The sequence below is a fragment of the Strix uralensis genome, chromosome 2 (assembly GCF_047716275.1).
Source record: "Strix uralensis isolate ZFMK-TIS-50842 chromosome 2, bStrUra1, whole genome shotgun sequence".
NCBI classification, from domain to species: Eukaryota; Metazoa; Chordata; class Aves; order Strigiformes; family Strigidae; genus Strix; species Strix uralensis.
In genome coordinates, this window is record NC_133973.1 from 121188163 (window position 1) to 121332341 (window position 144179).

Below are 144179 nucleotides of genomic sequence, written 5' to 3' on the forward strand. Positions count from 1 at the left end.
CCTCTCATGAATGGTTCTTGTGCCAGTGTATAGGAGGCATATTTTTGAACATGGGCTTGGGTTTTGTTTCTTGTTTTTGCCAGAAAAGATCTCTAACCCTTCTTTCTGAGTCAGTGCTATCAAGAATATACTGAAAAAAAGCATGTTTATTTTTTGTGCACTTTTCCTGGATCTCAGGCTGTAAGTGGCAAGGATGTAAATTAGAAGGTGATCTGCAGTAAAACATATTTTCACTGACTCCTTTTAATGAAGCAATGCTGGGTATGCTTTGAGCTAGAGGAATTACTTTGATTAATCTGTCTCTTTCTGTTCATATCTCACAGATCAAATAAACACAATTCTGCAATGTGTGGCACCGTTCCTGTTCTCTCTCATTTCTGTTACCAAATCTGAAAGACTTGGAGTCAGCTTGCAGGCCACAGTTATATTTATCACACCAGGGTCCCTAGTAGGATGTTAGGATGGCCAGAGCTCTTGCCTTACCTTTACTCTTCCAAAATAATCCTCTCTGAGTCAATCCACCTGGCCAGGCTGACATGCTAGATAGACAGTCTCCTGAGGGAACAGGCAGGAGAAAATACGGGGGCAGAAATCACTTCTTGACCATCTACCCTGTCTAATATGTGCTTGGCTTTATAAGGCATAAAGGTTTTATAATAAGGCATTATTCCTGTGTGACTGATTCTTTTCTGAATCCACCATCCAGGCAGGATACACTGCAGGCGTGTGTGTATGTCTGCCTCTGTCCGCAGCTCCCCAGGATGCTTCTGACAGGCAGGGTCAGAGCTTGAAACCACATCAGGGAAAAATACCGAGTGGATCTTGACTATGAAAGATACAATGTTTGGCCTTTCCCACTCTGAAACTCCTAGGACAGAAGAGGCCAAAGAACACCCTGAAAGAAACCCAAGGTCCTCCCACTGTATGGTCTCTTTTCCAACTCAGTGGTATCCAACAGCATGACATATACTTGAAGATACACTTGCTTGGTGTTGTCTGTGTGTTTGCAGTAACAGGGGCCTGGAGGGGCAATTCTGCTTGAAAACGAGGTGAGAAGCAAGACAAGCTGGTAGTGTTACACTCCTCAGAGTGTTTCCTGTCAAGAACAGTGACAAAGACTGTGACTTGGGATGTCAGGCACATTACTCAGTATTTAGAGCTATTTCTAGGTCAAGGGCTGAGACAAGAATTGGATATGAAATTACCCTTCCCTCTTAATACAGTACTATAAAATAAAGAAAAATGAAAAGCAATTTCAGGAATTGTGGGGTGAAAATTGGAGAGAAGTAAATTGTTCAAGTTGCTGCCAAAAGAGACAATTATGGGCACTCTCTGTGGCAGTCAAATTCTCTTTACAATTATTATTACCGTGCTGTAGTGCCTTGGAGCCCTTTCCATGCAGCAAGACCTCACTGGTCTCAAGAGTTTTTTTCCATGGGTGTTCACCATTTCGTTAGAGAAAGACATCCTCACATCCCCGTGTGTTTTTCAATTCTCTATTGCAATGAAAGGAGGAGACTCTCCTATGATATTCCACACATGGAATCCATCTGGGAGTGTTGCAGCAGCTTCCTTTAGTTTGCTGGGTACTACCCATGTGAGTGCGCATTGGACTGAGCAACAGCACTGCAGAAGAAAGGGGCAAAGACAGCCCCAAGGTCTCTGGAGCAGCCAAAGGCTGTATTTTCTCTGTACGGTGTCTGCAATATCAGCTTAAGATATCGCTGCTCTTGTAACTAATGAGCTGATAGAACTGTCTGTGGGACTAGGCTACAACCTGGCTTCTGGAACTGACCTACCTTTAAAAAGCAAAACTATACTTTAATCTCACTTTAAAAACAAAACCAACCCACTGCACTGCACTGAAGCTCTGCCTAAGATTGTCCGAGTTATTATTGCATTGGTCTGATGCATAAGGGCTGATAAACTAAAGCCCCATAGTTTTAATTTCTGCCCCAGCCAGGTGATCTGAGCCAGTATTTATGTCTCATTTTGAAAGCAGCTGAACATTTTGAAAGCAGCTCCCTGACATATGTCCCTCTGAACCTCTCCAGGCTGAGCAGGCACCAGAAAAGACCCATTTCTCTCAAAGAAATGATTTTATAAAAAGATGTGTTACCAGACTCAGCAAATCGAGGGCAGGATGGGTGTTACCACTGCTGTGAGCTTCCCATCTGATATAAGTCTTTGTTTTCAACTTCTTGGAGGAAAAAAAAAGCATGTAATAGCCCCACAAGGAATGAACCGAACAAGTTGCCATCTCACATGTGTAACAGCTTCCTCACAAAACATTTATGAGAATGTCCCAGAAGAATGATTCTCTTTATTACAGTCATGAAGCTGGGGTGGGGAAAGGGAAAAATGGATGTTCCTAAACCCCATCCCCCTGGTCTTCTGAACTACAGCTGAAGAGATCACTTGTTTTCAAAGTAGCTAAGCAAATCAACAAAATAACTATTGCTTAGGGGCAAACAGCACACGGATTTTCTATTGAATATGGAACAATGGGTGAATCATTCTTCGATCCACCACAGTCTCCTCGTTTGTTTTCACTGCAAGTTGAGCTCTCCTTTCCAAGGCAGGCTGTCAGGATCCTCATTGTCACAGGGGCTCTTTTGTTGCCACCAGGAGCATTCTTTTTGATGGCCAGTAGAAAGTTGTCTGGTTTTTCAATTCAGGTGCTCACTGCACAATCCAGGCATAAGAAACTAATAACCCAGGCATTGCTACTGCATTGATTTTTGGGAAAGGTGTTCTATCATTTTATGGCACAGAGTTTAGACACAGTTGCTTTAATTTTCTCCTGAGGAAACATAATGAAATTTCTATGAAAGAAATATGCTTTTCCCCATAATTGCATTGTTCTTTTTTTGGTTTGTTTTTGTTTTTGTTTTTTTCTCCCCTGCACTTTATCCAAGAACTGACATTTTTATTTCTTAGACAAGTCATTGAAAATTCCCATCCCAATCTAGGTAATCCATCAGAATTGAATGTAAATGACTGCTCAGCAGTACCAATGGCAACTGAAAACCAGGTGGTTATAAAAATGAACAGAATGAGAATTAACTGAAACTAAGTACATGTTGACTTGGAGGTACCCCCTCTTTGTCCTCTCCCCAGCATCCTACTGGATATTGTTCTTCTTTAATATGAAGACTTCAGAGTGTGTTGTTAAAAATGAGGTAAGAAACTCTTCAGCAGCACTGTGGAAAAAAAATTTCATATTCTCAAAGTAAAGAACCCCTTCTCCCTAGTGAAACATTGCCTTTCACTTAAAGAAAACTGCACAGGATCACACTGAGGGGATGATTTTTTCCAACCTTTTTCATATAAAAATAAAACATCAAACAGAGTGCTGAAGGCAAACAGTGAAGGTTAGCAGCATAGAAGTTTATAACACAGGTCGGTTGGAGAGTCACCAGCTTCTTTCAGAGAAAGTGTAAAATGTGCCATTAAATGGGAAATAATAATTCACTCTGCAAGGTCAGTGCCTCCCTGTAGGAGTTCAGGAAAGATCAGTATCTCTGAAACATTATTGTTTTATTAGTGTGTTTAATTTTGGCACTGAGAATGAGAAAACTGAACTGAGGTGCCCAGCTGACCATTAAAAGTGGTATACTGAGGACTTGTTCTCTAGGCTCACTGGAGATTTCTGAGCATGTGTGGAGATCTCAGACATACTAATATCTTGAAAGAAATAAGAGTAAACTTTCAATTTTGCCTGCTTCCTCTGAGAAAATCCTTTTCTTGGATGAGGAGAAGAAATAAGATTAAATTATGGCATCCTTTTCCTAACTGCTGACTTCAAAATTAAAGCCAGCTCTCAAAAACCCCAACAGCAGAATGATTGTATTTATAAAATAGCTTTCTAGTTTTTATTGTTCTTCATTTTTTGAGATTCTAAAGCATATTTGCATCATGTTTTCTCTCCTAAAAATGAGAGTGCTGGAAATGTGTTTTTAAATGAAAATTTACAGTACTGCCTAATAAGGTGGGTATGATGTGGAGGGTTACAGATATCAAGAATAACACCAAATACTTCAAAAGCTCACACCCTGCTTTGAGTTCTCTTCTTTGGCTGTAAGTTCCTGCTGCAGAAAACACATTCCCTGTTCTCACTCCCTTACTGAAGGAAGACATTGTCCACAGCTGTCACTATCCATGCTCTGCCACAGTTGCCAGGCTTTCTGTTCTCATGCAGCTCTTCCAAAAACTTCCTAAACCTATCCAGTCACAACTAGCTGGGTCAGCTCATGGACTATCAATTTGCTGTTTAGATTTAATGTAAATCTATTAAGCCAGTATGTCTGGCTGTGTGCTGAGTAAATTAGGGAGCACCCACGTGAGATGCTCTGCTGGCTGCCTGGAGCAAGTGGTAACACTGGGATGGAAAGAAACCAGTTTGTTGGTAAGAAGAGCATATCACATCAGAGAAGAGGTTTTCCTTACTGGGCCAAATGTGCTTTTCTTGCTTCTCCTCTCTCAATGAATGTGCTTTGCTGCAGATAGCTAAGGACTGAGCACGGCACCAGTCAATCCTGCTGGAATGTCTTTGTATCCCTTTGTTTTGTAAATGGCTCTCCAAAGGGGGTTCACATACTGGTTTTCCAGCCTATGCCTATGAAACTCTATCAGTTACCATTCTCTACCTAGTGGTGATCTACAACCGCTTTTTCTTGAGATGTTGTTAACTGTTAAAGCATAAATTGAATAAAGATGAAATACAATTCACACATTTAATACCACCATGGAGATGATGATTAAATTACTGTTATCACTTTGAAAACATACTGTCCCATGCAAATAGCTAACAAATTACCCAAGCACTTTGCTCAGACCTTTACTTAAATAATGTTATTACTTAGCAACTGTGAACACGTTTGGTGTCAGACACATTAATAATGCTCTGATCTCATTCCAAAGAAACTATGTCTCAGATAAACATTTGCTTCACCTGAGATATAGCAGCCCTGTCAAAGAGTTGGCCAACTGCAACTTGTAAGTGCTTGAACGTGCATATTTTTTTAATTTTTTTTTTTTTTTTTAAATTTCCCTCTTCCCACCCAGGCACATCCCTGCCGTTACAGAAGCCACAGGCTAGCACGGACACACGGACCCAGCTGCAAACGGGGCAGAAAGCAGCTGGGGGAGTGTCTGCAGGTGGGTCGTAGCAGTGCAGTCACCGGGGCACTGGAGCGTGCCAGCGTCGGTTGGGCCACGTTTCCCTTGTCACTTCTCATGAATGTTGGTCCAGACGCGTAGGCCGGGTTCACGCAAGGCAATTCCAGCCCAGCGGGAGCGGTGACCCAGGAGGTCAGTGTCCCCACCCCGGGCCTTTGTGGTCCTGTCGGTCACGCAGCACAGCGTAGGCTGCGTGTGCCACGGCACGATACTTGCCGTGACCTTCACCTGCGAAGCCCTGGGAAGCCTTCCACAGGGCGGCTTTCATTTTGAAGCTATGAGAGGAGTTGGGGAAACTCTGTCGTGAGACCGAGAGAGATACGGCCGGACACTGGCGAGGCCAGAGGGCGCCAGTGAGGGACCGCGGGTCTGCGCCTCGCAGCGTAGGCGGGAGGCGGGCGCTGCTTCGCCCCAGGGGCCCCGGCGGGTCCGGCCCGGCGGAGGGGGCGCGGCGCTCCGCCCCTCGGCGCCGCAGCACCGCCGGGAGGAGGGGCCTCCGCCCCGCCCCGCCCCGCCCCACTCGCCGTTGCCCGGGACGCCGTTTACGACAGTGTTCCGGCCTCGCTGTACGGCAGGGCTGCTTGCACGGCTGTTGGTTTCCGGCGGGCACAGGCGATGGCGTCCGGGTTTGAGAGCGAAGGGAGCTTGGCGGCTCGTAAGGAGCAGCGGCAGCGGCAGCGGGAGGAGCTGCTGGCGCAGGTGGGGTGTCCGGCCCGGTCCGGCCTGGCCTGGCCTTACCCCGGGGACCGCATAGCCTCCTCCTTCCCCCAGGCCGGTGCTGGGGCGGTCTCGTCTTGCGCGGGGTCGGTGCGCTCCTGAGGGCGGCCCTGGCCGCGGCCTCCCGCCCGCAGGCCTGCCAGCGGCAGCTGAAGGAGGGGGACGCCCTCGGGAGAGCCCCTTCTGCCCCGAGGGGAGCTGGGCTGCGATACCCCGAGTGCCAGAAAGCAACCGGGAACTTAGTTTTGAGTGACAGTCACGTGAGTTCATGTGTTTTGCCACTTGTAGTGGTATTGAACCACTTGGTGTTTCACTTATTATGTGTTTCTGTGCTTACACCTTTGGGAAGAGCCAGGGTCAGTCTTTACAACGTCTCTTCAGATATTTGTATACATTGATAAGATGACACCACCTGCACTCTCTGGCCTTCTCTTCACTGGGCTAACAGTCCCAGCTCTCAGCGTTTCCTTAAATGAGACATAAAAGGCAGCTCATCCTCCTTGTCTTCCTGGCCTGTCTTTCCTAAAGAGTCAGTATCCCTCCATTATAACACTCTGGTCATGGAGTAATAACAACTTGAACAGAAGTGGGACAGCCTTTTTTTGTGAAGCCAGGATGTTACTTGCTTGGTTATATCTTGCTGTAGTTTTAGCTAAGAATTAGAAGGCTTCCACTCACAGATGCTTTAGTAGAGTTGCTGTGACTGGGAGACTGTGCCAGTCCTGATGCATCTTATTCTAAATCTCCCTATATGCTATGTTTGGTACCTGTGCAGTAAGCTGCTGATTCTTCTTGTAACTTGTAGGTACAGTGAATGATAAAATAGTAAATGGCACATCAGCTAGATGATGTGACTTGTTTTGAGGTTTAAGGAGTAGGGGATAACAGTATGGGAAGAAAAGTGTAAGAGGAGGACAAAGTATGGAAAAAGTATGAGGTTGTGATGATGTGTTTTTGTGAGAAGGAAGGCCAAAGTAAGCAGCAACCAAATCTTACTGGGCAAAGATATTTTCAGAAAAAAATAATGGAAAAATGGTCTGAATAGCCTGAGGCTTACATGGTAGTGATGTCTTTTCTCAGGGCAAAGTAGGCAGACAGAGAGAGGATTTCAGGTAATGTATTGTGTGGGTGTCTCCCTTGCACAGTCCCTTGCACAGTGCGGAGTCATTTCTAGCCAATAGAAGTTCCCTTCAGTGACTTTACAAATGTGAGGTGATCCTGCTGCACTGTGTGCTTCCCCCTTTTTGACAAGCAGTTGAAGGGAAATTCCTTTAACTTAGTGAATCATACTATCCTGCAAAAGTTTATTTTTGTTATTAAGATGTCTTTTGCTCTATTTGAACTGCTGTATGATATGTTTAAGAGTGCTCCTTTGCTTAGTTCAACCTCTTGAATGTTCAGAAAATACTCTTTTAACTGGAAGCAAAATTTATGTAGGACACCATTATCCTACTTTACCTTTCCTTCTCAGTTGGTGCCACTTGTTCAGCGAGATATCTGGGGCAATGCCACTCTCTTAGAATCATAGAACAGCCCTGCTTGGAAGGACCTTGAAAGATCACCTGGTTCAACCTTTTGTGGGAGCCTAGATGAGATTATCTAGTGCTCTGTTCAGTCACATCTTGAAAATCTCCAGTGATGGGAATTCTACCCCTTGTCCTTTCCATGTGGCTCCTTGTGAAGAGAGAGCCTCTGTCCTCTTCACAGCTGCCGTTTAAATGCTGGAATACTGTGACAAGGTCGCCCCTTAGATGTATCTTCCTCAGAGAGAAAAGACCTAACTCCTTCAGCCTTTCCTCATAGGGCAGGTTCTCCAGCCCCTTGATCATCTTTGTGGCTCTCCTTTGGACCCTCTCCAGTCTGTCTGCGCCTTTCTTGAATTGTGGGGAACAGATCTGGACGTGGTACTGCAGGCATGGCCTGACACGTGCTGAGTAGAGTGGAATGATCATGTCTCTATCTCTGCTAGTAATGCCCCTGTGGATGCAGCCCAGGATCCGATTTGCCTTTGTTGCTGCAGTGCTGACCCCTGTGCAGCTTGTTGTCCACCAGGACCCCCGGGTCCCTTTCAGCAAGGCTGCTCCCCAGCCACGCAGATCCACACCTGTACAGGGCTCTTGGGTTATGTTGTCCCAGGTGCAGGACCTTGCACCTGTCTTTGTTAAACTTCATACAGTTCCTGCTGGCCTGCTGTTCCAGCCTCTCCACGTGTCTCTGTAAGATGTCTTGCCCTCTGACATGTCTGCCTGACCACCCAGTTTGGTATCATCAGCAAACCTGGGAGGGTGCTTTCGGTCCCATCATCCAGATATTTATGAAGATGTTGAGTAGTGTGGGGCCCAGTATTGATCCTGGGGGACCGCACTTGTGACAGGCTGCCAGCCTGAGTTAAAACCATTGATAAATGGTTACTTTTTGTAAAAGCTTTTACAGTGTCAGGCTTTATTGCAGTAGTTTATTAAATAATAATTTTCCTCTTGTCTTATTGGCTTCTATTTGCATCAACAGTTTAACATGAAATAAAAGTGTTCTGTGAGGGTGGTGTTTAAAAATTTTGATATAACTTCCTCTTTCCAAATATCCGTGGATGGTTTTTACTTTTTTTGTTAATATCTTTAAAATACTGTTAATTTGAGGTAAGAGATGAAGCATTAAACACTTTTGTGATGTTTTTATAGTAACTGGATTGTGGTATTAAATATGCTGCAATCTGTAGAAAAGGCAATGACTTTGTATTAAACTTCTCGTCATGTTTAGGTAAGTCTTAATCAGGGAGGCAGTAAAGCTGAGAAAGGAGGTTTAGTTGTTGTAGTGTTGGAGAAATGTTACAGCAATGAGCCAAAGCTATTCTGATAGAGAAAAGGTTGAAGTTGGTGATAAGAGCACTTACTTGGACAGAGGATATGAGGGGAAAAGGGGTGAAGGTTGGTTTTAGCAGAGTTTGAGTTGGTGCTAGAAAGCATGGTATCTTGAGTGAAGGCTTCTTACTGTTAGGATATGTCTCAGGAGGTCTTTGATGGTAATGTAGCTTCACAGGTCCTAACTCTCAGTGTTAATATGTTCTTGTAGGTTTAGATGCTGTTCATCAGCCTTGTTGAAGATGATTAGAAAAATTGGTTTGGAGATTTTAGAATGAAACTAAATCTGCTATGTTTTCTTATCAATAAGATGTGCTGTATTATAAGGTATGTATATAGGATCTGTGTTGAATTTTGTGAATTTTTTTCTTTGCTTTGAACAAGAAACAGACCGTCGTTGCATTGTTCAGCATGTTTTTAGAATGCCATGAATACAGACTACTCCTAGATGGAAATCTTAAAAACATATCTGCAACTTTTGTGCAATACTAAATAAAACCAAGTGCACAACCCTAATTTTCTGGGGGAAGGCAACCCTAATTTTCTGTATACAACAGTGGGCTCAGAGTTGCCTTTTTGCCACTCAAGACTAACAACTGGGAAGTAAATAGCTCTATAGAGATGCTACATCATTGCTGAGACAAAAGCTAGAAGTTACTGGGAGAGGAACAAAGAACAAAAGAAATGATTACACAGAAATGTTACTGATTTCTGTATAATATTGAATAGTGTATGCAGTCCTGGTCCCAGCATCTCAAGAAGAACTGAATAGGCTTGGAGAAGGTGGGAAGAAAGGTGTCAGAGATGATCTTGGTACAGACTGTCCGGGGAGACTAAAGGTTTTGAGATGGGGAAAAATAGGCTGAGAAAAGTTGATGAGAGAGGTCTGTAAAATCATAAGTGATATGGAGAAGGGAGTAGAGAATTGCTATCTGCTGCTTCTTTCAACACAAAACTAGGCTGTATTAAGGGATATGCAGGTAGCCAGCTCAGCGCAGAAAAAAGCAATGAACTTTCAGATGATGCACAGAGAACTTGTAGGGCCTCTTGTATAGCATGTTGCAATTACTGACACCTCACTTCTACCGAGACAAGAATGGCCTAAAAGCAAAAATATATGTTGAAAGTTATTGATTGACAAGCTGCCTCAAATTGCTGGAGGATACAGGAATATTTTGGAGATGTCTTACTTTGGGCTTAACCCTGTATCCACTTTCATCAACTTCCCTGGACATTACTGGATGTTTTTCAGTTGGGATACTAGCTTAGATTCTCAGTTTTGAGAATGATAGACTGCTGAGAAATTCAATGCAGGGCAGCAGGATGGAGTATAATTTGTGAAATACTAGGCACTATGGTTTTACAAGTCTCTTTTGTTGTGGAGTGTAGGGAAGGGTCTTGAGACAGTGACATTGTTTTCTACAGGATTTAACCATTAGAGGTGCTTGGTCGCTATATGGCCATTGAGAAACTTTTGCATTATGATTTTTCAGCTTCTTACAGGAAGTGCACATTCTGAAGTCTGTGATTTTTCGGTGGTGTTACCTCTCCACTTCCAAGCAACCTAAAGCTAAGTCAGACTCCATGACTTTCAGGGATTCTCTTGGGTGCATTGGGTAGTACTGAGATGTACATTAATGATCAGATGTTTTTTGTTGCTGTTGCTTGTGGAATTGCTGTGTTCATATGTATGTCCTTGAACTATTTATCTTCCTTGCAGTAAGAAGTAAAGTTGAGGTAAGCAGAGGACATGTTGAAGGTTGGTAGTTGCCCTCCCACCTGCTGTTTCTGCACCAGAGTTTTAGAATGTGTTAGCAAAAGGGTATAATAAGCATTTTATCCTTCCTATTCAAGTTGATGTGGGACAAAGGAGGCTATAGAGTTTCCTTTATCCCTGTTTTGTCTGATAGAGAAATTCAGGAATGAAACTTTTTAAAAAAACTCATTGCATGTTTCCTCTTCCTGTTTATGGACTGAATAAGGTAACATTAATCTATGTAAAATGGCAACATTTTTAAGACCTCTCTTGTAGCTACTCTGTTATTTCTGTGCAAAATCAACTCAGCATTCTGTGACATGGAAGCATGAGGATGAGGATGTCGTAGTTGCCATGTCAGTACTCTGCTCTGCTGTCTGCTTTTCAAAAGTGGAACTGACTTGCTGCCACTTTTTTGCTGACAGAATAACAGTTCTGTCTTCCTTGAAGTTGAGCCACACTGCAACTTGAACAAAGCCTGGAGGTGAATATGTGTGTGTATATATATTTTATATAGGATATAGTTAGAGATCTATATATTTATACAGAATATAGATATATATGTAATATGTAGTAGTACTTCAGACGTGGTGATGTAGTACCATTTAAAACAGCATTTGATAAAGTGGCTAAATCTTCTATATTTAGCTTAAGTAATTGATGTTGTCCTTATTAAGTATCCCACATCTAGCAACAGTCAGTACTTAGCTAAGTTTGAACTCCATTTTTGTTTTTTATGTTTTGAACTTTTCTTAATAAACTATTTGAATTCAGTTAAAAAAAGGTTTTGTCACGAGCAGGCGTGAAAATCATTCTTTTCCTCTGTCTGTTCAGGAAAAGAATAAAGCAGAGGACAGACAAATGAAAAAACTAACCTCTCCGTGGGGGTACTCTGCCTGAAATTTTATGCAGGAAAAGAAGTTGCAAATGGCAAATTATTTGGTAGGGTTTTTTTGCTACACTACTACTTACTGGGGAAGGAAAACCAGTCCTCATTTGAAGAAAATGAAGTATTTCTGACATTTATGAACTCCTAAAGATGTATCTGTTCATTAAAATATGTATGTGTATTGATTTTCTCTGCTTAGGTTACTTTGTGGTTAGACTGCATGCTGCTGTAGTGGTGGAAGAGGACTGGGAGAAAACTACTGCAAGTCTTTATCTCAGTGCATTTTGACTGTCTTGCTTGCAAAGGCAAAAAAAAAAAAAGTTGCACAGGGACTTTTCACTTGTGGCTAACTTAATCAAGATAGTTATTTGATAATTCCAATCTTGGAAGCTCCTGCTTTTTGCTTTGGGAAAGACACTTTGGAAGCTGTGTAGGTCTTTGCTTCTGATAATCCAAGAAGTCTGCAGAAATGACTGTACTTCAGCACTTCTGTTTCTGGAAAGATGAGATGTTCAACCAACTCACCTTAAGGAGCTCTTAGTTATAAAATAGTGGAAATTAGTCTGTCTTCTGTTCTATAGAGTATGTAGTTGGGGCTAAGATAAAAAGGGAGCTCTTTAACTCTGGTCTTGATAGTCAGGACAGTGAAGAGTCTGAGAGAACCTTCACTATCTCTTCAGAGGTAATTCTCCCCAAATCAGCTCAGTAGAAGAATCTGGTATTAGTTCACTGTTGCAGATTCCACATCCACAATAATCAAGAGATTAAATATATACTAGATTTTGAAAGAGTTATAGATTTCTTTAGCAACTTGTAAAAGAAGCTGAACAGAAGACATTGCTTCTTGTTAATTTATTTGCTGTTTCATGTGTTTTGCCGGTTATGAACTTACACTTCTTTTGAAGAATTAAAATACCACCCAGCTCATTGATTGAGATTTCTCTTTTAAATTTCGGACATGTATTCTTTTATTTGTGTAGTCTGTCCTCCCAAGTGCATTGGTAAAACCCGGCAGCTGGTAATGTTTATGATAATGATCAGTAATCAAATAATTAAGTGTTGATGTGCAAATTGTTATTAAGTTCCAGAAATAGCGTCTTGTTTTGATGAGTGCGATAGTTCATGACACTACTGTTTTACCTTGCAAGTTTAGAATGAGAAAATAATCTGATGGGTGTTTTGGTAAGTGCAGGGATGTATAATTTTCCTAGACATGAATGCTGCTTTTTTTTTTTTGTAAAAACTAGCAATAATTCAATTTTGAATTATTCTTGCATCTGTCCTATGACATGGTATTTCTGTACTTCAGGGTTGCTCTTCTGTTACTTGGTTTTTTTCACGTACTTTGAGTTCTTTCACTCTTTGGTCTCTGAGGGTGATGTGATTTGACCATTGCTTCTGCAGAAAATCCTGTCTTTTAATTGTTAAGGATTAGTGATAGATTACAAGTTTCTCTTGATAGCAGTACATATTGATTAAAAAAAAAAAAAAAGTTAAGTGTAGGTAAGTAAGACCTCACTCAGTATTTCAAACAAGTAAGATATATTCTTGAAACAATGTAAATAAAATGATACCTTGTGTGGTGGTTTGACCTTGGCTAAATGCCAGGTACCCACCAAGTCACTCGATCACTTCCCCCCCTTTCCCCTTTTTTTCTCAATAGGGCAAAGAAGGGAAAGAAAATAAGATAGGAAAACAAAACAACCCTTGTGGGTAAAACAAAAGCAGTTTTAATATAAGCAAAGCAAAGGTCCGTGCGTGGAAGCAAAAAAAAAGAAAACAGATTTATTCTCTACTTCCCATGAACAGGCACTGTCGGGCCTTCTCAGGAAGCAGGGCTCCAATACGCGTAGTGGTTGCCTCGGAGGACCAAGGGTGACCCCACCCCCTTCCTCCTTTCTCCCAGCTTTATACTGAGCAGACGTCATATGGTCTGGAATATCCCTTTGGTCAGTTCGGGTCAGCTGTCCTGGTTGTGTCCCCTCCCAAGATCTTGCCCACCCCGTCCCACTGTGGGGGGAAAAAGTCGGAAAGAGCCTTGGTGCTGTGTAAGCACTACTCAGCAGTAGCCACAACACCAGTGTGCTATCAACACCCTGCCAGCTCCCAACATAAAACACAGCACCATGAGGGCTGCTACAGGGAAAACCAATTCTGGTCAGCCAGACCCGATACACCTTGAAACGGGTTCATAGCACAGACTAAAAATTGTGTGTTTAGTTTTACTTATTTAGGTTTCTGAAAAAATTGATTTGAGATGTGCAAGCCATTATTTTTGGAAGCATCTTGTTTGATGCTTTTGACATAGACCTCTACCTTTGTTTTACATTTTTTGATTTATTTTCTTTGATAATACAACCTAAAACTTAAAAAAACTCCAATGTGTAACAATATCACTGAGTTCACTGTATGTGGGCTCTAAACAAGCTGTGAAATCAGCAGGTTTTCCTGGTAAAGTATGATCAGGTATTTCCTCATTAAAGCCTAACCATTGGGTTGTTGCAGTGGTTAGTATTTCCTGAGGTGATGGAACGCTTTGGCAGTATTTTACACTTCGGTTTTCAGTGGAAAATTATAGAAATTTCTCCTTAGACAGAAATTAATAGCAAAATGTAAAACTGTTAGGGGTATAGAGCTGTTATTTGTTGGAAGTTGCTTCTGTGCAGTAATACTAAGCACCTCCTTTTTATTCTTTCCCTTTTAAAGCCTTTATGAGGTGTTACATCCCTGACTGTCTCTGTGGAAGGAAATAAGCATGTCAGTATTACTATACTCAAATCTTTGAGTGATATTAGGAGAGTAACAGCACTGAGAAACGAATACTGCCTTTTCACAAAACGTTTTCAGACTTTTGACAAAGCACCTCTATATGCATTTTTGCAAGCAATGTCTTTGATTTAACAGGTCATTTTAGAAGGCGAGTGATGAAGACACATGTCTTCATTGCTATATTCTCCAAGTCCTTCCTTTAGCGCTAGGTCTGCCACAGGATTGGAGAGGTCCTACATTAACATGAAGTATCTGCCCACAGTTTCTTAGCAGTAGTAGTTACTGTAGTGCATCTGTTTATCTGTTGTGTCTGCAGCTGTACCAGCAGAAACAGTTACTGCCTCCCAGATGTTTCTGACTGAAGGTTGACACCTCCTACAGTCTGCTCTTTAAATCACATCTGACTGTTCTGTCATGGTTATTGATCACAAGAAGCTTAAATTATTTAAGTGATGGTCGTTTCAGTGAACTGTCTTCTATGCCTTTTGGCAGGCGAAAATGACAAAGAGCGGTGACATTTCCTGCTGGTGTGGCTGTGTCTGGAGGAGGTGGAGGTGCAGGCAGCACTCTGACTCAGTTGTGATTTGGCAAGTCGGGGTGGAAGCTGAGCCCCTTCTTGTGTTTCCGCTGCTGTCCTTCTTGGGAAAGCTTTGTGGTTGTAACAATAATTGGAATATTGAGGGTAGAAAAATAGTCTAAGCATTCATGAAAATAAATGTGTTATTCAGATAGAGCATCAGAACATCAAGGAGGGGTATGTTCAGGTTTCCTCAAGGTAAGCACTTATATAACCAGGGCTCTCCAGCCCTGAGCTTTGGGGTGATGGAAGCTGGCAGGGTAATACAGGCCACAGTAACCTTTTGTGATAGCTGAATATCAGAACTGGTAAATGAGTGGAATAGTTTGTATGACAGGATGCAAGGTTGTCCTGAAATTAGAAAGAAAAGATCACTGTTTAGATTTTGGGTGCCTTATGTTGATGTCTGAAGGACTGTTAGATCTTTTGAACTTGTCTAGCAGAAAGCTGTTGCTGAAAGGAGTATTTTCCACACTTCACCCTCCCCAAAGTGCACATTTTTTCCCTCCTCCCATGTGCTTAAACTGGTAGCCTTGATGGCTTTGCCAGAGGGGCAGCTCGGAACCTTGATCTGCAGGAAGCTGCACCCTGCTGTTGGTGGGATTCATTCTGTGTCAGGGTGGTCCTTGAAGTGGCTTCCCCAAGGCTGGAGTGCAGGGACAGGCCTCTGCAGGGAAGGTGGTGGAACATGTGAGGAGGAGTGCGGAGAGGACAGGTAGGGGAATGGAGCCCTGCCCTGCAGTGGCAGGTAGCCATTAGAGCAGCTTAGCAGTTGCTCCGTGTTGCATGTTTTTGTCACACTGTATTGATCTGGTGTTGTGCTGTAAAGTTTCATCTGGTAGCTTGTTGGAGAAAAAGGGATTTTTTCTTCTTTTGGATGGAGAAGTTGGCTATTGAATGGTGGTGATGGTCATCTAAAGAACTAGAGGTTGACCACAGTTAAAAGATTGGAAATTGCATGGTCTCTAGAAGTATGGAAAATTTTCTCTGGCCTTGGTGAGAGCTGAAATGATAAATAGACTTGGGGTCAGGAAAGAGTGTGGGTCAGGGTTTCTGTGAGCTGGAGAGGAAGTGTTTTAGCCTCCCTCCCTAGGTGACATTCCTCCATCCCCTATGGACACCTTTGGGACACTGTCGTGTAACAACCTCCATTTACTGTGCGACCTAGACCTTGACTGTTGGCAGTGACTTTCATCTTTTCTGCTTCTTCCTGGGGTGGCATGGTGTAATTTTTACAACTTTTGGTGTTTGTGTCTGCAGCATATTACAGGCTGTTTGGAGCAAGTTTTATTCTTTATTTCACAGATACTGTTGTCAGCAACCATGCAGGCTTACCTTAATGACCTGCCTAATGAAAACCAGAGAGCACTTTCCCTGACCTTGATTTCCTTCCTCATTCAGATGGGGCTGTAAAATCCAAGACCCTTTGGCCTGCTTGTTGTAAAGACAATAAAGTTTGTCTCTGTTCTCCTTGGCAAACATTGCTAACGTAGTGCTGTAGAGTAATTATTGTTTTTATAGCACTTTACCAGCAGCTCTTTCAGAGCGCTTTGCCAGCACTGTACTTCACCTTGTGCTTGTTGCAAAGGAGACTATGAGCAACTTTATTAGGGTGTCGCAGAAGTATGTAATGTGGCATCATGCTTGCCCTTCTTGACAGGTTGTTGCTTGTAATGGTCCTCCCTGTTTGTGTGTAGCATGCACTGTCATTTGCATAATTAATGCATTACTTTGAAATAGAGGTATTTCAGAAATGTAGCTTTGTATATTTATGGAGAAAAAACTTAAAAATATTGCAGTGGTGACCTAAAATGTACCTAATGTTAAGTACTCATTTGTAAAGGGGAAAGGATAAATTGTGGGATATTTTTGTGGTATCATAAAGTATTAATGAACCTTAATGTGAATTAAATGCTTGAACTCCTGTGGGTTGAGAGATGTGACACTATTAGAGTTGGCTTTCACAGCATAGAACGGTAAGTCTGATGGGGGAAATAACTAGCTTTTCTTCCTTTTCTACATTTTATAAGCTGCTAGTAAGCCCAACATCATTATAAACGATAAGTAGACTACAAAGGTAAGGTTTGAAGCTAATAAAGTAGTGTAGACAGATTTTCCTCCTCCCCCCAACTTGAAATAATTGTGTGAGGGGAAAGCCTTCACCAACAGTAAAAATGAATATTGCAATTTGGTGGTAGAGGGAGCTAGATTGTTTTTAGAGATAGAAAGGAGCAGAGGGTATTGCTCTTAACTTTCTAGTCTAATGTTAAAATGATAATTTAGGTGAAAATGCAACTTCTTTTATCTTTTTAGATCTCTAGGCAGCTTTCTCATTTTTATTTTACATATAGATATTGTTGAGAATCTTCTATATTTTGTATCTTCGTCTAAGAAGAAAAAAACTTTTACCTGGTGCTTTTGTTTGTCTCTCTTCTTAAGTCTGGTCATATTGCCACTACACATTAATCTTGCCCAATCCTGTTTCATTTAGTATTCAGGAGACAACAGTCTGTAGTTTGATGATGATTTCTAGTCATTCTGTGTTCTGAATATATATTTGTATACTTTAGCCAAAACGATGATCCAGCTCTTGTATTAGGATCATGTATCTCAATTAGTTAAATACTTGCCTGTATTTTTTCTGTTTGTTCTTAGATCTAATAAAAAGTATAAGAGGTCCTTTAGTACCTTATTTGTAATGTTAACTTCATTCTATGCAATGTATATTTGTAACTTCAGTAATATGAAGGAAATTTTAGTTAAAATATACCTGTTATTATAGAGAAGGGTAAGAGGCTAAATCTTCCTAGACAGGCAGAGAGTATATTAAATGAAGACATGTTGACAAGCTGATCTTGATTGACCTTAATTTGAGGTGTTCATAGATTTATATGCCCAAGAGCTGCTAAAGAGGTGGAGGGGAACTGTTGACTCTAGCAGCAGGTCTTTCTCAACCGAAAGTGAAATGGAGTATGCAGAAAGCCTATCCTTTTCCCAGTTTAAACCTTGGCAACATGTTTCATGTTTACTTGTGGAGCAAACAAGTTTAGAGACTGTTTTTGTTGTGTTTTTCACATCTAGAACTATATTCAAGTTCCCTTTATCTCCACTGTTTCATCTCTGTTCAGTTATAAGCTTAAGTTTTGAGTATGTGTGGTTTGTAGACAGTTTGTGAGTTGCATAGCTGAGGTTATTACCCTTCACTTGTCCATGAATGTGGCATGCTTATTTACTTTATTTTAGTCAGATGAATATATTTTTAAGACAAAGGGCCGTTGTTGTCTGTATGGACTAGAACAGAAAATATCAATCAGTGATTTCTGCATTAACTTTCAAGGGTATTTTCCCAGATGGATAGATGTCTCAGGGGTGGCCAGGGTTAGCCAGTGAGCTCTCTGGATCACAGAGAGGTAGCAGGAAACATACCTGCTTTTTTTGGAGTCCTGGGTGGTTTTGATGTCCCTATGTTATGCTTAACAGCTATTTCACTCTTACTGAATTATAGTCCTGCTTATTGTTCTTTTTTATTTATAAACTGGAAAACTGTTTTGATATTGGAATAAATGTCTCAATGTGCTCTTAACTCATTCTTTCTTTATCCCTGCCTTTTGAATTTTAAGATGTAACATTCACCCTTGTAGACTGTGGGTGTCATTCTAGAGGTCGAAGTCCCAGTCTTGACCTCTTGATTCGAGCTGACTTAAAGTTTTTTTTGGTTTTGCAAAGTTCCTTCTTTAAAAATTAAGAAGTCTGGGTAGCGGCCTTGCTTTGCTTGCGTTTAAGTTTATTAGAAAGTATCACCTGGGGCTTCTAAGAAAGTGGATGATGGAAGGTTTAAAAGGTAGCTGTGTTTGGGCACAGATGTGTAGTATTTTGATTTGGGTTTTTTTGTTCTTTGTGCCATTTTCAATATTGCTAGTGTTAAAAAATACAACAGTACTCCTACCTTATGAGTTAGCTTTTTTTTTTAAAAAAAACCTTTTAATCTTATTTTCAGCATGTATTTCTGTTCATTGAACCCTTATGGTATACTGGTCATCCTCCTGCAAGCCTTGTTGTCTATGAGTACAAAAGCTGCAGATTTCCTTCTTGGCTGCATCAAAAAAGAGAAACTGGCTCATGGTAGGGAGGTTACTGTCTTGTGTAGTGCACAACCTTGTATCTGGAGTTTGTTACAGAGAACTAATAGCTGACCAGGAGATGAGACTTCAACTGGTTGTCTAATATCCTGAGGATTTTTTTTTTTTTTTAAATATCAATATTTTAAAATATGGTCTCTTTTAAACTTGCATGCAATCTCTTGGTTTATGATTGAAAACACTTTCTGGTAAAACTCAGTGTTTCAGGATGAAAACCAAATTCCACCTTTAGTGTTTGGTTTGACTTTAGTTACTTAAAAAAAAACAACCCACAAACAAAAAACCAAAAGCAAGCTCAAACTTTCAAGACTTTATCTCATACAAAATTAGGGTGGTAATAATACAAAATAACTTCCCTTCTGTTTAATCAGGTGTTTTGATATATTCCACTTTGGGATAAAGGGTTTTCTAATGGCAAGTTATATTTAAGTAAACTTATTTGTGAAAATCATGTTTCTGCCGAAAGTAATAGAGGGAACTTCAGAGGCTGAAAATGTTATTTTATTGATGTAGTTTGTAAAAATCCTTTTCAGGAATTGAAACTGTCTTCAGTGATTATTATTTTTTCAGAAGTAGTAGTAAAAGTATTTCTAGTTTTATCACCATAATCAGAAAGGGAAGAACATTCTGCAGCCCAAAATGCTAATCTTTAAACACTTGTATACTCCTTGAGAGCATGGACTTCTGCAGTTCCAGCTTTTGCACCTGGCTGAGGTATTTTCAAAGCTGAATGTGCACAAAGATAGGCTTGCTAACTTCTCAGGTTAACAAATAGTGAGTTGTGCTTTGTAGTGGAGTAATTGCCCAGAGAATATTTTGAAATAGAAAATCAGACGTCCATCATATGCAGTTCATAAATGTTGTAAGAACAGAAGACTTCTCAATGAAGAATGGATGTTGAATGTCTTTGTGTCACTTGTTTAGGATGATAGGATGAAATCAGTGCTAGAGGAGCTGCAAAGCTGTAGCTTGATGAAGGAGGGTGCATAATGTGTTAGCTGAATTTCACCTTTGACATGTAATCTGTAAGTATTTTTACTGCAGTCCTCTAAAAAGAAAAGTTCTCAAGAACTGTTCTCAACATTGTGTATGGTTGTGTCAGTGTGACTTAAAGGTGTGTCTGTAAGTAAATGCTTCTGAACTCTTCCTGGTTATTTTTTTTCTTTGTCTTAGGCCAAAATTAGTTATAAAAAGGAGCAGAGGCACAAGCTGTTAAAGCATCTACGAGGTGAAGATACGTGGATGCTTGATGATGTGAATGAACGTGTGGAACAACTGGAAAAGGTGACGGAACTGTAAATTACTGAATTGTGTTGTTAGCTTTACAGTATGTTCGTATGAACAGAAGGCGTTGAGAGCTTCAAGATGATCTTTAAAAACCTCCCGATTTCTGAATTTATGCTTCGATATTAGCTTTTTTGAAGTGGAAATAATCTTTTACTCACAAAGAGGAAAAATTTCTGTCATTCAATGCCAGCTTTAACTTCTACCAAATGCAAAAGAGCACTGCCAGACAAGAATAGTCCCACGGGAATAAATCTGGAGGATCCAGGGCTTTGTAGCAGTCCTGTTTGTGGTCATTCACAGGAGAAGCCTTAATGGAACCTCTGAATATTGTGTTCTTTTAGCGTAGAAATCTGTGCAGGTATTTCAACAAAGGACAGGTGTGTATTGATGATGCAGTGATTCACGAGGAAATAGAGTTGACCCAAATAAATGTAGTGTAGAAGGCATTCTATGTATAGTTATACTGCCTTAGTTCCAGTGAAGAAGATATTGGGAGGGGGAAGAAAAGTTCATTATGGATGCAAGGCATGCCCTCCCTGCCCCCATCCCAACGGAAGAGAGAGAGGGTAGTAGAAGTAAAATGTAGCTGTGTCCAGCTGTGTGTGTGTTAACTTTTTCAGTGTGGTTTGGTAAGTAGGTTGTGATTGTTTTTCTTGTGTGTAGGTGATTTGGTTTACTGGATCTCATTTACAAAATTTACTTGTAGGAACATTCTGTGCAGAAAAAGAAGAAAAAGGATAAGCATTCAAAAAAAGCTAAGAAAGAAAAGAAGAAAAATAAAAAACAAAAATCTGAAAAGAAGGATGACTTACTTGACAGTTCTTCAGTAAGTAAGAAACTTTAAAATGCTTCAAGTGACATTTTTAAAGCCTGCACCACTTAGGCTCTGTGGGTACACACGGTTAGTAAAATTTAAGACTCATTCTTACCATTTTCTGTTTGAAAAAACTGTGGTAAAGTTTATCTTTTTAATATACTATTTAATCAATTTAAAAGATGCTTTTAAAGCATCAATTTAAAAGATGTAATTTAAAAGATGTGAGTGCTTGTGGCTTTTATAATATCGAATTGACTCATTTCGACCTAAGGGATTTATAGTTTTTCAGCAGAGAGGAATTGAAAAAAATCCTCATTCTAGCATGGGGTGGAAAAATTCATAGGTTCCCTGTAGTCAGTGGTATAATGTAGATTAATGTGTCTAAAATTGCAAAGACTTGACTTTGATTTCAAGCATGAGTTACTACTGCCTTTTTCCATGGATGTTCAACCATGGAAACTTCCAACAACATGGGAGTTGTATGTGGGTCTGAAGGAAGGCTCAAACTTGTGCATTTCAATCTGTAAATAAATGCCTTGACATTAAGGCAAAACAGTACAGAGACTGCATGAGAAATCTGGGTGCTGCTTTCTGGCCATATTGTGTAAAACATCCTCCTAGCATTTTGGTGCAACTCACATAGCGCTGTGATTTTTTCTGTTCAGAGAGTCTCATTTATTGAGTGAAGGAACATGCAGTACAATGAGATTTATTTTCCAGGGACTGACATCAGAGGTGAACTGTGCTTTTCAGTGTGGGAAGTCACCTAAGGCATAAATGTCCCACATTTCCCATGGGAGTCATCAAAACCCCTCAGATTACAACAGTGATTCCTAGGATACAACACAATCCTGGCTGATACCTTCGATCCAAAATCTGTTATTCCCATGACATGTTCATGTAAATAGCAAAGGAACTCTGTTCAATGGAGTTGTATTTGCTTCAAGTGTAAAATCTCAGTACTCTGCAAGTGTAGGAAGTTGGGTATGAAAATAGGAGATAACCTGTATAGTGCTTTATATTGTACTGTTACTGATTTTACTTTTTTAATGTAAAACATACTTAGGAATTAGTATAGATTTTTTAAAAAATTTTGGTTTTGTCATGCCATAAAACCAATTTGTTTTGGTTTTGTTTTTATTCTGACAGTTTTAACTTTAGCAGTGTAATGCTAATAAACCTCCAGTATGAACTAGTGTTACATTTTGTGATGTGCTCATGAAGTATGGTGGAATGTTTTGCTCATGAAGGAACAATCTCTTATGGGAATATCAATATTCTATTTTTATTATCAGTATTTTACAATAATAAAAACTATTATATTAGTAATGCTAGTCAGGGTCCATTTTGATTATCAATATTCTTGGTAAGTACTGCATTTTATCAACATATAATAGTATGTTAAGGTGTTATTATTCTTTACATTAAACTCTATTTTTAGGATTCTTCAGTTGAATGGGTTGAGTCAAATGTGTCACAGTCAGATAACACAGAAAAGGCTTGGAAGGTCAACAAGCAATCAGATGCTGGGAAAGAACCCTCCCTGCAGGTGAGCAGTCTGATAACTACTTCAGAAATAAATTCAGCATGACCAGATGTGAAACGTGCTTAGGTTTCTTGACAGCTCTTTTGCAATATGTTGCACAAAACCTATTTTACAGACAAATGTCTTTATTTAGCTAGGTAAATGTTACATTTCATTCATCGGAAGAATTCTCTACCTAATAGTTGCTTAGTATTTAATAAGGCACTATGCTTAAAGTTGCCTAGCACCAATTCCTTTCATGTTTTCAGGCTCCAGCAACTTAGCTTGATCTTCTTGGAGGTCAGTTTTAAAAACTTGACTAGAAATGTTATTTTTTCTGCATAATTTCAGTGCCTATTCTACAGTTGAATGAGTTTTTGCTTCTGTGGTGGTTAAACAGGTATAAGAAAGAGAAGTGTGGAACCTTTCAGCAGCAATATTTATATGTGAAAATGATGATTTTTAATTTAATGTCTAATACCACTCCTGAAAAAAGTCCATATTTCTCATTCTGAATTTGTGCATCTTGTTAAGAGAAATAAAAAAGGATCTTTGAATCACATTTATCTTGGAAAAGTATAAAGTAATGAAATATAAATTCTTATGTATGTCATGATAATTTATACTGCAAAACCAGTTTTTTTTCAAGCATTTCTTGTATAATGTGTGTCCTGGGCTTGTCTGTTTCTGGACCAAAAGTGTGCTTTTGGAAGGAATCTCCTGGTCATTCCAACTTTTTGTATTTTGGCTCACATTATGAAGAAATCTTGGAGCATGTAAATCCATTTCCTGTTGGATTAAACTAAATTAGAAGATATGTTCTCAAAGTGCACCATGGGACCAGTCTTGAACTAGTCCAGAGGGTTTACTGTAAAAAAGGGGGAGGGAGAAGGGGGGGGGAAGAAAAGAGGGAGGGAAGACAAGGAGGGAGGAGGGAGGGAGACAAGGGGCGGGGGGGGGGGAAGACAAGAGGGGGGCGAAAGAAAGAGGAAAAAATCCCCAAACTGCATATCTGAAGCCTATATAGAAGACAGAATCAGGCTTTTTTCAGTGGAGCCCAGTGATGAGACAGAGGCAATGGGCTCAAACTGAAACAAGGAGTTTTTGTCTGAACATCAGGAATCAGTGTTTTACTGTGACACTGGCACAGGTTACCCGGAGAGGTTGTGAAATCTCCATCTTGGAGATATTTACAAGCCGTCTGGACATGGTCTTGAGCAACTGGCTCTAGGTGGCCCTCTTTGAGAATGGGGATTGGACCAGATGACCTCCAGAGGTCTCATGCACATCCACTTCTGTTGATCCATGTTGCTTGCTAATGTGGGCATAGAAACTATTGAATCACTTGATGCTAGATTATTTATCAGTTCCTTCTCTTTCTTAGAGGAGATCTGAGAAGTGGAATGTTGTGTTTCACCTCTGAAACTCTGGTTTGTTGCCTAATGCAGTTTTTAAATAACAGAGGAAGTGTGACATATGGCATCTATTCAGATTGACAACTCAGACTTGGACTCTGCTGAAGATATGAAGACTCTTTCTGCAAGGACATGTTTTAAAATAGGTGTAATCTTGTTATTTTCATTGTTTACTCACAGAAGTGTTCCAAGTACTTGTTTTTGTAGAGTAGTTGTTTATAATGTGTATGTCACTGCTTTCTTTTGAGGCTTCGGGTTTTGTGTGTATAAAGGTAATAGGTATATCTAGACTTTTTATATGCTGCTTTTCTTCAGAGAGGAGTCCTCATTTTTAAAATGTCTTTGGTCCATCTTAGGTTTTATAAATGCAGTTTTCTACTTGTTATTGTACAGTTAACAGTTATTGTACAGTTAACAGAATTTAGGTATGTAACTGTTTCATTTGAGGGTGCAGTTAATGCCTGTATATCCAAGCTATGAACTATGCTCAGTTACTGACTGCAGATTTTGTATACGCTAGAAGAGATTAAGAGGTCATGAAGTCAGAATTCGCAAGATGAAAAGGAATTAGATGTACAGTGTTCATTTAAGCAAATAATAAGCAGTCTGTACATTTCGAGTGTTTGCTAGTGTTTTAAATAGCTTGTGAAGATGTATTTCAAATTACAGAAGGACATTTATGAAATTTATTTGTGTAAGTGAATATTAAAAAATTGAAAGATTGGGATACAAGTATTTCATACATGTTTGTAAAACCTATATGCTGTAACATTTGTCAGTAGTTGCACTGGTTTGATTTGTACCCAAGCCATGTTTTTGTTGGAAGTATGAACACTGACACTGTGTTTACTTTAAAGAGAGAAGAATGGATGAATTTAGACTTCATGTCATTGAAAACCACGTCAGCAGCAGCTGTCAGAGGTGAAAGACACAAAGAAAAAATACTGGAACGACAGAAAGCTCGAGAACTTGAGCAGGTAGGAGGAATTAATATATGAACTTTTTTTTGCATCTTACTAAATTTTCTGTGATGAATGAACCAATGAATTAGTTCAAGTACGTAAGTCTTTGTATAGTTTTTGAACTAATGCCTGATATGTTGTGAGATAGTGATTTTAATTAAATTGGTGAGTTATTTGTTCTGTTGGGGAGGGGAAGGGTTCATACAGCAGGCTTATCTTGTGAGAAATGCCTTTAACCTATCTTCTAGGTAAGGAGAAGGCCAATTTTGTTCGAACTAAGTTCTGTGATATTAGAAGTGCTTCTGAGATGTTTTACTTAATAACAGTAACAATGGGGCCTTCTTCCCCATGGTGTCTGTGAAAGGAGCACCATTGTTTTGTATGATAAAAGCTTACCTAAGTTACTCTGTTCAAGCACAGGGTGCTGAGGCTTGTTTTTTCCTGAAGAACGAATTCAGAGCAGTTGCTGTTACTTTTATGCCGCAGTTCATTCAGCTCCTTAAATGCAATGTAGTCTGATCTGAAAACATAGTCGCTGATCACTATCTAATATCTCCTTGTCCTCACATCTCACAGTAGGCCATTTGTTGATGTTCGGTTTTCCGATTAGTTGTGTTGTGGCTAGCAACCAGATTGACCAGATTGATTGTGTAGTATGTGACACTTTGTTTATTGTCTTTTGAGAAGGGATTAATATTTTTGCATTTTCCCCACATAATTTTTTGCTGAATGTTTTTTATGAACTGTTGAAGGATCATTTAATGTGAAGATCTTAAATCACCAGAATGTCAGCATGTATTATATAGCCAATGACAATTTATATGTATTTTTGATCCTAGAAGAATATGGTTTTTGTAGTGTCCCACCCAACCACTTGCTGTCCATGCAGGTTTATACTTTTGTGTTTCCTACACAAGAATGTCTGTCTGTGCTTTGATACCCAAACCAATGTGTACAACAGATGCATACAGCATACCAGTGGTGGCGATGTTGACATATAACATAGACAAATTCGAAATTTTATCAGTGCCGGAAGGTCTAATCAACCCTCTTCTCCAGTGGACTTCCTTGCCTGCTTCCAGAGAAGTCAGTTGACAGAATCAGAATAAGCAATCTAGTTTGATGGTGAAAAGCATTTACCTGAGGTAAAACTAAGAGCCCCCATAACAGCAAGTGCCTACTACTGCTACACTGCCAGTGCAGTCAAACAGTAAAACTGCTTCTGGGTAATAAGGGTGCCAACTAAGCACATGTTTGAGGGCTTTGACTCAGGATGAAGAGTTACTTTTATTTCTGCCTGTCTATAGACAGCACAAGTTATGAGTAAGCTGTTCTATTCCCACACAAGTCTCTCAAAATTTATCAGATATTCTAGAAAATACAAACCATATGCTATGCACACATTAAAATTAGTTCTGTTTTAGGCCATGCTGTCTGAGAGAGAACTCAATCCTTATTGGAAAGATGGTGGTACAGGTTTGCCACCAGAGAAGGATGAAACAGCTTCAGTTAAGAAAGGTAAACAGCAATTTAGTAATAATCTTAATCTTAAATTTCTGTCTCCAGTCTCTGGTCTCTGTTGCTAACAAGTTACTACTAATGTTGATGTAAAGGGATTATGAATAACATGTAATAAAGTAAAATTTGCATGAAAATTCAGTACTGAATATTGGGTTAGTATCGTAGTATGTTGTTTAGCAGAATTTCTCTTCGCTGGGTTTGACCTTCAATGTCTTTACAGAAATTCTCCATTTTGAACTAATTAAAGGAAAGCATGATTTAACCAAGACAAGATAAACTGTTGTTATCTCATTTGGTTCCTTTCCTTCCATTACACAAATTATGGTTTTAAAATATTCAACTACAGAAGTCTGAGTCATATGAAAATGATGTGCTTTACAGATGTAGTTTGTGAAAAATATTTCTGTAACCTTTTCACTTCTTTCATTACCCTAGGGTTATCCTGCCTATTTCCAGCAAGAGCAGTTAGAAAAATGTTTTTCATAATGTCATGAAGCGTTTATTATGTGATAAGAAGGGTCCTTGTATTCTGTCAACAGGGAACAGTAGGGTCCCTGGCTTTTCTCTTTGGGAGCCTTTCCCTGTGGGCAGTCTGTCCTGCAAACCATTAGCCTCATTCCCACTTCTAGGAGTCACAGAGATCAGCCATCTGTAAGAGGTGACAGGCATCAGTGAGTATGTGTCCTGAATGTTAAGACCTCTGCTAGCTTCTGAAATGGAAAGCAATGGGTTACTCATTAATTTTCTGAGAAGGGGAATGCACTTGTTTGTATGTAAGGGGTATGCCAAAGAATGGACACAGAAAGTGGAAATAATAAGAAGGTTCTTTATTTTCATAAAAAACCCCACAACTTCTCATATGCCACTCCTGTCTTGGAAACTGCTTGTTGTGTTCTGTGATAAAATGGAGAAACTTACTAATGTCAGTGTTATTACTGAGGTATATTCAGCATTAACTTACGAAACCATATAATTGTATTAATATATCTTTCTATTTTTATTTTGGACCCTGTCAATTTTTACATTAAGTTTAGGTGAAGGTTTAATGTCACATACAGAGTAAGGTTAAATAGTAGTAACTGCTGAGATATAAAATACGACCTCTCACTGTTTTGTTCTTTAGGTACAGCGGTAGAAGATGCTGGATTAAGTTGGTTACGAAAATCATACCAAAGGATGAAGGAGCAGGCTGAGAGAGAGAAACGAAATTTTGAGGAAATTGTAGCTGAGAGATATGGGGTAAGGAATTTTTTTCATACTAATAGATGTTTGGAAAAGGTTACTTGCATGTAAAGGAACAAATACCTAATGTGTAGTGTGAGACATAAGGAAAGAAGCAGGAAAAAAACAGCCTCTGAAGCTTCTCTCAAGTGATGAAAAGTTTAAAGCTACCCAGTCTTTTTAAGCTTTAAAAGCTTAAAAAGCTTTAAGCTTTAGCTTTTAAAGCTACCCACTCTTACCCATGTTCTTTGTTAAATATTTTTTAATATGTGGGATCCTATAGCAAATTTAAAATACTTATCTTCTACATCAGGAGGTTCAAATGATCAGTTACAAAGTACCCGAGTGCTTCCAAAATTATGATGTATACTAGATAAAACATTTTGTTCTCCTCCGTGGAGCGGATAATAATGCACATTGTGGATAATAATAATGCCAAGATAATTTGGAGAGCTGTGTCAAGTTTTACCAACTATGAATCTTCTGGACACTTGTGATGTGCTCAGTCCAGATACGTTGAGAAAACTGCTTGTTTCTGAACGGTTTAAAAGTCTTCAAAATTTTTTTTTAATAAAACAGTCTACCATAACAATATTAACACTTGAAAGCCTGTTCCCCCTACTTATTATATTATTGTCTTTAAAAGCATTGGTCAAAGGTATGGCAAGATGAATCTTGGCCATAGTGTTACATTTGAGTTTTCTGTGGGTTTTTTGATTAGGCTGGTTTGGTTGTGGAAATCTTGGATAAGATAGTATGACTTCATACTGTTGTCTTTGAACTGACTTGTAGTCACTCTTGAATGATGAAACCAACGTGGTGAGAGCTGGTAGAAATTATTCATAGCCAGTGATTGTAAAGAATATTATTTTAAGAATCTTCCTCAAGAAACTAGAGTTCAAACAGTATGAACCACTCTGGCTGCTGAAGTACTGGATAGTGATTGAAAGGGACCCCTATCTGATTTGCTTCAATATGTAATGTTTTGAGCAAAAAGAAAAAAAAAAAGTAATTGGTGGCTTTTAATTCATCTCAAAAGAGGGAGGAGGAACAGTGCACATTTTGCATAATTGCCTAATGGATAGAGTATTTGTCAAGAAAGCCAGAGACAGGGGTTCAAAGCCTGTTTCAAGCTAAAGATTTTGAACCCAATCTCCTGTGTTTTAAGAATTTAACTAGACTGTAAAATGATTTATTGGGAACATCCATTGGTTCTATAGAAGATGAGCCTCTGGTGAGCATAAATGCAAAGTTCATAAGTAAAAGAGGAAGCCTTTCTCCCTAGCTCAAGCCCCTAATCTCCAGGTTGCCAGGAGAAGACAGTTCTGAGTCTCTGGTTCCTGTTACCAGAAGTACTTTAGCACCCTAGAGCCACAGGATGAAAGTTAGAAATAGTCCAAGAGAAGGGATCAGAAAGCCTTCCCAACAGATCATCTTAGACACAAGTCTGGAAGTTCCCTTTTTTGTACTGTCTTCCTTTCTACTCCATAGCTCATGGCTTGCCCTTTGCACAGTGACTCACTTTCACAGAATGGTGCCTTTCTTGTAATACTTTGCAGGAGCTTCACAACATCCCATGATCTTAAAAGCAGTATGACTTTTTTTTTATTTCTTATAGTCAATGGAGATATTTCAGTCTCGATTAGAAGAAGCTGAAAAAGTTGCATCCAGAAAGGAAAATTATTATAGAAGTGGAAGAGGGAAGGAAACTGACTATTCAGAAAGTGAGAAAGAGAAGAACGATCAGCGTATGAAAAAAGAGACACGAGATGAAGATGATAGGAACAGGAACATGTTTGGGGACTATACTAGGGAGAAGTCTGGCAAGGGATGGGCGCAGGAAGACAAAGGTTACAAAAGAGAGACATCAAGAGAAGACCAAGAACGTGGACACAGTAGCACGGACTCAGTATTGAGAGGCTACAGCTCCAAAGCAGAAAAACACTCCAATGAAAAACGAAGTCAGGAAAAGAGTTCATCTCTAAGCAACATGAAACACAAATTTCTGAAACCCGTTGAAGATGACTTATCTTACAGTGCACCTAGAGACTACAAGTCACAGCAATCCTCTTCCAAACTGCTGGTTCATAGCGCTCTGAGCAGCCGCTTCCAAAAACCTAGTGAGGATACTGCATTGTGGACTGAAACACACACAGAAGACAAGGAGAAATTAATGTCTGATCAAAAATCATCAGGTACTAGGAAACAAATAGATGACAGTAGTTGGGGAAGGACTCCAAGTGATGAAAAAGTGAAGTCACAACAGGATTACCCAAGTGATATTCCTGAGAAGAAACAAATGTTATCCGACAGTAAAACATCGTGTTCTAGGTATTTTGCAAACATCTTTACTTGTCTTTTATTTACTGTATTTTTCATGGCAAAGTATACTGGAAACATTTATCTTCTTTATGACAGTATTAGATCTGAACATATCAGATCTGTTTAGTAGCTAAAACAGACCACTGTAGAAGTAACCCCCTACTTGTCCTGTCTCCTCAGCATATTTGAGAATTGCTAATGATACATTATTTTCTGCTTCTTTCTAATGTTAGTTCACACTGCAGTAAAATTGGCCTCTTAGGCAAAAAACCTGCAAAATGGTATCTTAACTGTTGTTGAATTCATAAAAGACAAACTTCAAATGTTAGAAAATGCTGACTAAAAACTGAAATAATTAATACAGCAGGGATAGGTTTGCCACCTGTGAGATGAACTCATATGCTAAAGTAGTAGAATATGAAAAATAATAGAAGTTACTGATTAGAAAAGTGCATTGTCTGTGGAAAATAGGAAAAATGAATAGGAGTGGGAAGGGAAATGCAAACTAATACGTGGTAGGAATTTCGGTTTGTCTGACTTCTTTAGAGGAAGACAACAGAGAGTTGTAAGGAGAAGTGGTCAGAAAAGTTAGTTGTAGACAGCTGAGCTTTAGCACTACTCCAGGCTACCTGTTCTCCAGTATTATCAGCTTGCTGGCTCTTCCAGAGATATGAGTAGTGTGGTTATTACTGTGAACGCTTTCCTTCAGAACTTCCTACTAATAAGTAGACACATGCAAAAGTGTTTTTAGAGTCAGGATGGTGTTACTGAATTGCTTGGGAAAGCTGAACAAGTAAATATTCTTGGTTGAAGTATGTAAGAAGGGTGACATGATTTAGTTGGAAACAGCAGACATGATTTAGTTGGAAACAGCATTTGATGAAATATGATCAAGTGTAATTCTTTCTTATATGCTTATGTCAGTTATTTACATAAAAAAACTTCTTATAGCAGGGTTATGAATTTCCAACAATTAAACATTAAAAGTAGTCTGATAGCAAGACAATACCTCAAAAACTGTTCCTATGTGTAGTACTTGCAGATACCTCACTGTGTATTTGCAAAGAAAATTTGTACACTAAATGAGTACTACATGACTAACCAGAAACAGGCAGCTTAGTCTACACAATTCTTTATATTGTACAGTATCGGGTATTTTTTCCGGATTTTACTTGCTATATTTTCTCCTTTGATAGGAGCCAATGAAATTTACATTTCCTTTGATAGCAGGAAGATAAATTGCATGATGCTCACTTAATCTTATTTATTTATCTATTTGAAAAAGCATGAGTTTGAATATACATCATGGCACTAGTAGTTCCCAGTTCTGGCATGAAGACTTTGTATGCACTGTGGGAAGTCTCACTCATAAATGTTTGTCATGTCTTGTTTTATTGTTTATTTTAGTATTTGCCTAGGTGTTATTTTGCTGGAAAATGAGAACTATATAGTTTTTTTAGTTACTCTGAAAAGAAGATCTTGTAGCACTAAGTCTGTGATGTATGAGACATTATTAGACATTGGAATTTAGTCATCCTCTTTGTTTTGCTAGATATTGCCCAAATAGTTACTGCCCTGAAGTGCCTGGGGTTTAACACTTATATGCACTTTGTAAACTTCTGATTAGAATGATTCACAGTGTGTCTGAGCTGGAGCCTATGAGACTTCCTCAGCTCTTGAATCCTGGTTTGTTCATGACTTTGTTCAGGTACAAGGTCTGCACAATCCACAGTTGTTTTCTGCCTGCCTTGGGTAGTGTGCTGTTTTCCATAAGGAAATGTAGGTATTCATGTAAGGAGGGATGCTGTGGTGAGCTGGGAGATTGCATCTGCACTGCAGTTCAGGCACAGACTCCATGAAAATGAAAATATACTCTCAGAACTATGTGTCTGGAAAAACCCCACCCTGTTAAGCTTCTTTTTTGTGCACATAAAAAGGCATGATTATGCGTAGTTAGAGTCTTATCTTTCATCTTAAATATCATGCACTTTTAAAAAAAACCCCAAATACTTCACTGATTAGCAGCAAATAATCTGTGTAAATGATATATAATCCTTTAGTAAGTCTACCTTCATTCTCAGTTTTGTTTCCTCCATGACTTCCAGAAGGAGAAAGCAAGACCTAACAGCTCTGTTGTACAGCTGATGGCAAACAGGAGTCCTGATATCCAGTAGACGTTATTTAACTGTAGTGAACTACTGGTTTGGATGGGGGCTTGTCCAAAATTCAGAGACTGAGTGAGAGAGACCCTGCACCTTGAGGTTTTTTTTAATTGGGTTTTTTTGGTTGGTTGTTTTTGTCGGGGGCAAGGTGTGGAGCTGGGTGTTGCTTTGCCTGTGTGGTGTGTTGACCCCAGCAAGCAGCTGATCGTGCTCCCAGCAGCTTGCTCATGCTCCCTCCTGCAGAGGGAACCAGAAGAGCAAACGGGAAAAAAAAATCATGTATCAGATAAAGACAGATTAACAAGTGAAGGAAAGAGACAAAACCAAACGAAGCAAAGGCAATCAGTCACTCACCACCTCCCACAAGCACACTGATGCCCAACCAGTATCTAAGCAGCAGCTACTTAGGGAAGACTGCAGTCCCCAGCTTGTATTGCTGAGCATGATGTTACGTGGCATGGAACAGCCCTTTGGCCAGTTTAGGTCGGCTGTCCTGGCTGCGCCCCTTCCCAGCCTCTTGCCCACCCCACCCTAGTTGCTGGGGGTGCAGAGTGAGAAACAGAGAAATCCTTGAGGCTGTGTAAGCACTGTTCAGCCACAGCCAAAACACTGGTGTGTTATCAGTGCTGTCACCAGTTAAAGTCCAAAGCACAGCACCATACGGGCTGCTATGAAGACCATAAACTGCATCCCAGCCAGACCTAGCAGAGCATGTAATTACTGAGTAGAAGTTAGTGATACCATTGTCTCATTTTTATTATCTTAAAAAAAGCGAATAGTCCTTTATAGTCTTTTTTTTTTTTTTTTTTTTTTTTGTGAAATAAGAGGGATTCACTTGGGTTTTTTTATTGCAAGTACAAAACCTGTACGTTTTAGCTTTTGGTTACCACATGTAGTAAGTGCAATGCTAATTGTAAGTAGACAGAGCTGCACATTTTGGGAAACTAGATTGTGTACGGAAGTGGTTTGCTTATTCAAGTTCAAAGAATCTAATTATTATGATAGAAAAGATAATTCTTTTCCTCACAGAAGAGAACTAAGCATAGAAACTATTTAGCTGATACTTTCTTTTGCCTGTGTTTTCTGTTTTGGTACTGTTAAACCCAATTATGCATCATCTTTGATATTTTAATTATATTTCTTAGCCAATACAATTACTGAGCTGATTTATTAGTGAAGTGGAGATTACTTAGGCCTGGAAAACCATATAGTCTCTGCTTATTGACTTACTTATTTCCAGGTTCTTTTAAGCTGACTCTTAACTCCTAAGCTTGTGTGTGTTTTAAGATAGTGTATGACCTGTCTTCCTGTTTCCTTCAGTGAGAGTTGTCTTTTTTTTTTGTAGAATTTTGTAGAAAATTTCAGGTTTGGATGTGTGGGGTAGTTATCTGTTGGGAATAAATTATAAGATGCTGCTTCTTTTTCTTCTTAAAGTTTCAAGTCTTGTAATACATGTACTCTTTCAGTGATGTTGTCAGTCAGTCACAAAAAAATCTTCATTGATGTGAAGGCTTGGATTAATAGGTGTTATTTCAGCTTCAGTTCCTCATCTCTCAGGCTGACAGTGTACCTTTTAAGTTTTATCCCTTCTAAAACACAGGGTTTCTTCAGCCTATAAATCAAAGTGTTTTGGACAGTTATGACACAGGTTAATTAAAAGTGCTGATTGGATATCCAAGGGATCTCCCCAGAGGGAAGAGTCCATCCAACTAGTGTTTGCTGAAAATCACACTTCATAATGTGACTGCTTCAGAGTTTAATTTGAGACAAGATAAAAAGCAAAGCAAAACAATGTCTCAAGTCTCGGAAAGTTCAGACGATGATTCAAGCACTAGCACTGCTTAAAAAAAGCATGTATAAATTAATAAACACCTCTTGCTCCCGTTACTGAAATAATCTGCCTTGTTTTGAAAAATGTAGGTTAAGGAGAAGTGAGAACTTCGCCTTTGAGGGTTCTGTTTCTGGTGAAGTTAATGTAAATGTTTCTGCTGAGTTTTTTGGGTTTTGGATTGGGCATCTTCAAAACAGATGAAGACTACATCTTCAAAGTTCTCCCATTCTTCAGATCCTACAGGGTTTAACCATGCTGAGTACTGAGTGAATTCTCTCTCTCTTTTAACAGCAGCAACCAATATCATAACTGTATTCTTATGTCTCTTTTGTGTTACATATTTTACTTTTAGAAGTAGTTGGTTTTAGTATTTAGTCTCTTTAGTAGAGAAAAAGAGCCAAACTTGTTTGATGCCTCTTTGCAGTAATTCTTAGAGACCTTATTTATTATCATAAGAACGCATACACTGACTTTTTAATATTAAAATTAAGATACAATACTATATTACTAGCTGTGGCTTCTCTAGGGACACTTCATATTTTAAGAACTGTACCATTTAATTTTTCATGGAAACTCCACCATATCAGCCATAATGTCTTTAGAAGCAAAGATTGTACCATGAGAAGGTAAGTATGGGTATATAAGTAGTTTTCAAGAGATGGAAGTCCATTTGGCGTACAGAAGAACAACTGGGAAATAGATAACTTGGCTGGAGCTCAGAAGTAAAAACATGACCAAAGCCAGAAAGGAGAATTACAGAGTGGGTTTAAATTACTCTTTCTGCTCCTCTTTTCCTTGCTTGTTGTCTGCTTATACCTGCTACTAGCTCTTGACTGTTTTTTGATGCTGAAAAAATGTTCATAGGTGGTTCTTTTCCTTTTAACTGATCTCAAAAGTAAAAGGAAACATACCTCATTGAAATTTTGTTCAAGCTTTTTGGTTTCATGGTCCTTGGCAACTTCTGACTGTAAATATATTTTTGTAATAATGTTGTTATAAATTATTTTGACAATAGGAGCATATGTACCAGTACAGCAGGCATATAATACTCAATTAGATAGGTGAATACTACATTGTTTTTCTATGTTTAGTGCTTCTGGTGTTTTACAGATATACATCAAAGGATGAGCCTCCTCGGGTCCTTAGTGAAGAGGAGATGAACAGACTGGGAGCGAGGATTGTGAAGGCAGAACTCATGGGAGACATGGTAATGTTTTGGAAAAATTGTCATGATTTACTGCAATTTTTCTTTAAAGCTCACAGTGATTCAGTTGTTTAAAAAAAGGTATTGATTCAAGCAAATACAGTCCTGCAAAATTTGATCAGGTAGGATTTGAAGATACTGCTTTTACTGTACCTTCTGCTTTAAATGCAGTGGTTCATAGACTAGAGTAGAGGATTCAGGTCCCCAGGTTTTGTAGGCTAGGCAGCATATCCAAAACCAGTTCTCTGGCTTTTGTATAGGTTTTAATGCCTTTTTATTAAGCAGGGAGCAGGTAAAAACTACAAAGCTCCTCGTCTGTTACAAGGTAGACAGTGTCTGGAGCTTTTGTTATTTCATCAACTTTGTCACAAGTAGATGCTTGTGGTCCATAGCTCTGCTGTATAAGCATACTCATTAATTATGATACGGAAATTTAAAACTGAAAGGAGCTGCATTGGCCATTGCATGCAGCTCTGCAATGAGAACAACTATGTAATGCTTTGTGGTCAGCTCTACAAGATGTCTGCCCTGACTTGGTCCATGGAGCTGAGATAAACAGCTGCACGTTTAATGCTGCTTTAGGAGGCAACCTGAAGGATCAAGAATTTCACTCTTTTGGAACACTCTAAACTTGGGAAGTGTATTTTTTTTTTTTTATTACATATAAGTATGGCTATAGTGAGTCAATTGCATTCAGTAGTGCTGCCTCGGAGTTTCTGTTATAACAAGCTCACAGTCTGTTAGTTTTTAAGTTATGTTTTACAAGTGCTTGCTCTGAGTAGCTGCTCTTAAGGAAGTATTGATGGAATTTTTTGAAGGATATAATTAAATAACATTTTTTACAAGTGAATGCTATCAATATGTGCCTTTGTATTTTATTTTTAAAGATGTTTAGTGCACCTGTTTACCTTGCCTCTTGTGACAGAGTATTTACACCCAAAATCTGCATCACTAAGAAGTAATAGATAAGACATCTTATGACTTCAACTGCCAAATTAATACTTCCTGATACCTATTGATTCTTTGATTTATGGGAAGTTTTAGCATGTTTGGCATATGAATTTACTGCTGGATTTGGACATGGTGTTGGTCTTTGTCAAAGCCCCTATCACATAATTGAAATTTTGTTAGGTGTCTGTTTTATAAATATTTTCTTTGCAAACCGATTTTATATTAAAAATTATTTTTCCAAGACTTTAGACAGATGTGTGTATGTAGCGTTACAAAATTTCAACAAATACACTTTTTCTAGAAATCCTGTCCATTTGAAATCTTACCAACTTCAAAAGTGAATTAAAAGTAACTTCATGTAGTGTATTTTCTAAGATATAATGACTGTTAATGATTTAAACAGCTGGCCTCCATGTTTTAATTTGTAGTTTTCCTAGTTAATATACAAAAAAATACACTAGGGAGGAAAAAGTATGTTCATGAATGTAATTATATGATAGGTTTGTGAGGGACTGGTGTTAGTCACTTAAGATACTATTTTAAGATATTTTCCTACAGGGGAAAATGATTGGAGCTATCTATGCATTAGTTGCTATAAAGAACTGGGGAGGGGAAAGTTTTCCAAAGACTCTCATGGAGAGCACCAGAAATTTATGAACTTTTTTCTTCCTACTGCTCAGCTTCAATAGCATTGTACAAATAAAAGTTTGGGCACAAGTTTGGGTTTTTTTCTTTTCAACCTTACAGTAACCAAATAAGAGTAATTTGAATAAATATATACAGGTGTTCTGTGGGGAGAGTGTGATTCTTGTATTATTCTACTGTTTTGTTTTGACTAAAATAATGTAGCAGAAGCTAACATTACAATTTTACTGTTAATTTTATATATACATTTTTCTACATATGCACTCTGAAATTAGCCTAGTTAAAAAATCCCCAAAACAACCACAGCATACATAATAAAATAACTAATCTTTGCCTCGTTTAACTATTTTTTTCATGTACTTTCTCTGGTAAGATTGAAAATGCAGCTTGTTTAAACAAGTTCAGCCCCACACACCAGAACAGATGGCTATGTAACAGCATGTCCTGGTGGTCAGAGCTCAAGGTTGACCATGTGGGACAAATGAATTCTGAATCTATTTTTGTTATTGACTTGCTGCTTGGTGTTGATCAAATGACTTAATTTTGGGGAAGCAAGTATAGGCACGATTGTTTGAGTCCAATCGATGAAACTGGCAAAGTGGTCAGTATAAATTCTTGTATTTCTTATAGGTTAATGGGTTGTCACCTGGCAATTCTTAGCAAACCAAGATATTCTAAAATGCTTGTATTTATTAAATAAACAGATGGATGAGAGAGCATAATAAAAGGATATGTAGCATAACCTGGAAAGGTTATACACTTGATGTGTTCAGGCCTCTTTATTTAGCTTCCTATACATAAAGTAGTATCTATGCTTAGCTACACGAAGCATTTATTAGTATAACTGAATAATGTTTAAGCATAATTTTTCCTGGTGTTTTTATGACAGTATATATGCTTATACTTTAGATGCCTCTGTTCTGAGCAATTTTTTTAAATTTTATTTCCAGTAAAGGTTTGCGTGAATTATATTGACGTATTTTCTTTAGTCTTTTGTGTCATTAGAGTTTAAAAAAAAAATTAAAACATGAAGAAATTGAATGAATAGTTAATTCTGATATAATGATCTCTAAAACTTTCAAATGGTTAAACTAATGGAGTATTACCACTTTCTTTGAAGGAGTTAGCTTCAAAACTTCAAGCAGAACTTGAGAACGCTCGCAAATTGAGGGAGAGTCAAGGGCAGATTCCATCAAAGTCTGGCAGAGAGGTAAGGGGAAAATATTCTTCTTTTCTTTGTGCTAACACAGTGTGCTAATGCAGGTAGCAGCTGAATTATAGAGAACATGAAATGTACTTAGGAAAATTAAAAGGTGTAACTTTAGCTGAGTTACTGTTCAAATTGAATTGTACTTTTTGGTGGTAAACAAAGCTTTCTCCACTGTAGTTCAGCAAGTTCCATAGGATTTTTTTGCTGGTAATATTTTCTCAGCAATGATATCTATCTTCCATTAAAAATAAAAGTGATATGTGTCATGTTGTTGACTGTGCTGGTTGTTACATAACTCTGATGTCTCTGAAGAAGCTGGCACTTAAATGTTCTTTTTGAAAGGTGGTATTCAAGAAATGGATAGTAATCTTTTTCCATACCAACTTTGATATAGCTACAAGGAAACAGGGTCAATATTTTCAGTTATGAGCTCTGTCCTCACGATAGAGAGGAGACTTTTAGACAAAAACTCATGTTCTTGTTCAATTTGACCCCAATTCCACAAGTGAAAATTCAGCTGCAAGTCAGTGTGAGTTTGAAAAGCCCCTAATATTTTTTTGTCTAAAAGGCTTAATCTTAGACCTCATACATTGACTAGTATTCCTGCAGTCTTTAGAAGACAGACTGAACTGGAAGTTAATATGTGGCCTCTTGCTGACTATGTTGTGACAGCAGTATAAAGTATAAAGCCTCAGACCTTGAATTCACAAGAATTTAAGATTACAAAAGCTCTGTGTAGGTAGACTCTGCTTTGTTGCAGTGCAATTCTTAGGCATGTTTTTCGTGTATATACAGAAAACCAATAAAGCAGATTGGAGTTGTGTATTACACAGGAAAAAATCCACTCGGATTTTAAGATTGGAAAGTAGAGGGCACGTTATGGGTGGTCCTCAGAAATGTTGGTAAAGACCCGTTGCTTAAAAATTGAGTCATGAATAACAATTTTTGTCAGCCTTAGTCTTAACTGTAGTCTGATTTTTATCTTAATGTTTAAAACTAACAGCATGTAGTCATTGCAGAAGTATCAAATGTAAATGCTATTTGAATTTTCAGAAAGGAAAAATAATTTAAAAAAAACAAGTGAAAACATATTTAGCATGAGACCTCTCTTTCTAGCTATCTTCATCTGTTCTCTTCAATCTATTCTCTCTTCAATTTATTCTCACAGCTTGTGCTTTTACCAAGTGATAGGCTGCTCTGCAACAGGGAGATTCCTCCCTACATGTAGAAACGCCAAGCTCAGCAAGGCAAGAATTTGAGGATTCAGAAGGATAAACTGACCAAAATAGTCTGCATCCTTCTGGCCTGACCTGGGTCCTAGTCTATCTCTGGACTGGCATCTGAAAAATGTATGAGTAGTCCAGGAGGAGCCTTAGTGAAAAAGAAAGGTGTATTATAGACTTGGCTAAATCAGAAAATACTATCTTGCTGTCCTAAAGCCTCAAAGGGATTGACTTAGTAATTTCTATTCATGAATATGCTATAAGACAACTATGATGTTTCTTTTATCTTTTGTGTGCCTGTCCATATTCAGTTTTGTACTCTTGTGTGCTTATTTACTCAAGCTGGGTCTGGGGACTTACAGGGCATGTCCACTCCTTGTCCTGCATTCCCTTAAACATGGAGAAAAAGGTTGTGAATACCTCTAGTGTGCTGCCTCTTTTTCTTCCTCTCCTGTGGGAGCTTGGCTAAGCCCCCATTGACCACCTTAGTGTTGTGACTGGTATAAGCTTCTTTGGATGATTGAAGGGATATAAAATTTCCTCTTTGAAGTATATTGGATGCAAAATGACTACCCTTGTGAGTTCCATGTTGGCTTTCTCTGAAGCTCAGGATCAGCTTCTAACATAATTCCAGATGTAGTAGCTTGGTTTTTAGGCTGCTTATTTTTGTGTTACAGTCCATTTGTCTTGCAGAAATGATCTTTATTTTGTGGGAACCAGGACTGTTGACAGTCCAGCTGTTTTGAACTTTCCATGGTTTGCCAGTGCAAATAGTCCCTTACAGATACAACAGGGTTGATGTTTGTAATTCTGCAAAGGTGAGCTTTTGAGCTGCACCATACCAGAACAGGATCAACCTCTTTACGACTTGCTGTAAAGTTGTTCAACTTCTTAGACTTGTGGTAAATTGGCAGACTCCCCAAAACACGGTGAAAACCTTGATGTTTATTTGAAGTCAATCAGGTTTTAATTACTGCCAGGCCTTGCGTTCCAGAGGGTGAAGGTCTTCCTGTACATTTTAGAGGTTTGCTGTCTTGTCTTTATGAATATGCCTTGCCTGTGCTTGTTTCATGGCTACTTCTAGCCTGTATTACGTGGCTTCTGAGTGTGAGCAGTCCAGCAAAGCTGACAGTTGCTTTGTCCTAAGTCCTATCCGTGTGATAGTTGCCAGAATAGTCTTACTGGCTTTATGGCTTCAAACTGATTTTGGACTACTGGGACACAAGCAGAATGTGTTGGGTACTCCTGTGTACCAAGGGCCAGCTGTATCACACTGTGTGTTTAAACAGCCCAGATGTTCAGAAACCATCTTATCACACAAGAGAGACTGATTTGTGAAGCTGTATTTGATACTGTTCAGTCTTTTTATAACATTGACCACCCAAGTGATAGCCTCAGGCAGTTCAGCCAGGTTAATCTCAAGTAAGATACCTGAAGCAGTTTCCACAGAAGTCATTTTCCAAATGGATGTCCCACTGATCCCAAAGTTAGCTTTGCCTCTGCTACCAATAACAAACACAAAGCATTTTGCTTCAGGCAGGTCTGTCTCTGGTTCCTTGGAGCAGCATGGCCAATTTCATGCTGAAAGGTCCGGAAACGTGGCTTTGCCTTATTTTCACTCAGTTGGGAGAAATGGGGAGATAAATCCAGAAGCAGTGAAGGCAATTCTGAATGCATCTCCCTAGGAAAGTTTTTTTCTTCTTGATTAATTGAACCTGGATCAATTTCCCAATTCAGTTCACTGTGTGACTGAATGAAGACTTGGGGGTGTGCATGGGCGGCTGGGGTTTGTATAAAGGACAGGATCAATTCTTTTGACAGTGGTGCTGGTTTATTCTGCCTTAAAGTGATCAAGAAACTACAGGCTGAAGGGACTGTAAAGTGGAAGCTTAAATACCGGTTTTATTTATTTATTTGTTTCTAAGTGCGAATAGAGGCAAATCTAGCTTTTATAGTTTGATTTAGACAAGAATTCTACCCCAAGCAACCCCAAAAATGTGGTTTTGAAGTACAGTTTTCAAGTACTGATGTTTGGTGTTTAAAAAACGTACATTTATCAGCCGATGTATTTCACCAAGTGTACAGATCCTTGTAAGACCATTTTATTACTAGTTTTTGTTTTGGCCAAAACCATCTGTACTTTTAAGACCTGCTGTTTGTGGTGCATTTAGATGTTGCAAGTAGACATTTCCTGCTGAAAAGCTAAAAAGCATGAATGTATACATCTTTCTGAACCTAGAATAGCAAGAAAATTGTAGAAGATACTGAAGCAAAAGAGAAGTCCATAGCTGCATCCTGAGTAAGCCCACTTGGGTAATTTTATAGCAAAAATTTACCTTGAGGAAGAGGATTGCTGTTAATGTTTTCTTTTTTCTTTTTTATTTTTTGTTGTCCTTGGTAGTTAGTGTGATGTTTCTATTAATGAAGTGAACGCCCACAAATATTAACGTTGTAGGTTTTCTGTGTATGAAGGTATCCCAGATTAAAATTCAATATAGGCTGAACCATGTTTGGCTTCTCCTGATATTAAAAAAAAAGATACTAACTTTGTCTTAAACCATTTTTCAACAGTATTGAAGCGTTTCTTTTATGCACTAGCAGTCCTCATTTTGCCAGTCTAACATTTGATTTGTTTTCAATTGCTAGCCTTCCATGTGTCCAAAGTGCTGAAAAGATGAAAATTTATTAGTTGAGTTGTTCTTAAATTGTTTATGGCTTTTGAGTAGCTTTATAAATGGAATTATTTTGCCTGAATTGAGATACGAATTTTTCAATAAAATTTGTGTGGTTTTTTTGAAGAGGTTAGTTTTTATATATATTTGAAGAGGTAGGTTTTTATATATATTCTTCTTGAAGGCATATGAATAGCTGTTATTTTGCCTTTTTGGTACTTCGAGAAAAAGGCTAGGGAATGTTATTTGGGGATATTAGTTCACTGAAGTTGTTTAATTTTTTTCCCCATTATTTTTTTCCTACATAATTTCCACATCATCTTAAATATTTAATTTCTCAATTGTACTTTTTCCTACTTCTTTCTTGTAACTAATTTTATTTGATAAAATATCTATATCTATAAATAAATACATATATATATACACACACACATATGTATTTGAAACCTAAATAGAGGGTAAATTTTTTTTACTAGCCTCTGAACTGGTGTGCTACTGTAAGTATTTTCCTAGTTAGTTGTGCTAGGAGAGCTAAGAAGCATTGCTATTATCAGGCTTAATGCCTGAATATGCAGTTAAGAAGATATGTCTTCTGCTGTACAGTAAGCAGAAGGACTGTGAGAGGACACCGTGGTGTATCAGGCTGCTGTAAGTTGGGAAAGCTCCTCAGTAACAAGTCTTTGTGAAACAGAACACCAGACTAGACAGGAAGATAATTGGAGGTAAAAGGTAGATTTATTAGTATTTCTTCTCTTTGCACCTCTAAATATGTCAGTATCTGATATCCTTAAGTGCATCATAGGTTATTTTCTGTATTAGTAACGTTAAAGAAACGTTCTGATCCTAACAGGTCTAGTATGAAACGTGAAGCACTCTAGACGCTTAACAAACCTGACTTAGGGCACATTGGATTGGGTAGCTCTCATGGGGTAGAGACTCTGTGTGTGTCTGTTGTAAATGGAAAGTCTGTGACTAAAAGCACTAAGTGCAAAATGCATACGTGTCTCAACTGGTTTTGTGTGCTCAGCTCCAGTGAGAGACATTGACATGTCTGAATGCAGCATCCTGAAAGACTGTAGACGGAAGTTACCTGTGTGGTGTGTCTGCTGCACGGTGCGTGGATGTCTCAGCTTGGGTAGAGCCCTTCTGTTCTTCACTGCAGGTTACCTTAAGCATGTAGTCTTATAAATTTTAGTAGGATTATGGTTGAACTATCTGTTAAGTGAAATTTGGGGCCTTAATGGTTATTGTACTTAAATACGTGAGTCATGTGTATACAACTACAATGAATACACATGCAAAGACCCTTTTTAAAAGGATGAATTTAAATGTAGATTGTGCTTGTTTTGTCTTGAGCAGGAGGCAACCTTCAGAGTCTATGGAAATCAAAAAACTGGGTGAATATGTAAAAGAGGAATTTGGGCTGTATGAAGAGACTAAACCTGAATTAAATGTTTTAATTTCATTTGTGATAGAATTAAATTATGCTTATGTACAGCTGCTTATGTCTGATTTGTCATGGGCATTCTGAGAAAAGCAAAATTGCACTTTCAGCCCTAGTGAAACTGTGTAAGAAAAGGCTGTTGTACCATAGGGTTTCTGAGTTAGGATAGGGGATGAAAATCAGTACTTATTGAATGTAAGGACACAGCAGAAAACCATGGAGACTTCAGCATTTAAAAAATAACTTCTGCCTCTAAGTACAGTTTGTATTTCTGTTACCTGAAAGTGCTACACAACTCTTGATTCGAGTGCATTAGTTATGAGACTGTTACTCCTGCCATTGTCAGTACTTTGATGATGTACTATGTTTTAGTACTTTGTGTACTATGCTTTGATTCTGTATTTTTACTTCACAAAATATATGTGGAACATTAGCACTACTTTGAGGCACATCATTTGTAGTGGTTTTTGGTGGTACAAAAATTGGGAGGTAAAATTTAAATGAGCAAGAGGCAGAATATAGAATATTTCATTTGGAAGGGACCTACAATGATCTAGTCCAACAACAATCATCTGGTCCAAATTGAAAAGGCAGATCGAAAACAAGTGGGAAAAAATGTGACTCTTGGTGGAATGGTTGCTCCAGGGTGTTGTGGATGCTGAGAGCTTAAGTAGATTCAGGGAGAGACTGGACACGTTCATGAAAAATAAATCATTTGAGGATTGTACAGAAATGATGTCTGGCTCTTAATTGCTGAGTCACAAATGCTTGGAGGCATCCTTTCTTTTTGTACTCTTCATTAGGCATTCACTTTTGGTTACTGCTGGAGAAGGCACATTGGGCTTTGGTTTGATCCAATATAGCTGCTTTTATGTTTTAATCTGCATGTAGAAAGTGTTCTTTGTGATGAATCTAAATAATTTGTGCATTATTTGTGTGCTTTCCCTTTTCAATTTTTTCTTCAGAATTTTTTCCATCTTTTCTCATGCTTCCTTCGATATGGTCCCTGCATAAGAATTAGTCAAATCTGCTAAATGAAGAACAGTTTGTTTTTGTGTTGCTACAAACTGACTTAATTGTGTTTATTTTTTTAATCAGGAAGTATATTGACATGATACAAAATTAGGTAAATCTAGACTCAGTTCATGGTGGTGGATGAATGAAGTGTATGTATCTTTTAAAACTGTTTTCAATTCCAAATGATGTATGGCCTATATGTAAAAAAGCTTCTCAACTCTCAGCCTGTTAACTGTGTTCCGTAACACTTGATCAGTATGCAGGAAACAGAAAGTAGTCTCTGCTGAGGAATTGCTAGAGGCAGTTCTTAATAATGATGAATTGTGTTTAAAATACAAAATCAATATAAAATTGAATGAAAGGTGGTACTTTAAGCAAAATTACATGATAGAGGATATACTATCAGAGAGTATTTAAAAGAAGTGTGAAGTTCTGAAAAAGTAAAGAGAAACATACAGGCTTTTCTGTCATGCATTTGAGAAATTGTAAGGAAAACACAAATGATTTCAACATAGCAAATCTTCATTTGAATAACTGAATTTTCTGTGGAAGTCCATCAGCCTTCAGTCTAGTGTGATTCATTTAATAAGTACATTTAAAGCCTAAGGAATAGAACAGAGATTGAGACAAATATAGATAGATATATATACCACACACAAAAATATATATAAATATATATATATTTTCCACAAGATCTCTATATTCCTCAAGGTAGAGCAAAAAAACTCAGGAAAAAAATCTCCTAAGTGAAAGAAGAAAAATAATCAGGGCTTCTGATGTGTGCTTTTTTTTTTCTTTAAGAAAACCCAAACCCATCACCAAACAAGAAACCCCCCAAACCAAAAAAGAAATTACACTGAAAATTAACATTAAAAATTGCAGGTGTGCCAGCATGTTTAATTTTAGATTTGGGAATCAAAACTATAAATGCAGGTATTTTTCTGCAATAAAAATATTTGGTTGTCAAAATTTATCTGTAATATGTTTTAATAACACATCATTGAGTGGCCTTTCATTGTGACATACCCAATGCAAAACTTTATAATAGAGTTGTAGTAATGCTTTTAGACTTACGATATATAAAGAATCACTGAAAGAATTATTTGGGAACTGTCAGTGTTAGGTTAATGGTTGGACTGGATGATCTTCAAGGTCTTTTCCAACCTAGACGATTCTGTGTGATTCTGTGATTTAAAACTGCTTCTCAGAAAAATATAGCTGAGATTTGTATAAAAACGAGAATGCTGGGGATTAATGATCATCACTAAATGCACAATAAAAATCTGTGATTTCATTTGGAACTTCAGATGGTGGGGAGATACAGCAACAGATGGCTCTTGGCCTGTTTACTCTCAGTTGTTTTCAGCTCATCATAATTTCTAATTCCTGCTGTTCCATCACATGTGAACTGGGTCTGCAGTATGGCTGTGCTATTCTTTCTTCGGCAAAAGTTTGTGTTTTCCATACAGAGTTGACTATCTCTGACTGGAACAGGGAATAATAAAGTGGGCACACTTTTGCAGAACAGCTTTAATATTGTTAGTGCATATTTTTTAAAAATAATAAGTATATGCAGCTTCTGGTGAGTGTATTTCCTGAACACTCTTGTTGATGTCAGTAAGAGAAGATTACACAATTATTTACAAGACAAAAACATATTCAGGAACTTAAGCCACTTTGTCTTAATATAATTTATAGGAAATTGGTTTTTGCAATTAAAAAGTACTGAAGAAATTGTATCAGTAACTAAATGATGTGAAATATCTTACTGGTTTCAGTACATGTAACAAGTATAAAAAGGCAGAGTAGATAAAACTACTTGGAGTTCAAACAGATAATACAAAAGTTTTGGAGTATGCTTTGACACTAGAAGCAAAAGCTGTATCCAAGTGCCGTGCAGCACTTGTGCTGATGGTGCCATTTTTTCTAGCTCTGTTTTTCTCCTAATACTGTGTTGAATTTCTGCATATTTATACTGCTGTACCTATCCTTTCACTGTGTTTCTTCAGAGTACGTTCTGGTTTTCTTAACAAATTTGACACCCCCCAACCTCAAGAAAAAACAAAAGCAAAAACATTCCTGAAAAGCCTTTCTGGTACAGTAGATTTTTCCAATCTGAAATGGAAAGGTAGAACCTCACTGATGCTTCTCTTTGTCCTCGCACAGCCTTGATAAATGGTATTAAACCTTTTTGGACTTGAAATAATTTACACGTAAAACCATTTATAAAAGTGTGAACCATAAATTAACAATATATTTTGTATGTTTAAGCAATGAAATACAATTATTTTGTTCAAAATGAGATTTTGAAAGGAGAATTCCATCAACCAATGACTGTTGGGACCACCTGGTCTTTAGTGTAGTTACATGTAAGGTCTCATTAGCCATTGCTACCCATATAAACCAGAAACATTTTATAGGAGTAGGCTGTTTAAGAGGAGCAGTTAAACTATGCACCCATCCTTCTAAAAGGAATGAAGACATTTGGACATTTGGCTTTGGAACAGTACATCTGGATAACAAGATACTTCCAGCTCGCAGCATGGCTTGCAAAGTTGTGCACATGAGATTTTTACAGAGATTCTTCATGGGTGCTGCACTGATGGCTGTGGAGAGTGGGGCTCTCCACTGGTGTCTGGAATGGAAGTGCCACTACCAATGTCAGTATTAGCTTTACCATCCTGTTCTGCCTGTCTAGGTAAGAAGATGTTCTAGGCTCCTTGCTTTTTCAAGTCTTTGGCTTTGTTCTGATGTCTCGCAAAATAACAGCAGTGATAATGGCTTGAGGGTATGGATATACATGATTAGAAGCTTAAAAGGATGCAGAGCTGAATCTTTGTTCTGCAACATCTAATCGTCCACATTCTTCCTTTGCTTTTTTTTTTTTGAAGGCTCTTTTCTACATGTATTCATTTAATAATAAATCACAACACAGAGCTAGGGTAAATCTCTTTTCTAAATAGTGAGTATTGAGGCCTGAATATTTTTGAAACTTCTTGCAGTACTTTTACTGGAATTCTTTATTTACTTGTTACTAAATGTTATTAAGTAAATGTTATTTTATTAACATATGCCAAACTTCTTATCACCTTTTCAGTTCTATATTACATTTCTGTCTCTGATAAGATGAAACATCAATTTGTGGACTTAAGAACCAACATGTTGTAATACTTTTCTTTTTTTATGGTCTAAGTATATATGTCTTGTATCAGATGTTCTTGCTATAGAAACAAACCATGTAGTCATTACTTTTTAAAAAAATTTTCTTACATCTCATGCCTACGGTGGCTCATTGATTGTATGATTAAGTGACTAACCATTTCAAAGTGTAGCTAACAATTTAAAATATCAAACTGCATCTTTAGACCTTTTTTTAAAGTTGTGTTTGCAAGGTTATGTGGTTTCCTGACAACCAATATTATTAAGTTAGACTTAATTGCTTTAGTTTGCCCATAACTAGGCACATCACTGGACACAGTACCAACTGCTGTAAGTTACACATTACTAGTTCCAATCTTGCTTCCACAGGCTGGCAGTGCAGCTCTTACTGAATTTAATTTGAGGTTTGTGTGCGTGTCCGTTCTATTCACGAGATGCTATTCTGATCACCCTATCTAAGACAATAAGTACTGAGAGCAAACAGAAAGACTTTTGAATACAGGGATGATTGAAGGCATTCAATATAAAGAGGAGTAAGAAGGTCATGTTACTTATACTGAGTAATAAATAGTTTGGCTAAAATAACCTTTTTCATAATATAAGACCAAAGAATTGTTGAATTTAAAGGGAAACTGATTTTATATCAATGAGATGAAATTAAGTTTTTTACATAACGTGTTATTAATCTGCTCACTCACTGACTGGGGGAAAGAAAGGATAGAGACCAAACAATTAGAAGTTATCTAAGTACCTAATCATTTTCTAATATTAATGTTTTCACTTATAAACAGGAGCTATGGTTTGGAGTTTTTGTTTGGCTGAGTCTTTTTTCATTTGTGGGGTTTTTTTTGTTTTTTTTAGTCTCATTCTTTATACATAAACCTAACACTACCTGATGAAAATACTCTTAGGTAGACTAGTTAATTTCTGTGTTACAGCCTGCATTAGATTTTCCAATGCTTCTCCTCACTGTTAAGCACCAAGGTCCTGATTATGGCAGACCAAATTTCTGATCTCGTAAAACTGTTTTTTAACCCCATTTCTATAATAGTTTAATACCTTTTGAAGTTGTAATAGTGATGCTCATTACTATGTTTACTGAGTCATTTTTGAAATACTAAATTTTTAACCTAGGTAGAAGTTTGCTCTTGCTTCCCTTCCTCATGCTGCTATTTCTCTTAATCATATTGTTTTCTGCTGTAAGAAACCGAAATCAAGGATACAAGTTTTATACAGTGGACTGCTGTTACAGACCTGTGACCATTTTAATTTTATCTTGCTGTGAGATCCAAACCTTGGTCATGCTATGGAGAATGGTCTGCGTACTGATTTTATAAAGCATTACCTTAAAGTTGACAGTTCCATTATTCACAACAAATGGCAGAGCCTGAAGGGTAGCTTAGATGCTTTGAAACCTATGTTATGTGGGGACTGCAGGTGTTGACTACACTGACTCCTCAATGATGTCATGTGACCTTACAAATAGCCATCACTGAAGGAGGCAGACTGCTCCTTCTAAATGGGATTGAGTCATCCTTCTGATAACTGTGGTGATCGTGTGTAAAAGCAACCTGAGAACCTAACAGAAGCATAACTGACATGGGAGAAGAAAGACTAATGGAAGAGAACAGGAGACAGTGGATGGAAGAAATAGCTAAGTCCAGCACTCTGAGAAGTGCTAGATGTCTTCTAGACACTTATTTGATATTATAATATAAGGATAGACTTTTTCCAATAGAGGAATAAGTATTCAAAGCATTTCCATTGGCCATAGATTGTAAGAGAAAGGGAACTGGTTGTATGCTTAGTCCAGCATCTAATTTGTCCATAGCTGCCGTTTGGTTGTAGGGGTTTGTTTCTTGCTGACGACTGTTGCTGAGCTTTGTTATTCCTTTATTACACTGTGTTTGTACCACTTTAGTGAGGCTCTTGGTAAACGTTTGCAGACAGCTTTCAACTCACACAGCATGCAGCTTTTTGTTGGCTCAGTAATTAAAACAAACATGTTTGTTTTTCCAAGCTCTATTTGCTCCCTATCCCGCAATATACTGACTCTTAAAATATATTTTATTCTCTTTAGCTATTTAACACTGAAAACCAGTTCCAACTGATCAGATCCTATCTCAGATGCTTTGGCCTGCTTACTGCCTTTGTTCAGCCACTCCAGTGTCTGTTCTTCAAATTAAGCTGTGCACCTGGTGGTAGAGCTTTTCCATTTCCTCCTGCTGGATTGTGGAACAGGCATCATCTCTGGAGAGTTCAAAAATCTTTTTCAGAACTGCATTTTATTTATTCATGTATTTAATTTAAAGCAGTTATCTTTCAAAACCAGACTTGTCTGCTTTGTTTTGTTCCGTTGGGTGTTAATAGCTGTATAGCGATTTGTACGTTTGGTGAGAACAACTGTGTACTTTGCATATTTAACTAGCCTGAAGTAAAAATTCATGTTCCTTAATTAATGGCAACAAACAATTCCACTCTCATTCTGTAAATACACACTATCTTTGTTCATTTCAGACTGTAAATTATATTGTTTGTGTAGCAGTCATCACAAGATTCAGGGATAGAGACTGAGCCTCTTCTCCAGTTTCAACTTTAACATTTAATAATATCTATCGTATTTAAAGTACTTAAATATGTGTTTAAAAATATATATTATACTTATATATAGATCATATTTATCTGATGATGATACTAGTGTCACCAACATTTCTGTTTATAATATAGCTTAAGATATTTTATATTTAATAATTTTTCTTTAATAAATCTAATTCAGAAACCTGAGAGGTTTTTAAAGTAGGCTATGTAATGCCATGCCACTGCATGAAGAAATAATACACTCTCCAGATACTAAAAGCAAGTTAAAACAGAATCAAAAAGCCAGACTCGAGTGAATCTCTATGTAAAGCACAAAAAGATAATTATTGCCTTTTTTATAAAAGATGGTTATGGTTTCTGGGAATATTTTAAGGTCTCCTGGATGATTTCACAGTTTGTTAGTAGGAAAGAAAGTAGTTAGTCCATTGTTGTGCTATGTTAGTAAGATCCTCCTCAAAATCAACTTTTGCCTTGCCGTTTTATGGTAATACAATTAACTTTCTATATTTATGCTGTGTTTTTAATTCAGTTCTATTTAGACAGGATTTTGACTTCTGAAAGATGCCTTTACCTCTAATAACATCTTTAATCTTCTGAATAATCATGCCTGGCATATTTGATCCAATGGATTCATCTCGGTTCATAATATGCATTTACTTTTAGCCTTTAACATGGCCTCACATTAGTCTTCATGCTGTCCATAATTATTTTATCCTTTTATCTGCTCCTTTAACTTCTCTTTGATGGGACACTTCTTTTTTTGTACTTTGTCTTCTAAAGCTAAATATTACTATTTTTATTTTTTCCTTTTCTCTGGAATATTAAATCTAAATATGCTGTGATCAGTCTCATATGTGTTGTGTCAGGACTCTGGACTATTTGAAATTAGGAAAGAAAACCCCAACACTCACAAAGCTCACAAAAACCTGCCAGCTTGTAAGGTTCTGACTCAAAGACTTCAGTATGTGTTACATCTAAATGTTTATCCTCTGCATCACTTCATGTTGTGTAAATGAGAGCCTGCTGAAATCTCTCATTAGAACTTACTAATGCCTTACTGTCTTTCTCTCTAGTTTCATTGTACACATCTATAGTTCTTTGTGGTTTTCAAGCCCTTTGTTTTTCAAAAAAAAGAAAACCTCGTGATGATTCCATATTCTTCTTAGGCAACTGTACTGTTGTTCTGCAGTCCTTAATATTAGAAGAATCTTTCTAATGCCTAACTTCCATTTCTTCTCCAATTTAAACCTTTTTGTTTTCCTCTTTTTCATCACATATTGTTTGCCAAAATATTTTGAGTTTTTGCAACCTACTAGCTTGTGTTCCCTAATTTTGTCCTCCTTTTCTTCCAACTTTTTTTTTTTAAAAAAACAAACTTTTTCTTGTCCTCTAGTCATTCTTCTTTCTTTTTTCCAGTTTCTCTCCTGTTAACTTTGCATCTTTCTTGAAGTGTAATGTCCCAAATAGTTTGTAAGGCCATCTGAAGTCTTGCATGTGGAAAAATAGAAGTATTCCCACATAAGTCAGCTTATACTGGTATATATATTGTGTATGTTCCAGTATAATGCTTATTTTTTTCCACAAAACATAAATTTACTTGGTTTGTGAACCATTCTGCATCTCCAGGATCACAGCGTTCACATGAAAAGATCATATCTCGAGAGGACTACTTCTAAAAATAGAAGCTTAACAGTGACTTAGTGTTTGGTGGCAGCTACTGAGTTTTATATCATGCTAAAATAAAAAGATGTTCTATTGCTATGTTCAGTTGTGAATTGCTTATTGCTAGAATAAATAGATAACTTTGAAGGACCTCATGGGACAATATTTATCAGGAAGCTGAGAAAGTGATTTTTGAGGCAGAACTAGAGCACCTTTTAAACAGTAAAAAGGTGGGAAGGAAACATATGCCTATTTGTCTGGATGATCATTAAACATTCCAGAAGCATGTCCAAAATCATACTTCTAAGTCTGAAGTTAATCATTGTTTATGGGCAGATTTGGTGATTTTTCTTCTCTCAGTCTATAAACAGCTTTTTGCAAAAAATTTGGATTCAGGTGTTTGATTACTATGTTGTATTTTTGCTTGATCTTCAGCCAGATGTTTTAAGTTTGGTAGCAGCCTACGGGGAGTGTAATATATGAAGTGAAACAGTTGACCCTTCTGAGGATGGAGACTTGGTGTAGAATTTGATTATCAGATGCATTAAGAGAAAGGACAAACGTTTGAGGAGGCACAGAGGCAGCTCTCTTTTATTGAGTTCCCCCCCACCTCAACTCATTCCATGGTTCAGATCCAGAAGATACTCTTCCACTTGCCTGTATGGCATGCGGAAATGAGAAGAAAAAAGAAAGTGCAACAGTTTTTAGGCTCTAACATTTTGGAGCCTTCAAAGGCATGCAAACTCTGTTTTTCTGATATGTAGAACACCTTGTGAATTCCATTCGTTCTGGGAAAATAATAAACTGCTCAACAATGGCATCCTTTTTGAAGTGTTTGTATTTTAAAAATTTTAGTGAAGATAATTAAATCGTGGGATGGATGTTTTTAAAAAGAATTAGATGCTTGTAAGTTGATGTAAGAATCTGATGTTTACTATTCTGTGCAGTTGCTGCAGTATTGCTGTTGTGATTTCTATTGTTTTTAGTGATTTAACTTTTTGAAAAGTCATGTTTACAATGAGATGAAAATTTAGAGACTGGGAATGGAGAAGTTTCAGCCATTCCTTGTGGAAAATTTCCATCCCTTTTCTTCTCTCAGCAACACAAAGATGTGGGGAAGAAGGGACCTGATTCACCTGAAGTCAGCATCTTTTTGGAGACCCCCTAGGGGCAGTAGGCCCCTTCACAGTTTTCAGTGAATAATCTAACAAGTAACCATTTCTGAAGGGTCTTATTCATGTGAAATCCTCAGTCATGTGCGTCTTTCCACTCATTCAGTTCCTGTTACTTGCTGCCCCTTCTGCGTGTGGATTCAACTAGTCCTATTGGGAGAGCTGCCATATCCCTGCTTGGCCACGTGGGTTTGGTAGGTTTGGGACAAGGTGGCTTTTTTCCTCTACAAAGGTCTGTTTCATTTCAGACAGATTAGCAGTGCTCTGGATTTTTGAATTTTCACTGCAACATCTGTGGTTATAACTTCAGTTTCTGAACTTGTAGAGTTATCCAAGTCTTTAAAGAACTAGGGCATTTGTCACGTTTACTGTGATATGTTCTGTTGGGGGTTAACTTCATCTTTGCTTTTCCTATTTGTTGTGTATACATTCTAAAATTATTCTGTGTTTCTCCTTTCTACCTTTTCATACTGCTGCTCTTATGATTTTCCTCTACATGATTATTTTGTGTTAAGTCTAAAATATTTAGCCTGTGAGTATATTTGTCTTTTCCACGATTTCAAACAAAATTTTGTGCTTATTTCAACCAGATGATGCCGATGGGTGAGTTTCTTGTTGTCAAGTGAAGTACTCATTAAGAAAAATTCCCCCCCTTCTGTTTTTTAAAACATTGCTTTTTCTTTGACTTTCCTCTTCCCCAGCTCCTTCAACTGTTAAAATGGTTGCTACTGCTTGTCAAAGTACTAAGCCTTGCTAAGTCATAGGGTTTTTTTTAGGCATTACAATATTCACAGATGTCTACCTATTTTGTTTGGGTTTTTTTTACACGCAGAAAGAAATGACCAACACCCTAGCAACTTCCATCAGTTACCTCTTCCTTATTGTATCCAGAATACTCCATTTTCATTTATAACCCATTTAAAAGTGTGGCATACATCCTGCTGCTTTTTGCTCATGTTGTATTCTTTTTCCAATCTGTTGTCCTTTGTCTTTGCTCATCTAATGCTGATTTTTTTTTTGTTGTTGTTCTTATGTTTTCAAATTAGTAGTGATTTGAATGCTGTAATGGTAACTAGGTCTCGCATCTGTCTGAACAGCATAGTGAAAACACAGTCTGTCTGTCCGTGTCCTGTCCCCACCTGTGTTGTTATGGCTCTCCATCCCCCTGTTCCCTCTGCCTCACTCCAGTTGTCTCTGTCTGGCAAGAGTGGGGTGGAGGGACACGGCCTTTTTCTTCTATTGTGATGAATCGCCTTGTCTCCCCCTCCCAATAGAGAGAAAACACCTTTTCTTGTGAAAAAGTAACAGCTGAGGCATCTATCTGGCTGATGCTGGAAATAAGTAGTGTTGTATGTATATTCTCTGAAATATATCATTATTATTATTGGAGCCAGACCAGTGTTGGACATCTTGGTTTACTTTACAAAATGACATTTGCCTTTGGTGATACAGAAGAGAGAAGTGCGGTTTACCTACACAGCTTTTTAGTCCATAACTTCTACCTTCATGTGACTTTTCTTGGAAATATATGGTTAAGCTGTGAAAGCTATCGTATTTCAGTATCTACAAAATTTTCAGACTTTATTGAGGTTTCTGGGACAAGCTTTCATTAGTCAAGGATGGCAGATGTAAAGCAAGCATCAGTTGTTTGGTGGAAAATAGCTTCAGATTGAGATTAATAAAGTTGTTTATAAGATTTGACAAATATTTGACATCACCAGGTTTAGTGATGTCCCCATTATTTGCTCTAATTTAATCAACTGGTTTAAACACCTTTGTAGTGTAATCAAGAAGCTCTCAAACTTAAAAAAATTTTTTTTTATTCTTAATCTTTTCAGAAAGTTAAATACTTTTCTGGTGAAGAATTTCTGCCTTTTTTTTTTTTTTTTTTTATGTGTGTGTGTATATCTATCTACCTATCTTTATTTAAGTCTGAGAACAACCCTATGAATTGGGAATGTACTGTTGTCCTTGTTTTGGAGGGAGCTGAGCTGACCTTGCTCTTGACAGGCCATCCATCATCTGAACACACATCCATTGGCTGAAAAAGCAGTAACTTCCATTCCAAACAAGAAGGTGGTTGCCGTGAGCAGATGAGTGTGTGGGAAGACTGAGGTCTGGGCACATAAAGGTAGTGATGTGGAACAGCTCTCAGCACTCCTGTGCTTTACTTGTAGGCAGCTGGTAACAATAGTGTAAGCTGCAGGTGTAAGTACCTAGAAATGGAGTTTGCAATAGGTGAGGTGTAATGAAGTACTTAAGCAGTCATTTACGAAATGGATATATTCATTCTGTTCCCCTGGTATTTTGTCTGAAGGACTGGAATCCATGGGAGTGCCTTCATCACTGAGATGTATGGTAATGCTCCACTTTCATCCATGCTGATAAATTCTGTCTGGCTAAATGAGTCCTCCATGTCTAGTCTTCACTCCTGCTGTACAGGTATTCCAAGCCTCCTTCTCATCTTCCTTCTCTCTCTGCTTGGTGGGTAGAGAAGTCACGGGAGATAGATTTGTAATCTTCCTGATCTTCTTTGAAGTTAAATGAGTGAATGATATTCCTCCAGAATATTTTTACAAGAGAGTATATTTTTCTGAATTAAATCTGTGACTGCAGCCCTTTTTAATGAACTCAAGAGTGTTAATGGGCACTGGCTCTGAACTGAGTCAACCAAGGATAAAATTTAGGGATAAGGGTGCTTAGTGCCAGCATTCTGATAGGGTTTTGATGTGGAATAGATGTTAAGCCATCCATCTCTGACAAAATGGAAACAGTTTGGGGCATGCTTGGAAACATAACTCAATATGGCTCTAGAACTCCACTGAGAAAAACTTAGGTGCCCATAAGATCTTAGGTGCTGAAGGGTAGAGTAGGAGTTCAGGGATTACAGTTTTCTATTCAGACTAAGATGACCTCACTTGTAGGTAATTCTTTGATGCAGGTGTTTACTTCTGGTCTTACAGTTTTGAAGATGTCTAGTATATAAGGATTTATACTATCTGGCAAAATGTTCCTATTGTACAAGGAAATTGAGGAATCTCCTCTGTGCTCATATGAGTGATAGTGATTTTACTATCAGTTCACCTGTCCACTGGCTGACAGACTGAACTGAAGCCAAGCAATTCGCAGCTTACTTCTTGTGTCTGGTAAAGAAAAATCAACTTTACCAGTAGTTTCCATATAAAGCTTCTGTATCTATGTCTAATTGTAAGGACCGCTCCTTTTTTTTTTTTTTTTCTTTGCCCATAAGTCATAATAAGGTGTCTGTGCTTTGTCAGGTGATAGAATTCTGAAATAGCTCTTAAGATGTGCATTTAGCACTGTTTGTCTCATTAAGGAGAACAGGTTAGAATTTGTTGACTGCAATAATAACAGTAAGCAAACAGTTTTTTGCTAAGAAGAAAAGATTTCTTACTGATATCTGTTGATTACAAGGAAAGCAAAGGCAATGTGGAGACTTGCAAAGCTCTACATCCTTTGTAAATAAGTGGTTGTATTATGTTCTATATAAAGAACACAAAGTCTGCTTAGATGGTTTTGTATCTGTAACAATGTTAAATATTAAAATATAGAGTAGAAAATTGCTCAAAAACTTCTAACAGTACAAAAGATGTTAATCTGAAAATATATGTACAAGAAATTAATTTCTATGTAGTTTTACTGAGGGGAAAATGATAACTATATATATATATTTTAATATTTGACAAAACAGATTATTTCACGCAACCATGTTTCAAGGCTACATAGTTATGTCATGAAAAACGTTCTGAAATAACTTATTTTTTTAAACTGTATTTTGTCCAGGGCTAGAGCAGTTTTGGGAGAATGAATGCTTTAGGCTTGTTTAAGTTGCCTGTTTCTCTCTGTAATCATACTAGTTTACGGGATCTTTTGAAAGTTACTTTTTTTGCAATTCTCCTATGGGTAGTAAGTTGGTGTCATAAATTGCATATGCATGATTAAGGATAGCATTTTGGCCTCTGGAATTATCATTACTTTGTATAATCAATAAGATGGAAAATGCAGCTCAGGATGTGATTATCTGGCACTCAAACTCATGTTTTGACATGCTGTCAACGAAGGATCCCAAGTCTTTTTTCTGTAGATTTGCCCCCTAGTCTGTCTTTAACCTTTGCCAGTGCATGAGTTTGTCCCCAGGTGCAAGACTTAGCATTTGTTTGAGGTTCTTGTCAGCCTAATCTTTCAGGTTGTTGAGCTCCCTCTGAATGTCAACCCAGCCCTCAAGTCTATCAGCCATGTTCCCATCCCACCTATCTGGAGAGCGAGAGCGCATTCTGTTCCACTGTTCAGGATGTTGAAGTTAAGTTGTATTGGTAGAGATCAACCCCTGAGGAATGGCATCTGTAACAATGTAGTTAAACTATGAGAAGTGCCAGTTAGACTTTGAAGTATTGACAACTACTCTTCAAGCCTGGTAATCCATCTTGCAGTTTACACATCCCTCCAATTTGGCCACAAAAATACTATGAGACTGCATTGAAAGCCTTGCAAACTTCAAGGTAAACATCTCTGGTATTTTCCTTGTGCACTGAACCAGTCATTTCACCACAGAGGGCAGATTTATCAGGCATCATTTGCAGATGCATGTTGGCTGTTCCCAGTCACCTTGTTGCTGTTCTAGTGCTTGGAAGGGGCTTTCATGAGGACTTGTGTAATTTTTTGGGGACTGAGGTGAGGGTGGTCATCCTGTTGTTCCCCAGATGCTGCTGCTTCATTTTTTTGAAGGTGACTGTATACATTTATCTTTTTCCAGGGGTATCCACCAATCACCACTACTCTTCAGATGTGATAGGAAGAGACCTCTTGTCCAGCATAATATATGCATCCCATCTAAATCCATAAACTAGCATATTTCCTGTTTGCTTAAGTGGTCCTTAAGTTGATACTTCTTTCCTGAAGTAGTACTCCTGTCCTCCAAACTCTACCACTAGGCACTGGGGCCTGAGAAGCCCAAGAGCAGACCTTGCTGGTAAAGACTGGTAAGGTACTGAGTGTCTTAGCCTCTTTCATGTTCTTTGTCACTAGGTCTTTCCTCTCAGCAGCAGACCTGTGTTGTCCTTGCTTGTAGAAGGATATCCAGTATGCTCATAAATCCCTTCTTTTTGTTATTTGCATCTCTTGCTAGTTTCAACTTCAGCTGTGGTTTACTTAGTTCTATCACTGCATGCCTGGAAAATGCTTCTGTGGTCCTCCTGCGCTAGCTTGTCTCAGGTTCCACCTTCTGTAAACTTCCTTTTTGTTTTTGAGCTTCCCCATTTAGCCAAATAGCAGATCAAATGGACCCTTCTCATCCTCTGTGGAGGTTGTCCTTGAAGATCAACCAACTCTTTTGGGCACTGTTGTCATTCATGACCATTTCCCATGAGATCCAGTCAAGCAGATCCTTGAATAAGCTGCAGTCCATTTTCCTATAATCCAGGGTTTTTTCTTTGTTCTGTTACTTGCCTTCCTCACTTCCTCTAGAAGCTTAATCTCTACTGTCTACAGCCAAGACAGCTGCTGAATTTCACATCCCTGACTAGGCTATTTTTTAAAATTTATGAGTGGAAGATCCAGTAGAGCCACATTCCTAATCAGTTTGTTCAGCATTTGTGTCAAAACTTATTTCTCAGTGCATGTAAAATCTGGATTGGTTGTGCCCTACTATGTTACTCTTCCAGCAAATGAACTGGTGATTTTACTCCACCATGAGGACCAAGAGTAAGTGTGTGAAAGCTTCCCTTTGTGCCCTGTTCTGTGTGTGCCTCTTGCCTCACATCTCCAGCACCTCAAGAGCTTGGTTTAGTCAGGTTTAGAAGATACCCTTCTCATGATTCCCAAATTTCTTTTGGTATGTAGAAGCAGTAATTAAGTACAAGTGTAGTTTATGTGAGACTGAATGTATTTGCCATCCAAAGGCAAATGATTTATTTGGCATATATCAGGTAAATGCTTGTTTATGTTTCCATATATTTTGGCACACAAACACATGATTTAAATGTTGTCATTTCTGCCTCAGTCTAAAATTTAATTTGACCTAAATAATCAAAGTACATCTACTCATCTATTTCTTTTTCATCATAGAGAGAGATACTTGTGTTGAGTTGCTTGTATTTCCTATTCTGCATATCTTAGAGTCAAAACTAAAAAAAATATCAGTATTGCAGTGTGATAAAAGTGATCTGTACTGGTGGTAGGTGCAGTGTAGGAAATAAAAGTCTGATCTAATGGAATGTGTTGAAAAGCAATAGCTAATGTTTTGGCTAGTTTGTTAGACAAGTTTTGAATGGAAAAAAATACACTAAACAAACACAAAAAACCTCCCAACACCCCCAATCGACAAAAAGCCCAGAAGTGGTAACATGCTGCAGCTTTTCAGATGGTTTTCAGGAATACACTGTTATAATGGTGATGATGTATATTAATTCAATATTGTCTATTTATGTGTTCAGAAACATTGTATTTCTTCTGGGGATGAAGCTTTATGAGAAAGATCCAAGAATACAAACTTGGTTCTTTTTTGTAAAGGATTTTTTAACTCTGCACTTAACTAGCTGAACATATTTTTAATACTCTGTTCTTTTGAAAGGTGGAAAAGAATACCTTGTGTAAGGTAATACTGTCTGCTTTGAATTATAATGAACACACAAAACGTAAATAATCTGTTATTTCATCTTTAGGTTTTTAAATATTTATTTAGTGTGATTAGGTGTTTCTTTAGGTTTTGTCTGTATCATCTGTTTTAAAATATATCTTAAAACCTGACACAGCCTTCAAGCCGTCAAGAAGATGAACAAGTGGTCCTTGTCAGAACCGATCAAAGTGGAAGGGCATGGCCTGTGACAGCACCAGCTGAACCACCGGAGCCAAAAGGAGGACGTAGAAAGCGACAGATGGTAAGTTTTACAAATGTGAGTATTAAAGTGTAATTCTGAAATGATTCTGTAGTTTTATTTTTATGATGCCATAATATGAGTGTCTTATCAGAATGTCAATAGGTAGTTAAAAAGTTCCTTTGAGAAGATGATTGTAATTAAGTGTTAGAGTACATATTTATTAAGCATATATTAAGTTTATTTTGAGACTGCATTTCCCTAGGGATCACTTTAGGGCTTATATAAATGCACATTCAAGGAAAAGTAAGTTTTTCAAGTTATCACAGTCTTTTAGCCAAGTAGTTTATATTACATAAGGTTATGTAAATAATGAAGATTAGCAGAGGTGAATACTTCCAAAATAAGAAAGATTTTACTGAGATATTCAGGTCTCAGGGGCTGATTTTCCTTTTCTTCTGATCAAAAATACTGCTACTGCTGATAATAAAAATTATGACCTACTCTTTGTAACAAGTGCTTTGGGGAACAGTGAGAAGCTTGGACGCTGGAGCAGTGTTTTATTCTTGGGATAATTGCTTACAACAGTAAATAAACTAATATTTCGATCTTCTTGGGATAAGAGGAGGTGACAATACCTTGTATTTCTAGCAGGCGTGTTCTTGATTAGTAGGACAGATCAGTTTGTAACACTGCTATGGAGGAGTGAAAAGCACAAGAGGGTGAGGAATTGATTGTCATCCTCCTGTTGTTTCCATTTTGGAAGCTGCCATCTTGCTTTATGTTAATGACGATTCCCTGTGCTCCTTCAGGATTTAGTTTAATCCTGCCCTAAAGAACAAACTGTTCTCTTGTGCACTCTGTCTAAGATAGCAACATTTCCCAGCAGAGGTACCACATTTAAACAAGTTTTCAGTACCGTCTGTGATTGCTGTGTTTCGGTAGTGTCTGTGACTTGGCAATTCAAAAGCTTCTGTAAATAATAGATTATTCTCTGGAATATTCCATTTTTGTGAGCTGATTAACCATTCCAGTGAATTACTGTACATCTTTCTGGAGTCGTAATGTTGTAGCTCTGATAGCTTAAGGATATAAAGGGTTTAGCGATTGTAGGAAGAGGCTATATTTTTATTTAGATGTACTGATGAAGTTGAAGAAAGAGGAAGATGTTATTTTCCTTAGGTCAAATGAAGCAACAAGCCTGTTTCAGATGTGCTTAGCTTGATTCATGATTCTTTAAACTTTTTGAAATTATGGGGATCTGAATTTTATAGTTGATCTTGTCACTAGGTTAATATTTATTTTCAGTATGTTTGTTTCCAGGTCCCTACTCATATAGATAAAGAAAGAGTAAGGTATTTTCAGGATGATGATAGTATGAACCTCAAGGATTTGGTCAAAAATGAGAAGATGAGAACAGCAGAGGATCAAAACTCACTGTTCATGCGTATGGCATCAAAGGTAAGGTGTTGTGTGTATGGCTTTTTAAATAAGCAGTTTTTTGGTATATCAGGGAGGTTGTGAGGCCTCCGTGCTCTAAGTATCTTGCTTTTGTTGAAAATTCTGATTGTCTTGAATAATAAAGTCTGCTGTAAGATGGTCCTGGTACATGTTATCAAAGTCATGGAAACCTGCATGCATGCGGGAAATGTGTGCATTCAGTTCCTTCATAGAGATGATTCTGCTGTTTCTCTGCCTGTAGAATTTGACGTTTTTGAGGTGAACACTTTTAGAGTATGTTGTACATTAATAGGTTACTTATCCCCAACAAAGCAGAGTTTCCCCAAATTTGTGACGAATAAAACCAGCATTTTCTTAGTGTTTAGAATGTGTCTTCCATCTAGAAGTTACAAGAATCAATGTGATTTGAAGCAGACTACCTGAAATTTCACCAATATGTCCTGGATAATGAGATAATTTATGCTCACAGGCTACACAGATTTATACATTATAGTTCCATGAGTGATTCCACTTAAAAGAGTGGCCAGCTCACAGACAGATACTGCAGTGCAAATGGAAAGATTAATTTCTGTCATCCAAGTTGAATACTTTCTGTGCTTGATGTGGAAGTGTTTGACAGAGATGATTTCCAATAGCTACAATATACAGTTTCTTTAGCATGCTTCAAATTTTACTAGGTTACTGCTTCAGTATTTTGTGCACCACTGAGCAAGTTTTGAAGAAGCTTGTTAGCATGGAATTAGTATCATCATTTGTTTTTCCATTTGTCTAGAAGGCAGACAAAATCTAGGTCCTGGAGAGTAGGTTTGGTTTTGTTTGGTTTTTTTTCTTTCTAAAATTCTCCTTCTTCAGGCAATACTTAAAAATGAGCCAGCAGTGTGCCCAGGTGGCCAAGAAGGCCAATGGTATCCTGGCTTGCATCAGAAATAGCGTGGCCATCAGGGACAGGGAAGTGATCTTACCCCTGTACTCGGCACTGGTGAGGCCGCACCTCGATTACTGTGTTCCGTTTTGGGTTCCTCACTACAAAAAGGACATTGAATTACTCGAGTGTGTCCAGAGAAGGGCAACGAAGCTGGTGCAGGGTCTGGAGCACATGTCGTACGAGGAGCGGCTGAGGGAACTGGGGTTGTTTAGTCTGGAGAAGAGGAGGCTGAGGGGAGACCTCATCGCCCTCTACAACTACCTGAAAGGAGGTTGCAGAGAGCTGGGGATGAGTCTCTTTAACAAAGTAACAAGCAATAGGACAAGAGGTAATGGCCTCAAGTTGCACCAGGGAAGGTTTAGACTAAATATTAGGAAGAATTTCTTTACAGAACGGGTTGTTAGGTGTTGGAATGGGCTGCCCAGGGAGGTGGTGGAGTCCCCATCCCTGGAGGTGTTTAAGAGTCGGGTCGACATAGCGCTTAGGGATATGGTGTAGTTGGAAACTGTCAGTGCTAGGTTAACGGTTGGACTAGATGATCTTCAAGGTCTTTTCCAACCTAGATGATTCTGTGAAAAGAATCGGAAAAGCCATGATAGTGCCCAGTAGAAAATATTTAACCTGATGCTATAAACCATTTGGGAAGTTCTTCTGGAGAGATTATCAGAACTTAGTGTGGTTTATGCATCTTCTCATTCAGCTGCTTCTGGTAGAAAGTTCTCATTTTCTGGCACACTGGCATACTCAAAAAAATGATGCCCTTGAAGTCCAGTTAAATAAACACGTCTTGTTGCCAGTATTTGACTTCCTTCTTTACCTTTCCTTCCAAAAAAAAGCCCTGGACACATAAAACTTTACTTCAAAACCTGTGTAATAGTGCAAGCTATTAACTGTAATTAAGCAGCATATCTGTCATTGAAACATTTACAAGTAAATGAAAATGTAAGGACAAAATAAAACTTTGTACTATCCATATCATACGATAATAAGCATGACAAATAGAAATGGTTGCCATTTTCTCAAGGACCTTATTCATCTTGTGTTGTCTTGTCTCCATTAAGTATTTCCTTTAGAAGAGATAACTTTTGTGAAAAATGGTGGTTGGGGTATGCGTGTATGAATGTCTATATTAAAACATAAGTGGAATGGAATTTAAAAAAAATCTTTAACTACAATCTGGGCATCAAAGGTGAGTTTGTAAATCAATATTAACATGTCTTTCTGAAATTATTATTAATGTGCTCAACTTGTCCTGGCTTTAGTCTGATGTTTTCATGTGACTGCTTCCACAGAACTGTTTACAGGATTGCTTTTTGTGCTTTGATTCTTTTCAGAGATGTGAAAATAAAAGCAGGCTAATTTTCGAGCTTCCTGAGTTTGGTAACAGCAAATGTTTGCAGTGCCCCTATGAAGGCTTAGGAGGGAGTGCTCTCAAAAAGAGAAAAATTTTTTTTGCTTGGATTTTTCCAAACTCAAATGAAAAGCCATTTGGACTTTTCTGAGAAACATGTGTCCATTTATACAGTAATGTAATTGTCATTAGCCCCTGAAGTTTCTGAACTTTCTGAAAAGTATTGTTTGTGTATTCATATATTTATCGATTCCAAGTTTGTTCACTTAAACTGGAAATAACGTTTGACTCTTAGAGCATTGTTGAGTTGTCCTTGGTTTAGTTTTTGTATTTTTGACATTATATTAAGAAATTATTAATGCAAGGGAGACTAGCAAACTTAAAGGGAGATCAAAGATTTCTATATTACTTACTTTCATAAGTCTTCAAAGGGAAAATTCTGATAGTTTTTCTTTGTATTTTTTGTTCTGTTCTTTTTTTAATTCAATTTTGAAATGCTGTGAATTTTCCAAGTTCTTGATGACCGAGACACTTAATGCAAGAGCAGCTATGCAAGAGATTCATTCAGCCTACTATTCTGTGTCCAACAGTGACTGCTTAGGAGAAAGAGTATAAGAACAGGCCACATTTCCAATGATGCAGCCTTTATGTACTTTCCCTGCCTTTAGCAATTTGGAAGTTTTTATGGTACCTCCTTACCTGGTATTTCTCTTGGCTTTTGGTTTATTGATAGTTATGTTAGTTGGGAATTGGACTGAATGCCCCCTGTTACTTCCTTTCTGTGGCTCCTCATCTCCCATTTTATCATCTGTACCTATTGCTAAAAGGCATGAGCTATAATTACTGAATTTGAAGAAAACAGAAAACCAAATCCTATGTGCATAACATCTTTGGTTAGCATTCTCATACCTGCAGCCGGTTCCTCAAAGATTTTAGTTAATTGCACTGTAAGGATTTCTGGGACAATGGAGAAATTTGATCCATTTAGGAATGATGCAGAAATAGCCTGGCTCACTGTTTTAAAAATAAAGATTCTGTACAAATGAGGGTGGACTTTGGAAACTGAACTTCTGCATCCATGCAGTAGAGGAAAATGCAATATAGTGTTTAACTTTTAACTTTAGTGTTTAACTTCTTCATAATTACCTCCTTATAGAAGTGTGGAGTCTATTTAGTGGAAGTTTAAAATGAATATGGAAAAAGGAAATGCTTACAGGTTATGGGGGACTCTAGTACTCAGTGCTAACTGCACATGTCTGCCACTGGTGAAAACGTTCTAAGGGTGTGAACACCCTCCCAAAATGGGATAAAAATTTATTTAATTGTTTTTATTTAAAAATAAATCCAAGGGTGGGTGAACAGAAGAATAAAGAGCTTCTGGAGGTTAAAAGAAAAATCAAATCCAGAATCCAACTGTTACTTAAAAAGTACTTGTCATGTCCAAGTAAGGAGAATGGAGAAGAGCGTGAGCCTAGCAGGCTTAGAACTAAACTTTGATAAGAAAGATTGAGAAATTATCTTGAGGGAATTACTTTAAGTAATTATTTTGAGTTTGCTAAAAGCATAAAACTAGGAGTTAAACTCATGGGAAGCAAGAAGCCTGAAGAACAGTGGTGTTGAAAAAACCTGATCAAGGTATAATTAGAGCATTTAGGAAAGGTAAGAGCATACCAGAAGAACTAATGAACTAATTGGATTAATATTGTCTATAAATGAGGTCAGAGTGATTCGTTTGCCTGAGCCATTATTTACAGGGAACAAGTGAAAAACTCTGAAGTTAACAGTGTCAGTAAAATGAATTTTAGCTCAAATTTATAGAAATGGATTATTTTAAAAAGAAACTTGTATTTGAGATGAATAATAACAAATTACTAAAAGTGAATGGTCCTCACTTACGTGGTCTGAAAGAAGTCAGGTGTGACATGCAGAACTATGAACTACTGAGTGTAATCTTTATTCATCCTGAGGAGTGGAAGATGACAAGTATAATGGCAATCTTTAAAAAGAAAACAGAGGGCAGAAGTAAATGGTTATTTTTTATTACAAAAGGAGGCTACCAGTGGATTCATCAGGAATCTCTTCTGTTCAACACATACATAAACCATCTGGAGGAAGGGACACTTGATGACCTGACAATTTGTTATTGTTACATAGTTATTCAGGACTGTCAAAAATAGAGGGCACTGTAAATTGTAAATTATAGAATTTTAAAATACAAAGCTGGGATTTTTCTAACATTGTGAAACTTGTATCTGAACTGATTCTTAAGATTCACTTTAGCGTGTCGCTGGAGAGAGGGGTGTGAATCATCTGTCCTATTTTGAATGCTGTCTGAAAGACATTATGGGTATAAAAGAAATTAAGATGTCTAGCTCAGACACAGGAGATTATGCTGTAGACCTTTCAAATAAGGAGAAAGAGATCCCACCACAGGTATCAAGGCAATAAATTCAGATGAAAGTCAGGGTTGATGAATGCAAAATGACAGTAATCGCGAAGCTGGGTGAAGCCATAACTGTGCATATACCACAAGAGGCTGTTACTGCTTGATTTGAGAGTCATTGAGAGTCTGCAAACATCGTCTCAGTGCTGGTGTGATTAAAAAGAGAAGCAGAATTTTGGAGATTGTGAAAAAGGGAATTTAGGACCAATTGAAAACATATAAGGCTAGTATAGTGCACCCATAGCTTGAATGCTACCCAAGCTCATAAAGCATATCCTGTGGTCAAAGGCACAGAGTGGTGAGCATTTGAAGAAGACCCAAGTAAGCATGTATTTCTTCAGCCTGGGAGTGGGGGGGGAAGGCAGCTGGTAGACTAGAACACACAATTAGCATAAAAGTTTAATAGAAAACAACTATTTTTGTTTCTTATATGTGAAGTGGTCACAGAGCAGAATTTAACATGAAGGAGGGTTTTGGCTTTTTTTTTTTTTTTCCAGTGAAGAAGGAAATTGTAGAACTTGTGCTATAGAGCATGAGATGCTGTGGAGGCCTTAATTGTGAGTGGGAGGAAAAAAGATACAGCAACTTTGTGAAGTACAGTTTCACTGGTAAATATTAAATAGGGAGATCTAGATAGGCTTTTGGCTCAGGATTTCCACAGTGAAATGCTGCAAGTGTGTAGCAGAAGTGACAGTTCTACGTGCTTTGTTTATGCTTTTCTCCATATGTTTTAGCCGTTGCTGGAGATTGATTATTCAACATAAAATGATCACACTGGGTTAGAGCAGGGAGCTGAGTTTAGTATGTTTCATTCTAAAGACTTCTTTCTTTTGTTTTGTTGTTTTGTTGGTTTTTTTTTTTTTTGTAGTTTTTGTTTTGTTTTCAATAATGTTACAAGAATGTATTGTGTTTCCTGGCTTATGCAACTGCTTTATTTTAGTTTGGGAAGGCTCTGAAGTTCCTACTGGATTCAGTAAGCTTTAGGTCAGATGCTATGTACTGTGTTTCTTTTGTTATTAGGCAAAGATAAACTCCATCACATTATTTTATTAGAACAAACTTCTTGAATGAAGAGCTAGCTCTTGACGAATATTTTAAGATTGAGCTATATTAATTATTTACTAGCTAAGTGTGCTGGAGCATGTGCTTAAAGTAGATGTTTTTGTCAATTACTGTTGCAATGGATTTTGAGTTGTCCAAATTTTAATTCATGGTACTGTAAGTCCTCTAGTCCCATGCAAGTCACATTTAGGTTTTGAAGGTATTTGAATCTGTCACCTTTCGGAAGAGTGGTGGGAGGAAACTGCTGAAAGTCTGTAAATTTTATCCTACCTAGGATGGGAGAAGGGAGATCCTATCCCTTAACTTCTGTTGAATAACTTCATTCATCTAATCAGTCTGAACTGCTTTTGTTGAGTGATTGTTGTGATTTTCTAGGAGTGGCTATTTGGGATAGAAGAAGTTATCCACTGCAGACAAGGCAATTGCTTTTGAAGAATACAGCGTATATTTTTACCACAAACTTCCTGTAAGGATCTCTACTGCACAACTGCTTCTTACTACAGTGGTGTTTTAGCTTCCATAAATTCTAATGTCAGATCTGATGTCAACATAATTTGCAGGAAAACAGATGTTTGAGTGGCTCATCCTTAGGTTCAGTTGGATGCCTCTTTTCGGCTGAATGGAAAACAAACCAAGATTTGTTTGAATTACCAAAATTAATTTTTTCAATTAAAATTGCTGGCTCCTCAGCCAAGTAAAAAGAAAAGTTAAATTACAAATTTAAGAACCTTCTTCTACCATAATATAGCCAAATATGTCTGTGGTGGTGTTTTTTGGGTTTTTTTGTTTGGTTTTTTTTTGTGTGTGGGTTTTTTTTTTGTTGTTTTTGTTTTTTTGTTTTAGATCTTCTATCTTATGGTCATACTATATTTTTCCATATTGTCTATATCTTGTTCAGTGCAGTGAATGTTCAGTGTCTGGCAGCAAGGTGGCTCTCCAGTCCTTACAACTCATTGATTATGGAGTATGATCACCCTTATTGCCACCTTTAATCCAATGTGAACAGAGGAGCCTAAACACTCCTGGTCTTCATCACCTCTGTCTTGTGCAGTGTGTTTGCTCCTACTCCTGTGACATGTTGGACCAGCCAGCAGTGTAATTCCCCATACAATTGTGGGTGTGGCCAGCCGTGGTTACCACTAAGCATATAGACTACAGCACTATTATTTCCTTCATGGATTTTCCCAGGGCTTTTATCACTGTGCCAAAAAGAAAATTCCAGCCATGTGGCTGTTGAGGACAGAGGAAATGGGGACGGAATGAGAAAGATAGACCAGCATGTTTTCTGGCTTTTACACAGCTGAATGCTCTGCTCCACATGAATATTACTTTCCTGATATTTAGTGGTTTAATGGTATTTCAAATGATATACAGGTTAGTTGTTATGAATCTCTGAAGATAATGACATAATTGCAGTTTTATGAAGGAATATGGAGATGTTGAAATAGATATAATTCATAGAAGGATTTACTTTCTTAAATGAGACTTGGAAGAAATGTCAGTACATAGACTCAAAATCTCTATCCATGAAACCTCTGTTAAATCCTATTGGCAAGTGAAGGTCTATATAGCGTTATCTCATGTGTGACTCCCACTCAGATTCATAGACTAAACATCTGTTGTGGTCAAGCCATACTTGTCCTTGTAAGTCTTTTTCCCACCTGTAAAGTTTCCTTTTCTCAAGAGCTCTATGAGATCAGAGGGAGGGAATATGCCATCTCGTTGCTGTTTATTTGCCTCTTGAGCCTATGTTTTAAATTTAGATGAAAAGCAAATTCTGATTTACTATTTTTCTCTTGCCCATTCTTCTTTTTCTAGTTGGGGTTCTAATACAATCCTATTGTACTTGAGGCTCTTACCTCCTGTTACCTTTTGGCTTCTGTTTGAAGCAGGTTGATGCGGATGTCAGTTATCTTGGACAATTTGAAATACATCCTCTCCCACAGCTGTCCCATGCATACTATTATGTCAAATTTATGAATATAATGAAAAAGCTTCAAATTTTAATTTTCAGTGGTGAAAAAGCTTTTTAAAAACAATTAAAAACCCAACAGTAAGCTTTTTGATATATAGAAAAATGCAGACCTTAAAGTCTGATTCTTTCATATTTCACTGTTACGCCTAAAGGAAAAAAAACCTGTTTGAAGTTACTGTATTTCTACTTTTTACTGTCTTCAGCTTGGAAAGCAGATTGGGTTCTCACTGCTACAGAAGCATGACTATAGGATACAAAAAAGTCAAAAAAAATTTCAAAAATGATTTTTTTTTTCCCTCAGTTTTAGAGTACAAAATATGTGTGAAGTCTTAGGTTTTCACTACTGATAACGTTAAGTACCCTGTCTGTAGTTCCTTCTGCCCTTGACTGTTTTAAGTAGTTCAGTTTTCCCAAATTCATGCTGTTAAGACTTATGTAATCCTTTCACTAATAGATGTCAATAGATGCTTGTGGGTGTATAGAGACTGATTTCTAGAACATTACCTCAATAATGATTTCTAGAACATTACCTCAATAGAAATTACATTCTATTTGTACACATAAATTCTACTAAGGCATTTTTTTTCCTTTTTGATTACTTTTTGCTAAAAGAGAGAAAGATTAAGTTACACTGTTTATCAGACCATTTAAATTTTGGTCATAAACTCGTTTTATTTAAAAATCTCTGCAGTAATCCATAACAAGAATTTAAGCAGTGAAAAATACAGAACTATGTTAGTAATGCTGACCTTCATTTATGGATTTATTAAAGAGATATGCTGGTATTATGTTTGCAAAAAGGGAATTTGCATGTTGCCTTTCCTTGGATCTGAAGTCTGTAAAATGGAAAATTGCTTTCATCCTTATCGTTTTTACTTGCTGTGCAAACCCTCCTGTTGCACATCTTTGCGTTTGCATCACCATAAACCAAAATAATAGTCTAGAAACACTTTAAAAGCTAAAGTGAAAAATGCAGAATGTTGCTGCTGCTACTATTATGTAATAAACCTTCTTCTTCTCTTTCTTCACATGGTGAAGCCATTCTAGCACAGTATTTAATAGAGATGATAGAACTCTAACAAAGCTCTGGTGCACTGTTGCTTTTTACATTTACTTAAAAGATCTGAGCATGTGCATGGTTTGCTGTAAAAAAATTAATGTGAAAACCCAAGAGAAAATAATTTCAGACACCTTGTTCTGTGTTCTGGTACACTTCAGTTCAATGCACTGAACAACTTTCTGTGTATATTGTGTGGATGCAAAGTTAAAGCTGTTCCTGCGTGCGGAAACAAATCAACAGCAGTGACAGCTGGATTAGGAAAGACAGGAGAAACTGTGCAGATGCAGCCCATATTAAATGGCTGCGTAAGCATTTGGTGTTCTTCCTGAATTATGTTAAAAAATATGCTGCAAATGAAGACTTGTGCAAGACAGTCTTTTCTAGGTGTACTGGGTCTGGCCAGGGATAACTGTAAAGTTAATTGCCAATTATGCTTTTAATAGCAGAATTCTGTGGCTGAAGGTATTTTGTTTGGCTTACATTTCATTTTATTGACGTGCATATAAAGTTTTATCAGTCCTAATAACTAATTATAGCAAAATCTACAGTTTTCCTTTCAAATAACTGAAACAAAAAGGAGCGTGGTCCCTAACCATGGAGCAGTATTCTGCTGTCTATTGCTTGACTTTTGCTGCTCAAAGGTAGGCCTGGACTACCTTGCTCATCAACTTGATTTACAATATTTTCCTGTCAGTGACATAGGCCTCAAAAAAACTGATAACTTAAAATCCTTTGATACTAATTGTTTAAAATATTATTTATTTCACTGTAATGATAGGTTTGGGAAATGCCTGTGTGCTGAATTATATGTTGAATTAAACATACAAATTCAGATGTCTCTGCTTGTAGGGAGATTGGAGTTGTAATAAAGTCAACATGATAAAATTCTGCTTTGATTTGGTTTAAGCAAATGCTGTTTGAGATCAGAAAAACTGTTTTCCAAGGTGATTTTGTGGTAAGCAATACGTGCTAAATGCTGAATAAATTTAAATGTGATGAGATGTATTCATATGTCACTCAGGTTTATATTCTAAAGTAATAGTTTATTCTTCTTTACTGCAGCTTCCCAAAATATATTATGAGTACAACATTCCACGAATATTAACTCTGTCATTTAAAGTTGAAGACGTCAGTGTTGCTATGACAATTTAAAACCAAACTGATACGTTTTATACAATCTATAGACACTTTTCACAAATTTTCTGAGCAGATGCACTTTTATTGGCTTATATGGAAGTAACTTTAACTATGATTGCGTTAGCGAGAAAAGAGGATAATCAGAAGTTCAATAGTTTGCATACAAAGTAGAACAAGAAAATAAGCAGAAAAATAAGCGTACATAAAAGCTGAAAATAACCCACACTAGAAAGATGCAGGTATATTTTTGTTACCATGTTAATTGAGTTTAATGGAATTTCTTGTTTCCTCCCCAAATTTCAGAGGCAATTTGAAGAGGGGAAAGAAGTGTACTCAGGGTATTATATGGAAATAATCCCTGATGATTAGGAGTTCTGTCTCTTGAGGCTTCCTTTCAATATCACAATGATATTAAATTCTGTACTAGGGCTTTCTTTTGAAAGGGTGCACCCAAAGAGCAACAAGCTATAGCAGTAGAGGGAGAGATGAGACACCAAACACCCAGCACACTTCAGGTAGAGTGTGTAGGCAGCCAGCAGTGTATAAGACTCCAGGGGTTTTTGAATAAGAAAAACAGAATCAGTTTAAAATTAAGTGATGAGATACAGTTTCAGTGATCTGAACACATGTTGGCAGAAAAATGAGGCTGACCCTGGAGTGTACCTTGCACAGATCTGCAACAGTTACTTTAGGAGGTGCCAAGGTGCCTGATGGCTTCAGTAACGTAAAAAATGAAAAAAGACATCAATTGTTTTATGAACAGCATTTTATATAATGAAATTATTCATGTAATATATTCAGATTATTCATAGTAATTATCATGTTAAGGATTTCATCAGCAAATACAACATTGTAATTTTTCCCTCTTTCAAATCATTCTCATTTATGCATAGTCAGATGCTGGTCCCTTTCTGAATTCCTGTGCTGAATGGTTAGAGATATCTCGCCTTTTCTTGGGTTTTGGCCACATTTGCACTGTATTTGAGCTGTCCAAATGAGAGCCCAGAGGGTGATTTTTATCTGCTCCTGAGAGAAGTTTGGATGTCTTCCCTGACTGCTGTTTCAATGTTTGTGTATTACAGGCCTTTCTTGGCCAGGACAAGCAAAATTGTGATGGCGTCTCTGTTGGTTAAACCAAAACTGCTTCCTGGTTGTGGAAGGTAGATCCCCTGTCAGATGGATGGTAGAAATTGCACAGTTGCATAATTATGCTATGAGGTGTAGGAGGCTATGTCATTTTGCCTGGTGCTAAGAGTTCTAAAGCTGCCTGTGTGTTCTCTGGTTAATTGGTGCTTGCCAAAAGACAAAGGAAAGTTGGAAAAGAGAGGGTGCATACAAAGGAAGAATGTGGCAGAATAGCCCGTAACAAAAGTGAAATGGGAAAGAAAAGACAAGGGACTGTGGAGATGATCTGTCTTATGAGCACGTCAGTTTAGGACAGCTCTTGGTTTTGGCCAGTGTCTGGTAGAAACAAGGACTTGAGGTGCACTGCCTTTATAGATGTATGAATTTCATATGTTAACTTTAGGCAGTGATATATCGAAGTGACTTCCTACCTCTTTCTGATCTCTGTGCAGTGCCTGAAACACAGCAAGGGCGTTATAAAGCAGAATCAAGAATGGTGAGGGCACTAAATACACAACTCCAGAATGCACTGACTTTCATGTTTAACAGGTGTGATGCTTCAGCTGATGCAGAACAGCAGCTCTCTAGCAACTCTAATACATCAGCATAGTTCCTCATTTGGATTTGTACTAGCTTTGTCTTTTGTATGGAAGAAGATATGTATGAAAGAAATCAGTTTTTAAATGATTACTTGCTTTCCTTCTGGCATTTGGGAGAACACTTTCTTCCTTTTTATTCAATTCCCCTTTAACTTTTTTTGAGACATTTCATTATAGCCAAATAATGCAATTGGCAGAACACACTGGGCACCTTATTGTAAGAGTATAAATTTTTTAAAAGAGAATTTCCATTTTTTTCCCAAATAACTTTTCAAAAAGCCAATATTTGGAGTAGCAGATGAAGAGTACTCTCTAGTCTGCCATGGTAGCAGCTACATTTTATTTTATTTCAGTTCTGACACACTGATGTTTGGCATTTGCAGGATTTGAGGAATAATCATATTTAAGGAATTATGCCCTTAAAAAATACATACATTTTTTTCATTGCTATGGGCAAGGAACGTGTTAGTAATGTTCATTGCTACTACTCCAATATTGCAGACTAAATGTCATTAGTGTTTTTTTGTTTAAGGCAGAAAACATTGCTAAATGGATTTTCCCATTTACATTCGTGTCATACCTTATGTCAGTAGGTCTACACAATTCTTGCTGGATGATATTTTTGCCTGTTTTTGTTTCTTCCCGCAGTTTTTTTAGGTATGTTGGAAGGACACTATGGTAGTAGGGGAGTTGCAAAGAAATTCTTAATCCTTTCATGGCTTTTGTTTTTAGAGGTGAAAATATCCCCTTTTAACACTCTTTTGAAGTCATCTAAAGGATGTGATAAAACAGGGCAGGAAATGAAGATTCAGGGGCAGGGTGACCATCTGTAACTTGGTCTCTGTCTCAGAACTGCAATATAATGGCACTTGCATTGATGTGCTAGACTTATGACTTGAATAAAGGTCTCATAAACTTCTACTTAAAGGTATGAAAAAGGGGGAAAAAAATAACACCTCATTTTTCTACTTTGTCCTCATCTGTTTTAATTCCGCAAGGGAAGGGTATAGTGCTTGAACAGCATCGAATTGGGCATGAATTATTAATGACTAGGCTTTGTTTATTGCACAAGCAGGTTGAAATGTTTAAAATAACTTTTTTCTTAGACACTGCTTATTTCAAGCACTTATTTAATGCCTTTGAAGCTGGAGCGTTGGTTTCTTGAACTGCCTTGCATTCCTTGTTAATTTCTGTTATTCGTTAGTATTGCAACGCAATCTACAATTTTGTTGCTGGTACAAACTCTGTGGTAGAGGTAGTCTGAACCTGATCTGTGAATACTCCTCTATCCCTTTACTATGACTTCTCCCCCCAAAATGCTGCATTGCTACCTACCTTTTCTTGTTCCTTTACTTCTCCAAAGTAATCTTACATTTACATTCCTGAATGTAATTCATCTAATTCTGTTGACCAACATATATTGCATTTTAAACCAGAAGTGCAGTTTTGTCTGGCTCCCATGGCCTCTAGCTGTATGGAGACCTCTCCTACACATCTTTTTACTTCCAGGAAAAATCAAAAGTTCTGTTTAAGACTCTCCACTGACTTACTCTAGCCTGATGCATAGACCTTGGGTGGGATCCAGGCTGCACTAGGAGCTTACATTGAATGGGTGATGCATGCACATGATTCCACTTACATATATAGCTTGTTTAGTAATGTTAGAAGTGAAGGTATTATTTAATCCTTTCCACTGTTTCCCTTGACTTTGAGGGCTTAGTTTTGAATCCTGAAATACTACTGTTGGATTTCCAGGAAGCAATAGGAGAACTCTCTGGTGCAACTGGAGAATCTTTCTCACCATTCTTTTGGGTGACTCCAGCTTTTGCCAATGGATAGTTGGTTGCTTGTTTTTTACTTTTTTTTTTTTTTTGTTGCATTTATAGTTCGTTTTTTAAGTCTCCTGAATTGTGCTTGCTTTCATTGACTCCACTTAAGGTCATGTATTGGACTTTATATTGCTTCAGACCTACTCTTAGGCTTGAGTCACTGAATTCTGAATATTTTTTCATATTGCATCAAACATGATGCAGAAAGGTACAATTCTTGAAGAACAGAAGCATCATTTCTTTTTGGTCTTACTGAATTACCATTTGAAGTGTAGTGATCTTCTGTTGGTCGTGACTGTACCAGGAGAAACCAAATCTGGTCTTTAGACAGCACTTACTTTATTAAAGTTTACTGCTTTTTAGGTGAGCATTCTGTTTTGGGTACCAGATGTCTCATTGTATACAACACTTTACCCACTGTTGAAGAAAGGCATCATCCAGCCTGTTTAATAAGATGAGTATTTATTTCATCACAGGAGGATCTGTAGAGTATTTTTAAGGTGTTTTGAAAAGTACTGTTATTTCAAAGAGATCATGCATAAGAAACCAGGAATTTGCATGACTACTACTATGCACAAGCAGAGCAAAATAGTAAAGGTATTGTGCTGCATGTGATACTCTTGATAGCCAAGGTGTTCTGATTTCCAGTCTTCCTTTTCTTTGTAGTCTGCCAGCTGTCTTGTTTCATGTGTATTTGCATTCTCATGGCAGACTTTTTTATATTAAAAAACTCTGAAGAAAATAGTAAACCTTTACTTTTGGTAATAACAAAACGGTGCCATTCTGTAGGTAGTGCTTTTTGGTGTTTCTTCTACCGAAGCTCTAATTTTACCTTTTTTACACTTATATGACAGAATAACAGAGACTTGATTTTTGACACCCAAACCACTCAATATTTTTCTAAAGCTCAGGAATGTCCTGTTCTTTTGTATATAGAATTACAACATTGCAGTAAAACAGAACAAGAATGGAGTTGGACTATTAAACTGTTGATTTTAGTATTCAGTGGCTTCCAGGAGGAAATGCGCATAAACAGTTAAATGAATTAAAGGTTAAAAAAATAAGTAATATTAAGGAGGCTGCTTCTCAGTTGTTTGGTAATGAAAGTACTGAGCATATTCAAAATAAGCTATGGGTCTGTGATAGAGAATTGCAGTATTCAGGAAAAGCTGTCTGATTTTTTTGGGGGGATGTTACTTATCTACCCTACAAAATAAAGTCTTAATTTTTTAAAATATCAGATTATCTACACAAACTACACCTGGGATATTTGGAAGATTTTATTTGGAGACTGTGCTTCAATTATGATAGTATGCCTTTCCAAATGCCTTTGGCTAACATTAGTCCTTTGCTAGAGCTAGCCCAGTCAGTATTCTAAATATATATTAGGATTTGTTGTGAAGACACTTCTACCATTTCCTTAGCAATTCTTGGAGCAAAACTACTCATACATAAATCTGCCAAGACTCTGAAGGACCAGCACCTCCAATATCAAGAAATCTGTATAGTGTACTGTTTTTTCTTCTCCCTGCCATTTTGATAAGGAGATTACTGAAACTATTCAAGGTAAAATTACAGTCAAGTAGAGCATAGAAGTATTGCAGCACTGGGATTTCATTTAAAGAGAAAAACTTGAAAAAATTCTTGTGAATGCTTTTTACATTTCCTTTAGCTATAGGTGTTGAATGTTTAGGGTATGTGTGGTTTAACCTGAGCCAGCGACTAAGCAGCATGCAGCTGCTCACTCAGTCCTCCCGGCCCTGGTGGGTTGAGGAGACGAACTGGAGAAAAAGTAAAACTTGTGGGTTGAGATAAGAACAGTTTAATAATTGAAATAAAATAAAATATTATAATATCAAGAATAGTAAGAACAGTAATAATAATAATAATAATAATTGTAATGAAAAGGGAGATAGCAAAAAGAGAGAGAAATAAAGCCCAAGAAAAACAAGTGATGTACAGTGCAGTTCCTCACCACCTGCTGACGGATGCCCAGCCAGTCCCCAAGCAGTGATCCACCCCTCCTGGCCAACTCCCCCCAGTTTATATACTGAGCATGACGTTCTATGGTATAGAATATCCCTTTGGCTGGTTTGGGTCAGCTGTCCTGGCCATGCTCCCTCCCAGCTTCTTGTGCACTGCTTGCTGGCAGAGTGTGGGAAACTGAAAAATCTTTGACTTAGGATAAGCACTACCTAGCAAAAACTAAAACATCAGTGTGTCATCAACATTATTCTCATACTGAATCCAAAACACAGCACTGTACCAGCTACTAGGAAGAAAATTAACTCTATCCCAGCTGAAACCAGGACAGGGTATTAATGGCACATAATTTTAAAGTCGTGTAGAATGGCCAAAGTAGAAAATGGAGAAATACTTTCCTAAGTCCTTTAAAAAGTTAATCTTTACAATCAAGACTTGCTAAGTCTTGATTTAGGCAAGATGTCATGGGATTTGTTTATCATCAAAATAAAAAAAGATTGATAACGCCTAATGATATCTATCTATCTGTATCTCTATATATAAAGTGTTCTGTGAGTTACGAAGCTTAGTGAAATCTACTGACATGTGGGTTTGAGTCCCATGACCTCCATATTTTCCTTGCTTTCTTTTCCATCCTTTGTCTTTTGCTGCTATTGCCATAAGTCCACCTTCTTACCATGTCCTCTGTCACCTTGTGTCACCTTCAGTTCCTCCAGTTCTTATCTACAGACTCCATTCCTCCTAAATATCATCTAGGTGACATGTATCCAGTTTGTGTGGGTTTCCACTGTTAAGACCCTGTAACACACCACTGACCCTCAAGCATGTCTTCATAACAAATTTAATATTGTCAGAGTTTCCTTTTAAATGTGGCACATGTAACTAATATGTAGTAATTAATGATCAAACAAAATACCTGTGGATCATTCAGCCTTGTTTATGGTAATGTGCTAGTTGTGTTTGTTATCCATATCTAGCAACAGGTATACTCAAGAAAGGTTAAAATTGAAGACAAAGACTGTTTTCTTCACAAAATGGCTTAGTACTCTTCTCTTGGTAAAAATAACTGTTGACATGTTTTCACAGAATATGAAGTGCAGAGTTGTGGTCTAGTTATTTCACAAGAGATGAGTTAATGGATAGTGAGAGTTGTAACAGGAGAGGAGGAGAGGGAAGACAAATAAAATATATATGATATAAAAAATTGTGCATCTATTTAAAGCTGTGGTTATATCGAGATAATACTGAAATACCTAGCCCTTAACTTGAGATGTAATATAGTAATATACTGCTCTCACTGGTGTCACACATCTGTATTTTAATACCTATGGTCTTAAGAGATGTACCTGGTGATTGCATGTGCTGCAGACGCCATATGAAAGGAGACAGTGCTACTGCTTATGTAGTTTATACTTTCCTCAATAAAGGATACTACAAAGAGCTAAGTATTTTTTCTTGCTTATTTATACATGCACGCATTTTTTTCTGTATATCTTTTCAGCTCATGGAAAAAACTGACAGAGAATACTACACACTGGATGACATGTTTGTTTCCAAAGCAGCCAAAAGAGCGCGCAGTGGGGAAGAGGAAGAAATACAAAGAAGAAAAGCAATACGTGAGCACCAGCAACTTGCTGCACGCATGGAAAAGTGCCCATACTGCTTTGATAGCAGTGAACTTTCTAAACATCTTATTATTGCAATTGGCACCAAGGTAAGAAAATAACAATTTAACATAAATGTAAAAATAAAAAAGAAATAAAGGAAAGCAGTGTTGGTGTTAGAGTGTCTAAGATTAAGAATGAATTGCTTCTGTGAAATGATTTATTGTTCTGCATCTTATTTTCCTTGCTCTTCCAATTGATTTCACAAATTCCTCAAGGGTGAGGCAGAAAAACATATAAATCTGTCATGAATTTTAAAGCTAATCTTTGGTATCAGAACTTCACGTTTATGGATTTGTGGAAGACGAGAGCAATAATGAAAGATCTGATGCAGAGGTTGGTTTGTGGAAGACTAAATCACACTGCACTGGAGGAAATTTGAAATGGTAAAGAGCTGTATGTTGATGATATCAAAGAAAATTAAGTGGAGAATTCAATTTTAAAACCTAAAATACTTTGAAATAGACAGAAGTTTGGTTTGGGGAACTTTCCCATTTCTGTTACGGCTTCTAAAAGTTGCATAAATAGTTGGATTTATAACATCTGAAATGCTTCAGTATATGCTATTTTGTCATTCTGTCTCAAAGTTTTCATTTATTATTGATGTTTTTAGTTTGATTTGAAACTTTTTATAGACCAAGGAATTAAGTGCACAGATATGCGTTATGGTACATTGCATTTATTTTTTTATATAGGTAGATTTTATATATATATTTTATATATATATATAAAAATGCAAACAGACATGTATCTTGTGCATGTATCTGTATAGAATCATAGAATGCTTTGGGTTGAAAGGGACCTCAAAGATCATCTAGTTCCAACCCCCCTGCCATGGGCAGGGACACCTTCCGCTAGACCGGGTTGCTCAAAGCCCCATCCAACCTGGCCTTGAACACTGCCAGGGAGGGGACATGCACAACCTCTCTGGGCAGCTTGTTCCAGTGTCTCACCACCCTCATAGTGAAGAACTTCTTCATTACATCTAATATAAATCTATCCTCTTTCAGTTTAAAGCCATTACCCCTTGTCCTATCGCTTCATGCCCTTGTAAAGAGTCCCTCCCCATCTTTTCTGTAGCCCCCTTTAAGTACTGGAAGGCCGCTATAAGGCCTCCCTGGTACCTTCTCTTCTCCAGGCTGAACAACCCCAACTCTCTCAGCCTGTCATTCATTATAAAGGAGGTGCTCCAGCTCCCTGATCATCTTCGTGGCCCTTCTCTGGACTCGCTCCAACAGGGACATGTCTTTTGTATGTTGGGCCCCCAGAGCTGAACACAGTACTCCAGGTGGGATCTTACAAGAGTGGAGTAGAGGGGGAGAATCACCTTCCTCGACCTGCTGGCCACACTTCTTTTGATGCAGCCCAGGACATGGCTTTCTGGGCTGCAAGTGCACATTGCCAGGTCATGTTGAGCTTCTCATCAACCAACAGCCCCAAGCCCTTCTCCTCAGGGCTGCTCTCAGTCACTCATGGCCCAGCCTGTATTTGTGTTTGGGATTGCCTTGACCCATGTGCAGGACCTTGCACTTGGCCTTTTTGAACTTCATGAGGTTTGCACGGGCCCACCTCTCAAGCCTGTCAAGGTCCTTCTGAATGACATCCCTTCCCTCCAGCATGTTGACCACACCACAGCTCGGTGTCACTGGCAGAGTTGCTGAGGGTGCACTCAATCCTGCTCTCCATGTCACCGACAAAGATGTTAAACAGCACTGGTAAAATAAACATGGGTTAAAAATACTGACCCCTGAGGAACATCACTCATCACTGGTCTCCAGTTGGACATCGAGCCATTGAATCTGTATATATCTTGTGTTTATATATCTAATAGATAGTATATACAGAGGTATATCTGTATGCATTTTATATATATATATAAAATTTTATTAAAAAACCATACAGATATATATCTATATTAAGAAAATGTATTGTAGTGGACTAAACAGTGTGATTGCATAATAGTTAGGATACCAGCTGGTCTATAAGGCTGATATTACTGCCTTGTTGGTGTAACTGCTCTCTGCATACTACTTATTCATTGGACCTACTGATGGATAATGGGACCTTCTAAAAACACTCAAATTGCTAATACCTTGCTGTAATTAGAAGGTAATGGCTTCTATTGCTTTGAATTAGCAAACAATGTATTTCTTAACCTCAGAAATGGGGCGGTTTTTAATGTTAGGAAAATGGGCACTTCAGTTTTTGTTTGCTTCGTATAGGTATACTTGTCTCTACCAAGCACCCAGTCCCTTACTGAAGGTCACTGCCTGATAGCTCCTCTACAGCACCATACTGCAGCCACTCTGTTGGATGAAGACATCTGGGAAGAAATCCAGGTCAGTTGAGAAACTGTCTCATGTTTTACAGTGTTGTAAAATAATGTTGTTTTGAATAATAATATACTTGTGATAAGTACCTATTTTCATAATTTTCAGCCTGGCAGCTCTTTTCTGATTTCACTAAGGGGCAGAATATTCTTACATTATGGATGAAAATTAGTGGTCAGATATTGAAAAAGGGAGATGCAGGGTAAACACTGAAGAAAAGTTCCCATTTATAAGCACTAGAAAAAGTTGCCTGGAATGCTGCAGAACCTCTGTCATTGGAGGTCTCTGAAACCAGGTTAGAGGAACATCTATCAGGGATGATGCAGGTACAACTGATCCCTTACAGAAAGTGGAATAACTGGCTTCATAGTTAGGATTTCCTTGGGAGTGCCAAGAAAAAGAAAAAGATTATGAGGGCAGAAAAATCACTTATAATGGAATACAAGCTGAAGATATGTTGTTTACATATCATCAGATTTTTAAAGCTAATCTGAGGTTTTGGGTGGATGTCAATTGAGAGAGAACTCTCATTCTTTTTCAAATCAGTGAGGTCCCTGTTAGAATCCTATTTCCTACTGTTTTTAAAAAGAATTGTTAGAATAAAGTTCCAAGCATGATGGGTCATGCTTTCCAACTTTCTTATGAAGATGTTTTGAAGGTTTTGAGTTCTGTTTTCTTTGGAAAAGGAAAATCAAGGGAGGAATGGAACAAGCTCTTCCCTAAGAGATTGACTGTGATTGTTAATCCCCCCTCCCTGCCATCAGGATTATTAGAAGGGAAAAACAACTTGCAACCTCTTACATAAAAAAAAAATATTGGAGACTGTTTCAGACTACAGGAAAGCCTCTGTTGCTTGCAATTGCTGAGATTTAAAAACAGGTTAATTCATGAGTTTGAAATGGTTTAAGTAAGATTGTTCTTGCCTCAAGCCTGGCAGATGGATTCTCTGACTTTCCAGATTTGCTTCCTACATTGATTCTTATGGCTGATGTAATTTTTATACAGTGTTTCCTAGTAAATTATGCTCCCCCAAAGCAGGAAGGAAAAGGAGTTCTTTTGTATATGACAGAAATGCCTAAGAAACTGGATAAGAAGCAAATAAGCACAAGTAAGATCAGGAGGAACAACAGAGCATGGGGAAAAGTGATAAATATGTTTAATCTATATCTATTTATCCTAACCTCTTTTAACTAAATAGATGATAATTTTTCTAAATTTATATGAGAAGGAAAATAGGATAAAGAAAAGATAATCAAATGCAGTTCCTGTATTCAATGCTAGTCTTTTCCTTGCTAGAAAATACAACTAGTTGGTAAAACTATTATCCGTTGACCCTGTGAATATATTCATAGACAGTTTAAACATTTATTTGCAACAAAGCACTCTGGGAGGTGATGGTCACAGATGGGTTGTTTTAATTTATTTTTTATTTTTCAGCTTCTGTGTAATTCAGTAGGAGTCTGGAGGGCTTTAGCAGGAGTATAAGTATACACTTACTCAGTGACTAAACTAACTTTCTGATGTCAGAGCCATATTTTATATTGCTGTTGAGGGGAGAAAAATAATCACACTTTAAATATTCATGAAATGCTATATTAAGCACATGTTTTAGCTAACTATTTTTTCTGGGATTTTTTTTTTTTAAGATATGCTGGATAAAGCAAGAAGGGTTCTTTTATACTGTATGCCTTCAAGCACTTGAATTTAACATATTGTGTGCTTTAGAGTGATGTGCTCACTTGCCAAAGTAAATATGCATGTACTTTTTTTTTAATATGAAAAGATGCAGATCTTTACATGTTCAGGATTGACTGAATTGTTACATGTGTCAATGCCTTGTGCATCTGAGCATAAGCCAAGTCCTCTTATTTGCCCTTATGAATGGTTTTGTCCTTACCAGTGCTAATTATACTTGATGTTTTGGCCTGCTCAGAATTTGGAGGAAAAGTGCAATGTATTTAAAACCAAGAAAATGCAGTCTGGGAAACATTAGCTAAAATCTGCAGATATTCTAGGCTTTTCAGTGGATTTGTATTTCAGTTGATACTGCAGGGTACACAGTAGCTTGCTTTGGTGTATTTCAGAGGTATAGGTCTGTGGGCCAGGGTGAGGGGGAGAAGACAACAAGCTGTTAATTCAGAGTTGCCTGTCACGCTGTGCAATCAAGTCTGGTATCAGTCCTGGTACAATGATCTATTCACTGGGCAATATCTTCTAGCTGTGTTTCATTGGTTGTGTTAGGGGGGTGGTGGTAGTGTTTTCTTGTCATAGCATGGAGCAGTTTATTTTTGAGGAGAAATTCAGGGCACAAGGGCCTGCTTTGAGAGCTTAAATACCTGGATAAGATTATATTTGACCAAGTTCCTTAGACTTTTAGTTTGATTCATGCTGTGCAAGATGACAAAGGGCTGGGGAGAAGAGAGCTCAATTTCTAGTCCTGTTGCATTGAAAGCCTGATAGTGATTTGTTTTCCATCTGGTTTACTTCAGTACTTGCTGATGTTTGTGTGTATTTGCTTGTTTGATTCATCAACTCTCTGTTTACATTAAAATAGGGAATCTTAAACCTTTAGATGGGATTAGCCTTTTAATTGTGGTGTTTGTGCTTCTGAGCATTAGGACAACCTACTATTTATGTGAGTTGTAGAGCTTTGGTACCTGTGGTCTGTGATGCTCATACAGTTTCAATGATTTCTTGACTTACACTGTGGAAATGATACAGGGAACATTTAATTTTTTAAAAAGCAGTTTTCAAGATCTTGAGACACTTTTAGAAACAATTCACCCTGCCACAAAGTCAGATCTTTTGTGCATTTGAAAATGAGTCTGAGTGAGTCTCAGAAATCATCCCTTGTGCTTGATAATTTAGTTCAGCCTCTACATTGTAAGCTATAGAATGATGCTTTTGCATATCTTAGATGCCAATACCAACTGCCAAGAGTCAGGGAGCAGCAAGGGCAGGCTGCTCCACAGGAAGATAAGTCAAGGGTGGAAGGTGGTGGACAAGGCAGGTGGGGGAAGTCACTTCACTGACAAGAGTCAGTCCCATGTTACCCAAGCCCAGAGAAGAGGACAGGTCCCATGATGGTAGACAGGGTCATCTGTGGCCCAGTGATGGTCAGACAAGTCTGCAGTGATGTCTTAGTTTCAAGGTCAAGTCAGCAAGTCAAGGCCAAGATGTGCCAGGTACACAGCTGGGCACAGGCATCCCTGAAACTTAGCTCAGGGAGGACCAAAAGTGAGGGCCTGAACGTAATTGCAGCTCCTCAGTGACGGGGGGCAGGCCCTCAATTCTCACAGCTCTTCTTTTCACAACTCTTTTTGCTGCATCTGATCCCAATTTACAGCTGCAGCATGTTAGAGCTGCCCTTCTGCATGGGCAGCTGGAGCCCCAGCAGGCAGGAGAGGCTGTTGAGTGTGTGCAGGGCCCTGACACTGGAGCTAGCAGAATTATAAATTGAAATACGCTTTGAATAGATTCAGCACCTGATCCCTATGAATGGGAATGGGTAAGTGTACGTTGAGGCCAGATGTATTAAATATTACATTTGGTTAACTTCCATACAGTGAAGATGGAGGTTATAGCCATGGCTTTCTTTTGAGGCAATGTTAATATTTTCCTTGAAGGTCAAGCATGCCTAGTGGAAATGTCTTTTTTTTTTTTTATTTTTTTTTTTTTATTTTGAAACTGTGTAATGGGAAGGAGTAGTGAAAGGATAATGGTATCTATAGTCAGTACAAGCCAAGACATTACCTTCTTAAAAATTGCAAGCTTGGGACCTATGGTTAAAGCCATGTTGCTTTATGGAGGATCACAGTTATGAAGTTCAACATAGTTTTAATTTCAACTGTAAGAATATGTGGTATTTACTAAAACTGAGTTCGTAGTGTTAATTATAATGTGCATTTCACAATAGTTTTTTAGACTTCCTATATTTGTATCATAGGAAATATAGTTCATATTAAATTGTTGAGTAATACAGAATTTTCCTAGTATGTTTTCTGCTGTTATCCATTTTATTATGAATTTATTATGAATCTAATGTTAGTGAAATAATATACATTATTATATCTGAAAGTTTTGAAAAGTTAATTCAAATTATACATTACTTTTTTTTTTCTTTAAACAGATGTTCCGAAATGTGTTGGTGAAAATGTTTGAAGCTAAAGACTTGGACTGTGTGTTCCTAGAAACAAACATGGGTATGAAGAAACGGTATCACATGGTATATGAATGCATTCCTCTTCCAAAAGAAGTAGGAGATATGGCTCCAATCTACTTTAAGGTACATGAAAATGGATTTTTTTCTTAACTCACTCGAATGATTCATAATTCATCTATTTCTGGGAAAACGTTTTTTGATATTCAAGTACTATTTCTGAAAGGATGGGTTCTTTGATCCTACTTCTTGATCCATTCTTTGATCATATTCCTTGATATTAAAACAAGCCCTGGGAGGTAATTCTGTTTTTCAAGTAATCAGTGGAAGAGCTGTATGTCACTGTGCAGATGCCTCGACTCTGACTGCACTAACAAATACTGGAAGAAGAAGAGAGAATTGTAGTTTCTTGAAGTGCTGTGAGGATTTCAGTACTTCTCACTTAAGTCCTGTAGTATAAACTTAAAACCCCGTACATGCACCTTGGCAAGCATAAAATGAGAAAGTAATGTCAACTGTTTTAAGAAATAAGAATATATAATGTTTCATCCTCATTTTATTTCACTAAGCCCGAATTTTACATGTGTCTTAGGTCTCCAATGAACATTAAGACAGCATGATAGATATTTCTTCTATAGCTTTTCTGGTCTCTTTCCCCTGACTGTGTAAGGAGAGACTCACTGAAGCTTTTGCCTGGAACTGAGGCCTTTCAGCTTTCAGCAACTGGGTCATGATTTGCCTTTTATAACTAATTTATTTTGTTTGTTCTTTGAAATATTATTTTTGTTGTCTGGAAATAATGTGATTGGTTTCTGATGAAGTGGAGCAGTCAGTATGATGAACAACAATGCAGTAGCTTTTACCACATTTGAAACTCTCCACCTGGTTTATTTCATTGCTATGCTTCAAGTGCTGGTAAAACTTGTGTTTTGTCTGAATACTAAAGAAAAGATGAAGTACAAAATTTAATGTCATGTAATTTGCATAAAACCTTTCAGAAGTTTCTGCCATTAAAATACACAGCAAATGAAATTTTAAAGGAACTTACAGTTCACTATATTCACTGCCATACTGTAGAGGATACAGAGGCACTCTTAAAGGTTTTTAAGCACAATCAGTCTTCTAAGCTGGATTCTCCTCTTAGAGTTTAAAAAAGAAAAAAGGCTAATACAGTATAATGAGTTCATGAGAGGTTTTGTATGAGCTTGGTGAAAAGTTGAAACTTGTTAGAGATAATTTGTGTCAGGCAAAAGTTAAATTTAAAAAAAAAAAAAGAGGAACAGAATCAAGTGAGTTTGAAGATACTATACAATGCCTTTATAAAGTAAGTTGTGGAAATTGGAAAGGTTGCCAAAAATAAAGTTACTTTGTTAAGAAATGGTACTTGTGGTGGAATGTACTTCACTACATTGAAAAGTTAGTTCTTTGCTTGCTGTATGAAGGACTATTTTCATATGTAGATAAAATGATTTTACAGAAAGCTATAATGGAGTCTGATGAAGAGTGGTCCATGAACAAGAAGTTAATTGATCTTTCCTCAAAAGATGTTCGGAAATCTGTAAGTAATGAGATATACTGAACACTGAATTTCTCAGCAAATTCTTCTTATCTTTTTTTCATTATTAACTGTTTCAAAGAGAGAAGAAAGGGAACACAATTAAATTAGTACATCAGGAGATGGCATAGGTATGATGAGAATTAAGAGTCTGACTGAACTCCTAACTGACATTAGGGAACAGATTCCTATTTATTTCAACACTTGGTGGACTGAGCTGGAAGCATTGGTTGAGAACAAAGCTGGCAGTTTGAGGACATGCACTGGCATAATTTTCTTGATTAACTTTAAGAATTAAGGTAGATCAAAGATTTGCAAATTACTTTCTGGGAAAAAAAAATGAGGTGTCTTTTTCATTGACCTAGAACAGCCTTTTGTGTCGCTAAGTTTATGAAGCGAAAATATGAATAGCATTGTGTATTCTTTTATAAAATAAGGGAACAGTACTCTATTTGGCTCCTGGATACTAAACTGGAACATCTTTGTATATATAGATCTTAAAGGAATAATGCTGAAACTGTTGGGTTCAAAGATTTTTCCATCTTTTTAATATTAAAGTGAAAGATGTGTGGTATATAGACTTTACCACAAGTAGTTTACTACTATGTAGTAATAATACTTAATTTCTGAAAATGTCTTTTAGTAAATATAGCGCCCTTGCGCTAAAAAAATCCTAGTTTAGGAAAAAGAGGAGATGGGTTTTAATAATGAGACATGAAGCCTGATATGACAAAGAGGGAGATGCAGAAGAGCGCAGAAATGTAAAAGAGTAAGGGATTTGGTGTAGTAGGAGAGCTTTGGTATATTGTGATGACTCTTGAACTAAACCAACAGTGGTAGCAAATGTAGCAAAAAGTCAATATTTATTCTGCCGTGTAAGCTGAAATGTCATGTAAATGCAATGGGAGTCAGTTATGGGTCACCTTATTCGAAGTGGTGAGGCTTCACCTGGAAAATTGGGTCAGGTTTTGGCAACAGTGTTTTAAGACAATTACAGAAGAGAAGAGCATAGATTAGAAAACTTAACTATAGAAACTGGTTCAGGAGTTATGCAGTCTAGGAAAGAAAAGACTGAGACGGCATGTAATGGTGGTTTTCTGTATATAGGAGATTATTTTAAAGAAGATAATACTTTGTTGTTTGCTATCACTAATGGGTGCAGATAAGGAATTTGATTAATTTGTAGGAAGGACTTAGGGAAGACTTTAAACTTAAGGTGGGTGTAAACAGAAAACAAAATAGGCATGTTTTGGATATCTTCTGCTCATCAGTGTTTCAAAAGAGGGAAAGCCAACATTTGTCACAAATAAATGAACTATAATTTTCTTGACACATGGTAGGGCATCCAGACATTTGATTTCTTTAAGAATCTTCTTAGACATACATTTGTGTGACTATTATATACCTATTTGAAGGTAGGCCTTCCTTGAAGGTAGGATTTTTCAGATTAAATCATAACACTTCTTTAAATTAATATAGTGCATCTGAGTGTAACTGGTTACACAGTTGTGTGATTTTAACATTATTTTAGAGTAAAAGAAATGCCTTTGGCCTTCAGAAAGATGTGGGAGTATAGTTTAGAGACTGAGCTGAGGTTTGGGAAGTTGGAGAGTTGTATTAGGAGATGGTGGTGCCTGGAAGAAGGGTCAGACATGGCTGAGACAGCATCTAATAGGCGGATTGCATGCTGAAATTGGGACTGTGGTGTCCAGAGACAGAGTCCGAGCATCTAGTCCTTGGACAGCATCAAGGCCTTCTCTGCTTCTCCCTCTGCTCCCCGCAGCGAGCGAGCTGGGAGTGGGCAATGGGCTGGGAGGGGACACGGCCAGGTAAGCTGACCCGGCAGCAAGCACTTTTCAGCAATAGCCAAAACATTGGCATGTTATCAACACTGGTTTAGTAACCAGTCCAAAACTCAGCACCGTATGGGCTGCTGTGACCAAAATGAACTCTGTCCCAGCCAGACACGATAACATTGCTAGACACAAATAAAATAAAGCTGACATTTTCCTTAAGGTGTCACCTGCCAAACCATTTTTTCCTTATTTAATGATTTTTTTTTTTAGCTCATTTAAAATGTTTTATGTTTCTTGCTATGCTATATTGCCCCTCTGTATTAAATCTTAATTATTTTTAGAGTGAACTTTCAAGCAATATATGGAACATGTCTTGTGAACATTGCACAGTTATTTGGACTGTAGCAGAGGAAATGCTTATGAATTTGAGGCTTTGTAAATCTTATCTGTACAGGAACATCCTCAACAATTAAAAGAGCGGAAAATGACTTGTTGCAGTGAAACAGCAGGAATTACTTGCAATACTGTAGCAATAAATTAATCCGCTTGTCTGTCAGACTGAAGGGTCTTTCTTTGTGGCAGGATAACCAGTGTCTCCTCTGTAGGCTGTCTGAATTATTAAATTATCCGATTCAGCAATTTAATGATAACTTCCAGTCATGTAGTGGGGTCTTCTGGTAGTGTATTCTCTGTAGAGGTGTTTCCCCTTCCTTCTGAGTGTAGTGTTTCCACTGGGTAAATATTTCCTGTTATCACACAACACCTTATTTTTAATAAATACAACTTGCTGGTGGTTGTCTTAAAATTTCTACTCAACCCATGTAATTCAGAGGTGTGGAGTCAGGAATGCATTTGCTTAATGTGCATGCTGCTGCCTGGTCCTTCCCCATCTCTTACCTGGTGCTACAGTGGTTGCCTCTGGAGGTTCTGCCACCCAGTAATTACCTTTTCAGTTTTCAGGTTTTAGGTTTTGTTTTTTTTTTTAATCTAGCTGTTGTGTTGTTCTTTTGCCTTACCTGTTTGTTTTACTGTTTCTCTGTTGAAATTTTATGCTACATGTACTTGGTTTGAGAGGTGGTTTAAAATAAAATGTGATACTATCAACTGTAAAACCACTTTCAAATTCATTAAGTTGTGGGGAGGTTAAGTAAATGCCTGCAGTCTGTTAAACATCGCAAAATGTGTTTCTGCGTGTATAGGTTCCTAAAGGATTACCATACTTTTCTGTGGACTTTGGCCTTCAAGGAGGATTTGCTCATGTCATTGAAGATCAATACGAGTTCCCTCGTTACTTTGGAAAGGTATTGTCATGTAAAAGGTCAATTTACCAATTATACTCTCTTTTGTAAAATTTAAATAATCAAAACAGATGCTGCCAGAACAGTCACTTTGTACCTTATCCCAGTTTAATAGCTGGCTTTTCTTGGTGAGTTGTTATAACTTGGCTTGTTGAATAAAGTAGTAGTTTCTTCAGTGATTTCTTCACTGGCTGATGCTCAGAATATGGTTGTAGATCCATGTTTCTTTTGTATTAATGGGAACTCTAGATTTTTGACATATAATCTAATAGATGGAAAATACTTGCATCTATTTCAGTTTTCATGGCCATAGTATTCTCATATAGGTGCACTCACTTCTGTTAACTGTATCAGTTAGGGTGCATACACACACAGACTCACAGACAACTCCTGGTAAAATACTTGTGAGGTTAAATTACTCCATGTGATACAGAGAGTATAGTATATGCAGGAAGAGCTGCAATAAATGATTCCTTTCTTTGTTATGTCACAGCAATCATTTATTGAAAGAGTCAATATTGCAAAAACGTTAAGAGTGATTGGGGAGAAGTATAACTTCAGAAGGAGTTAAGAGCAAAGTGGGCAGCGTTCTTTTTTCTGAAATTTTCTTAGTCACAAATGTACTAATACATTAACAATCTTGCAATGTTAGGATATTTATGCAGTGCATCGCTATTCTGTACTTAAAATAATTTTGCCGAGGCAACTATCTAACAACTACGGTTCTAATTTTTGAACTGATATATTTTTCAGAATTTCAAGTTTTAGTAACTAGCAGTTGAAGAAAACAGTGACAAATAATCTCATTTGAAAATAGATATTTCTTTATTCTGTGGTAAAATAGTGTTAAGTAATATGGTAATTTTGCATTTATCAATATCTTTCTTCTACTTGCAAAGGAAATTATTGGTGGCATGCTGGACTTGGAACCGCGACTCTGGAGAAGAGGAATCAGACAGAACTTTGAGGATCAAAGGAAGAAGGTGTTGCAGTTTGCACAGTGGTGGAAACCGTATGACTTTACCAAAAAGAAAGAATGAGTACATCCTGCAGTCGAGGACTATATAAGCCATAAATTATATGAAAGGATATTTCATATGTTAAGGATAACACCAGTGTGTTTTGTATTGTTAATATATTTTAAAACCAAGAATATTGTTTAATTGCTGATTACCTGTTTCTGGTTTGGACAGTGTGGATCACATGAACCTGCAAGCCTCACAAACCAGAGCTCTACAGTGGTTTTAGGTTTTAATTTTTTAGCTGAACCAAAAGAATAATATCCATGTGGCCATTGGCGTTCTTCAAAATGTAGCTTCTGCTTTTGGAGTTCTTGTAATCTTTGAGGCAACTGATTTTTTTATATTGTATTTAGCCAGAGCTAGTGCTTAATTACCATTTTTTTTAAGAAAATGGTGTACATTTTAAGAACATTTTGATGAATACAAATACATTGTTGCAGAAGGTAGCTGTACAGAAAATAATTTTCTGATTTTGAGTCCTTGTGTTCTTTAAGTTGAAGTCATTGCAGTAATACAAACATTCACATAGGATGTGATTGATAAACCTGCTGCTGCCCACCCTGCACAAGAATCAATGCATTTTTTTATACTTTCCACATGAAGTAGTATTTTTCAAGCTGACCTGTTGCACAGAGGATGATGAGACAGTCCACAGCTGGTGGTAAATGACAGCTTTAATGGTAACAGTTAATTTTTATGACAATAAAAAACAAGAAAAAGAGGAGGGTGAAAGAGCCTTAAGGAAAAACACTCTCCGGTGGCCAGCAAAGAAAATCATCACAGGGATCTCCCCTGTCCTGGGCATCCCATCTAGTGCGGCAGATGGTCCGTCATAATACTTTTCTGATAATAACTGTATAGTTTTCAGCGGGACCTGCTCAGAACTCCCTGCTGGCTGTTCCTGCTTGTGATGCTGTTAGCGCTGATTGGAGCGTGCTCTGATCAGAGGCAAGAGTTGCACATTAATTGATTGTTAAGCTTTGTACGTGGATGTCACTGGGAAATGCCTGTCCGCTATTTGTGGCAGGTGCATCCGCCCAATGAAAGCAGAGCTTCTTGGCTGCTGAAGTGCAGCAGCTCCTGGCTGCCTTTGTTCTCAGGGCTTCGCGGTAATTGGGGCCTTTGGCCAATGGGAGCCGCTATTGACTACAGGTCAGATTCGGCCTGGGTATAAATGGAGTCCCCTGGGGGAGCCATTTTGAGCTCGTCCCCTGGAGCAGCACGCTGCGGTCGAGGACTCTCCCCTTGGGTCAGGACGCTGCCCAAGGAAACTCCTCGAGGTGCCTTGGGTCAGGACGCTGCCCTGAGCAGGTCCTCGAGGTTGAGAGCCCTCACTTGTCAGGTGAGTGATAAAGCATTTTGGGTTGCCGTTAAACCCTAGGGAGTGGGGCTTTGTTCTGTGTTTTGGGTTGCCGTTAAACTCCATAGAGTTCTTTGTTATGCGTTTTGGGTTGCCGTTAAACCCTAGAAAGTTGTTCTGTTCTCCTCTCACAGACATTCGAACCTGTAAATTACGGAGAGCTAGTTAACTGTATTAATAATTAATTTTTTATTTTTGGTGGTTGGTTGCTCATTTGGGAGCCTGTGTAACACTATTTAAAGGACTACTGTCTACTGTGTCACTCACTAGGTTTTGTTTTTTTCTTTCGTGTAAAAGTTACAAAAGGGGGATTGGAAAGCGTGAGGGGAAAAAAGAATGATTCTTGCATCAGTGTCAATCACTTTCCGTGAGAAACCTGACAGCAGGCTCAGGCTTAGCAGATGCAGAGCTGGGAGAAGACAAGGACAGAAGGACACGGATAAAAACATTGCCACAGCGTCCTCCCAGTGTATAAGGGAAAGGGTGCAGACTTGCAAACACAAGACTGCAGTGCTACAGGGAAAGGCTCCAAATGACAAGTGGAAGGTCCTGAGCATAGGAGAGGTTGAGCACTGTGTAAGTGTCTCAACATGCTTCCTGTTCTTTTCCTGCTGAACCATTGCCCTGTACAGCTTCGTTAAGTATTGTGAAATTAAGAAATTAATCAGTAAATATTACAGGGTTGAATAAGTGTTCATTTCTAGTCCCTTGGTGGTCTTTTGCAACTTTCCTGAAGAGCTAGTACTCCCCGTCCCACCCCCCCACCCCCCCATTTTGGCAAATAAGTCTGGCAGAGGTAGAAATCTACTGTGGTGTGAATTATTTTCTGTAGGATCTTTGTAAATTTGTGTCACTGCAAGAGAAATAACTTAAACTGTCATGATAATTTTAGTGATTTAATGTCTGATTTATACTATTTTTCACCAGCTAGCCATGGATAGAAGGGCCAGTTCTACTGTTCTCCAGTAAGTTTTGATCTTCGTTAGGCTGCTGGGGAGATACAGAGCAAATAGGACATGACATAGTAGCTGCTAGTAGTTGCTTAGAATATGGTAACACTGAAGCAGATTTAGGTAAACTGCAGTCTTTGGTGGTGTAAAGCATGACTAAAAATTGTTTTCTCTGAAAGCATATGTTGCCTCTGGTCTCATCTGCCCCCCTGGAGGGTATCTGGGAAGGAACAGAGGTGACTGTCTTTTAAGGCCACGGAAAAGTCTTTATCCAATGCTGTGCTGGAGATGCAATTTTTCTAAATGGTATCACTTCTCTCAATTCATATTTCTCAAGGGAAGTGCTGTGTTTCACAAAGGATATCTAATTTGTATGTAGAAAAGTCTTTCTCTCTGACTCATGGTCTACGCATATTTTATTATTCTGGTTTCAGCAAAACTACTGATATTCTTTGGACCATAAAGGACTCTGAAATATGGAGTAAGGCTAACAATCTCAAGCTAGTGGTACAGGAAATGTGTCTTATCCTATTAGAAGTTTTCAGAATGGGAGACTCTGGTTACCACATACACTGAGAGTAGTATCTTTTAATTGGTCTCAGACCAGATATGTGTATCTTCAGGTTAAGCTGTTCCTCTTCATAAGTATCTCTAAATTTGTGAGGCCATGAGAGTGAACACAGCTTGCTAGGGAACTTATGTGGAAGGCATGGTACGCTTAGTCTTCAGTCCTTAGTCTTACAAATACTAAAATATTTTAAATAGACCTCCTTCATGAGAAAGAATACCCAATACCTAAATTGTTTGGCACTAAGAGGTGAAAAATGTAAATTCAGATGTCTTTAGGGAGAACAGGGATCGGAAGTTGGATCTCTTACATTGCTATAAATGTGCTCCTATGTACTCTTTTATGTAACCAGGGAGAAAAAGGGAGTTTGCTCTCCAAGTGAATCTGTGTGTGTGATTTATCAGGTGTTAGAACATATCCATGTCCTGCCCTGTCAGACAGGATGATTGTTACACATAATATGTGCTGCTACTCTTCTGCTTAGTGCTTGGCATAAAATGCAATATTTCTCTGCTATTAAGTCAGCTTTTTCCAACTTGGAGTACTCCCCTCCTTTGTATTTCCTTGCTATGCTGAAGGAATTGTGCCTCTCACCTGTATTCCAGGTATTTCAGTGGTTTCAGGGAAGGCATGCTGCACCAGCACTGCAGCATTACTGCTGCTCAGTCAAGCCCTGGGTGAAGTTTGAGCCTGACTCCAGAGCTTTTTATTCAATTCTGTTTGTCACAAAGTCCTTGAGAGAGAACCAGGATGGATGCTATAGTCAAGAACATCATCTGCCCCAGGCCTTGATACTTTGAAGATTCCTAGCCTGGGTCTGTCTTGGGGAAAATGGGCTAAACAGGCTCCTGTGAGGTGTTCCCTTTCTTCTTTGCATTTTCTTAGGCTGTACTATTCACAGAATCACAGAATCATCTAGGTTGGAAAAGACCTTGAAGATCATCTAGTCCAACCATCTACACCATATCCCTCAGCGCTATGTCGACCCTACTCTTAAACACCTCCAGGGATGGGGACTCCACCACCTCCCTGGGCAGCCCATTCCAACGCCTAACAACCTGTTCTGTAAAGAAATACTTCCTAATATCTAGTCTAAACCTTCCCTGGTGCAACTTGAGGCCATTCCCTCTTGTCCTATTGCTTGTTACTTGATTAAAGAGACTCATATTCAACCTGGTATTCCCCTGGCCCATGCGGTTGCTGTAGAAAGCTGCCTGAAGCATGAGGCAGTTGTCTTCATATTAAGGACCCACATTTTGAGGTTTTTATTTTTGCTCAGATTGGAGGAAGGCACCATGAATTTGTACCACACCATTAGCTACAAAATGAAGTGCAAAAGCTGCCATGGTATCGTTATTCTTATCTATAACCAGTGGTTGGTTGATGTCAAGGTGATTGCCTGAAGTCATCTGTTGATGTAAACTCAGGTAATGTAAAATGAGGTTGATGTAAGCTGAGGTAAACTCAGCTAAAATGGAAAGCAAGTCAAGTGCAGTTTTGGTGTAACAGTGGTGGATTGTTGCTTTGTACTTGTTAAAATACCTGGAAGAAAACAATGTGGATTTTTGTTGCTTTGCTAGAAAATCAATATAGCAACATTCAATCTTAGGTCTATTTGGGCTGATTTTTTTCAGTTTGTTCATAAATCCAAACAATGAGTTATTTCCGTAGTCATAATCAAATGTGTTTTAGTGGGATTTTACATATTGAATTCAACTAACTTGTTTTAAATTTCATACAAGATCTGATTGGAAAATAACATGTTAAACAGTAATTCTCATGGCAAGAGATCACAGATCTCTTGCAATCCATGAAAAAAACATTTTGATGGGTCCCTTAAGGGTTCTGTCTTCTTCAAAATTTGTTCAGCATTTCCTGTCTTCTGCACCTGTACTTTTATCATTAAAGCATGTTTTCTCTTTTCATCCAGCAGTCCAGCTGGAATTAGAAAGATGTGGAGACAGAGGCTGCTATACTCTTACTTTAAGCATAGCTGTTTTGGACACAAGGTCCTTAATATCCAAGCTAAAAGTGCCAATTTTTAGCCCTCACAAATCGAAACAATCTAATCCAGTATGAAAGAACAAACTTTAGAAATCCAGGCTTGCTAACATCATATTCTTGTGTGCATATTGATGTAGCTGTGTGCTAACATTACTTTTCTAGATGTTGCATTTGTTTATGTTGTTAAAAGTGAGAAGGAAGGGGTAACGTGCTTCCTTCAAGAAAGTCATGCTGCTACACCCTCTACAGGGAAGTTGGTGTAAATTTTACCCCTCAAGTTAACCACTGGAAGGTGGTTCTAAAAGAACATTTAAGCTTTCCTCGGGTCCCAGATTTCAAAGCTAATAATACAATCCCAGGATTGTCCCAGGGAAATCTTTGGAAAAAAGTTACCTACAGTTGTATAAATATATGAATTTTTAATTTTAAACACTGTATCCTGCTCAGTGATGAATCTTGCATGACTGCCCTGCTATCTCTTTTTATTCTGAGGCTTATGATAAAGTGTCTGTGAAGTATTAGAACTTTATTTTAAAAGGACTGCATAATTACAGGATATCTTTAACTACAAGCATCCTTACCCTCCCTGGTGTTCTGCCTCCTAGGTGTGACCTAAGCACTGACCTAAGCACAGAGAGCCCAGAGCAACATCACACAACACAAAATGAGTCAATTTAATGAGTTGATCTGGAATGATAGATAGGTAGAGTTTGGTCTTGAGACAGGATGAGGTGACTTCAAAGTCCCAGCTCTTTTGGCTGTGATTTTAAGATCTTATTTAATTCTGATATTTTATGTGAAAATGGCTTGGAGTAGCACTTGTAAGACAAGATATGAACAGCTAACAGCTGACATGTATTTAATGTGGCATAAATACACAGTTATCACTGTACAGCTTCCCCATTGCTGTTGTCACAGGTTTACAAGGCTTCATTTGGGGATGCCAACTGATCTCTCATGTCTCTAGATGCTTTTTATAGGCAAGTCCAGGTGTGTGCTTTGTAGCTGTTGGAAAGCAACAAACTCTTCCAGCTCTTCCAACATTCTCCCTTTTAATGCAGAACAACTATTTGAATGTTTGACCCCAGTTCAGTAGGTCCAAGTACTTGACTGTGAGGTGGAAGATGACAGTAATAGTGCCTTTATGGATGATGGCATCTCCAACTGGAACTGAATATGTAGGCTCTTAGTTTAGACTTAACACAAGCAAATTCAATCAGAAATGGTGACCTTGTGCTCTTTCAGTCTCTCTTCTTTTGTGACTGCTATTGCAGGAATTAGGTTTTCATTGTCTTATCGAAGCTGTTCTTTCGTCAGGTAGATCATCTTGGCAAGACTGGCTAAGACTTAGCAAGTATTTGCTAGGACTGGCCAGTTCAGCCAGTCAGCCACTAAGATTGACCAGTCTGTACTAAAATATTGGGTCTTTGCCTGAATCGCCCTCTCCCATGGATGACAGTGAGGGCTTGCTACTGTTATGTAGTAAAAAGGTACAAAAAGTGGCACGTCTACCGTTCGTTAGAGTAGCAGCATGCTGGTTCTCCATGTGACTGTGTGTATTAAGATATGTATTAATTACATTTACAGAACAACTGCTGAAACTGTATATGATTTCACTAAAGTTACACTGGGCTTTACACCATTAAAAATGTCAAAATATGTCCCTTATCATGAGGAGGAGGTGCTTTAAAGTATGTGAAAGGAATTACAACTTTAGTTGTTCATGTACTTAATCTGCTAACACTGTATTTATGAAATGTATTAAGTAAACCTTAAGCCTTTTATAAGCAGTTTGTGGCATCCATAGAATCAGAGGAGGAGGACAGGAGATAAAATTATCTAGTTGATCCCAAGACAAGATCAGGTACGTTTGCGGCATTCCTAGATCTGTTTTCTCTATGAGATCTCTGAGGAGGGAAAATCCACAGCCTTCCTGGACAACCTATTCTAGTATTCACTCTTTTCATCATGAAACACTTGTCTTCCTACTCTTTAATCTGAATTGTCCATGATTCAAGTCTGGTATTTGTTGTCTCGTCTGTTACAAATGTGTGAAACATTTTGTTGTTTGGAGGTTCCTTTTCCATGTTTGAAGACTGCATTAAATTGTCTTTCCAAATTCTAGGCTTCAGATTAAACAGATTAAACTGTGTGTATTCTTTCACTGTCATTTTGTAGGTTGTTTTTTCTATTATCATTCTCTTGTGCTCTGGAGTCTCTCTGGTTCATAAAGATGTCATGTGATGGAAGTCTCGAGTGGATATGATATCTCAGTGAAGTGTGTCTGATGTGAAAGGGCTACTGCCATTCTTGGTGGAATATCCTCCTATTCATTCCCCCTCTCAATGCAGTGTTTGCCTTTTTCGCAAGGCTATGACATAATGAAGCTCATGACTCCCTGCAATCTTCAGATCCTCTCCTGCTCCCAAGTCAACAGTTTGCTATTATAGCTGGATAATTTTTGCCCAAGTCTAGGTTCTTGCTCTTATATTTGTTGTCTTTGTTTCCTTTTCATAGGGACATAATTTTGGATTCTACTTCTTCTTTTAAATGATTTTTTTTTTTACAGCCACTTGAGTCATCTACAAAATTAAGCAGCAATACTGTATTGCGGCAACTAGAAATTGATGCCACATCCATGTGTGCGCAGCAATAATTGTGGGCACTGGCTAAACTGTTTCCCTGCTATCACTTTTATTGTTGCTGATGGACTTGCTGCAACTTCTGATAACGTTATTCTTGCCGTAGGTGTGGATGCTGTGGGCATCACAAGTAGCAAAAGCAGTAGGAAGGGTGGCTGTAGAAGATTCAGAAACCCGTATCATCTGGGAGAGGTGAGCTGAAAATGAACTCCAGGATTATATTCTGTGTTTCCATGGGAAAAGTGGGCTGAAAATCAGACATTCCTGTACACCCTTCCCATTCAGGTCATCTGCCTGGCTGTGTCCCCTCCCAACCTTTTGTGCATCCCCAGTCTATTCACTGTGGGGGCAAAGGGAGAAACAGAAGGCCTTGACGCTGTGCAAACACTGCTCAGCAATAGCTGAAACATTATCAGCACTGTTTTGGTCACAAATCTAAACCACAGCACCGTAAGAGCTGCTATGAAGAAAAGTAACTCCATCCCAGCCAAAACCAATACGATACAGGAGAAGAATGAATGTCAGGTTCTACTCAGACTTGTACATAGTTTGACTATCTGGTAATTGTATAAGATCAGAAAATAAGGTGGCAAATCTCTAATTACTGAGCTGTTTTTCTCCCTTTAAAGACTGTCACTACATTTCAGCAGGTTTAGGATGTGCTAGATTCTCTATCTCAGATTTAAGCAAGTGTCCTTTTGCTTCAAAGCAACATTTCTTCCATTTCCAGCTATTGCTGTTCATGAATATTATTGAAATGGGAAGAAATCTTTTTGTAGACACTGCAGGTGGGATTCAGCACAACGTTAAAACGCTTTTATGTGTCCAGCTGTGAACTGCATGTCTAAATTCACATAATACTCAGTGTTGGCCTAGTCAATAAAGTTAATGGAGCGTTAGAGGGTGATTCCTCTTACACTACTGTAGGTGACCTGATGGGTTAATTGAATCATTCACTAGGCTCTAGTGACTGTGTTGGTTAGGGACCAATACCTGCTATTACTAATTTTATTATGTAAAAGCAGTCTATATTTGGCAAATGTCTCTGTCTCTCTTAGCCAAGAGAAGTGCTTGATGGAGGTTTAGCCATCAGTATGGCTATTCCTGTATAGCATTTGTCTTTGTTCCATGTGGATACAAGGAATCTTTCAAATGTTGCAAGGTGCCTCTATGTTGAATAGTGATTTTGCAGTCAGAAAATGGAGATTTCTTTTGCTTCATTTTTTATGTCTTTAATCAGAATTGTGCGCTGAACCTTAGTCTGTCAGCAAAGAAATCAATGCATTTCACTGAAATGGCTCAGCTTTATTGAAACAACGTATTGAATTAAACTTCGTGGCTGATGTTCTCAGCAGTGCTCTCTTGTTTATTATGTGTTGAAAATTAATGTGGTATTCCCATATTTAGTATTTTTAGCCAACTGCATTTAGAGTGAGTGGAAAGATCTGGAAAGCTTGAGGTTGGGTCCTAGTTCAGCATGTACTGGTTGTGGGGGAAATCATCTACTTTCTTTGTCCTTTGCTGTTGGCAGATAGCGAGAGGACCCCACCCAGCAGAAGTTTTGAGAGACTTTGTTGAAATTATGTGCCATGAGTACTTGCAGTGAGGTTTCAACCAGACAGGTTGGTTGAATTTAAAAGCATATACTGCTGGCCATTCCTGACAACTCTGGGGAAAATGTTACCTGTAATTACAACATAGATTCAGGATTTTCAAAGCTCTAAACAATACGCTTTTGAAGGCAGACAATGGACAGAGAATTTGGCTATTATCTCCTTTTACAAACAGCACATACTTCTTAAATTTCTGTGTACCAGCTCTCCACTTTTTCTGATGTGTAGTCTTTTGTGAGAAGCCTTTGGGTTATTTTCTCTTTAGAGCAAAAATATTTTGGCCAGTATCAACAGAAACAGATGATATGGAATTCATCTCACATTTGTGTGAGTAGTTCTTGTCTTTGTATATATCTGTCTGGAAGACTGTGTGGATAAATAGCATCTTGTGTTTCCTACAGAATACGAAACCTTTTAAAAACTGAAAAAAAGAGTGAAGCCCTCCAAGAAAATCTTAATCCCCAGGACTTTTATCTTCACAGCTCTTTACAAACATTATCTTCATATATCTGAAGGCTTTGACCAACATAGCTCCAATGAAACTGCTGTCCCTTTGGACCAAGTGAATTTGCCCCCATGCCTCTGCATATCCCCTGTCCCAACCCAGCGCTTGGGCTTTGGGTTGCTGAGAGGGCCCAGAAGGTCATCTCAGATCCCAGCTCCTTGTGCACCCCTGAGATCCGATTCACTTCAGTTGATCACATCCTCCTTGAAGGGCTTCTTGTCCGTGAACACTATTTTAAATGATTTATGACTGCAGTCTTTTTATCTTCTGTGCAAAGCTTCCAAATCAAATCTTGATGGGAACCGCTGTCTGTGATAATTTTGTTGTCTTCCTCTCTGCTAATGAAAAACAAGTTCAGTCTTGCAGTTAAACAGTGCAGTTGTCTTCCTTTGTACACTTTTATACAAATCAAACAGGAATACAGGTAGCTGAGAACAGTAATATGATTCTGGCATATTAAATAATTAACTTTTAAAAGGTCAATGAGTCCCTGCCTAACAAAACAGCAGTGCTAGAAAGCCTGGATTATCTTTTATTCATGGGAGGAGAGGACACGCAAGTGGGTTGTGAGGACTCCACCATTTTCTTCTCTTGATTCACAGGAGAGTTGCACAGCATTCATAGGAAGTGAGTTTGCTGTGCAGTGAGGATGCTCGTTTCTCCCACCCTTCTTCAAGCCTCTTTATCATATTTGGTTTCTATGAATTGCTATGATTTAAACATCAATACTTATTTTCAAAGTATCAGAGATGTGAAAATATAAGGTGATGATAAGGGTTTCTTCTAGAAGGAAGGGGCTGGTTTCCAAGGTGTTTGGCCATCTGGTGGCAGAGTCCTGGCTTTATTTGTGTTGGAGACCAGACATCAGTGGCAACATTGTCTTCCCACTGGTACCTGCAAGGGCTCTACAGGGGCTACAGGGGGCTACAAGGGCTGCAAAGGCTACAGGGAGAAGCACAAAAAGCACAAAGGGAATGTAATTAATGTGGGACATATTTACATTCAAGGAGACTCGGGACTCTGAAATAGAGATTTATTTTTTTTTCCTTGGGAAAAGCCCAGAAGGTCTGAAAGCAAGATGCTGAAAGATGAGCAAAACACATCCATGTTGCAAATACATGGCCTGTTATAACTGAGACAGGTAACGCTGACAATAGTTGCAGCTTCCTTCACTTGCTCAGTGTATGTTATACTAGCGTATGTGAATGTGTGTGACGTGTCTTCTCCAGCCAGCGGTGGCACTGCCTGAACTGGAGTAGCATACCCTGCTCTGGGCTCCACAGCTCTGGGATCTGGAGGTTTTGAGAACAGGCTGAAGAGCATTTTTTGGGAATGGCATGGGTGCAGTGACTCCGTTTTGGAGCAGTGGAGTGCACTGAAACAACCTGAGTCCATTGTTGCCCGTGGCCTGTAGTTTCTAGGGAACTTGTGCACCTCCTTTGCTTGACAGTTCAGTTATTTTGTCACAGGAGCATAGGATTAGGAAAGGGATATTTTTGTCACTGAACTCAGGGGACCAATCCACAAGCATTGGTCTTGACTGTCCATATTACAAGCCACTTATGCAGATTTGTAAGTCTAAACAAAAAGTGATTAGCAGAGATCTAGAAAGGCTATGAACAATTGCAGTTTTACAGGAAACAAGCAAGATAAAGTGACATCAAGGTTTTGTTTTGTTTTTTTTTTTTTGTTTTTTTTTTCTTTTTCAGTAGCAGGAACTGATGCTGCTTGGGAACAGATTATGACTCATGATGCAAAGAGGCAGGAAGTCAGGCAACAGCCAGCCATGAGTGTGGGGGCAAAAAAAACATCTGTAAGGGTTTCCAGTGTCACTTAGAGATACAGAACATTCGCTCTCTTCCTGTACCCTTGCTTTGGTGTTTCACAAGAAAGAGAAGAAATAATCCAGGAATCAGTTTTACACCAAAGGAGGCCAAATTCAGTATGATTACTTCGGGGAAAAAAATGTCATCAACCTTAGACATCCAGTAATGAATTTCTTTTGACTGGAAAACTCTAGCTTAAGGTCCCCTGCATGAAAGACCATTTCATTAACAAGTATTTTGCTAGTAACAATACAACTTTTCTAAATAAATGCTTGTGTTAAAAGAAATCTCTGCTGCTCATATAGTTTCCGTTGCTTTTATAATCAGGTGATTCCTCAGTTGTCACTACCACTCTTGTGTTTTGCACATATGGCTGCATTATTTAGGGCAATAGAATTGTGGGGTTTCATTTTCTTAAATTAGCCTATACGTGTTACTTGAGTAACATGGTCATCTTTGTACAACTTCTTGTTAATGTATTTTAGACTCACAGAAGATTTCTGGCTATGCAGTTTTCATTGTGTGGTTTTTTTGTGTGTTTCCCCCCCCCCCCCCCCCCCCCCCCTCCCTGTAACACGTTGCCTGCAGTATGTCCACTAATTTGAGGGTGCCAGCAAGAACGCTTCTCCTGCATGGTATCATGCTTAGCATCTCTGTGTGTTAATTCCTCTTAGTTAAATCATCTGGCACTGTCTGATCCTGGGGAGACCTTGGAGACCTGTGCTGTTCCCTTTCCTAATAGGTGGGTGTCTTTGAGACAGGGTCTGTTCATTGGAGATGGGGTGTGTGATTACTGATCATTTCCCTCTGCTGAAGGAAGAGAGTCATGCAAGAGGACAGGTCTTGGGAAGTAATCTAAACGTGATCACTCTCACCTTCTCAGGGAGCATGTTCCGCATCTGGATCAGCTTATTAAGGATATTTACTGATGAAGCCCTAGTGTAATGACACAGCAGCCAATTATTTTTTGCACTGAGTTCCTGCTTGCTTAATGGCAGACAGCAGGACCTTTTAAAACTACAGGCCTGACAACTTGGTGTTAAATCTGTTATTTCAGTTTAGTCATTAACAGCATGTCTAAACCCCAACCTGAATCCCCAAATATAATCACATTACAGACCAATTATTTTGCTTGCTGAGTCACTTTGTCAGTTTGACAGCATGCCTGGCAGAAAATTTCCATTCCTTTCAATTATTTGATTAAAGAAATTAATTAATTCAGAGGTTTATTTTGTTTGGAGATATCAAGGTCTGACTCTACCACTGATTCATAGTTCCCACTGATAGTCACTGGTGGGATTCATTCTCTCTCCAGCTCTTTGAAGCTGGAGAGATCTCTTGTGGCAAAGGTAATGAGCAGTCACGCTTCTGGGTAAAATCCTTCTTTCTGCCATGCTGGGGCACAGATCCCTGGTCTGCTTATATTTGAAGACCTCCGTCCAGCTTATTGCTTGTATTGGCCTGAAGTTGACTGTATTTCTCTCCAGCAGCCACGAATGGCCAGTGCAACTAATAGTCATAAAGAGGGGGCTGATCCTCATGAAGGATGTCTTCCTGATCGATTATTGTTTAAAACAGGGAATACAAAAATGTGTAGACAGAGTTTGGAGATGGGAAACAATTTTTTAGGTTTGAACAAGCTGGCCTTGAAGTTTAAAGTTAGCAAATATTCATAGTGTTTGAACTTCGGAGTGTTTATTTGCTTAGAAAAGTTGGGTATCTGCAGTCTGTAGTGAAGACTGAGAACTGTTAACAGGAAAATACTGTCATAGGTCTCTCTTTGCTGTGTTTTTCTATTCATTATAATGGGAAAGGAATAGTATTAGCATTGGCATTTTGAAACTGTTTCTCAAATACAAAAAATACATTATGGTTGAGAATTTATGAATATTGTATTGCTATCAGCATGCTGCAGACCAAATCGGCTGTTGTGCTGGCCGTTGTCCAGTCACATAACTAGGCCACCCATCTAAAGAGTTCAAGCTCTAGACAAAAAAACCTCAGAGCAGAGGAAAATTAGTATTTTTCACTTCCATTTGCTAACAAGGAATGACTCACAGAAAGATTAGAGCTTGTGGGGGTTTCCACTTAACACTGTGCAGTTCCTCCTGCTCAGATGTGGTCAGCACAGGGCAACATTTAATGGGGGGAATGATAAGCCACTTCTATATTATGGAAAGGAAAATTATTGGAGATCTATGTAAGGACATAATAGGAATGTGTAGGGGATAAATCAGAAGGGCTAAGATGTGAAGTGGATCTAGTGACTTGTAGGGTCATAAAAGACAAGGAGAGAATTTTCCACACTTATGCTAAGAAGGTGGCAGTGAAACCATGTCATCATTTGTTGATGAACAGGAGATAGAAGAACAGGAAATAACTGATGGTGCACAAGATAGATGAAGTAATTTTGGCTTCTAACTTTGTAAAAAAGATTAATTTTGACCAGATGCTAAACTCAATTAAGTTTTCAAAGGAGAAAATAATCGTCAGGAATAAGGAAGAGGTAGAACAAAATGTTCAAAAACTTGCATGCATGTCAATCTCTGAAAAATCAGCAAGAAACTATCTGAAAGGTTTGGAGTATTTGGGGGAGATTTGAAAATACTATTACTGCAGACAAATATTTACAGAGACTTTCAAGTATAGTATAATGTTACAGGATGTGTAAAATTGACTAGACCTATGGCCCATAGCTTTGTTCCTTTTGTTAGTTTTTTAAAAAAAGAAATTAAGCAAACTTTCAAGAAGTATAAAAGGTTTTACATTCTCTCCATAGTAATCTTCATGGTTCCTTAAAAAGTTACCTGAGCAAAGCTTGCAGTACTTACTTTGAGTTTTCTGTCATTATGCAGTCCAAATAAAATTCATCTGTGAAAAAGCTCTTTCAGATGGAGCCTTACTGCCGAGAAAGTATAATTTTCACTATCCTCTTGGTGATTTTGCAGCAGAAAGATTGTTTTGAATTGCACAAAACCTGCTCTTTGTGCTGGGTGATTTTGCACCCTCTTGTGGCCATGAGGCTCCTTTTTCAGTCCCAAATTCCCTGAAGTAGATAAAACATTGCTGCAAGAAGCAAAATGTTCAGATCCTGAAAGTCATGTGTATGCCCTCTCCCTATAATCAAATAATCCACATCTGTTTCCAAAAGGATATATTTAAATGATTCTGCATTTTTACAAAATTTTTCTCTTTCTTTCCACAGTGCTCTGCCACTGTTGAAAAAATAAATAATAATAAAAAAATCTCACCTGTGACAGTTTATGCTTAATAGCTACCGTAGGCAGACAGGAGTCCTACAGTACTTTCTTGTCACCTTTGACAAGCTTTGTAGTATCACAGAAAAATGGCCCTTGGGAATTAAGAAAATGAGCTGCAGGTCTGTGTCTGCATCTTCAAACATCTTTGTTCCTCTGTTGGGACAAGCCCTCTGAGAGGAGAAATGCTCCAGTACTGAAAAAATCTATGTATTCTTTCAAAGGCAGGCATCAATGGGAGGTAGCAAAGGTCTGAATACCTCAGTAGTTGTCTATGTTTGTTCCCAAGTAAATCACAGAACTGCTTGAAACTTTGTACATGCAGTGTCCATATGTGGAAAGAAACTTCTTTCAAATGTCCATCAGCATCCTCTGTGGATTGTAGATGCATTTTAACCAAGACCCCTTATATCTCTCGAGTCCAGTTTTTCCATTGAACAATTTACCTTTCCTCCTCTACAAAGCCACTGGAAACAGCATTACTCATGCTGGCAAGTAACCCTCAGCATTCACTTCTTCGATAACCTTCAGCATTTGCTTGGAAATGAATTCTGCAGTTTCACTAAGAAATGTATCAAAAAATATAGGCTTTTCACTACTTAGTGGTGAGATGCAAGGAGTAGGATATATCTCACCTTAAATTTAGGGGGGTGATTTAGCACTAGTATAGGGAAGGTGTCTACACTCCTGTTACAGTCAGTACAGCGAGCAGAGTCGAGAGAGTGATTCAGCCTGCTGAGTGTGGCTGAGTTTTTGGGATAAGCCAGTGGACTCCAAGCTGTGACCTGACTGGCTCTCCATGGGCTGTGATGGCAGCTTGGACACCTGACTCACATGTAGACACCTGCATTGTAGAAACTCAAATCCAGGAAGGCTGGATTGTAGCCTGTATCTCTATGCAGAAAATTATAGTCATGATTTTTTTTCTTCTATATAGGAGTTAAATCCTACAGAATGTAACTTTTCTACTGTGAGTCTAGCAACAGCCATCAGAATAGTATTGAATTTTCTTGTTCTAAGATATTAGCCAAACTGTGTCTTATGAAAGATGAGAAACATTAATATTATGTTTCATACATTGAATATTTAATGCTTGTTAATATCATTTAATGTTCTAACGAGAGATGGGGACTGCGAGGAGAACTGAGGACTCTTCTTTCTGAAGGCACAGGATCTTAACTGAGGCCAGCCCCTAAAAACTGAGGGTAAGTTTTCACATAAACTAGTGGTCATATTTCAGAAGTCAAAGGCATTGGGCAACATCCCTGAGGACTTGCAGAAGAAAAACATGTTTCAAAAGGCAGACTAAAGAGAACTCAGGGACCTATACTCTTCTAAGCCGTACCTTGGAACTGGAAGAAAGCATGTAAGCATCTAAGGGTGATATACAAGGGTAAAAAAAAAAAAGAAAAAAAGGATTTTGAAAATTTCTCGAGACTATTTTTTCTTTAAATGGCCTACAGAGAAGGCAATAGATATATGTGGAAATTGAATGATCTTGTAACTTGTGTGTGATACCTTCATAAGCAACCTATGAGGATAATGAAACCCTGAAAATGTTGGCTCATCCCACTATTCAATCCATCTCTTTGGTCTTATATAGCACTAGGATCCAGATGATTCCTACAGTGCTGTTAAGTGTTATGTCATTGTTAGGTTTAGTATATATGGTTTGTAAAGCCTTAGCACAACCCTGAAAATTTGAAGAACAGCAAGGAGGTAATTTTGGCAGAAAGAAAACCTCAAAAGACCATTTTGCTCAAGATGGGAGGAGGCACTGTGTGTAGCAACACGTGATGGTACTGGAGTGTAGTTCTGCTGTCTTTCACATAAAAACAAGATGGTGACATACCAGAGGTGATAGAAAAGAATGAAAGATGCAATTGGACAGAAGCAGTCACATCCCTCTTCTTGTCCTCCTGCCCTTAATGAAAAGAACATGGGAAGAGCAACGTACCTTTTTGTGCCCCGCCCCACCCCCCCCCCCACCCCCCCCCCCCCGCTCCCCTTAGGCCAAATTGTAAGATTTTGGTTGTGTTCTGCTGAGATCCAGTTCTCACATGCTTCTTGTGCAAATTGTGCTGCGTATTCCCTAGGTTACATCAGTAGCCTCTTTGTCTGACTGATTAAGCCCCCCTGTCTTTAATCCTTGCTGACTTTTACTAACCTTTTTATTTAATGACTTCAGGTGGACATTTGTTGCTTTCCCTGATACAGCCTCTGAATACATGAAATCTCTTGCTTCACACCATTGTGGGTAATACAGTATTTTCAGCAATGTCATCAGATACTGGCAGGAATCCCAGGGGCAGGGTAGCTCCAGGCTCTGTACTCGTGCTGAGCACAACTGAGAAGAAGAGTTGCTGGTGTGGAGGTCTGGACTCTTATGCTGACAGTGGACGTATTATTTCAGATAGGATATGTATTGTTAGAGGATCTAGTGTTCCTCATGGCTCGTATTTCTGGATGCACTGCAAGAAACAAAACATAATAAATAAAAATAAACACTTTCAGAAGACGTTTTTAGTATACCAATTTCAGCAGATTAATACTATATAAAAATACAGCAAGAAATAGAAGATTTTTTAAAAATAACATACAGCTGTAGAGGCCAGGAGTTTGGTTATGGATTCATAACTACCCACATTTGCAAAAAAGCCCCTCTTCTTTTTAACCATTGTTCAAAGGGTTGAGAAGAGCCCCTGCCTCCAGGCTGAACAGCCCAGGATGTGGCATCTGTCCTCCAAAGTTCCCCAAGCAAGAAGTAGCCAAGATATTTCCCTAAATTTGAGAAGATAATATGGTTATATGAATCTTGACTGCCACTATGATTGCAATTATGGCAGAAGAATGTTTACATATCCTGGGTTTTTATTGCTTTGTTTTTGTTTTTTGAAGAACTTTATTCTGGTGGAGCTGCTCAGGACTTTGGAAATGATATGCAGTGATAGCTCTGTTGTGGTTTGTTCATTCCTGATTATATAGATTTCAAACTACTAATTCAGTTTTCTGTTTAGCATGATGATTTTATTGTCTAATAGTTATTTCTTTGATGAAACAAAAGTGATTTTGAAGAACAGAATAAAAAAACCCAATATTATTTTATTACTACTCAGGTCTCCAACAGTATCAGACAAGAAACGCTGCGAATATACAGAACGAGAGCAGTTTCTGTCCCAAATACATCATCATCTGTGGGAAAGGATGGACTATTAGCTTCTTATATAGCAGTGGGAAACTGAAGTACAAAAAGATAACTTTTCCTGTTATGCTACAACTGTGATTATGGGTAATTGTGTTATTTAACATGATTGTTGTGAGTGTTCGATTCTTTCAGATTTGAGCATGAGAAGTATTGTCATGTACAGAACACCTTTCAACTACCTGAACCAAAAGCTTTATACTTAAAAACTATGGTCCCTCCTTTGGTGAGACAGAGACAGCTGTTGGAATCTAAGACAATCCAATCACCTACTCAGGTGCAGCCTTAAAGACATCAGCCTCAGCTTTGTCACTGATAAAGAGGGAAAACATGATTATTGTGAGTGGTGTTGGATATCTGAATGAGGCTTATGGGCCTATGAGAAGCTTATTGTGGGATATCAGGAGGGGTTTGGAGAATTATGTAAAATTACAGGAAGTTTAGTGGAAGGGGATGGATCAGGGTGGATGAGTGAAGAACAAGCATGAGGCAGTGGAGAGAAAGAAGGATAAAAAGGGCTGCCTGGACTGGGGCCTGTGCCTGACCACCACAGCCATCTTATCTTATTAAATCCTTTTCTGAACCATTCCTTCTTTGTAATCTTGCTATGCTGTGTGTGAGAGCTGCAATGTCTAAGTGCCAGCAGCTGGAGAAGGAGCTGTGGGTCCCAGGGCCTGGGGGTCTAGCTGTCAGCAACTTGAGAACCCAGCTTGTATATGAGAGACCTAAATGCCAGCAACTGGAGAAACCTGAGTGGTGAACTTAATCCTGTGTGAATACATGCATATGTTTGTCAGCAAACTTTGAACTGGGCTGGCTGGAGGAGACGTGCCTCCAGAAAGACTCGAGGTCTGAGTTGGTGCCTGGGTAAGGTTCCTGGGGTCAGGGCATGGATGTTAGGTGGACTGAGAGCCTGTATAGATATGTGAGGGGTCGGTGGGTGTGGGGTGCCTGTGAGATGAGCGTGTGAGTTGTGTGCATGTTTCTCTAGTGAGCATCAAGCTGGGCAAGCCGATGGGTAGGAAGTGACCCATGTATGGGGTAAGGGGGACCAGGTTCAGGCATGGGCATTAGGTGGACTCAGGGGCTGTGCTGATGTCTGAGGGATCTGTGAATGTGGATGTGCTTGCGAACCTGGAGAGCGAAGGCATGTGTGTTCTCACTAGTGGGCTTCAGTCCTGACCAGCTGGAGAGGAGGGATTGGACTGAGCAATCGGTGCCTGTATATGAGCAATGTTGGTGTTTGTGGGGATGCTGGCAAAGGCTGTGGCAGTCTGCCTGACAGTCCATGTCAGTGTCCTCTGTGTGTGTGCATGTCTGGGATACCCTCTCAGCCCTGCTACTGTGTGAACCTGCAAGCATCTGAGATATTTGAAGACTACTTTGTAGTTGACTGGCATTCCTGAAGGCTCTAAGTATATGGTATCAAAGGCAAGGACTTAATTAAATGACTCTCTTAAAACAGTGGCCATATGGTATCCTGCTTCCCTTGACTGCAACAACATCTGTTAATAATAAAAGATAAAAACCAAGTCATGTCAAAGGTCATGTGTTATTTCCATGAGTTACAGAAAACATGCTTTCCTAAAACTCCCACAGCACCAAATGCGCTGTGCAAAACCTCTGTTTATTCCTTAATTACAAAGCTCCTATGCGGGGGTCTCAAGTTTATGACAACAGATCTCGCTGGCATCACTTTCATAATGACTCTGCTCCATGGCACATTTAGGCCCAAGCATGGGATTAGGCTGAGGGCAAAACGTACCTTGTGGGTTTCCAGTGATGGAAATCTCCAGCACCTACTGAGTCATAGCTGAGGAGAAAATGGGTGGAAAATTCTGGGGAAACTGCAGTATGTGCCAAGCAGAAGAAGCAATAAACCCATAAGGTTTAAGGCAGAACTAGATAATGTATGTTGTGGTACAGCCAGCACCACGTAAAGCAAAAGACCACTCTCAGGTATTCATTCCATCATCATGCACTTTCCACAGTGCTACTGGACACAGATTCTTGAAAATAATGCTGTTTTATTCTGTATAATTTGGAAGTCAGAAGGAATTGTTGTAATTATCCAGTCAAGTGATGTCCAGCCTGTAGCTGAAACTTGCTAATAGAACAACCTTGTTTTTCTGATTGCCTCTAGTTACAGCCTGATGTGTGCTCCTACCTGTGGCAGAACCATGATTAATAGTTTTGGTGGTGAAATCACTTCTGTGATAGGAGGTCCTGCCAACCTGAATAGAAACTAATCCAAAAAGAGAGGCATGGCACAAAAGGTGAAGCTGCTCTAGGAGTGCAGGGAAACTTGATTAGAGGGGATGAAGGAGGAGCTCTGATGGCCCTGAAATATGCTCTGTGAACTTGCTGAGGCTGCTCAGAGAAAGTACAAAAATGGTGTTTGAAAAAAAGAAGGAAAAATTGGAAGAGCAATTGAGAGAACAGGCTGAGAGTGAACACTTTCCCTCTTAGTTTCCCCCCTGATCATCACAAAGATTAGGAGAGTGTGCTGGGTTTGTGTGGTGGGGTTTCTGATAGTGGAGGTGGGGGTTACAGCAATGGTCCCCTGTGAGAAGTTTCTCAAAAGCTCCCCCGGCTCCAGGTCAGACCCACCTCTGGTCCAAGGCTGAGCCAATTAACAACGGTGGCTGCGCCTCTGTGATAACGTATTTAAGAAGGGGAACAGGAGAGGGGGTTGGGGGACTTGTGAGGAAGTGTTACCAAAAGGACACCTCTGCAAACATCGAACATTGAGGTTAGTGGAAGGAAGGAGGAAGAGGGGGAGGTGCACTGGAGCAGAGAGCCTCCCTGTATCCCGTGGTGAGACGGCAGGGCCACCCCCCTGCAGCCTGTGGAGGACCCCCAGGACTCTGTGGGAAGAAGCCGCCCCCCTGTTGTAGCTCAGTGCTGGGAGCACTGCAGCACATGGAGGTGACCCATGCTGGAGCATCTCAAGAAGAATGCATCCTGTGGGGAGGACTCATGACAGAGAAAGTTTGTGGAGGACTGTCTCCTGTGAGAGGGACGCCACATGGAGCAGGGGGAAGAATGTGAAAGAGTGCTTCCCTCCCCTTTGCAGGAAGAATTGGCAGACTGACTGCATCCCCCGTCCCCTGCCCCTGCATTGCTGGGAAGGAGGTAGAGATATCGGGAACAAAACTGAGCCTGGGAAGAAAGGAGGGGTGAGGGAAAGTGTTTGGTAACACTTCTCACTGTTCCATTCTGTCTGTTAAGTGTTGTTGCTAGTGTTTTGAATTAAAGTGATGTCTTTTTTTATTTCCCCTAACATGCCTGTCTTTTGCCTGTGACCATAATGGGTGAGCTACCCCTCTCTGTCCTTATCTCCATTCCTGAGACTTTTGATTAATTTTTTTCCTTCCCAGCACTGGCAGGGAAGGGGTGAGTGAATGGCTGTGTGGTGCTCAGTTGCCCTCTGGACTCAAACCAGACGTAGAGACAAAAGAGTTTTGAACGTGTCTGAGTCATCTCTTCTAATTTGGGGATGAAATATTTTTCTGCAGAGTCCTCACTCCTCTTCAGGATATGCTTCTGGGAGTCAGTCTTTCTAACTGAGGTGGCTTTAGGCCTTGCACAGAAAATCACAATTGCATTAATTCTACTTGCTGCCTTAATATAAGCAGAAGGAAATGTGTTTGGGGTAGTTGCTGAGCTTGCAAACACCCACTTTCGATGATTTTGGTTTCAAAGGTGGCATGCGTTACCACTGAATAATTAAAGTGGTATCCTAATTAATCCAGAATTACAGATCATAGTGTCTCGAAATATTTTTTCTCCATTAATTAGTGATTTTAACAGTGTGGTTAGGTGCAACAAAGGCTGCCTTTCCCTGGCATGGGATATACTCTAACTTCTTTCAAAGTGATTTTCTGAAAGAAAATCAAACCTCATTTTTTTTTAAAATCTTAATTTGGACAATCATTCTTTGTGAAACTGTACTAAGAGGAGTTTCTTTAGATACTTCAGTAAAGACTGCAGAAAGAAATAACTGACACACGTTCAACGTGAGGAGGTGGAGATGCCTCTTTTGTACCACCCTTTTAACGAAGCCGTTGTGGGTTGGCCAACGCATAGGCTGCAGCCTAGCAGTAAAGATTTCGTGGCAAGTCCATAGATGATACCAACTCTTAACTTGCTTTTTCTGTGCTGTTCAGGACAGCATCACCTAACAAGGACTTGTGCTCATCTATCAATTATGTTTTTATATTAAGAAGCCTCAGCACATTTTGATCCCTAACATAATTTATTCCTCCTGTGCAAAGGAATGACTCAGGTTCTTGTAGCTGTTGTGACTGTCTTAAAATATATTACTCACTTTGCATGAAAAATAATGCTGGAGGCATATGACTCCATAATGGCTGCTTTGCAGCCATTTTGAGGTCTTTGGCTCACTCCCATTATAAATCTTGTATTTTTGAAGTATTTCCAACTCACTCATTGAAAATTCAATCAACCTAACGTTCAACATTCAGGATGTTGGTTAGAAAAATTATCCAGGAGTTAAAAAAGATGCAGATGCCTTAGTCAAACATAAGCTGTCCTGAGATATAAAATTTCTATTTTTCAGATCTATCAGAGTTCACATGAAAAGCCTTGGGGAGGGAGACAAGAGCAGAAACTCCACAGCTGTTCAATGTAGTTTGAGGCTTTAGGTAACATCCTGCACTAGACACCCTATATACATACGATTGTTTCTGGCCTGAACACTTTACAACCCAAAGAAAGGGAGGCACAGACTGATGGAAGAGGTCAGGGAAAACTGGATTTTGTGGGTACCAGTCAAAACCTCTCTGTCCAACTGCAGAATTGTTCTTGATAACCTGAAGCAAATCCAGGTGCTTTTTTCTTTTTGTGATCATTCTGTCAGTGTACAAATAGTGAACTAATGGTCCTTAATCCCCATTACAAGAAAGGCTTGGTATAGGTTGTCCTAACAGGTTTAAGCAGGGCTAGCACAATTTGAGGTAACTGAATAGTGAACAGGTGTTTAGGGTTTTTTTTTTCTGTAAACCGAGTTTATCCATAAGAAATACACTTAGTAAGCTGACTTGGTGTTTCACACTTGTTGGGCAGCAAAATCAGTCTGCATTCTGGATCTTTTAGGATGTATATAAAGCTGACATAAGTAAGTCAAAGTCAGTTTACATGAAAAACAGCCTGGCAGTATGGTCTGAGGTGGGACAGATGATAAGTGCATTGGAATAGGGAACCTCACAGTTTGCTAGGAAGTTGCTCTAGATAAGCAAAAGGAAATGTCTCTAGGGATATTGTATTCAAATGCATATGAGCAGAGAAGTGCTGGGGGAAGAGCACAAGAGAGGCTTGTCAGCACTGGGCAGCTGCAAGAGGACCCTGGCTGGCCCCACCAGAGCAGCACAGGGTACCTTGCCTGTCTTGCTCAGGGCAAAGTGTTGCATCAGTAATACAGATACTGGTAATTTGTCCTGCTTTCCTTTCCTGTCAGGCCATGGTTTTGTTTTTTTTTTTTTTCCCCCCACTTAGCTTCAGCACACAAGCTGTTAATGAACGTGTCATGCCAGCAGGGCTGCTTCATTACCTGGGCTCCAGGCAATCCAGCCTGAACACGAGCTCCTACCAGACAGCACCGTGTGGAATTTCTATGGGTTATTTAATTAATATAGCAAATACAAATGACAAATTAGGTAGAGATATTGAACTTGAACGTTGCACTGGGATTTTTCAGCCCAAGAAAATAACTCTTAACATCAGAAAGGTTTTATGTGCTTTCTCCCTGTTGCAGTTACTGGTTTGCAGTTGATATCTGAAAGTGCTACGAGGAGCAGAAAGAAAGAGGTGTAATAAAGGCATCAATTTAGGTCTAAAACATCCTCTGTACCTGAGTGGAAGATGCAAGATGACACTAAGTAATTTTTAGGCCTATTACCTTATTAGAAATGATAGAGGTGCATTTAGACAAATCTGTATAAGCAGACAAGCAATATTTAGAGAAGAAGAGGAATTGGGTGCTTAGATAGTAGTTGTTTTTTGACAGGCCTTTGTGATGAACTGGGAGAAAAAGTAGCTGCATAATGAGACTTTGGAATATGTACTACAACTGCAAACAAGACACAGGTTTTAGCAAGGTGATGAAATTGTGGTACTTTCTTGGCATCTTGTTCTTGTAAAACCCCATGTTACTTCTACAAATTTCAGGCTTGGAAGCACAATGACCTGTCTGCTTTCTTGGTACAACCAGTTTTCTATTTTTTTGTATTTAAATATATTTCAAAATCATGACAGAGAGGTGATGTTATTTCCTTCTATTAAGACTCCTGCCCAACAGTTTCACCATTGCAGATTGATACTGGGAAGCTTTCAAAAGATATCCTTATCCCCTGAAACGGGAAGAGGAAACCCCATCCTCCCCCAGGAAAACCAAGTGCATAGATATCACAGCTTAGACAGAAAAACTCTAACCTTCTTTGCTAAAACATTCTGGTTAAAGTGTGTTACTGAAACAGTTATGGAAGCTCCAGGTGGCTGTAAAACACAGCAGTGTCTCAGCTGATCCCTCTGCAGGCCAGTGAGCGGGTAGCCTCCCTAGAAATGTGTTCTTTCCTCTTCTTCAGCAAGGCCACCTCCAGAGCTCGGTGAGGGATCAGCTCCTTCATGGACATACAGTGGAACCTGCTCCAGGTATTGGCAAACTGGCATGGGTGGTGTGGTGTCCCTCCACTCCTCTTTCCTAGGCACAGCAGCATCTGAAATCTACGTAAGGGACTGATTATTCCTAAATCAGCTTCTGAATCCTGCATAGGGAAGGCAGCTGCACTCCAAGGAAATGACCCTGCAAACACTATGGTGAAGCTGGACAAAAGAAAGAAATCTCCAGTACAGTAATGAGTGCTAGAAAGCATGTATCTGAAGTCACGGCTGAGGCTGATCTCTGTTTTTGCTAGAAAATCAAGAGGAAGATATGAAAGGTTAACAGAGAGGAAAAAAAAAAAAGGAGAAAATATTCTGGCCAAAAGAAATAAGGGATGACATTGGTTTGCATTGTTAGAGATTACAGCTCTTTTTTAACTAATGGACTTTCCTGAGGTAAAGTATTACATCAATTTGTCTTGAAACGACACTTGACAAGGGGCAAAGTGTCTATTTAAATCTCATATAATAAACTGTTCAGCCCACTTAAATATGCTTTCTGTCTGCCTTATCCACTGGAAACATGTGCTTTAGCAATTCATTAACCTCCCTTCTAATTACATGGATATAGGCAGCACTCTGCTATGACCCAGTAGAACCACAACTAAAGAAATTCTGTTCTATTGCTCAAAGTACATGTTCGTTTCTGAAAAGGGGCATAGAAAGGTCAGAGGGATGTAGCTATTTGTACCCTCCCTTGGATTTACTGGAATAATAACCTGCTTGTTCAGAATTAGCCATTACTTCAGTATGGATTTTATTACAGGTCAAAGACACACTTGTGGAAGCAAAAACAAATCTCCTACTAAAATAAAAAATAACAGATAACATCAGATACAGTATTTCTACTTCAAGGAAAATATAAATAAGTACTTCATTAAAGATCTTGTCAGAGGAAATAAGCTGGCTTGGAAGAGCTCTGAACTTTGGGGACATTTGCTCAATGTGAGCCAAGTTCAAACTTTGCAGCACTGGAGATGTATTATATTTTTTCTGAAGGGAATGTGGTGGGCTCAGAGCATGAGAATGTTGATAAGCGCAAGAGAGCTTCTAGGCTACAATGTCTTCCAGTGCAGTTTATTTTCCAGTTTAGACTGGAGTCCAGCACTTGCTGCTTTTAAGGAGGAAACAAGAAACTTTCTGGGGCAGTTCTGGGGCTGACTGCTGGAGGTAGTTAATTTAAAATGCCCAGTGCCTAGAGGTAAGTTCATGTTGTCTGACATGAACATGTTTGCAAAGCTTAGGCAGATTTAAACTCACTCATTTCAGAGTCTGCAAAGGAGCTTGTGCCACAGGCATCAAGTGGCAGCAATGGCCAAAGGCTGCTAATGCACCAGGGGAACCAAACCTTGGAATGAAAATGAGGAAGATCAAAATGTTCTCTGTCTTCCTTCAGTACTCTTGGGAGAAACACTAGGAAAATTTCCAAGGTGTTTTCCATCCTACTTTATTTTATTACTCATATTTATTCTCTCACCCCAGGAAGGGTGTCCCAGGTGTTGTGACAGCTGGGGGACAGGCCTATGACTTCTGTGAAGTGCACTGTCACCTCACTTAGCATGTGAAGAGGATGCCTGTAAATGTGTGTGCTCAAATTGTAACAAAGATTAGAGCATGGACCATCCTTCTGCTCCTTGGTTGCACAGTGTCAAGTGCCACAGGGGTCCTGGTCCATTACTGGGGTTTTTTATGTACTAGGTCTGTCACCAGAATAGACAGTTAAAATGAGACAGAGCTTCTCTTGATAGTACACGGGCTATCATCAGATGCAAATAATAAAACGTGAATGCTGCTCTCAGCAGCTGTCACAGCAATGCTCCTGTTCTCCACACGGCCCTGCGTTTGGTGAATGAGAAGAGCGGTCTGAGAGAAAGTAGGCATTACTCTGCATCTAGCACAAACAGAGGATCAAGCAGAAAGTTCTGCACAAAAATCTGGTGTAGAAGGAAGTGTGGGAGCAGTGGGAAATCAGTGCTGAGCCCTGGCGTGAGAGGACTGAGTACAAAAGTAGGTCTCTCTCTTTGCAGACTTGTTCTGAACAGATATGAACATAGTGCTGCCTCTGGTCTGGCCTGGGTACTGGATAGCTATGATGGGCATGGTGCTGGACTGGCAACACTGCTGGGAGGTGATGGCTGTGGCTGCAGGCTCAATGCCCTGTTAATTACAGTGACAGAGCTAACTCACTGCTGGCTGTCTATGGACAACATGCCAGTACACTCAAGGCAATGTTCCCATTGGGTGTGTGTCTAAGCTGTGTAGAGACCTTCGAGGTTTGTACTTCACTCACTGGAGTGTAAATGACATAATTGAATTGCCTTTACTACCTGTTCCCTTAACAAAAAATTTAGCTTGAGAATATCCACCGTTACATTTCTTTACTGTAGTGTAACTCCACTGGCACTTCGGCTGAATCAGTCCATACTGGGCAAGTAATTAGGACTTTCTGAGGAGGAAAGTTGGTTGCTTGGGTAGGACAAGGGCATCATTCCTCCACAGATACAACAAACTATTTATAAGGTGAACCCTGGGTGTTATTTCAGAGCTAGTCCCCATCCTCCAAATGCTCAAAACCATATAGATGTGAATAACTGACATCATTACTTCATTAATGGTTGTGGCACATAACCTACATATTTTGAGGAAGTGTTGCTGTGAATATCTTCACATAAAATTTTGAGAACTGTGCATGTTCTGCCCAGTAAATGGGGGGGAGTAAATGGGGGAAGAGTAGATTCTGCTGGCTATTTTACATCAAAGGTGCCTAAAGGTAAAATAGGCATGAAGCGAGTGGCATAAGACTAAACATCTCAACCAGCCCTTGCACATCAAGGTAAATAACTGAACAAGAAGTAGAAGCACTATTGAAAAGCCTTGGGTTTCCATCTGGTATTTCATTCAGGTTTTCCTGACATGAGAGGGGCCACATGCTGCTGTGAATGGACAGAAAGTGAATGCTTAACATGAGCCTTGTCACTTTGTGGTGAACTGTGGCAAGACATGGGGTTCACTGTTGTAGAGTAGTAGCGTACACAGTACAGAATCCGACATTAAACAAATAATGGATTTGAAGGGGTAATGAACGTGGATTTTTCCTCCAGCATTTTACTGTTAGATCTTCTCAGCCCTGAAACTGGGATATTTATTATTCAAGAGGACCTGCCATTGCATTTGGATTCAGCCCAATCAAGCATTTTTGTTATAATGGAGAGGGCCAAGAGCTGAGTGGGAAGACCATGGAATGACTTCTAAGACTAGTTCTCTTGCAGGAACCACATGTGTAGACAGAAAGTCTCTTTCATGTTTAATGCCATGTAAAGTGCTGTGTACAGCAACTCGCTTAACTGAATGAGGAATATGAAAGTGATATAATAATACAAAGATAATATAAAAACCTCTAGAGACATTCATGACAAGAATCCCATCTTTTTGTCTCAAAGTATTTCAGAGTGCCCTAGGGGAATCTCTTTTTCAGGAGAAAAGCTGACATGAATTTTCTCTGTTTTGTAAACAGATTCCCATAACAAAAAATTGAGCTGCCTGAAGAGTGCTTTTGTCTCTTTAAACTGGATACCCACCCATGAGGATCTGTGACCTTGCTGCCCGCTCATGTACTCAGTGATTCTCTTTTGATTTTAGATGTGGTGCTCTCCTGAGATAATAGATGGCTCTGTGGGGCTTACCAGTATAGGTATGGAATAAGATAAATATGTGGTAACCAACCAAACGGGCAATAAAAATATAACCACTTGGAGTCTCCAGCCCCAGTCTGGGGAGACCTTAGAGCAGCTTTCCAGTACTTAAAGGGGGCCTTCAGGAAAGATGGGGAGGGACTCTTTATCAGGGAGTGTAGTGATAGGATGAGGGATAGCAGTTTTAAACTAAAAGAGGGTAGATTTAGATCAGATATAAGGAAGAATTTTTTTCCTGTGAGGATGGTGAGACATTGGAACAAGTCACCCAGAGAAGCAGTGGCTTCCCCCTCCCTGGCAGCGTTCCAGGCCAGGTTGGACGGGGCTTTGAGCAACCTGGTCTAGTGGAAGGTGTCCCTGCCCATGGCAGGGGGTTGGAACTAGATGATCTTTACGGTCCTTTCCAACCCAAACCATTCTATGATTCTATGAGTTTCAAAACCCTGTTTTCAAAGACTTGATGGAAAGGGTTAAATATGCTTGTAAATATACCTGTTGTGAGGCTTGTCCTGGCTGCATGCCAAGCGGCAGGTAGTCTGTTTGGATGTATAAGGGCAAGTGATGGCATAGTTAATGCTTCAGAAATGTCTGGAACATCTGGACTCCCAGCAGGGATTAAACAAAGGTAACAATGAATTGGCTGCGTCTGTGTGTTCTGATATACAGCGTGTGCACAGAAAGTCTCAGCTCACAGGTGTTACTGAGGACCATTCACAATCTTTCTAAGCAAGAATTACTTATCAGAGAGAATACCATAGCAAGCAAATTTCAAATATGTGAGTGTGGGAAATGTCTATGACCTTTGCAAATTTAAAGATACTCTTCCCTCCTATATATTTCTTAGATTTCTGCTTCCTCTTGGTACTCTTGGTACCGAGGAAAGGGTTTGTTGTTGAAATCTTTGCAATTCACTCGGGAACTCTCCTCATCCTTGCTGCTTGTTCTTTTCCTTCTTGAGTCCTTCCTACACATGTGACTCGCCAACCAACTTGTTCCTGTGTAGTACCCTGTGAGGTGGGGGTTTGTGACTACTCCCTGTCACATACTTGTTATTATGGTCAGAGTCCTCATGTATTGCCTACAGCCCCACAAAGCAGGACAAAATATGAACTCCAGAGAAGAGCTGAGCAGTGGGTCTTGATGTGGAAGGAGAGGGTGGTGGTTTCAGGAAAAGTACATATATGATAGTACATTTCTGACTTCACTACATGTGAATTACTGCAGTCTTGGAAACAAAAATCCTCAAGGTGCCTTATTTGCACCAGGCACCTGGAAATGTTGAGATGCTGTGCTGAGCAGGCTGGAAGGAGAGGCATGGAGCTGGGGCCAGGAGATGTGTGGTGTATTTGAACCTGTTCATGGATGAATGAATGTATGATAGTCATCCCTCCACATCCTAAGCATTATAATGGAGAGAGGGTGAAGAGTTCCCCTTCCTCTCCTTTGTTGCCATGGTTTCTGTCAGGGCAGATGATCCCTCTTCTCCTCCTTCACTGTCTAGCCCATATAGTCCTGCCTCCTGCCATACCTACAGGTGTGGGGATGCTCTGTGCTCACTCCCAGGAATTTGTTAGGTTATAAATTTATTATAAAGCCTAACCACTATGAACACAAAGACCCAGAGAGAATCAGTGTCGACACGAGGTGGAGAAACCAGTTACCTCAGCAGTGCCAACAGCGCTCCAGATCTGCTCCCTCTGATTGTTGGAGGAGAGCGATCAGTCCCAGGATCCTGGTGAACCCCACTGAAGAGTCAGTGGGGCTACCCCCTCCCCTGAAGGCCCTGCAGGCTGGCGGGGATGAGCACCTACAGGGGCATGGGACTCACAGTGAGCTGCAGGGGAAAAGCATTTGGGGATGTTGTACAACTTCTCATGAGGTGTTTGGGGTCGTGGGAATGTGCAAGAATTATTACTGGCTATTTAGGGGAAGAGTCAAAGGTGGTTCTGTGGGGGGAACCAGTGTGAGAGAAAAAGGGATAAAAGGGGCTGGCCCTGGGTTACAGCTGGCTGGTCAGTATGATTGTCTGACCAAGCCCTGCACCTGATCACCACAGTCTGTCCTACTGTCTTACTAAATATTCTTACATAATAAGAATAATTATTTATTACGACTACTAATACTAATTACTTTTACATTCTTTCCATCCACCTTCTGTGTGGGCACACCCTCTATTCTGAGCCCTGTGAGGGACCACCAGCAACCTTCAAGCCAGACTAGTGGGCAGCAACATGAGATCCAAGTGCCAGCAACTAGAACGGGACCATGAACCTCAGAGCCTGGAGGGTGCCGGTGCCAGCACCTGGGGAAACCGGGGCCTGAGGCCAGGTCTGGGGCAGAATGACTTGCTAATGCCAGCTACTGGAGAGACCCATTTCCTATGTGTGAGTACATATTTCATTAGTGATCAGCCAGAGAGGAACAATATCTGGTACCCGTGCTGTTCACGTGTATGTGAGCTCTGTGTGTGTGTGTGTGTGTGTGTGTGTGTGAATCTGTGTGGGTTTAGGCACAGTGTAAAGGCACTGCTCTCTGTGTTCATCAGTGGCTGATCATGTGTGTGTGTGTGCACGCATGTGCACATGTGCATCTCCTGGTAACATGTCTTCAGCCTTGCTGCGGGCTGGACCTGGGAGCAAGGAGCTGCAGCAACATTGCATCAGCTGGACAGGGGCGGGAGGATACCCCCAGGGTTCTGTAGCCATGGGATCTGTACCCTTGACAAAACATGATGGAGAAAAATGCACACTGCTCTTTATGCAAGGACACGTTCAAGGTTTAATGGTGAACTACTTTGCAGATGCTGACATGGGGTGGGGAATTAGACTTATTCACAGCAGAAGAATCTCATGTCATTGAGAGCTGTGTCATCCCCCTTTCCCTGGGGCTCCTCCACCTTTGTCTGGAGCCCACAGATGGCCCCAGAAGTGCAGCTGCGGCTCCATGGGCCGAAATAACCCCCTGAAAGTCCCCAGCCCTCCAGTTTTGTCCCGTCTGAGCAGGTGAATCTCACATTGTTGGCTGCCGTGTCGTCACGCAGGTGCTGCCTCTCTTCCACACGCAGCGAGAAGGAAACCAGCTTGTTGCTGGGGCAGATCTGGGCCTTGGTCCAGTTTCCCCACCTGCCAGAGAAGGAAACAACTTGCCTAGATGTGTTCAGCCTCTGCTATGCTGCAGTCAACACTGCAACATGCCTGGGATCCTGGTAGTCCTGGGGCAAGGGACCTACACAGGGATGGTGGGTTTCTACGAGCACCTGTTTCACTCTGTTTCCCCTTCACCCCCTAGATGTCTTGCCACCATCAGTCCTGGGCTGCCTTGTTGCTGCAGAACCCATTGGGAATTTCAGCTGCTTGCTTTGCCACTGTTACTTGATAGCAATGTTCTTTTCAAAGTAAGTATTTGAGGAAAAGTAGAAAGAACAGGTTTAAGATCTGCATTTCTTGAACTCTTCAGAGTACTGTTCCCTTCCCTGGGACCAGATCTCTACCTTGAGACCTTCACTTTATAGCCAGTGGGACCTCACCCACCTCCTCAAGTCAGGTGGGGAGCCACCTTCTCAGGAGGTGTGGTTGCCAATGGAGAAACCATTGCGCTGTTTTCCTTCATGGCCCCCAGAAGCTGCTGACCTGGAGGACAAGAAAGGACTACTCACCACCCCACAGAGGACTCAATGACTGTGCCATCCGTGCAGAGCAGGCGGATGCCGTTCAGAGCTGTGTCATCCCCAAACATCCAAAATCCCCGGTAGTGCTCCACCTTAGAAGAGGAGAAGAAAATAGGAGAGGTTAGCACATCCCCCATTTAGAGGAAGAGATGAGGTGAGTCCTCATGATGAGGGGTGGTAGGAGGGTCCAGAGACAGAGCCAGACACAGGTAGTGTTGCTGAGCAGGGCTGTGAGGCAGCTCCGTGGCATTTCTCAGGGAGCCCTTTTTGCTATTGCCCACCTCTGCTTTTTCTTCAAATTGCAGCGCAGAGAGGCTCTGGACAGAGCAACACTTGGTGGCTGCTGTCCCGGGTCATGCCCACCCTCTCGCCGTGTACTGTGACACTCAGAGCTGGAGTGCTGGCAGGTAGGAATTGTTCCAGCCCCTTGGGAACGGGCACTGAAGTACCAACCCCAGGTCTTTTCTTACCCCATGGACTCCTCTGTTAAGAAATCGCTCACTGGCAGGGAGCCTGGAGAGTTACTCTACACTAGAGATTTCTTATTGATAAGCGTGCGTGAGTGATGCAGATACAATGCAAACTGCTGCAATGGGACAAAGTGTTGTGGCCAGCCATGCTGAGACCAGAGCAAAATAACATCATTTCACAGCAGGGTTTTTCCCACCCCAAAGAAGGAGTGAAACCTTACCTTCACTTCAAATCCCTTAGCGTAGCCGCTGGGGCAAAAGTGTTGGTGTCCCCAAGAGCCCCAGGGGCCTCCATTGGGAACCATGAGGATGGACTCATATTCCCGTGCCTCCGTGCCCCAGAGGCAGCAGGAGCCCAGCAGGCAGAGGATGGCTGGAGTGAGCAGCTGCATCATGGGGGACCTGCTCAGTGCCTCGCTGCACAGAGGTGATGGCATGGGGGAATTTATGAGACAGAAGAGTGGGTGGGAATCCTTGGGGAGTGTCAACAAACCCCATGGGGAGTGCTAGTTGTTGCTATGCACTGCTCCTGTTGACTGCCTCTCCCTCAGTGGTGGGGTCACCCTTGCTAGGCGGAAGGGCTGTCGCTGGTATGCACTGGCTGGGAAGCTTGCAGTGCTGAGAAAACTTGTGCATGTGAGGGGAGGGAAGGGAAGGGGAACAGAGCTGGGACCATTCCCTACGGGGGTGCTGTGATTTGCAGAAGGGTCCTGGCAATGATGCAAGGAGGGTATTGGAGAGTAAGATGGGAGGAGAAATGCTGGACTGGAAGGTGAAGAAACCTCTGAAGGGGCTGAGGCAAAATGGAGGTGGAGGTGTCTCAGGGTCCTTCATTCTGTGGAAGTTCTCACTTGCTTCCTCTTCCTTTCTTTCCTTCTCTCCTCACTATCCCACTGGGGTTGTGGGAAGTACCTGCACTGGAAGCCATTACATTTTATTCTGGGACATGTATTAAGTGTAAAGGGTGGCAACCCTTTGTCACGGGGCAAGTGCTCCAGTTGCCAACCATCTCGTGTGGCCTTTGCTGAACTCACTCCAGTTTATTTATGTCTGTCTTGTACTGCGGGCAGGGGAATGGAAGCAAAACTGCATGCAGTCCCATCATCCCACGGACTTGTGCAGACACAGCTCCCAGCTGCTCAGGTGTATCTGTAGGAGGTGTGAGCATACAGAGAGGGTAGGGGACCCTACTTCTGCTGTTGTTCCACTCTCAGATGTGAGTTTCTGTTGCATGCCTTATTCCTTCAGAGGGACTAGCCAGAGAAGAAACCTCTGCTGACAGCAGTATTCAAGGGTATCCTGTGAGTAGCTGCAGAGTAAGAGGATAAGCTGCTGAGTAGGAGGGTAAGCTGCTGAGTAGGAGGATAAGCTGCTCATGGTCCCATTGAAGAGTGATGCCACCTGGGAGAGTTGTCCTGTGAGGATATACCAGCAGTATATCCTACACTATAAACACAGCCAAAATAGGGAGAAGGAGTTATTCCAGGCTTCAGTTACTGAAGAATGGAATATCCTCCTTCTATAATAACCATTTTGTACAGGTGAAGGAGGAAGTGTTGCTTTCAGCTAAAATCCCCTGATGTTACCCCTTGGGTAAAACTGTAAATTTTCTCAGTTACTCACAGCACCCCATGGGAGACAGTGGGGACAAAAATATCTTATTGTATCATTGTATCTCATAGGCAGCAGGAACCCAGCAGGAGGAAGACAACAGGGATGAAGGGCTGTATGGTCAGGGTCCTGACTGGGAGAATGGATAGCTCATAGATACTTCGCCAGTCCTGGTGAGATAGGATTTTCTGATCTTGAGGTGTCAACTGGATTTCCTCATAACAGTGGCAGCAACCACAGCAAGAGCAATGGGCCATTGACAGGTACCATACCCAGTAAAGAGCTGTGAATAAGTGATATGATCAACCCTCTTCGTTAACCATGCTGGCTGCATGATGAGGCTTTCAGGGTATGTGGAAATTTATGGCTTTAGGATGGAGTAGTGACAGAGGCACCTAGAACTGTAATAGGATCTTAAAGAGAAGCAGTAAAGAGGAGCTAGTTGGGGAGGAGGTCCCGAACAGGCTGACGCCAAAAAGGTGTCAAAAGAGATGTTTTACAGTCTGTAGTTATATCCACAGAGCTGAATCTTGGCCCATTTGAGTTCCTCTTATTGAGAGGATCTGTTTTCTTTGCCTTCCACTTTCACACAACTCCTGTTTCCTCTCTATCAGTCTGAGCTCCAGCCCCAGTGGTCCTAACACTGCATGTAGGAGAGGGGAATCCTGGCTGGGAAAAGACCCTGTTCAACATCTTTGCTGATTTTTTTGTTGCTCCTTTTTCGCTGCCTGGGGAGGAGGCAGCAGAGGCAGTGGCACCGGGTCAGTGGTTCTGTGATATTCCAGCAGGAAGCAGTGGAAACAATTCACACTAGTAATTAACTCTGCCTGTGGGAGAAAGCAGGTACCATGTGTGTTTCTGTAACTTTAGAGTGGGGAGCTAGAAAACAAACCAGGAACTAATCTCAGCTTTATGTTTCCCTCTCTTGTCTCTCATTAATTTTTAACCCTTCCAGAGTGATGAACCTCCTTCTTGAGTCAAAGAACCCTTTTTTTTTTTTCTTTTTCCCCTCTACAGAAAACATTTCCAGCTCCAGGAGTAAGACATGGACTGGAATTAAAATGCTGGGTTCAGTATGAACAGTTGAATTTGTGCTGCTGGGGTGCAGGGCCAATGAATACTTTTGGATAAATCTGCTCATACATAAACTTCCCTGAGCAACCAGTGATGTCTTCAACATCCCTGCGAATGAACATTTTTTCATCTGGGGAAACTCTTTTTCTTCTCACCTTGCTTCCTTTTCTCTTCTGTTAACCTGCAGTCCTCCAATCAGATAGGGAATGTACCAGCTTGCAAGCCCAGGATGGATGGATTTTTCATTATGTTAGACTGGAAAGCTGGAGTTTGAACTTCTCAGTGAGTCTGACAACTTCTTTTCTGGTTAGCTTTGGCAGCTAGTTGTAGGGTCATGTTATATGACGTATCTTCTTTTATTTAGCCAAATTATTGGAAGGCAGGATAAATTAGACACTGGCTGGTGTAGAACAAAGACCAGTTCTGTATTTTTAGGAACATATAAACCAAAAAGAAATGTTTCTTATTTTTTGGACAACTGAAGTCCTACTTGTTATGATAAAAAAGAACTGAGACTTACAATGAAAACAAAATCTTTGAAAACTGTGCAGGTGCTCAAAATAATCAGAAATCAGCAGAAGAGAAAAAGGTACTCACGGAACCAAAATATCAAGATAAAAGAGTGAAGTGCTTGCAGTAGCCTTGTTGACATTGCATAGATACATTTTCATTGTAGATACTTAAGAATAGGTTAGGTGAATCCCACTTTCTGTGGGCCAGAAGGTATTTTGTTATTTACTGCCCATGTACAAGATGGTGGGGCTCTCCAGGGAAGGCACAGGAGATGTGTTCTCAGATAGCTGCCTTCTCTAGCAACATAAACCTTCTTAGATGAAGATGAGAAAAAGTTACTTTAACTGTATGTGGACTGAAAATATTCTTACAATAGACTTTGTAATGTTGTTGGAGATAAGGCCAGTTAAATTGTTCCCACATCTGGAAACTAAAGATAGTTTTTGGATAAAAGACCTAGTTTCAAGCATTCTTTGGTGCTGCCAAGGGGCCAGTCAGCCTCTGAAGCATGTAGCACTCCTGCCGCTGTCATGTCGGTTTAAAATCAGATGCAGAGGCTCAAAACTTTCTATGCTACTAATGGTGTTCTTTGAGGGCCAAGGAACAGGCAGTGGCTGACACTGTTGGTGCACCTAGACCAGATACACAGGTACATTGCCAGCTGGGTGAGGGACAGCACTACTTGCCTACAGCATAACAGTGGTGAGGTGTGACACCTGTAACTCCCTACATGAGAAAAGTGATGTTTCCCCCTCTTAGATACACCCTTAATAACACAAAGTCATTAGACTGAGGCAGATTCCATGACTTCTCACCACTCTCAGTGCAGAGCAGCTAGTGCTGAGAATTAGCTCTCTGAGGCAAAGGTAGAGGCAAAGACATCTTCCTCCTTCGCATTTTCTTTCTTTATAATTTCTGCTGCTACTTGCTCTTTTCTATTGACTGGTGAGGCCACCAGAGCTTTGGTTCAGGTTCATCTAAGTTATGACACCTCCATTTGTTTGTCTATACAAGACACCTGTGGTGTTTGTGTCTAAGCTGTTGCTACAGCCAGTGGGGATGCACAGTCTCAGTGAAGTCTAGAAATTGAATCCATTGAACAGTCTTTATGGAGCTGATTCAACTACCCAGGGGTAAGTGTCAAGTGCCACTGGAGACTCCCTAGGGCATCCCATCTTGCTTCTGCTTACCAAGCCAGAAGGTGCACAGGTTTTTTTAGGCCTGGTAGTAAGAAACTGGGGTCTACCCTATGTTTCCCTCTATTTTTTTTTTTTTTCTAAGGTTATGTCTTTCATATTTTATGATAATAATTTCTCATGGATCTTTTTGTCTCAGCTGAATCCAATTTCTATGGAGAGTCTTCATGAGGACAGAGAAGGTTGTTTCTGGAGAGAATCTGTAATAGGGAAGTGTTGGCAGTGGTTACAGTAATTATTAAAAGTTGCATGTGAAATAGATAGCAAGCTTATCACACTGTGTAGTGGGTTAACCTTGGCTGGCTGTCAGGTACTCACCCAGCTGCTCTCTCTCCCCCTCCTCAGCAGGACAGAGGGAGAAAACAAGATGAAAAGTTCATGGCTCAAGATAAGAACAGGGAGATCACTCACCAGTTACTGTCAGGGGCAAAACAGATTTGACTTGAGGAAGGTTAATTCAATTTATTGCCAATTAATAACAGAGTAGGATAGTGAGAAATAAGAAAACCCAAAACACTTTCCCTGCATCCCTCTCTTCTTTCCGAGCTCAACTTAACTTCTGACTTTTTACCTCCTTCCCCCAAAAGTGGCACAGGGGGGTGGGGAATGAGGGTTGTGGTCAGTTCATAACACTTTGTCTCTCTGTTCCTCCTCACACACTTCCTCTGCTTCAGTGTGGAGTCCCACCCACAGGAGACAGTCCTCCATGAACTTCTCCAGCATGGGTCCTTCCCATGGGCTGCAGTTCATCACAAACTTCTCCAGTGTGGGTGCTTTCCACAGTGTGCAGTCCTTCAGGAACAGACTGCTCCAGCATGGGTCCCCCATGGGATCATAGGTCCTGAAAGAAAACCTGTTCCAGCATGGGTTTCACAGGTCCTGCCAGGAGCCTGCTCCAGCACAGGCTCTCCACAGGCTGCAGCTTCCTTCAGGGCACGTCCACCTGTGCTGGTGTGGGATACTCCACAAGCTGCAGTGTGGCTATTTGTTCCACTGTGGACCTCCATGGGTGCAGGGGCACAGCCTGCCTCATCATGGTCTGCACCACGGGCTGCAGGGGAATCTCTGCTCCAGTGCCAGTAGCACCTCCTCTCCCTCCTTCTTCACTGACCTTGGTGTCTGCAGGGCTGTCTCTCTCACATTTTCTCACTCCCGTCTCTCAGCTGCTGTGCAGCATTTTTGCTCTTTCTTAAATACGTGATAACAGAGGTGCCATCAGTGTCCCTGATGGGCTCAGTTTTGGCCAGTTGTGAATCCACCTTGGAGCTCGCTGGCACTGGCTCTATCTGACATGGGAGCAGCTCCTGGTGTCTTCTGACAGAAGCCACCTCTGCAGTCCCTTCACTACAGAGACCTTGCCTTGTAAATCCAGTACACACTGGCAGACCCCACTGTAGTATATAAGCTGGAATAAGAGGTCTGTAGTTACTCAGATCACCCTTGGAACAATTTTTAAAAACTGACCTCATGTTTGCCCCTGTAGAGCCTTCCGGTAATTTTAAATTACACGTTATTCATGACTGCTATGACCTTAGATGCTCCAGTTTAGAGACATCTTGGACCTCTTGAGTACTTATTATCAGTTCTATTTATTTGTTGCTATTCACTCTGTGAATGTTTTTCATCTCTCTTCCAAAGCAATTTTAATTTCTACCTAATCTTTTCTAAAATCCCTAACTCCCAAGAGTGGTTGGAACCATCTGAACACAAAGCTTCTTTCACTATGAGCACTAATGCAAATAGATAATTTAAAAATAACCATATCTGTTGTGATATTTTATACTGTCAGCTGGTCCTACAGATTTTCTGACAGGCTCCTGAATCTTTGATCTGAAGGAACATTATTAGTGCTAATTCCCTTTGCCATTTGTTCCTCAAAGCGCATTTTTTGTCTGCTGTGCTTTTACATGCAATCTGCCACCAGATATGTTACTTCTATTTTTTCCATTCGACCACAACTTTAGCTTTCACTGTTTCCCCTCAGTTTCCCTTACCTTATGGTTTAACACTGTCTATTTCCTTGTACCCTTTCTCATGTCCTTGTTAATAAGTTGTGTGCCTTAGTCCTGTATTTCCACCATAACCTTTAGACCGCTCCTGCTGTCAGTCTGCCTTCAAGCTCTAAGGTTTCCTTTGCAGACTGTCTTTTGGAATGACCCCCTGCAGGGTCTGTGTCCATGGTTTGTCTATGAGCAAGAGAGCCAGGAGCTACTCTGAGCACTCCTGAGGACTTGGTGACAGAGACCTGCAGCAGGGCCTTAGTTGGAGATGGCAAACAGAGAGACGGGCATCCTGCAGCAGTGAGCATGCTCCATGCCAACAACAGTCTCTACTACTTTTTATTAGATTAGTCAGAGTGTTTTTAAGAAATAAAATGCCACTGAGGAACATCATAACACAAATTACAGCTGTTGCCTGAGGAAGCTGGAAGACATGTCAGCAGCCTTTCCCAGGGACTTGCCTGCCTGTTGCCTGACTTATTCCCACCCGATCAATGAACAGAAATCCTGGCTGCAGCTGGGAAAGGGAGTGAGGGGTTGATGCTGCCCCTCAGCCCCCATGGAGAGTTTACTGGGAGGGTTTCTCTGAAGATCTGAAGAGAGGGGAGGTGCCAAAGTGAATTGAGATTCACTGAGAATTAAGTACTTCTCTTTGTGTATGAAGTCTGCTAAGAAATTCCTTGCAGGTGGTCAGCCCTGGGGACTTTATCACTAGCAGACTTCTGCTGGTATTTCATACCAAGCAAAGCCATAGCTATCCTGGCACAATGTATTGCTGCCAGCTCTTGCTTACTTTGAAGAATGAAAACAAATTTGACAAAAGAATTTTTCCTGGGGAAAAAACCCTTCAAAACTTGACTGGACATGACCCTGAGAAACTTGATCATTCTTTGAAGTTGGCCTTCCTTTGAGCAGGGTACCAGGTTCTGTGAAAAGCCACATCTGCTGAGATGTTGTTTGGGACTGAACTGGTATAAAACTAGATATATCACAGTGTTACTGACACAACTCTGTAGGCAAAACTCTTCTCTCGACTTGTCCTCTGAGTTAATTCTGAACACATTTCCTTCCTGATTTATGCTCTTCCTTCCAGTTTACACAGTCACTTCTCTACTTTCATCAATTTCCAGACACTATCTCATCCCTTCCCTTTTCTAAGGCACACAGATTTATCCTTTTGAGCTCTTCCTTTGCACTTCCTTCTGATATTTCCTGTGTTGTCTAGGAACTTTCAACATTTGAAGAGTTAAACCCCCATAACTCTAAATTCTTCTTTAATTAAATTCCTCCAGTCTCAAATCTGAGTTTCAGATATTCTTTAAGGTAATATACATCAAGGGCCTGTTTGCTGATTTGAAACCAAGAAAAAAAAAACCCACAATGAAAATACTTCCAGCACAAAGAAATTCTCCTTATGAGACTGGATATTGAAAGTACAAGGGCAGAAGGGAGATCATGGAAAAGAAGAGGTTTTTTTACTGTCAATGCAAATCCCTTGGTATACCCACAGGAGGAAAAATGCATAATCAGTTTGTTACCCCAGGAGCCTCCATGGGCACAGCAGGAACAGAGCTGTGCTCTTGAGCTCTTTTGTCCTGAGCATGGCAGGAAAAGAGCAGGTAGGCAGAGAGCAGCTGCAGCAGGGTTGCATGATGACCATTCATCTCAAGCCTACTGGAAGAGCACTTCCTGGGTAGCTCCCAGATTTGGAAATGGGGGAATTTATACTCCAGCAACATCGGGTGATCCCACCTTTATAACCACTGCTGCTATCTGCTCCTGTGTCATCTGAGAGCAGATGTCAGGTTGAGGAGAGCCACTGCTCAGTACAACAGCAAGACAGGAAAACTGGCCACAGTTGCTGAGAGTGAGCTGGGACAGCTGAGCAACTCCTTGAAGTTCAGTGATAGGAGAAGTGGATGTTAGTGTAAAGTACATCCTCAGCTGGCGAAGCAAAGGTGCAGCCAGATAGTTTTTCTCTTTTCACAGTTCCATTTGCAGGACTGATATCTCTTTCCTATTGATCTCCAATGTCAGCAGTATCCCCTTCTGTGGGCTCACCAGGCTTCCTGATAATCTATGCCCCAGCCACTGCATGCACCAACCCCTTCCATCTTTCAGCTCCTCACTGGGACATGCTGGCATATGGGAGGTGATCTTAATTGAGTGGCTATGTGACATGCCCGTGGCATAAGGACACACATTTCTGACTTGCTGTTGGCTAAGACTACTAAGATGAAGCAGAAGGTGTGTATTGTGTGTTACTTTTTTTTTTTTTTTTTTTTTTGTTCTCAGATGGGAAACAGGTAATAACCTGAATTTAGCTTTATTGCTTTGTATCTCTTGCTTTGTCTTGTTTCTTATCAGGCCCTTTGTATTCTGTTCTTATCATGAATCCTCCTCCCTTGACCAAATCCAATTTCCACAGAAAAGCTTCATGAAGAATGAACAAGGTGGCTTCTGGAGAGAAAATCAGTAGCAGGGAAATGCCAGGCCAGGTCATTATTAATGGTTTCCTATAAAATAAATAATAAGCTTATTAACTTTGCAGACCACAGCAAGCTGGAATAGCCTGCAAGTACTTTGGAGGGCACAGCTTGAGCTTGACAAATGGTCTTGTCAAACTGGAGAAATAGTTTGAGAAAAATAAGATGCAGTTCTTCAGGGACAAGTGCGAGCTCCCACCTTACACAGAAATAAGCAGCTGCATGAGGAAAAATGCCTGCATTAACATCACTCTGCAGAGAAGGGTCTGGGGGTCATAACGGATCAAAGGCAAAGCATGAGTCAGCGACGTCAGGTTGTCTCCATGCTGAGATATATGAACCAAATTACAGCCTGCAAGACAAATGGAGTGATTTTTCTTCTCAGCATGTGTGAGCCCCTGGCAGGGATGCTCTGCTCAGCTAAGGGCACTGAACTTCCAGAAGGATGTGGCCCAGTTGGACAGAGTCCAATGGAAAGCAACAAAAATGGTCAGCAATCTGGAAAAGATGACCTGTGAGGAAAAGCCAGGACCATATAATCAAGAGGCAGGAGGACTGGGAAAAGGGAGTCATGGGAAGAGCAGTTCAATTAGGGGTCTGCAGCTAGTGCTGCTGTGGGAGGATGTGAGGAGGGCAACGCAGGGAGCACAGGGGAGGAAATCCACCCCAGGTTTTCCTGTCTCCTTCTTCATGAGGCTGCCTCCTTGCCATATAGAGCCAGGCTGGGCAGCAGCTGTAAGGTGGTCTGTGAGGGGGGTAGGGGGTGGATCTGGTGGCTCTACAGGAACCCCTGTTCAAGGGGGACATGTAAGGAGTACGTTGGGGAGGCAGGCATTGCTTCAGAGACTGAGAAACCATGTCACAGTAGGAGTGCTGTCACCTGGGATCTGCAGGGAATGAGAAGATCAGCAGGTCCTGTGCCTGGCATTATGAACAGCTCACGGCCGCTGCGGGGTGGCAGGATAAGAGCCTGCAACGGTATGAAATATTGCTGCAAAGAGGAAGGGAATGACCCTGTCTCTGTCTGGCTGAGACAAAGAGTAAGGGGTGAGCATTGCAGCAGGCTGAGATTGGACACTGGGGTGCACTTGATAACAATAGGTATGCCTAGGGAGGTTATGAGATCTCCATCACTGGGGGATTTTTGGCAAAGTTTGAGCAGACATGCATCAGGAGTGATAAGTGTGCAATGATTGCTTTGGAATAGACATGCACTAGAAGACCTCCTGAACATCCTTCCAGACCTGTTTGCTCTAATTGAATGATTCTTTGTGCAAGCCAAATGGCTCAAAATAAGGAGCCCACCCTGATCTTCAGCTGGTAAGGAGGGGCAGAGCCCTCAGGAGCTACTTTCTCCTCTGGAGACTCACTGGGCATGTAGCTGCACCTGAGGCTGATGGGGACCCAGGTGGGAACAGCATGAGGGAAGAGCCTTGTGGGGAGCAGTGCAGCTATCATGGGCACAGCTCTGCTCGCAGACCCTATCTGCTGTCAGTGCTCGCCACAGGGATGCTGCAGCAAGAGGCTCTTTGCTGAAGCATCAGTTGCTGGAGGTGTGAGTGAATGGATTGAGGTGGGAGGGAGATGTCACTTCTCCCCCTCAGCCATGCACAATCATGTCATATATGTCTGTAAGCTCACTGGGGACAGCTTTCCCTGAGGCCTTGCCTGGCTGCTTGCCTCAGCCCCCGCACCGCTGTGCTCCCAGGCAGTAAAGCCTCTGTCAGTGCTGCAAAGAGGGGAGTGTGAAATGGCAAGTGACAGGCCTTTACAGGAGCTTCACATGAGCAAATGGGTGAAAGCTGCTGCCAAAAGCATCATTACAATGTGTTTATTTTCTTTGTATTTACAGGGTAAAATTGGGAAAATGAGAATATGAGCAAAGGCAGTTGGACAGCTGGGATCTAACACTTTACACAAACCGTTGATGGAGAATGTAAGTAACCAGGGTCATACATACACTACAGCATGTGCTGCATTTATTAGATTAAGTATATGAAAATATTTATTAAATCACATATTATTACATGCATTATGTTTTACTGTGATTGTGAGCCTGTACCGAATTTCCCAGCTCCTTTGCAAGTGGCCAGCAGAATGGAAGTACTAAATAATCTTGATCCTTTATTAATACAAGATGGACTAGAGTTGCAGATAAGAAACTGTTGGACATCATATTCCTGCTACCTGGGGAGTCCTTTTCCTGACCAGTAATCTGAGCCTAGCAAAGGGTAAATATCCCCCAAGCAACAGTGAAGAAAACAAACAAGGAAATAAATCCTGCCTAGCAGCAATATGCAAGAAATACCACAGAGCCTGTTTTCTGGGGATACTCGACACTTCCCTCTAGTTACAGCATTGTTCATGAAGCTGGGTGAGCCCAAGTGTGACTGCCTGAGCTCTGGCACAGGTCTGGCCTAGACTGCGATTAAGAAACACCTTCTCAGACTGGCATCAGGTCTTTTTAAGGTAGAGTTGGGAGGTGAAAGGACATTTTGGGGTCAAAGAGGGGAAAGGAAACAGAGTAGAAATAGTGGTTTATTTGGGCTGAGTTTCTCTGCCATTGCCAAACCTGGAGTAATTTAAGTGAAGGAGCGGGACTTGAACTGTTTATGTGTCCTGGAAAATGTTCACTTTTGTGCAACGCTCCTGTGGGACTGGAAAGCCTCCCCACTCTGGGGTCCCTGGTGGTGCAGCAGCAGTGAAAACCTGATGTGGGAGCAGGGGCAGCAAATCTCCAATGCTTCAGCAGTCATGGCAGTGGCTGACTGACTCATCACCACTGCTCTCCTCTGCAGAGGTGATGTATTTTCTGGTTAGGACTGTGTGAGATAAGTACTAAGTAATAACAATCGTCCTGGGAAATTATTCTGCTGCCACCAGCTGCAAGGACCTGTACATTTTGTGAGGCTGCTCTAAATCTAGAGAGATGATGAGGGAAAGCTTCTTCAGTCCTTGTAGGGAAGAAGAAGGGGTCTGCTAGTACTCTGAGCACTGTAGGATAGTTTGCCACCCACAGCTACCTTCACAGGAACTGGTTGCAGGACATGTCAGGCAAAAGTAAAATAAGCCATTATCAAGAGCCAAGATGGGCAAAATGGCTGTGACCCCAGGCTGGAAAGCCAGGCTCGGAGCACTGTAGTTGTTGCAGAGGGAAGAGTGGGATGGCTGGATGGTGGCTACTGCTGGGGGAAGGTCTTTCTGCAGTCACTGCTTCCATCTTTCCCATCTCCTCTGGCACTGCAGCCATCCTGAGATGGTCTCAGCCAGCCGTTACTCACCTCCTGGGAGAGGTGTTCTGCTGAGCCTCTTCAGCTGTCGTTTTCCCTGAGATCCATCCAATGCCAAGTGCATTGACAGCTCTGCATTGGTAGCTGTGTTCTTCCATGTTGAGACACCAACCTCCTCCTTGGATAAATTTTGGTGGTGTGAGAACCTCTTGGGCTGGAGATGAAAACAATAAAAGAGAGGCAGCACTGTCATGCGAACACCACTTACCCCAGGGGCACAGAACTGTGCTAGGTACCTTTTCCCATGTTCCTCTCTCTTGCACTCCTATAACACCCTCCCCAAGTGCTTTCCTTGTCCTCCTGGTAACCCAGTCTGCTTCTTTGCTGGTGTAAACTCTCTTATTGTTTTACCTCCCACTGCTTCCCTGAAGAACTCAACCTCCATTCCTCCTCTGGAGAGGGGAGGGCTGTCCACCTTTGCAGAGAAAGTGCACCACTTACTTATAAGTGCCAGTGACTGTGTTTGAGCTGCTCCATGGCAGGAGAGAAAAAAACCAAATTGCGACTCATAGCAATGACTCAATGACTTTGATACCTGTGCAGTAAAGACAGGTGCTATTCAGAGCTGTGTCATCACCTCTACCTTTGGCAGACTCCACCTGGGAGGAAGCAAAGATCTAGAGACAGGAAAAAAGACTGGAAGACAAGAAAAAGTAAACCTCAGCTTTATTCAGGGGTTCAGTAAAATTCTGTGCATCTTTTGATTTACAAGGGTCTCTTAAAAAAATTCCATTAAAACTGAAGTTGACGCACCACATGGTTTCAATACTGATCCAAAAAGGCGACTGTTTCCTGAGTATTTCTTTCTCATCCAGGCTGTAAAGCTGAGGTCCTGGACCTTGTCTGGAAAAAATGAGGGGGCTGCCTTGCCCTTGTCTGTTTTCTCATCAGCTTGTTTTCCCCAGGCTCCAGCAGTACATTCACTTCTTGCAGTAACACAGAGATCATAACAGCTCCAAGCAGCATAGGAGGGGAGACCCCAGGCTTGATTTGCATTAATTTATGCACTAAGGCTTCCTTTGTCTGAGGAGCTTTTAGCTAATAGATCCCTCATTGGCAGAAGCCAAGGTCTAATTACATGATAAAATTGTGCAGATGTGTCCATAGAAGAGACACACGCTGTTAATAGAGTATTTTTCCACAGTGGCTTGTCCCAGTTTGGAGAGAAAAATAAACTGTCTCTTTTTTTTTTTTTTTTTTTTTTTTTTTGGCTTGTATAACTGCATCTCATGTAGGCATACAGTTAAAATGAAGACCTCAGCCTCACTGGTGAAGCTAATATGGCCAAGCTCTTTGGACCTGTATTCCTGTATTTCAAAAACTCAGATGCTTTGCCTTTCTATACCTGGCAATGGGTGAGGAACGGACAAAGGGATCAAAGCACTGAAGAAATTCCCCAAAACAAGTGTTATACAAGTGAACTGTGTAGATACCATTGGTAGTCTTCAAAGCACTTCAAAGACCAAGTGCAATTGTACTTTGAGGAATAGGTAAAGATGAGGGGAAGAGAGCTTTTGAGAGGCCAACAACTAGGGCATTTGTATGAGAAGTTAAGAGGTTTCATGCCTTCATGGATAGGATTACCCTATTTTTGTGAAAGATTTTCTGGGGAAATGTCCGTAAATTTCCAAGAAATGGAGAAAATCCATATTCCAGTTGCATAAAATTACTGAAAAACTGGACATGCAGAAGGACATCTAGATATGAGAGAGTTTTTGGTATGCAACCTGGGAAACTGTGAACTGCTGTTGTCTCTGCAGATGGTGGTACTTGTGGAAAATCATGTTCTGGGATCAAGGAGGGTATTCAGAGGGAGTTAATGACATGCAGGTAGCTGGCATAGAACACTACTGGGAGTGGAGAAGACTTCTACTTTCAGTGCAAATCCAATGCCGTATACACTAAAGCGATAGTGTGGATTCCCACAGTTGCCCCAAGAACCTCCTCATTAGGAACAGGGAGGGCAAAAATGTGCTGCTCTGCACTTGTTCCCTGGAAGCAGCAGGAGAAAAGGAGACCAAGCCCCTGGCTGAGGGACCTGGTGAGTATCTGGGTTTTAGCTCTGGCCTGGTGACAGCACAGTCATTGTTCCTTGACACATGGCCTGAGCAGGTCTTCAGTGACCTGTCCTGGCTGTCACTGTGACGAGGCTGTGGAAGGATGGGCAGTTTGTATATCAGCATTTTCCATTAGCAGTCTGCCTCTGCTGACCCCACGGCCCTGCAGCCCCAGTGAGTAGACCTGGGGGTGGGCCTCCTGCAGTTCTGAAGAGAGGACTGAAAGCCAGGGTGCCCTCAAATGAACAGAGAATTAAGTATGTGGTGAATGAATCCTTCTGCCAAGGAATGCCTCTGTGGATGCAAACCCTGAAGTGGTGCACATAAGCAGGTCCTGGTGGCAGGGCAAACAGTTTCACAGCAAGCAGTGCATATCTGCATTTTTCTCCTGTTGAGGAAATAAGCAGTCCTTGTGATAGCACTTTTTTTCCCAAATCATATCTACCTTTTGCCAGCACAGACGTACCTCTCCTAGTGTTGGTAGAGGACATGCAGTGGCTAAATTTTCTGATCTTGCCTGGCACTTAAGGCTTATTCTGGGCAAATATTTTCTTAGTTTTCAACTTCCCATTCTAATATTGCTCCTAATTATTCGCCACTATTAGATCTTTGCAGATAGTTATTCCATTTTCTCTCCAGGCATCGGTTATCCAGACCAGAGTGTTTTATCTCTTTTGAACTCTTCCACCATACTGGGGGACTTCCAGCCCTGAGAACCTTGGGACCCTGACCCTAAACCTAACCTCACTCTAATTCTGCCATTGGACAGAATAATGGTGCTGCTCAAAGATACATTAAGACTTATGGGCTTTAGTTGTTCATTTATAGAGTGTATTTATCTTTCCTATTTTTCTCATGGTTTTTCTCTTGTTACATGCAAAGCCTGAGTGTTTGTGTGCACAATAAAGCCTGTTAGAGGCCTCATTAAATGCATTACTTTTTTTTTTTTTTTTTTTCCAAAATTCTCTTCTGTGGTTCCACCTGAAATAAATTTCAATTTTTAAGAGGAATTGCAAGATATTTGGACTCAGCATGATGCTAACATTTTCTTCTAGGAAGAGTTATATGCGTTGGTGTTGTTACCAGGCTCACTAGCAATGCCTGTTGAGATTTCCTACTGTTTGCTTCTCTAAGACTGATTTCAGTTGCTTGTAGCTTTTCCAGTCTATAACTATTTGTGCTGAAATTTTCCATCTGTGGTTGCAGTGCCTGACTCAATGTAAAAGTTTTTCAGTACAGTTTTCTGGAATGATGATAAGGCTATGGCTTAAGAGAGATGGACAGAAAAACTTATGTACTAAAAATGACAACTTGCTTCTACACTAGTGATCCCCACTCAGATAGTGGAGGTCTGTGACATGAATTTGCAAATTTCAATTCTACCAATGTCACAGTGTGCACTGCTTGGGTACTTTAGCTCCTTTTTAAAATTACTTAGAAAATTAGACACTCTAAGAGGTAAATTGGAAACTCGAGAACTAGTGTAGCATAAGTAATCAATTATTAATTTGATTCAGTGTTTTTATGTAATTAATTTAATACTGAGGGCAAGACGGACTCAGCAAAGTGGTATAAGAAAATGTTTTTTGAAGGGACCAAGGGTGGCAAGACTGAGACACAAAGACCCACTCCAAAAGGACCTGGTACATGGGAGTTTTATCTGAGTGAAAAAAAAAGAAGGGACCACAGTGTAGAGAATAGCTGAGAAAGGGAGATTTTTCACCAAGGCACTCATCTTTTTTCCCTGAAATAAGAAATCAAGCAAGATTTCTTATCCAAGAGTAACTGAAGGGCCAGGTGTGTTTGCCCAGGCAGAATGACACAGTGGCAGGTGGGGACACCCAGACCTGCCCTTTGGCTGCAGCCCACACAAACCTGCAGTGAAGAGAGTCACTGAGAAAGGGCTTTGACCTGGAGGTGATGCCGTAAAAAGAAAAAAGGTGTCTGCTTTCTTCTCTCTCTCTGCTGTTCCTGAGATCCTTTCCCCTACATCTATGTGGCTGCTCCTGCATGGTGGCAGTGACCACCCTACAGGCACTGTCCCTGGTATCCCCTTTGTCCCTGCACTGACATGAGGGTCTCTCCAATGTCTAGTGTGAGTACGTTATGAGGGTTGAACACTGGGGGAAGGAATGGAAAGAGTAGTGTCAAGGTTTCAAGGACATGCCAAGAGCAGCGTGACTGGCAAGTACATATAGACAGACTCTTTCAGGTTAGAGCAGTGAGATAAATAAGCAGAGCCTGGCACAGTCACGATGAGTCTTTCATGAGAAGAAACTCTTGGAGCTGTCTGAAAACCTGCATGTGGCAGCAAATGGAAAGAGTTAAGTGGCCTTCCTGTAGGGCTGCTCTAGGAGACATGCTGTGGGCAAGACCCTGTTCAGATGACCAGTTCTCTGTTAATGCTTCACTGGCAGCTAGAGTGGCAGACTTTGGTGGGGACTAAAGAAACTTATACCTGCTGGAGCATTTAAGCCTTTTTCAATACATGCATATAAATTTACAGTCATATATAAAGATGAGATGTCACTCACATGCACCTAGCCTCTCTGTGAGATGTTCTCAGGGCAGGTGATTTTTATTCATACCCACACAGAAATTTAATTCTATTCAGAGACCAGCAGTTTCCATCAGTGTGGGACATGCCTCTGCTCTATAGTGACTCCAGAGAGGAGGGGATTAGGAAGCTTGTGCCCATTGGCTTCAGCCAGGAGGAGAGTGATACAAACCAGCACTGGTCCAGTGCAACATATAGTGGGTAGGGATGTGGGTAAGTGGCTTCTGGTAAAACAGAAAGATCATCTGAAACTTACAGAAGCAGTAGAGGACTCAGAGGAAACTGCAGGAGAGGAAGAACAGCTGTCCTGACTAGGTTGCTCAAGTCTTCCTTTCCAACGATTTTCAGTTGGCTGTAGCTTTGCTGCATCAAAAAGGCTTGTGGTGAAACTTCTGCTGTGTACTTGTCTGTAAAACTTCAGGTTCAAGCATTTCTGAGAAGGAGGCTAGGAAAAAATATATCATTTTATACTGTTGTAAAAAGTCAGAATTTCAGCAACATGTAGTGTTGGAACAATGTGAAGTCTGCCAAAATATCCATCATGTAACAAAAAAATGCATTTTGCACCTATGCAGATGAGTCTTGGCAGCAATTGCATTAAGTGGACTGGTTATTCTATCTCTGCTGGACAGAAAGCAGACACACAGCCCCACCTCTTCCTGAAGTCAGTACACAGACAGCATAGTGTCAGAAATTCCCAAATCAAATAAAGAGGGGCCAGAAACCAGATGTGGGAAATGTGGAAAAAATAGGCATAAATGGTCTGAAACTGGAGATAGGAGCTGGGGTGAGGAAAAGCCATTGCCTTTTCTAGGATGCAGGATTCCTTCATGTCCAACATCTCTTCCGCAGCAATCCTCTTTCCTTCCCAATGGTTGCCTGCAAGTGAGCACCCCAGGTTAGAAGACATGGGAGCTACAGGAAGTCATCAGAAAAGAAGTTTCCTCTTACCAGCAAGTGCTTTGGTCCCACTGTCCCAGCTGGCATTGTCTTCTCCAGGTGGGCTTACATGAATGCACGAGTTGGGGAGGAGGTGGGAGAGGGTCCTGTGGCTGCCAGAGCTCTGTGGGCAGGTGGATCCTACCCTCTCCCAGGCTGGCAGTGGCTCCCCTGCTTTCTACCTGTGGCTGTGCTGGCCTCCCCTTGCTTCTGTCTGTGTTAATGGTCAGTACATAGGTGCAAGGAGAGACATTCACCTTCTCTGTTTGCCTCTCCACTACTCTTTCTACTTCCTCAGGACTTTCCTGCTCCCTGCAGTTCTCAACATCACCCACGACAGCAGGAACTAGTGGGATGTGGCACATATGCCCCCATTTAGTGCTACACTTTTAATGATGCTGGGGTCATTGTTCCTCTTTTCCTTTCCTTTCCAAGTCTTTGGGCAAGGGACAAAGCAGCAAATGTTGCAATGGGGTCTGGATCTTGGCACCAGGGTCACGTGCAGGGAGCCAGAATCTGGATATAGTGAGTCTGGGATGACTGGGTGGCAAGAGTGGGCTTGGGGACTGGATCCTGAGCACTGACTGAGTGTGAATGCTGCCTAGGGTACTTCTGTCATGCCTCCCTTGGTGGTTCAAGGTAGATCACTTCAGTCATTCATAGATGGATTCCTAATCATTGGTTGTTTTCTGAGTTGTTTGTATGGAGATCTCAGCTGCAAAATGGAGTTTTCTACAAGCAGTTGTAGCTCCACCTTGAATGTATTATATTGTATGTAATACCCGAAACTTTGAAATCTAGTCAAGAAAATCTGGCACTCAGAGTGAATGAGTTCTTTTGTCTTTAGTCCATGCACCCTGGTGACTGGACTAATACATGGAGAAATGTCACTCCCTCATTTCACAAGAGAAACTCATGTTTGTGGAGCCTTTGGATACCTCAGTGAAGAACACTATGGAAACTCCCAAAGCAAATAACTGGATCTTTCCAGAGCAGAGTTTTAACATAGTGTAAATAATAAATAGATCATGCCCTGGACAGCTACCATTGTTTGCAGGTTGTGACCAATTCTTGCTCTTGACGTTTATGACAGAGGTGAGGCAAGAGACGGAGGTTTGGATCAAATATGTTTGCAGGAGTTGAAGCCAAGCAGATAGCAGCGTCAAAAACACAGAAGAAATACCTGTTCATAACTCAGAAGGAACAGCCTTCATGTTTTCACTCTGAACTACACTCAGATATAGGATATTTTGGGTTAATCTGCCTAACCAGCATTTCTGCTATAGTCATCTGTTCCTGACAGAGGCCCCAGAGTAACTCATCAGCACAGTTGCTGATCATGCATGATTTACCTTCTGGTTAGTCCAGAGGCTCCCACATGATGTGAGTCCAGATCCCCAAGCAAAGCTGTTGGGTCCAGACCATTGCGGTTGACGCCATTTCATCATGAAAGAGAACTGAAGCAGTGTCAGGATCAGGGCTGGCTCCCGGATCAACAGTCCACTGGTCATTGATTTGCGATTTGGGACCTGCGTTTGAAGGCTGCTAATTGAAGGACCAAGCTTTTAAGGTGCTGCAAGCTCAAGTACAGCAAAACTCTTTAACACTTGCTGAACTTGATGAATATAAATGAAGTCCAGAAGATTAATGTTGTGCTTAAAGGCTTTGCTGGATCAATATACCTTGCAGCATCAATTCCAGAGGTGGATGGTTAACTGTAGAAGACAGGGTCTATTTCACAGTAAATTCTCTGGATCAGCATGGCTGCCTGTGAATAGCTCTTGAGAGAAAGAAGACTTTTGTTTGAGTTGTCCCATCAGGGCAAGTGTTCACACTGCAGTGGCCAGCAGTAATTGCCCATGGTAATTCCAAATGACCATGAAGTATTTCTGCCCTGCTCCAGAGTGGAAGGGGACTGTAATTCCACATGTGGGTTTCCTGTAAGAACATGGACTCTCTCCCATGAGTCTTCACCTTAGGGTGATGGCCTCAAGACTCTTTGTCAAAACATGCAGTATAGTAGAGACCATTGCATTGCCTGGCTCTGGGCATAGTTCAGGGTGCAGGCTGCTCTGTTTATGAGCATGCATCTCAGAGTGGTGGGTAAAGTATTTTCAACTAACACCTGAATCACCTTAGGAGATACAAAATTCTGATATAAGAAAAAGGTCTCTACATATATTAAACACTTTTAGACACTTTGATGTCAAGGACATGCCCTCTCTTTTCTTTTCATCCGCCCCTTAACCTGTGTTAGGATCTGCTAATAAAGTCCTTTTTTTAAATAAAGCTATACTTTGAATGATCTGGTATTTATCAAAATAATCTATAAATTTTCAATTTTCTTTTAAGAGCTTTGTGCACAGTTTCTTTCTTTCCATTCCTCCTCCCTCCCTCCCCCAACCCTGAGCAGACCTCAATCTGCTCTTTTTGGCTTGGCATTACCAAGCTAGCATGTATAGCCATCCTGCCACTGCATGGCCAAAACCCAGCCACAGCACATGCTGCCTTTATCCACAGGGCGGTTAAAGGGGGAGGAAAGAAATCGAGGGGAATGGTCAAGATCCACCAGTAGGAGCTTGGGGAAGGTGACATCAGTGACAAGAGCAGTTTGGAGGTCCCAGCTCTCTGCAGGGGACACTCTGGGACTGAAGTACCCTTACTGACAATTGCTGTTAGCACCAGACAGCTTTCCACAGCCAAGTGGCAGGGACTGGCTTGCCTCCATAGTGCTGATCAATCTGCATTCCAACGCAGAATGTGCTGTAGCTGGTGGCAGCCTGTTTCCACCAAGGGAACCATTTGGTTTACTGGAGAAGAAAACCCATGCTAGCATATACACAGTATATAAAGCCAGGGGAGTAGGACCCTGACATGGAGCCAGGGGATGGATCCCTTTGAACATATTAGATACACCACAGCACTCATTTTCAGGGGACTGAACACCCTTGCAGCTGTAGTTAAGGCTAATCCTTAGAACTTTTCCCATTACATTTTCAGAATAAGTTGCTAGAGTTTTCATATGTGAAGAGATCTTTAGTTGAAGATATAGTCATAGATTTGTAGTGGGTGTAAATTGACATTTGGTCTCTGGCTGTCAGTAAATCTGCACTACAGGAGGGTCTGTCTTTTTTTGTTAATTAGCAATTTGAATCAATGGTAAAATATGTCAAAAGCCTCATCCAATTGTAGAAACATATATTGAGCCATGTTCCATGGGAGACTGTTCTGGGCCTGGAATTACTCGGTATTTTTATTAATGACTCGCATGGTAGAATAGAGAGTTTGCTTATTAAATTTATAGATGGCATCATCCTGGGAGGTGCTGAAGACACAAGAGTATGGGGACAGAATTCAAAATAAGCACAAGTGCAAAGTATTACACTGACATGAGAATAGCCACATTCAAATAGAGTTGAGAGAGAGTGACTGGTGGGCCAGACGTTCTAGAGGAAGAGAGGTGTTGGTTCCACCCTTGCCATATAATTGGGCATTTTAACTAAATA

At 39.8% G+C, this 144179-nt stretch overlaps 2 protein-coding genes across 5 annotated transcripts; one reads left to right on the plus strand and one right to left on the minus strand.

Moving 5' to 3' along the window:
* Positions 1-5759: 5759 nt before the first annotated feature.
* On the plus strand, positions 5760-97565 carry CWF19L2 (CWF19 like cell cycle control factor 2). Of its 4 annotated transcripts, XM_074860154.1 has the most exons (20): positions 5802-5880; positions 8968-9083; positions 19811-19911; positions 20060-20170; positions 20880-20999; positions 22432-22539; positions 24788-24907; positions 26317-26410; positions 27537-27652; positions 29253-29965; positions 35060-35156; positions 37870-37959; positions 59677-59802; positions 61063-61200; positions 78191-78403; positions 80576-80692; positions 84813-84968; positions 86320-86400; positions 89393-89494; positions 90391-97565. In XM_074860154.1, the coding sequence occupies exons 4-20, from the start codon at positions 20129-20131 to the stop codon at positions 90529-90531; spliced, it is 2574 nt and encodes an 857-aa protein (XP_074716255.1). In that variant the 5' UTR covers positions 5802-5880; positions 8968-9083; positions 19811-19911; positions 20060-20128; the 3' UTR covers positions 90532-97565. The 4 variants fall into 4 exon arrangements, with proteins under 4 accessions (XP_074716253.1, XP_074716255.1, XP_074716254.1 ...); XM_074860153.1 differs by lacking the exon at positions 19811-19911; XM_074860152.1 differs by lacking the exons at positions 8968-9083; positions 19811-19911 and having other exon boundaries at positions 5760-5880.
* Positions 97566-121640: 24075 nt separating this feature from the next.
* Positions 121641-123342, minus strand: LOC141940260 (vitelline membrane outer layer protein 1-like). Its single transcript, XM_074861036.1, has 3 exons — positions 123172-123342; positions 122469-122572; positions 121641-121935 (listed from the first exon to the last, which is right to left on the minus strand). Exons 1-3 carry the CDS (start codon positions 123340-123342, stop codon positions 121641-121643), a joined length of 570 nt encoding a protein of 189 aa, XP_074717137.1.
* Positions 123343-144179: the final 20837 nt, after the last annotated feature.

Coding starts and splice junctions, on each gene's coding strand:
- CWF19L2 (XM_074860152.1), top strand. CDS start 5,797: ATGGCGTCCGGGTTTGAGAGCGAAGGGAGCTTGGCGGCTCGTAAGGAG. Junction 27,653..29,252: donor TTGTAGCTGAGAGATATGGG/GTAAGGAATTTT, acceptor TATTTCTTATAG/TCAATGGAGATATTTCAGTC. Junction 61,201..78,190: donor TCATGCGTATGGCATCAAAG/GTAAGGTGTTGT, acceptor ATATCTTTTCAG/CTCATGGAAAAAACTGACAG.
- LOC141940260 (XM_074861036.1), bottom strand. CDS start 123,342: ATGCAGCTGCTCACTCCAGCCATCCTCTGCCTGCTGGGCTCCTGCTGC. Junction 122,573..123,171: donor CTAAGGGATTTGAAGTGAAG/GTAAGGTTTCAC, acceptor TCCTCTTCTAAG/GTGGAGCACTACCGGGGATT. Junction 121,936..122,468: donor ATTGAGTCCTCTGTGGGGTG/GTGAGTAGTCCT, acceptor CTTCTCTGGCAG/GTGGGGAAACTGGACCAAGG.